This window comes from Oreochromis niloticus, linkage group LG23 (assembly GCF_001858045.2).
Source record: "Oreochromis niloticus isolate F11D_XX linkage group LG23, O_niloticus_UMD_NMBU, whole genome shotgun sequence".
Lineage (NCBI taxonomy): Eukaryota > Metazoa > Chordata > Actinopteri > Cichliformes > Cichlidae > Oreochromis > Oreochromis niloticus.
Genome location: NC_031986.2, coordinates 35,861,838 through 35,975,302, shown reverse-complemented (window position 1 = coordinate 35,975,302; position 113,465 = coordinate 35,861,838). Strand labels below are relative to the sequence as shown.

The following is a 113,465-nucleotide window of genomic DNA, read 5'->3' as shown; positions in this document are numbered from 1 at the left end:
TCATGATGACTTATTATTTTTATTACTGCAGCTGTCACGTGGACAGACTGGGACCTCAGACCGGGATGAGACTCGGTAACAAAGCCTTCTGCTTCACACGAGTACTTCCTTCTGCACTCTCCATGTTTGCTCCTCGTCCTTCATATCATTTATCGTACATGTGAATCCATTTTTCATGCACTTAAGTTTCATGAAGCTTCCTGCAACTCAATCACATCATGAAAGTGATAAACACACGAATGAATCCAGAATTATCATCCAGTACCAGTAAGTACTCATACTTTCGTTACTATCAGTGTAGTTGGAGTGCTTTTTAAACTCTGTGTTTCACGTGAAGCGTCAGGATGAGGCCGCAGGCCCAAACACGAGCCAAAATCTGACCGTGTTAGCTGGATTTATTTCTCGCCCCGGCCCTCCTCATGAATCAGAGTTACTCATTTCCATCCGTGAAAACAGACAGTAGAGGAGGCGACATCACTGTGACTCTGCAGCCAGAAAGCAACATGATGATGAGAATCAGCCCAGCTTCTTCCTGCAGCCGGTTCGGTCCAGAAAGTGATTTCCGATGTTTCTGTGTGGTTTTTTTTTTTTTTACAGATGTAATATCTGTGCTGATATCAGTGAGCAGGCTGAACAGAATTTATGAAGAGGTTACATATAAAAAAGGAATGACCTGGGTTTTTTGTACCCATATGTCACTTAAAATATGTTTATAGAGCTGTGATGTTTTATTGCTTAGAGTTTCTGCTGCCCTCTCGGCTTGATCTCGCTTGAAAAACACATTTCTAAACTCACTGGGAGTTTTTACCTGGATAGAAAAATAAGCAATATATAAAAGTGACTTTATCAAAAACTGAGACAGGACAGGAATGTTGTTTCTGGCTCAAAACGACCTGATATCACTCATGAGAAACACGTTTGACCATCTTTGACAGATTATAGGTCAAAAAGTAATTTATGACCATTTAAATTCCCACCATCACGTTTTGGCAACACACTGGAAACAGACACGACAAGGGTGGAGTAACCACACCGTGATGTCAGCAGATTAATACGATATGCTTTATTCCATCACTATTTTAAATATAATGTAATATTTATGTCGACAGATATTTGGTAATGAACGTGTGAAAGTTTTGTTTTTTGTACAGTTTAAAGACCCAGACATCTATACCGAGGACAGTTTGTCTCATTTTCTCTTCATTTAACGCGGAAGGTGAAGCAGTAATCCTGTAGCAACACCTAGTGGTAGTTGGAAAGAGTTTGGTGATTTTTTTTTAAAGGGGAATCTTCCTGCAGACCACGCTTCTTACTGTACTGACAGTTTTACTACTCTCATCACTTCAGTGTGAAAAGTGGAGGTTCAGGCGGAGCTGGAAGATTGCTCAGGTCACTCTGAAGTCTGACAGGTGCTGGAGACAGCTGAGGCTGCAGAAGGTTTTATTCTGAGGAGGTAGAATGTGCGTGGAAACAATGGTTTGGTTTCACTTGATCAGATCTGAGGGCGTTTCTGATGGAAGCAGACGTTTCACGCATGGTAGGAAAGTTCACGAAAACCTCTGGACGGTGTTCCCTGCTGCACTTCTGACGCACCACAACCAACACAGGGCACCAGGGGAGCGCTACATTAATATGAGCATACAGGCTGTGTTTTAATGTGTTGTAATATAAGCGAGCCCCTAAGAATCATCAGTAGCCGTTGTTGGCCTCTCTGGCTTTTTATTAGCACGTGTTTCCTGTTGCACTCTTCTCAGGCTCCGTCCTGAGTGCTGCTTCCTTCCGATCTGTTGGAATTTCACAGTTATGTTAAAGCCACCTTGCCTCCATCAGTACCACTCTGCATGCAGATCTTTTTCTGCTAATAACTTGAAGAGAAACATCAGCGGTTTTGTGGAGGACTCTCTTTTGACTATCACCGTTGAGCTTCTGTCACGTTTCCATGGCGATCATCGATGTTGTCATTTCTTTTAACCTCCTTTTTCTTCATTTGTTCTGCAGGTTTGTTCCGGCCCTGCTGGGATTGGTGTGCTCACATCCTGTTTTAGATCATGTTGTATCATGTTTTTGTACCTGTTGACCGATTGATATAGGCTGATAGTCAGCTGATATCACCACGTCACCAGTGGGAAGCAGCTCTGCTCCAACACTGTGACCATGCGCAGATTGTGAACTTTTAACTTAGTTTTGCAGGTTTTCCTGTTAATAAAGAGCCCGCCTCATTCATACAGCACCAAAGGAATTAAGTCACAGATAAACAATTAAACAGGGGAAATGTCCTTTTTTCACTTTTGCAGTGAGTTCATAGAAAAAATGACATTTTCTTTGAATGAGAACATTATATTTTATAATTACAGGACAGTGTGGGCAGTGAATTGCCAGAACTTCTTCTGTAATTTTACACATTTATTGTGTGATAAATGGTGCATGAGTGCCTTAACCTCCTAGGACCTGGCATCCACATATGTGGACATAACATTTTGGGTTGTCTAGACCACAATACTAAAATTTGCTCCACAAGGGCCTGATATTTCTTATGAGGACATTATACTGCTACTGTTCTATCGAAATTTAAAACGAATGTCCTCATATGTGGATATGAGGACATTTGCAGAGCAAAATCAGGTAAAAAGATAATTCTTTGTTTTTACATTCATCAGGTCCTAACCCATCCCAAATACCAAAGAGAAATTAAAAATGCATGCCATGAAAGAGTTCGGGCCTTAGGTTAAAGACTTGGATCACCTCTCATTTCTACAAAAGAGGATTAGGAATGCTAAAAAAAAAAAAAAAAAAACTTTTTCACAATTCTTAAATAATAAAATGAAAAATACAAAAGCCCCCCGCCCACTTTTTTCCAGTGGTCTCAGATAAAACTAAGCTTATCATATTTGACCCTACAAATCTTAGGGCCAAATATGATAAATATGACTCCTGGAGCTGTTTCTGACCAGGATAGATCTTTCTATGCACATATTAAACAAATATGCAGGCCTGCTTTCTTTCTTTCTAACAACTTCCTGTTTTTGCACTCGCTGCCTCTCCTCCATCCTCACTGATGCATCTTTAAATTTATCTTCTCTCTTTTCCTCCTCATTTCTGTGCTCCCCTCCCTGGGCCTCGTTTCCTGTTAAAAGGGACTTCTTCGTCCCCACTGTTGCCAGGTGTTGATATCGTGCAATCGTTCCTCTAAGCAGCTTGAAGCTGTGTATTGGTGCTAATCAATGACTATAGAAAAGATGGCGAACCTGGCTGCACTTCCTCCCATTGTACAAAAATGAAGCCTGCTTGAAGGAGCTGCCATGTTGCACTTTTGGAACCAGTCTGTGCGGTTGTGACTTGAGGTAGAGCATCTGCATCACACACCTGCTGGACGTGACTGTTAACACACCTCCCTACACTTTTTTCGTAGCCTGGCTGCTCCGGCCCATCTGCTGATGGGTCTACAGTGACTTGTTAAATACAACCACATCACTATTATGAAAAAGACACACAACTTATCATCTCATAGTTCTACAAGTTTTCTACAGTCATTGGTGCTAAATGAATAAAACTGAAGTGAATATAAAGGAATGACCATGACTTCAGAGTGGATGTGAACTCACTGGCACACAATCAAACTTTTACGAGAGTTGCTCTTTAACAGAAAGCTTAAGTTTAATTGAGTTTAATGTCAGCAGTGATTGATTTAAACTCAGATCAATTTCACTGATTTTCACAATAAAACACTGCATACACTGTGTGAAAGGGACATTTATTTTGAAAGACAATCATTGCAGTTAGTGTTTCAATGCACAAATGATCTGTGTGTGTGTGTGTGTGTGTGTGTGTGTGTGTGTGTGTGTGTGTGTGTGTGTCTGAGATTATCAGTACATTTTTTTCAGCTCTCATGATTTCCAGCTCATTGATTGGTTGGATTAAAAAATTGTCTGCAGGCACAAAGAAGAAAATCTGAAGAAAACAAACAAACAAAAGCTGAAAATCACTTCCTGGGTAAAAAAAGATAAATTTAAAGCTTTGCGAATAAAAGTTAAAAGCTAAATGTTCACTGTAAAGATAAAATATCAGAAGGATTTTATTTTAATTTCATCTGTTTGTTCTTCAGTCGCTCCTCTGGGTGGGACGAACACAGTGGACTGCTCCTTTAACGGTCGATCAGCTCCATGCTGATTGGGTAGAGATGGACAGCAAGCAGCTCGTACCAAACGTCACGTTTGAGGATTTATTTGTAAAAATGTTAAATTAAATAAATAAATTACCGATGAAATGTTTTGACTTTCAAAAATCAGTCAGAGAGAAAATCCATTGGTTCTCGAAGGACTACACTTCCCAGAGTGCACTGCAGCAGGCCAGCCAATCAGCTGGTACCAGTCTGACCCACAATTCTCTACACGGTCGGAGAAACACCCGAGGAAGGGGGTCAAAGGTCAAACTGATCACAGACTGTATTGAGACATGTCTTCTAAGGCTCATGAGTAGTGTAGTACTTGGAGCACACCAAGGAAGAACGGGGGAAGATCTGTGCTGAGGTCAAAGCAGGAAATGGAACCGGACCAGAACCTTCAGGACAGGAAGTTGACCGACCGTCGTCAGGAAAGCCAGAGACACTACATCTCCGGTTTCCCTGACAATCTTCTGAAGATTATCGAGAACGAAATGCCACTACTTAATCACACGCTCACGGTCCTGTGACCTCTGTGTGCTTTACTGTAACTGAGGGACAGGAACGTTCCCACTGAGATAATCGGGTGACATCACAAGGTCTGTCTTAAATCACCGCTGAGGTTAAAGGTCAGACGAGTCACGGAGTGGAGCACATCCACAAGCTAACCAACTCTCATCCTAACATCAGACAGACCCAATCAGAGATGTGGACAGCTGATTACAGCTGAACTACAATAAAAAAAAGGCTGTTTGTTTAATGTGAGATACTATTTGAGGGTGACTTCAGTGTCCGTGACCCGAGTTTGATTACTGTTCGTTACCCCGATGATGCCGACGGTGACCAGGAGGTGGAGCTTAAGTTAATACAGTTTCATTTATATAGCACCAAATCACATCAGTCACCCTTAGGCGCTTTAATGACATCAGCCTTACTGATGTCACCTGAACGTTGACGTTATGCCGGATATCCGTCACAGCCTCACACTCTCGCTCTCTCTTGCGCGCTGACAGAATCAACCTCGTGCTTGAATCTTCAAATGTTCTCTGACTGACCCGTGTCCACCATCACACCGGACTGCTTAACGGGCCTTAATGAGCACACTTCAGAGAGACAGTGAAGTCACCCCGATGGCGATGATAATGATGGTGTTAGTAACCACAAACTTCTTGTCGTTCTGAGAGGCTCATGGTCTTATTTACCGGTTCATTTTGTCTGGAGTGTACAAGCTTCTGATCCAGTCGCCGTTTTACCTGCCCCTATATGCCACGCCCCCTAAATCGCCTAGTTTTCAGTGTGTTCACGTAGCTCTTATATTTACAAAGTTTTCACTGCTTTACCTGGAGCTGTGACTCTGTGCAAGACTCCATTTGCAAAAACAGGAAGATTACCTCACAGAAAAGGAGAGCAGATTGTCTGATTGATTCGTTAGTCCTGTGGTCTTTTAATGTCTTCGTTTGTAAGCTCACGAGTTTAGAGATAAACCCCACCTAGCGTGCTTCCTGTGAGGTAAAAATCTAATTGGCGGCTCTGAAAACAGCGAGTTATTGTCGGGTCGGTCTCCTCCACGCTGCAGGAGAACCTCGAGATAAGCTTAAAATGAAGAGGCAAGTGGGGGGAGGGGCTAAACAGAGAATAGTTAATCATAAGACACTGACACAACCTAACTGAACAGACACATCATGCCAGCGTCACGCTCCTTTGATAAAAATCTTTCTTGTCGTTCGCTTCTTTATAAAACACTGATTCATTTTAACCTCCGTGCCTCGCCCAAGCCATTGTGTTTACTTGTCACACGGTTTTTCAACTTTCTGTCATGCTACATGCTAATGTTTGCTCTTAGGTGAGATGAAGGTGCTGATCCAGAAGGTGAGAAAATGTTGTCACACAGGTGAGAGAAAGTGTTTCTAACTGAGCGTGCTCACAGCCAGCCTCCTTATCAGGCTGGTCTGGGTGCAACCGTGGCAAAGGGGAGGGGGTGGGGCTTCGACCTCAGAACTCGACCTTGCAGGCGGGGAAGGTCTCCTCCTGCATGGCGACGGTGCTGTTGCTGCCCAGCACGGTGACCGACAGCTCCCGCTGCCTGTCGTGGGTCTCCTGGTACCACTGGTGCATCGCCAGCGAATCGAATGTTGGGATCAGCGTCACCTGAGAAAAGCCCACAGAAACACCAATTGCAGTGCAGCTCGTGAGCAGATGGGAAGGTGAAGAAGGCGTCACAAACCTGGATGTCCGGCCAGCTGCTCTTCCCCTCCAGCAGTGCATCCAGGATGCTCTTCATCGCTGCCTCCTTCACTGGGTCGTCTCCACTCACAATGTAATATGAGGAGCGGAGGCGCCTGAAGAAGTCCAAGTCCACAGTGGAGGAGGCAGTCCCAGACGGCAGGTAGGCCAGATCCACGTAGACTGCAGAACCCTCAGACCCGGAGGAACCCGAAGCTCTGGAACCTGGATCCAAAAGAAGAAACAAAAAGAACCATGATCATAAACCAGGGGGATATGATCTGCTGTCTTTATTTAACTCTGAGTGAGGCAGTTTGTGACAAGCAAAATAAATCAGTGGCCATGTTTTTTGATCTCCTAGTTAAGCCTCAGTGACTTCATGCAGCAGGTCACTGTGTGGGTTATAATCTGAAGGCATACCTGAGGATGGAGGTTTTGCAGCTCCAATTCTAGATCCACCCAGTGAACTCCGGGATGAGGGCTTGGCATCGAGGCTGGACGCCATCTTTAAGGACCCTGTGGAGCTGCCGACCTTCGACCTTCCATTCTGGGCCACTGTGCTCCCTGACGACATTCTCTGCAGCGGTTTCTTGGTCTTTCCGGCTGAGCTCTTCTTGTCAGGCTCTGAGTCAGCCATACAGGCTCCAGGCTGCGGCGGTAGAGGGGGGAGGTCCTTGACCGGCGCTGGCGGTGGATCGTGCTGCCCCGCCCTGTGGGTAAAGTGTGATGTAGGATGTTCCTGTGGTTGGGTGGGTGGAAAGAAGCCGCTGGAATCATCTTCAGAATCAATGTCGGCTGTGATGGAAGGACAGTCCTCTGTGCTGGGGGGAATATCAGAATCAGTGGTGGTGGGCAGGGTGCCGCTTACCGATGTGGGCGGAGTCTCCTGACTGTAGGCTGAGGTGTGGTCACTGCTGCTCGCATCCTGAGAGTGGTTGTCGTTATCAGAGACTTCTGGAGAGGTTCCCGTGGCGAGGCCGGGGCTCACATGCTGCTGATGGTTCTCCGAGGTTCTGGGATGCTGGAACTCACATGGGGAAACCAAGCAGAGGTCAACGTCATGAGGAACATCCGAGATGACCTCTGACATCCCATGGATGTGGTCCTCTGATCTGTTTCCACAGGACCCGTTATGGGCTGACCTCAAGGCCATCCCAGAACTGGAGTCCAAGTCAATAACGTGGCCGTTGGTGCAGACTTTGGGGGAGGCAGCAGGGGGGGGCAGAACCTGCTCTAAAGACACTGAAAGTGATTCATCGACCTCCGTAGAGTGAGGTGAGCCAACCTCAGCCGGCATGGAGGTCATGGTTGGGGAGGAGTCCGGCATGATGTCCTTAAAAGGACTGAGGGTCAGAAGGCTGGACTGTTTATCTTGAGAGGATGTGGAGTTTTCCAGACCTTCAGGCAGGGAGCTGAGGTCAGAGGTCCTACATGAACTTCCCTGATTGTAGTCCTCAAAGCCCAGACTAGACCCTCTTGCCTCAAGGCCACTGTCCTCGCCCAAGCCACGAATGTCCTCTTCGAGGGACTGGTAGAAAGGGGTATGTCCAGCACTGTTTGGGGCAGAATCTGCAGGAGAGACCAGCTCCAGGGTCTTTTCCTCCATGCAGACTTCTGGTCCGTTTTTCAAGGATCTGTCCACTGGCTCATACACGGTCTGGGTGAGATCAAAGTTCACACTAAGATCGCCTTTCGGAGTTTTAGCGACCAGTGAGGAGGCAGTGACCATGTCATGATCGGTCTCCGAGCAGCGAAACTTCTCTGGACTCTCTACTGTGGAAGTCGGGTTCCCGTTGGACTTTACTTCGTCAGGATTCAACCCCCTGGACTTTGCACTTTTACTACTGTTCCCATTCTCATCTTCCAGTCGAAGCCTTTCAAATTCAGCCGTCATGTCCTCAGGTGTGGACACCTTAGAGCGAGCCACCTCCTTCTGGGTCTCCTGCTCCTTTGAGACCGGTTTGCCTTTCATCCCTTTGTTCAAAGTATCTTTCCTTGCAAGAGTCCCATCCTTCTTCAGAGTGCTGCTCTTCCCAGAAGGTTTTCTTATTTCTGCACTTGCTGTTGAAACTGCACTTATGGCTTTCTTCACTTCTTTAACGGCTGGCTTTGCTGCCTTCTTCTCATCGCTCTTCACGTCCCTCTTCACGTCTTTTTTTGGTTCAGATTTGAGGTCTTTCTTTGGCTTCATACTTGGGATTTCTTTCTTTGTTGCTTCTTTCTTTTTCTCTCCACTCTCTTCCTTCTTGTCTTTCTTCTTCACTTCCTTCTTCTCTTCTTTTAAAACCTCTTTCTTTGGAATGAGCTTTTCAGCAGATTTCGCTGGCTTCGATTTAGCCTCTGGTTCCTTTGTTTTGGGCTTTTCTTCGGCATCCTTTCTGTCTTTAGGTACAGAGTCAGCTGCTACCCTAGGCTTGGTTTTCATCTCTTGTTTTTTGGCATCCACTCGTCCAAGTTTGTCTTTCTGTAAGGCACTACTGGGTCTGAAGTCCTTAGACTGGGACTTAAGGCTTTCTCGACTGTCTGCTCGTTTTGGCTGCTTTTCGATTTTGGATGTTTCCAGGTCCTTCAAACACACTGCTGGTAGTTTCAGGAAATCCAGATGTTTGAGTTTCTCAAGTCCATCCAGTATTTTGGTCTGAGGCGTGCACCCTGGGAAGAGCACACGGATGATTTTCTCCTGAGGGCTGGACGGGTGCCAGACCAACAAAGCACAAATGGAAACAAGGCACGGCAGTGGAAGATCTGAGCCCTTCACATTCGATCCATTGTTTGGCCAAGTCTGCATCAAAGCTTCGAGTTCTTTGCTACCGCTGACCGGATTCAGAGTGTAAAGCTCCAGACGACCAACTCCCATCTTTTGGAACAAGATCACAGGTTCTATGCTAGGTCCGTTAGGCCGGCTCAGGGGTTCTGGTCTGATTGCCAGTCTCTGCAGGTGCTGCAGAGCAAGCGCTGCCTGATCGCAGCTCCGCAGCTCGCTCGGCTCTTCCTGGACGAACTTCAGCCTGTCGGGAACATTGAGAAAAACCACCCCGATCTCAGGGGAGATGAGGTTTTTCATCCAGTCCTCTTCGGGCTGGGATCCGGCAGCCTCATCGTCCTGCTCGGAAACTTTCCTCAGCAGCAGACTGTTCACGCCCGGCAGATTGTCCACGCCGATGTGTGTCAACAGTACAGCGTCAATCCTGTCCAAGTGTCGAACCAGTTTCCAAAAGCTGGAGCGTGAGTCAGAGCCACCGTTCACCAAGACATTAAAACCATTAACAGCGAAGAAGGCAGAGTCACCCCTCCCACCAGGGAAGATGTAGCAGCAGGGTCGAGACAGCTTCAGGAAGCCCACGGTGCTTGGGGGCTCCAGTAGGTCGAAGGGAGACTCGGGCTCCAGAGACTCCGAAAGGTACTCTATGAACTCTTGCAAACCCTCCATCTCAGGAAGGACTGGGGGAGGGTTGATCCGGATGTTTATGAAGTCTTGCAGATTGTGTTTTTCCAGTCCAGGCTCCTTCCAAAGGCCGGAGTCTGGACAGCTGAGGGTGAGGCTAGGCTTCACCGCTGGGCCTGCCGAGCTCAGCAGTTCACCGACCTGTTGACACAGAGTCAAGCAACTCGAACATCAGCAAGCACTTAAACATGTTGTGTAAACAAAACCAACAAAGACACAGGTTGCTTACCTCCTCATCAGAAAAAATCTGGATGAGGTTGCTGAGGGAGAAGCAGCCTTTCTGCAGTACAATGTCGCCGCTGCCCTCAACATACTGACCGGCGAGAATCAGCAGTTTGCGACGCGATGGGTTGCAGACGAGCCGCCGCACCTGAAACAGGAAATGCATCATCGGTGCAGCTCAGAGGAAATAAAAACATACTCAGACACACACCAAGCAAACAGAGCCAGGAAGTATTCTCAGATATACGAGCTCATCTCCGTGTACGCGAGGGCCTGCCAATAGCTGAGAAAACATCTGTAAAGGTTCACGTCTGACTCACCTCTGAGGAAACAAACTCTGAGCCTGGATTCACCACGACTTGCGTGTCCAGGACATCCCCGCTGTGCTGCAGAGTCCGCTGACCTGAAACACACAAACAGGAAAAACGAGTGTCAGGGGGAGATCTTCCCTCAGGTTTGCCGTCATTCCTGCTCACTCTCCTGTTCTCTCCATGAGCGCTGCAGCTGCTCATTCATTGGCGGGACATCTCTCAAGACCACGTCCACCCACCACACTGCCTGCCAGGTTCCACTGAAAATATATCCATTGAAACTAAAGCTCATCATCTGTGTGCATGCGTGTCTGTGTGTGTGTGTGTTTGTGTGTCTGTCTGTCTGTCTGGGTGCGTGTGTGTGTGTGTGTGTGTGCATATGTCTTCGGGCGGCTCAGCAGAGTCTCAGCTGACTGTGTTTGTGTTTGAATGGAACAACCAATTATCTGTCTCCGTTTAAAGCCCGCAGACTGATGACTTCACTTCGTCCTGTTGGATCAACTGTGCCACAGTCTGATTTACCCTGTCGGGTCGTTGCCTTCAAGTCGCTGACCTGTCCCGGGTCAACTTTCCTCTTAGGTGAGGCAGAGGGTAAACACCTGGGCCATCAGCTGTTACTCCTTCAGATGCACTGAAATGCCTCAGAGGAGCTGAGCAGAATTTGAGGAGCCTTCAACTCCTCAGTTTAGACCCAGTGTTAAGATTGGGAGGGTCAAATTAAAGGAAAACACAGCAAAGTCATAAAATGTCACTTTAAACCCTCAAAACTGATGATAATGATGATGTTCATATTCTTCATCATTATTATGACCACTGAATTTTGACGACTCTCAACCTCCCCATCACTGCTCTGCTCTGGACTCCACGACAGAGAGCTGCCCCTCACCTTGCCTTCATATTCATCATCTCTGTGTCACGGTGAGTGTCAGGAAGCTCAGCATCACGCATCACAGTGGACGGCGATCTCAGTTTGGATACCCCATCAGTAAGGTCACCAGAAGTACTTTGTATCTGAGGTTATCTCAAACAGACTCTGAGGTCCACGTAGCTGTGTCTATGTGTTAGCCCTATGACAGACTGGCCACCTGTTCAGGGTGTACCCTGCCTCTTGCCCTAAGACATCTGGGATAGGCTCCAGCCCCAGCCCCCGCAACCCAAAAAAAGAATAGGAGGAAGAGAATGGATGGATGGATCTTTGTTTATCCACATTAGCAGGACCTGTCACTGACGAGGATATCTCCCAGTCACAGGTGATGTCTGGCTGGTTCTCAATCGTTTCAGGACGACACACGGGGAACATTCTGTAACCAGCGTCCACAGAAACATGCTCGTTCTGAAGAAAACTCCACTCGGATCCTTCAGTGAATGAAGCTGGAAGAACGTCTGCATAGGAAATTGACAACTGCCACACCTGAAACCGCATCACTCAGACTGAGACGGTCAGGTGTTTTTAAACTGTTATGACCTGAGATGGACCCACATCCCACCCCGTACATGAATAATTTAAACTCAGCAGCTAATGTTTGATCACTGTCCCGTTACAGAGCTTCCTGTGAGCTGACGGTGAGGTTTTCCCGCTTTAATGTTTCAGCTAAAAGGGAACGGGAATGAAAACATGAAGCACGGTTTCTTTCAGAGTTTCGGGGAACACACACACGCAGTCTGAGACTTGTGCGAACCTTCATGTGTTTGGTCGCCCTCACAATCCTGCACACATCTAAAAGTCCTTGTGATGTTCTTTCAGAGTCCAGGTCATGTGACACAAGCGGCCGTATTTGAGGACTCGCGGTTCTCCACGAGTCCTGAGCTGCTGACAGTTTCTGTAAAGCTGTCCTTGCCGCCTCAGTCAGAGGTCACGTTTACAAAAAAAAGAAGCGCTGCCTTACGCCATCAGCTTGTGGCCATGAGCACAAGTCACAGGACAAAACCGCTTTCCATTTGATCTAAAACACCCCATCACAGTGTGCCGTCATCCTGCTGAACAGAAATTAATGATGCTATTGATAAAGGCATCAGCGGGACTTTCCTCTGCTGATCGAAAGCATTTCATGCATTTTAAAATCCTCCGAGGCCGCCAGGCTTAGCATCAGAGAACACATCAAACATGGAGGTCCACAGGGCACTGGCTTAAGAGGCCCGGGTACAAATCCACCCCGAGTGTCTGACCACTCCCCTTTCCTCGAGTCAATCCCAATACAGGCTTACCTCGCACTTCTTCCGACAGGAAGGCTGAATGTCTCGACACAAAGAGCTTCAGCTGTTGATCCAGAACGGAGACGTCCAGATCCACCGCCCAGCAGCGCACACCTGGACATTAATAAGAAACAAACAAAGAGCTGAACATTTTAATTTTAATGACATTATCTAACATGGCTGCTGTGAGGTTACTGTACTAACAGGCCGTCCAGGAAATCTGAGCTCCAGTTAATAAGTTAATAAGTGCAATTAGAGGATTTTGATTGGCTGTCACTAATTAGCAGGTAACTAAGTCTGTACAGAGTCCACGAAGCAGTGGGTGACATCACCGTGGTTACATCTTTCATATACAGCTTGTTGTTGCCGTGCTATGGCTGTGAAACCTCAGATATCAGCGACACATCACTGTCAGATAGACCATTTCCTCTGCAAACAGGAAGTCAGTGATATTTAGTAACACAACTTCCTCTTTTTGTGCGAGTGGACAGAGAGTGAGGTTGTACACGCACACGCATCATAAAACAGCTGTAATAAACGGGCTGAGAGACAAGTGTATGTGTAGGTGTGTGTGTGGACTGTGATCAGTCTGAAGGTGAGACAGTGAATCAGCTCAGCGTGTTTCTGCAAAACTCTTTCAGATGAATCAGAGATCGTATTAATCATATTGATCAGATATCAAATTGTCCTCCTGATCAGTTGCTCTGTTCGTTCTCTGTGAACCTACTTTTACAGAAAGTCCGGAAAAATTAAGAAACACAATTGCCCACTTCCGGCGAGACGCATTTTCAAAAAATAAAATAATGACTCAGTAGTAGGCATTTCATTTTTCCGGATAAGCTTAGACCTCGTCACAGAGCTCAGTGTGAGTCAGTCTCAGTTTCTGAGAGTCTCTAAAGTGACCCGAAAAAGAAACCTGCACACTGCACTCGTTAAACAGCTGTACCCGAACCGGAAAAGGTTTCATAAATGTTAAATAAAACGAGGAGCTAGATTAGTTACTCTTTACAACTATGTTCAAAGTTTCTCTGCATCAACTTCAAAGCGATAAAGTCTGTAAAACTTCGGACCGGGCACAGCTCATTCTAACAACAGCAGCCTCCCGGACTTTTATTGTGAAGGGCTGTGGGGACCTCCGGCCCCGCGGCTCTATTCTCCTGAACTTCCAGAACTCACCTGTTTCTACTTGCCGCAGTACCCGCTCCAGCAGCTCCGCGGGCCGCAGCGTTCCCACCACCACTAGGACCGAGTGATCCGCCGCAGTCCGGGAGGCGCCGGCAGGAGATCCGGGAGGAGAGCCGGGACCGCCGCCCCGCTCCGCCGCCATCATGGCATGGACTGTCCACCGCTGACGTCACAGCATCCTCAGCCACAGGCCCACCCCGCCGCTGCCAGAGGAGGGAAAATGATTTAAATGGCACATCAGTCGGCCAATGAGAATGGACAGCCATGTAGCTGTCCAATCAGAGATCAGAGGTGTTTTCAGGGGCAGCTCGGGAAAAACGAGTTATATAGTTTCGTAAACCTAAAGAATAAAGATCAAAACGTCGAATAGTCTTCACCAAACTGAAGCCTGTTCAGAAAAAGTAAACTCTTAAAGTATAAGGACACGTTTCTGCGGATTAAAATTAACTGTGGACTTTAGTGAAAAAAGCTATAAGAGCTGGATCATCAGATTGGTAATTTTAAGTTGTCCTTTAAGCTGACGCTGAGAAACACAAACGGAATCGAGAACCATACAGGTAAAACTACAGTAAAATCATTTCAGTGAGTTATAAGAATACCATCCATTAGACAGCCGTCATGTTTTTACGCAGTAAACCACGTGGTGTTCCTTCGTCGGTGGTATTTCCCACACTCCATCGGCCCCCTGAAGGCAGCTGCTTTCGTGTCCTACAACATGGCGGCCCCGGAGCCCGGCCACTGCTGTTTCTTCGTGCAGAAGAAGAAGCGTTTCTGTAAGATGGTGGCGGGAAAAGGCAGGAAGTACTGCGGGGAGCACGCGACCATGGTGAGTTCACGGACACAATCACTTGCTCAGGTGTGATCCGGCTCCAGGTGGACCGGTCAGGAGCAGGAAGCAGCCATCCCCAAACTATGCCCACAAAGTCGGAAAGATGAAAGTGTCCAAAGTGTGTCGGTCTGCTGAAGCATGAAGAGTTCCTTTCACTGGAACTAAGGGTTGGAGCACGGCACCTGGAAAACACCCGACACCATAATCGCCCCTCCACCAAACTTTACGCTTGGCACAGTGCAGTCAGACAAGTCGCGTTGTCCTGGCAACCACAAACCTAGACTCATCCATCGGAGACGCGTGATTGGACACTCCAGAGAACACGGCTCTAGAGTCCAGTGGCATGTGCTTTGCTTCACTGCGTCCAATGCTTTGCTATTTGTTTGGTGATGTAAGGCTTGGATGCAGCTGGTTGCCATGGAAACCCATTCCACGCATTGTTCTTAAGATTTTCTAAAGGCGTGAAGTTTGGACGTCTGTAAAGGTTGACTCTGCAGAAAGTCTGTGAACTCTGTGCACCATGATCCTCAGCATCCACTGAGCCCGCTCTGTGATTTGCATGGCCGACCACTTCATGGCTGAGTTGGTGTCATTCCCAGTCGTTTCCACTTGGTTATAATCCCACTAACAGCTGGCTGTGGATATCACAAGGACACTTCCTATTACAGCACAACGCTGGAGCTCACTCAGCTCCCGAGACCGAGCCATTCTTTACAAATGTGTATAGAAGCAGTCTGCACGCCCAGATGCTGATTTTATACACCCGTGGACATGGAAGTGATGGAACACCTGAATTCAGGGATTTGGATGGGGGAGTGAATACAATATAGTGTTAATATCTCACTGTCTGGAATGAGGTCGGATATCTTATTACAGATCAGACCACAGATGATGATGACGTGTGCACTACATTAATGTAATGCATGCACACACAGAGTGAAGATCTCTTTATTCAGACTATACTGTACACCTGTGTATATGATACACGTGTAGACGTACCATAGGAATCATATAGCTTACAATGGCATGATGACGATCACAAGGTTATGCCTGAAGAGTCTGCAGTGGCTCAGTGCAGATAAACCATTTGTAGCTGCTAGAGTTGGAACATTTGAAGCTGTATGAAGAAATCTGATGCATGAAATTATTTGCAAGCTCAGTGCTCGTGATTGTGAGGTAATGGGGTTCTGTATGAGGTTTAACAGCACGGCTCAGTCTGCGCTCTGGACTCACTGCTGCAGATGTCTTTGTGGGGATTTGGCACTGGGCTTGTCACCGTACTAGAATACAATGGTCGATACCACGGAGAAGACTTTGATCCCATTGTGCAACAATAGAAGTGATGAAGAAGAAGTCATTTTTTTCAGAATTTTTCCAGATCCGAACTTGCTGTGTACACACCGGACAACGTCCTGAAAAAAACTCACTGTGGAAAGCTACGAGCGTACATGAAGCGATGACGAGTTCGTCCAGATTTCAGAAATCAGTGGGGCGATCTAAGCTCACATCTGAGCAGGCAGACTGACCCGGAGCTGCAGATATCAGCGAGTTTGAGAAGATCAATGATGTAGATCAGCTGTGATGTCATGAGCCTGTGATGTGTTTCCTGTTTCCAGGAGGAGGATGGGGGTGGCAGCAGGAGGATCGTCTGTCCTCTGGACCCCAAACAGTGAGTTACAACACATCAGTCATCAATCAGGTCATTGATCGGCTGACAGGAAGCTGATCACTGGTACCTATTGATCCTACTCTGCTTGCTTATGTGTTTCAGCACCGTGAGTGAAGACAAACTCCAGAAACACTTGAAGAAATGCAACTCCAGAGAGAAAGCCAAACCGGTGAGACGCTATTGATCCATCAGTTGATCAGCGATTGATTAAGGAGCGGTGGTCGGTGTCTGCGTGTTTATCCAAGTGTTTCCACAGAGATGAACGTTTGATCTCCTGCAGGTTTACTTTGTCGAAAACATCAACGCTGGATCAGCTGATGGAGATGAGACGCTTCAACAGGTAACGACTCACCTGCCCCGTGGCTATTTAACACTGAGTCTCAGCTTACAGAAAGTTGATTCATGGTTTTACGCTGGTGTTTTGTGGTCGAATGCTGATTGATCGAAGAAGAACTGGTAAAGTAAAAGATCTGCAGACACTTTGATTCACAGATCTTTAAACACCAACAGCAGCTCGATTCACACACACACTGTCAGGAAACAGTTGTTTCACAGCAGAGGAAGCACCGAGAATGGACAGCAGCGTCTACACACACGATCACACACTTCTTCATTACACACAAACCAGCAAAGTAAATACTTTAATAACCACACATGATCATGAGATCAAGACAATGATGATGGTGATGGTGGCATCATGACAGTGACATCATAATGGTGATGTGTTTCAGGTGAGTCTGTCTGAGCTCAGCAGGACTGAGTTGGAAACTCTGGTGGATAAACTGAAGACAGCGTTCAAAGGTGAGCTGCTGAGATCCGGTGATCAGTGATGGCTGAAGTACTCACACTCTCACACGACTGCTTCAGTTTGGCTGAAGTGACACAAAACATCACAAAACTGACAGTCTTTTCACGGAGTAGGTTAGGATTGGGATTAGATTCAGTTTATATTTAAACTGGGTGTAAATTAAGTTTAGTTCAGGGTTGGTTTTAGTTTTTGCTTAGGTCAGGGTTACGTCAGCTTTAGTTTGGGTTCAGATCAGCTTTAGTTTTGATTTATTTGGGGTTAGATCTAGTGTCGGTTTAGAGTCAGGTTAAAATTTAGTTTGAAATTAGGTCAGTTTTGGTTCAGGTCAGGTTTAGCTTTGGTTTAGTTTCAGTTCAGGTCAGGTTTAGTTCGGGTTTAATTTGGGTTAGGGTGAAGTGTGACTCTTAAAAAGTTTTTGGACATTTTGTAACTCAGCAGATTCAATTCAATTCAATTCAATTTTATTTATATAGCGCCAAATCACAACAGGAGTCGCCTCAAGGCGCTTTATATTGTACAGGAGATCGCACAATAATACATACAGAGAAAAACCCAACAATCATATGACCCCCTATGAGCAAGCACTTTGGCAACAGTGGGAAGGAAAAACTCCCTTTTAACAGGAAGAAACCTCCGGCAGAACCAGGCTCAGGGAGGGGCGGCCATCTGCTGCGACCGGTTGGGGTGAGAGAAGGAAAACAGGATAAAGACATGCTGTGGAAGAGAGACAGAGATTAATAACAGATATGATTCGATGCAGAGAGGTCTATTAACACATAGTGAGTGAGAAAGGTGACTGGAAAGGAAAAACTCAATGCATCATGGGAATCCCCGGCAGCCTACGTCTATTGCAGCATAACTAAGGGAGGATTCAGGGTCACCTGGTCCAGCCCTAACTATATGCTTTAGCAAAAAGGAAAGTTTTAAGCCTAATCTTGAAAGTAGAGATAGTGTCTGTCTCCCGAATCCAAACTGGAAGCTGGTTCCACAGAAGAGGGGCCTGAAAACTGAAGGCTCTGCCTCCCATTCTACTTTTAAATGCTCTAGGAACAACAAGTAGGCCTGCAGAGCGAGAGCGAAGTGCTCTAATAGGGTGATATGGTACTACAAGGTCATTAAGATAAGATGGGGCCTGATTATTTAAGACCTTGTATGTGAGGAGCAGGATTTTGAATTCAATTCTGGATTTAACAGGAAGCCAATGAAGGGAAGCCAAAACAGGAGAAATATGCTCTCTCTCCTTCTAGCCCCTGTCAGTACTCTTGCTGCAGCATTTTGGATTAGCTGAAGACTTTTCAGCGAGTTTTTAGGACATCCTGATAATAAAGAATTACAGTAGTCCAGCCTGGAAGTAATGAATGCATGAACTAGTTTTTCAGCGTCACTCTGAGACAGGATATTTCTAATTTTAGAGATGTTGCGCAAATGGAAGAAAGCAGTCTTACATATTTGTTTAATATGTGCGTTGAAGGATATATCCTGGTCAAAAATGACTCCTCACAGCATTACTGGAGGCCAAGGTAATGCCATCCAGAGTAAGAATCTGGTTAGATACCATATTTCTAAGATTTTCAGGGCCGAGTACAATAACCTCAGTTTTATCTGAATTAAGAAGCAGAAAGTTAGCGGCCATCCAGGTCTTTATGTCTTTAAGACATTCCTGCAGTTTAACTAATTGGTGTGTGTTACCTGGCTTCATGGATAGATAGAGCTGCGTGTCATCTGCATAGCAGTGAAAATTTATGCTATGTCTTCTAATGATGCTGCCTAAGGAAAGCATGTATAATGTAAACAGAATTGGTCCTAGCACTGAACCCTGTGGAACTCCATAATTGACCTTAGTGGGTGAAGAGGACTCTCCATTTACATGTACAAATTGGAGTCTATTAGATAGATATGATACAAACCACTGCAGTACAGTACCTGTAATACCTACAGCATGTTCTAATCGCTCTAATAGAATATTATGGTCAATAGTATCGAACGCAGCACTGAGGTCTAGCAGGACAAGCACAGAGATGAGTCCACTGTCAGAGGCCATAAGAAGATCATTTGTAACCTTCACTAAAGCTGTTTCTGTGCTGTGATGAGCTCTGAAACCTGACTGAAACTCTTCAAATAAGCCATTCCTCTGCAGATGATCTGTTAGCTGTTTGACAACTACTCTTTCAAGGATTTTTGATATGAAAGGAAGGTTGGAGATTGGCCTATAATTAGCTAAGACAGCTGGGTCTAGAGATGGCTTTTTAAGTAAAGGTTTAACTACTGCCAGTTTGAAGGCCTGTGGTACATAGCCGATTATTAGAGATAGGTTGATCATATTTAAGATCGAAGAATTAATTAATGGCAGGACTTCTTTGAGCAGTTTTGTAGGAATGGGGTCTAAAAGACACGTTGATGGTTTGGAGGAATTAATTATTGAAGTTAACTCAGAAAGATCAATTGGAGAAAAAGAGTCTAACTTAACATCGATGGTACTAAAAGTAGCTGTAGATAATATTACATCTGTGGGATGATTATTGGTCATTTTTTCTCTAATGATAAAAATTTTATTTGTGAAGAAGTTCATGAAGTCATTACTAGTTAACGTTAAAGGGATTGTTGGCTCAGTAGAGCTCTGACTTTTTGTCAGCCTGGCTACAGTGCTGAAGAGAAACCTGGGGTTGTTCTTATTTTCTTCAATCAGTGATGAATAGTAAGATGTTCTGGCTTTGCGGAGGGCTTTCTTATAAAGCAGCAAACTATTTCTCCAGGCTAAATGATGATCCTCTAAATTTGTTCTCCTGGTGTCCCTGCTGTTGTTGTAGGACTGCAGTGCGACCTGGAGGACAGCCTCCAGTCTCACCCCGCCCTCCACGACGAGCTCCACAACCCAAAGAATGGAGACTCTGCCCACAAACACCTGAAGCAGCAGGTAGACTCGGTGACAGCACCATTAGTCTTTATATTCATCTCATTTCCATGGTGAAGAATTAAACTGAGAAGTAAAACTAATCCCCATCTGACCTGCCGGGTGTCCTCAGTCTTCCATCTTAGGTCACCTGGAGGAGCTGGGGCTGCTGGGAAGGGGGCGGTGCTTCGTGGAGTTTGGAGCGGGTCGAGGGAAGCTGTCCCACTGGATCCACGAGGCCCTGAAGACTTGCGAACACCCGAAGACCTGTGAGGACCTGCAGCTGCTGCTGGTGGAGCGCTGCAGCACCCGGTTCAAGGTACAGCCCTGATTCTGAAATCCACTTCACCCTAAACTCAAACCCAAACCCAAACTCCAAAACCCTGACAACCCAAGTACCTTCAGAACCCTGCCTGCTCACCTGCTGCTTTCCATATTTTCATTTCTGGGTTTGAAATTAAAAGTGGAAGCATCGCTGTCGCATGTCGGCGTTCCTCTGATTCACACCTCACACACTGATGATGACATCCCCGTGCCAAGTCCATCTTTTATGTACAGACTGTGATTAAGACCGAGAGCAGCTGATCAGTTTGATTATTCGATAAGTGAAACAGGTGCGTTCTGTTGCAGGTGGACGGGAAACATCAGGATGCTGGAGTTCAGTTTGAGAGGCTGCAGGTGGACATTCAGCATCTGGATCTGAGTAAGACAGGAACATCTGGACACTGTGGTGCTCTGACCTCTGACCTCTCCTGACCTGATTCTGTGATGCTTTCAGGTAAAGTCCCTCTGCTCTGCGAGAAGAAACTGCCTCTGGTCGGAGTTGGTAAACACCTGTGTGGAGCGGCGACAGGTGAGAACAGCCAAAAAACTGTCAGCTCTGATTGGTGGTAAGCAACATCTGGCTTATAATTCCGCAGTAACCGCTGCTCTACGCTGGTTCCTGCAAGCTCCATCCTGCTCTCCACCTCCTCCACCTGTGCTGGAGCATGATGGGTTTGGTTTTACCTGGCAGGGTAAAACCTGGAGCTCAGCTTATGTTTTTCTCAGAACTTCAGCTGAAGTACACCAACATCCACCTGGAAACTAGCATTTCTGTAGTACTTGTCTAGTCTCATCATGTTCTGGTTCTGTTCTCAGATCTGGCTCTGCGCTGTTTGCTGGAAACTGCAGGACAGTCGGAGGAAAAAGAACCGCCCCATAAACGCCTCAGACCATCAGAACCATCTGAGCCAAGGTCAGGAGGGGGTCTTGGATCAGTACCAACAGGTTGTGGTCCTGGCCCAGTGCTGGGCCTGACAGTGGCGCTGTGCTGCCACCATCGCTGTGAGTGGCGTCACTACGTCGGGCAACAGTTCTTTCTGCAGAGAGGACTCGGGGCACGGGAATTCTCTGCTTTCTGTCGGATGTCCAGCTGGGCCACATGTGGACTCAGACCGACCAATCAGAGAGGAGATAGCGAAGAGCACGAACCAGCAGAAGAGACGGACGCTGTGAATGGGTAAATATTTGACCTCTGACCCTGAAAGCTGTCAACCGATGGTTATATGGACCCAGCCCGAAGTAAAAAGTTTCTGCAGTTCAGAAAAGAAAATCAGATTTACTCAATGAAGATTTGAAGAAGTTTTCGTTCCTCTGGTTTTATTTTAGAGCAGCTTTGCATGATCCACAGTTAAGAATAATCCTTCTTTACTGATTCACATCAGCACCTTCAAAGACCACATCCAGTGGCTTGTGCTGGGCTTTAAGGAGGTTTAACCAACCAATCAGCACAAGTCAGCAGTATGTCAGTGATTTATGTTCAGAATCAGCTGCAGAGACAAAGTGAAGGACAGGAGAGTGGATTTATTTCAGCTCACACATGTGATACTTAGATTCATGAAGCAGCTGGAAATCCTTTTTCTAAATATTTATTAGCTCTATTCAGTGTAAGGTCTGTGACGAGCTGATGTCAGCGTGTCACACAGGCTAAACACGGAGGAGGACTGACACTGCACACACTCTGATCTCATCAGTGCACAAGTGATGAACATGAAGATCAAGTTCCGGAGCAGGAGGGTCTACAGGAAGAGAAGGAGGGGCTATAGGAAGAGAAGGAGGGGCTAGAGTTTAACGTTCCTAGTGTATAATAATCAGGGCTGTCTGCATGTTTACAGTGAACTAATACACTGTGTGTGTGTGTGTGTGTGTGTGTGTGTGTGCACGTATGTGCGTGACAGGTTTCTGTCGGCGTCTGAACGTGAGCAGCTCGGCCGTCTATGCAAACAGCTGATTGACCACGGCAGGTGTCACTTCCTGCAGATGAAAGGATTCAGCAGCAAACTGACTCGTTACATCAGCAGTGATGTCACGCTGGAGAATGTCCTGCTGACCGCCGTACCCCTCACCCCCCACTCCTCCTGATTGGTTGATTATCACCTCATTGCTGTTTGATTGTAAGCTGCAATTTTGAGTTTTAAGTTACAGGAAGTCTGACTGAACATGCTCAGGTGTTTCCTGTTTGTATTAAAGCGATTTTTTTTTTCCTCATGTACATAAAACGTTTGCAGTCTTTCAACAAGCGGCGCTCTGAGCATGCTCACTAAAATCTGCCTGTCACATGGCACAATCGTGAATTATTTCACAGCTGGACAAACTTCTGGAGTTTGACTCGTCCCGCTCATCCACGCAAAGTCTTTCAAAATAAAAGCACAAGTATGGCTTTGTGGAAGTGTCTTTATGAGGGAGAAGCTCAGAAGAAGAAAAAAAGACGTGGTGCCATATTTCACGCTGAGGACTCGTCATTGGACTCGCCATCGGACTCTGAAACATTCAAAGAGAAAATCGTGTCAGCTGAAACCAACAAAACATTCAAATGATGTCAGGTTGTTCCTCGTATACGGTGCCATTTCAGCCCCAAAGATAGAAATGAGGGTTTGATATAAACACGGGCCATATATTCTGTATGCCTCCATTATTTTAGCCTAAAGTGAGTCAGTGATCTGAGTTCTAGAAATCCAGACAAGCCCAACTTAGAATATTCTACACCACATTTTTGTATGAAAACACTTGAAATAATTAAAGTCTTTGTGTCGTGTCCCTGAATTGTTATGAAGATCCCTCTGAAAGGGTCCCCTGATTGGTCCTCTGGGACAGTTTCCCTCACAGTGTAAACATGTTGAAAAACCTTGGTGTGGTCTTCACATGTGAGTAATAACGGCTGATTTAAGCATGAAACGTCCTGCTTGTTATCGTTTCTCACAGTAAAAGGCCAGTTATGTCATGTCAGGCAGCAACTAAACTATAAAAAACTATGTTTTGTTAATTATGTTAAATTCAAAATGAACTGACTTTTTTTTTAATGTTGTGCTTTATATAAAATGTATATAAAAACGTAAAGGGTAGAAATAATAAGCTTAGTGGCTGGTTGGGTTTTGCAGCTGTGCAGTGATACAACTAATTTAAAACTAGGAACATATGAAGTTATCGTCAAATATTTATCCATCCATCCATCCTTATCAGGGTTGTGAGAGGGCTGGAGCCTATCCCAGCTAACATAAGGCAAGAGGCAGGGTATGCCCTGGACAGGTGGCCAGTCTGTCGCAGAGCTAACGCATAGAGACGAACACCTGTTCACATTCAAACCTATGGGCAAATTAGAGTTTCCAATTAACCTAAACCCACTAACTGCATGTCTTTGTACTATGGGAGGAAGCCGATGTTCCCGCAGAGAATCCACGCAAGTAACAGTGCTAATCACCGAGCCCTCATACTGCCCCAAATATTTATGTAAATTTAAAGTTATATTTGTGCTGTTGGTATCAAACCCAAAAGCTGATACAGGTGAGCACCTTCAGTTTAAACTGCAGACAGCTGTGAGAAACATCACTTCATGAAATCCATCAAATCTTCAGGATTATACATCCAGCTTCTAAAGCTCTTTTTTGTATTTAATTGATGTATTTCTCTTAATGGTGAATTAAGGATGATTGGGACATTTCATCTGATCGATCTAATGAAACTTTGTTGGGTACAGGGCGGGGTTCTCTGGTTTTTTCATAGTGAACAAGATTAAATGTTTTCTTTGTATGTTTATGGTTAACTGAAGTGAGTAAATTTAATCAAAAAACAGGTCAAATTTATTCAACTTCCTTTTTAATCATAAAAACGTGAAGTGGTATGATGTGATTATTCCAACACATCTTCAAATAGATTTACAGAGTAAGCAGGAACATTTCAGCTCTTAGAAAATGTAAATATGAAAGTGACCGCACATTCATGACGCTTATTAACGCCACTCCTGGAACAGGAAATGCATATCCTGAGCCGGCCCAGTGTATTATTCTAGTAGTTTAAGGAGCCGTCGGTCACGTGAAATGCTGAAATGTCACTTTTTTCCACGTTATCACCCTGAAATGGCGCCGAATGGCAGGAACAACACAGTGGTTATTCTTGACATCACTCTTTAATAACCTGAGGTCAGAGGGGTCAGTCGGGGTTTAGCTTCCTGTTGGGTGACGCCGCTGAGGGTCGCTGCCCCCATGAGATGCTTGGCACACACACAGGTTAGCGTGTTAGCGCACGCAGGTCAGTGAGCATGCTCAGTACTAACGGTTGACGCAGTGCACGTTGAGCACGGCGTACGCTCTCTTTCGGGCCTCCTGGATGTACATGAGCATGAACTCTTTCCCGAACATCTCCCGGTCATCTTCCTCCTCCTCCTCCTCAGCCACTGCCTTATTGCTCGGTAGCGTCACGTCCAGAGTCAGGGGGTTATCCCGGAAGTTCACAAACCTGCTCCAAGGAAGAGAAGAAGAAGTGAGTGAGGACAGACAGACAGACGGAGGGCATGTGTGTGAGGACGGCCGGACTCACCTGAGGTTGGACATGCCCTCCATGAGCGGTGGGATGTCTCTCAGCCTGTTGCTGCTGAGCACCAGCGTGTCCAGGCTCCTCATCCTGGCGATGTTCTCCGGAAGCTTCTCCAGCTCGTTCCTCTGCAGCCACAGAGTGTGTAGCGCCTCCATCCTGAGGACAAACACATGATCACTTGCTGTTGACAGAAAGGGGGTGGCGCTTAGGCCATGTCCCAGCTCCTACCTGTGTATGTCTTCAGGTAAGTGATGCAGGCGGTTTCCTCCTATGTCGAGCCACTCGAGCGCCGGCAGGGCGAGCAGGCAGGCAGGCAGGCAGCTGAAGTCGTTCATGGAAAGATCAACATGCTGCAGCCGCGACAGCGTCCCAAGCTGAAGGTCAGAGAGAGGAGCACACCTGAGCTCAGACTGAACCAGCCCTACGTTTCAGGTGTACGGTAAAGAGGCAGTGGTGGTTTAGCAGAAGCTGTCTGCTGAGTTCTTTGCTTTCGTAAATCACTTCCTGCTTCCTCTAACAGCTGAAGACAGGAAGTCAGCTCATGAACACCCCTGGTACAGCCGGGTCCAGGTGTGCAGACGGTTCAGGCACTCACCTGGTCCGGTAGCTCATTCAAGTCCCGGTTCATGGCCAGCTCCAGCCTCTCCAGGCTCTCACACCCGCTCAGCTCTGCCGGGACAAACGGGATTCTGTTGTAGCTCAGCAGCAGCTCTCTGAGCCGGGTCAGCTTCCCTGAGACCAAAACCAGGTGAGGTCACAGCACACAGAACCAGAAAATGCGGCTCACAGGCGGATTAAATCGAGGTGAGCTCACCGATCTGTTTGGGGATCTCAGCGACTCCATTCCGGGACAGATCGAGCACCAGAAGGTTCTGGAAGCTGGAGATGAAGTGAGGGATCTTCAGTAGTCCGGTCCGGTGGATCTGCCACTCCTGGACCTGACTGAGCTGGATCAGGCAGCCCGGCAGAACCTGGAAACCAGAGCAGGGAGCTCACAATGCGCCGAAGTGACAGTTGAGTGTGCTTCCTGCAAGGGGGCGTTACCTTCCACTCCTCCTGCTCGATCCGGAGGACCAGCCGGCCGTCCTCAGTCTCCAGCTTCTGCTTTAGCCGGGCCAGCGCCGCCCGGTCTTCCCAAAGCCCGACTCCAAGTCTGGACCAAAATCACCAAGTGATGAAACCTCTTCGGTCTGACTTGGGACATCACTTCAGTTACCTTTTTTTCCCCCAACTTTATTCTTTAGTTTTATTTCTTGTGACATGATTCTCGTTCACTATGTTTTTCTATTTAATGTGTTTCATCTTTATGGCTTTATTTTTACACTTTTTTGTTTTAAATAATTTGTTTCCCTCCATCTTCTCCTTGGCTGGCTGAAACATTCTGTCCTGATACAGTTTGACTGATGCAGAGACTGTATGTTGAATCTGATGCAGAGATTCAACATAGTCTATGGTCTGCTTTCAGCCAGACCATAGACTGTATGTAAAAGATGGACATAATCACTGGGTTCATCCCCCCTCTGAAACTGACTCATCTTTTTTCAGGTTCACCGCATTTTCATTTACTCTATGGTAGAAACACTGCAAGAGAAACAGGAAGTTGGTGGGACTAGAGGTCCCAACACTGAATATGAACCAGTTCAAAGTTTTTATGGGTAATTTTTATAAGGTTCATAGAGCGTCCTTTGGAGGTCCCCACTTTGACCATCACTGGTGCTCTCACTGAACCAGCGCTGTATACCAACAGAAAGTGTGCTCAAGTGACTGGGTGTGGTCTGACCTGCCTGTGGCCCCGCCCCTCATGGGCCTCCTCTTGTGCTCCTCCTCCTGCTCCTCCCTCTTCCTCCTGATCCTGGTCTCCCACAGTGCTTTGATGGAGCTCACCGAGCTGCATGCTACCATCACGCCCACCATCATCACCACTTCCTGTCAGCCTCGTGATGTCACAGCACGCAGGTGGACATACAGGATAACCTGTATGTCCAATCTGAGCTGTAGCCCCAACCCAACACTGACAGTGACATGAAATTACATTTCATGTTTCAGATCAATTCAATTTAAAAACCCATCAGATTCACTTTGAAGCACAAACATGAAAAAACCAAAAAAAACAAAAAACAACCAGAGACAGTTTCCAGCTACTGAAACTTCTCTGTTTCAGTCCTGCAGTAGGAGCAGTACTAGTACAACAGTAGTATTAGTACTGTAGCAATATGGGAAGTATTACCTGTTGAAGTACACGGATATTACTCGTCACCGTGTGACCAAGCTGCAGCTCTCCTCCATGCTGCGTCCTGTCTGCTGAAATCTGACCTCGGCTCTCCTTGATAATTATAGCCTTCAGGTGACACATCACATGACACATCACAGACACGCAGTCATATGACCCGCTGTTACTGCCAGACCCACACTAAAAATACCATCAGCTGATCGGGACCAGAGGTACAGGTTACTGAGGGTTACCCCCACCCCTACACAGGCTCACATTCACTCACTCTTTTTCTCTCTCTTTGTCTCTCTCTCTCACACACACACACACACACACACACACACACACACACACACACACACACACACACACACACACACACACACACACACACACACACACAGAGCGAGTCGTGTTCAGCTTTATTCAGAGGTTTTATTCAGTTTCACACATTTTAAACCCGACCGACTCCCAAACATACAAAACACTTTTTACACGTTTACATTTCATCTGTCGCTAAAACCGACGACGCAAACAAAAAGAAGAAGACGACGTGACACCAACATATAACCCGACACCGTGCTCTTTACCCAGCAGCCACCGGGACAGCGAGGGAGTCCGGGAAGACCGACCAACAGCTCTGCAGCGCTACATCATGACTCCATCACCTCAGCTCTAGTTATCGGGTTATAACCGAGGTTTAACTGAGACTAGCTTCCTGCTCTGACGTCCAGAGTCGGCGCGCTTCTGCCCAAGATACATACTGAAGATCCGGACTGGTGTTACCGAGAGAATTTAACCTAATTCAACCTTTTAAATCTGATATAACAAAAATTCTTACTATTTCTGAAAGCACAGAGTACTTTCAAATAACTTTCACAATAAAAGATCCATTGCAGTGTGAAGCTGTGCAGGGGGAGGGCAGAGAAAATCCCACATCCCACAATTTACATTTAAAACTAACCTTAATCCTGAATTTCAGATCTAATCTCAGATTATCGTCTGTGTCCGAGCTCCAGATGCTGAGAATATGGAGTTTAACAGCTGGCAGACTCTCAGTGCGGTCTGCAGTAACAGTCACTAATAAATACGACGAGCAAAAATAACGGAGTCAGGTCAGCAGGAAGAGCTTCACAGCAGCCTTAGAGGGTTAACGGTGTCAGCCCAAGGACACGAACCCCCCCCCCTCCTCACTGACAAAAACTGTCATTCCCATTGGTGCATTCGCATGATACCAACAGTGCTGCAGCTTGATAATGTTAGTAATTCTGTTTCCTGCATTGGTCACGATTCAAACGTGGTCAATGCTCATGAGCGGGACTATGAGGAGGATTTTAAAATCAAACAGAAACAGATTGACAAAAAGAAACAAAGACACCATGGCACTGCTCATAAACCGCCACGATAATGTGAGCACACCACGGATCGCTCAGCAGCAGAGAAGACCGCCATCACCATCCGACCGACGGGGCCTGTATTTGTTTCAAACTGCGTTCACGTGAAAAATAACGACTACCTGGATCCACAGATTGAGATCAGCAAGGAGTTCATCTGTTTGATCCGACTGACACGAGCACGATCCGATCCAGCAACACTTGCTTTGATCACGTTTGGTCACATGACTTCACAGTACATGAATATGTGGAGTTTAATGCTCAGGATTTTAGAGTTTCAGGGAAGCTACAAACCATCGAGTCACCTCCTCCGAGGGTAAACGTACGTGCGGACGCAGTCTGCAGGTTTAACCTGAACCCGGCAGGTCGGGCTTTGTGTGGGCGAGATGGAACAGCCCATGTTAAAACTGGGCCTCGGCGGAGGAAATTCAGACAGAGTGAAAATGAATATTATTATTTTATAGTGACAGGACATCAGGTGTCTGCAGGTGAAAGTCTGTGGATGACATCACGATCACATGCATTTATTTAAATCTGCTCCTGACTCTGATTGGAGCCATCTGACACGCTCACTGTGCAGTTACAGGAGCATGCCTCATCTTCCAGCTCATCTCAGACTCGAGCATCTCACCTGGACACCTGACAACAACTGCTCTGCAGTGTCTGACTGTATATAAAAGATGGACAGAAAATTTAAACCTGCATTCTCTCTAACATCCAGCAGGGGGTGACTTGCCTAAGGTCCCTGGTGAGTTCATGGTCTTGGTGTGTTTTGGTGAAGAAAACAGGAAGTTAACTTTGGAGGAGATGGTCTAATTAGAGTAGCAAAGGAGCAGGAAGCAGGTGAGGATTTAGGGCGGGGCTTCATGTGACTGACAAGTCATTACAGTATGAACATTCAGCATCCCTCATCACGTCGATGATGGTGATCGTTAAAAACTCTCAATTCAAGGTGTCACTAACCGCTGGGTGACAGCATGGTAGCCATCTTTTATATACAGTCTGTGATTTTAATGCATTAAAACACTACTGCCTGCATTTAAAAAAAAAAAAAAAAAAAAAAAGGCTAATTGTCTTGATTTATTTCCTGATGGTTTTCCTGAAGCTCCAGAGCAGGAACAGGAACTCACTTCCTGTTTCAGGTCATTTCCACCAGACTGGCCTGCAGAACCCACAATCACGACCCCAGTTCACACTGTGTGTCACTCTGACAGGCTGACCCCTTCTCCTCTCCTCACAGTGCCTTGCTTAAAGGCAACAAGGAAATGACAGTTGGCATTAAGGCCTCAAACAGAAACAGGAAGTGAAGGCGGGGAGAGGAGAAGGAGGCGGAGCAGTGAGGTTTGTTAGTGTGGTGTCCCGCCCTCCCCGGGGCTGATGGGAAACTGTTTATTTGAGGTCCAGCACCATGCTGGCCGGGTTCTCCAGGTACTCCCTCCACAGGTTGGAGAAGCGACACATGGTGGCGCCGTCGATGATGCGGTGATCCGCCGACCAACTGACCTTCATGATGTGAGCTCGGACCACCTGACCAGCAGCGTCAAACCTCGGTAGCACCTGGACAGACAGACAGGAAGTCAGCAAGCCGTGTTAAAAAAAACAAACAGCTGCTCTGTAATGCCACATCCTTAGCAGCAGGCAGCAGTGTAGCTGAATGGATAAACTCCTGAATTATGGTCCATTCGTCACTTCCTGCTGTTTCACAGAAGAAACAGGAACATCAGGCAGGTATCTGAGCATGCTCAGAACCTGCCAGCTGATCGAACAGTCACCTGATAGTCAGACGGTCCGGTTTAACTTCCTGTTGTGATTCACGAAGAAACCACAGACACACCTTAGTAAGTTTTCCTTTCTCTGAACAAAATAGCAGTTTATTTTTCAGTGTGAGGAACAAAGCCCTCCTCCGAAAGGTCAGAGAACATCATTCTTCTGAAGACACTGATTTCCAATAAATTCATATTTAATATTTTCCAAACCAGGTCAAATGCTTTATATTCTTAAAGATAATGAAACAGAACAGGTAATCAGAGTCAGGGTGAGGTACACTTTAGACCATCTTCTTGTTCTTTATTGCGATCCTTGATATCTTGTGCTATTCACCCTTTTTCCTCTCATGCTAAACTAAAACAAACCTGACTCTGTATGTGCTGTGTGTTCGGTCTGACCAGGGCTCACCTGGATCTTTCCTAGCGCTCCGATGGCAACCTCGGGTGGGAGGATCACGGGCTTGGCGTAAGTGCCTCCGATCTGGTTCGAACATAGCAAGCAGAGTGAGGTCAATATGGCTTCTCTCAGCACTGTTGTGATATTTTCGTGTCGCTGTTGTTGTCAGACTCACAGATCCGATGTTGGACAGTGTGAAAGTGCCCCCCATCAGGTCGGCAGTCCCCAGCTGACCCGATGCTCCGAGCACCTGGAGGCGGTTCAACTCAAGGGCGATCTCGAACACGCTGAGCAGCTGGACGTTCTTCACATTGGGAACCAGCAGACCCTGACTTGTGTCCATTGCCAGGCCGATGTTGTGGGACGCCTGAATCACAGGAAACACCACCGTCAGCACTAATGACGTCACCGAGCAACCAGGGAAGCGAAGCCGGCTCGGAGCATGCTCTTACCTTGTAGGTGATGTTCTGGCAGCCCTCATCCACCGAGGCGTTGAGGATCGGGAAGTGGTGGAGACTGAGGGAGGCAGCCTGAGCCAATGAGAGAAAAGCATTAACTTCAATATCAAACATGCAATCGATCAGCAGCTCGTGCATGGCGCCTTAACCCCCAACCTTGATGAAGAAGGGCATGTAGCTCAGTCTGACGCCACGACTCTCGGTGAGAGGTTTCAGCTCTGACCTCAGAGCCACCAGGCGACTCAGGTCAACCTCGTCACAGTAACCGAAGTGAGGAATCTTCAGCGCCACAGTCATCGTCTTCACCATCGCTTTCTGGAAACCTGAAGAGCCAATCAGAATGTTTAGAGAGAAAGGAGATGACATGCAAGTCTCGCAGTGAACAGCGCAACACTTAGGCTTGACAGCAATCTCTGACCTTTGAGGGGCTCCGTCACGTCCTTGCCAGTGAAGACAGGTTTAGGAGTAGCGGGTGGAGGTTTCACAGCCACCTTAGTGCTCACAGGCTTGGCAGCAGCAGGAGCAGCAGCAGGGGCCGGGGGCGGAGTCTGGATCTCCTGGAAAGGTGTCGGAGGCAAGATGGCTCCAGTTTGCTTTGCCAGGAAGTTCAGGATGTCCTCCTTCAGGATCCGCCCATCTCTGCCAGTCCCCACCACCTCACTGAGCTTTATCTGAGGACAAAGCGACACCTCAACTGGGAACACAGTGGGACAGACTGGGACAACCCGGTGCGGACAAATAGGAATCACACTTACATTGTTCTCCATGGCGAGGCGTCTGACTGCAGGCGTGGCCTGCGTCTTGTGACCTTTGATCTCCTGGTGGGTGTGTTCTTCTCGAGCCATGGCGGGCGTCTCCACCACGTCCTCCTCCTGGATCACCTCTGAAGGATAACAGCAGTGAGACTTTCAGCCGTGAACTTGGACGGGTGGACGAGTGAAGACCTGCTGATGCCTCACCTGAGCCAGACTCCGTCTCGATATCCACCAGCGGTTTTCCCACAAAGGCCGTGGCATCTGCATCGTAGTAGAGCTTTTTGATGACCCCATCGTAGCGGCTGGTAATGGTGACCGATGCCTTGTCGCTCTGAACCTCACAGATGCTGTCAAACTGAGAAACTTTGTCTCCTTCCTTCACGTACCTGCCAGAGGAATCCAGATTTATTTATGCAGTGGCAAATCACAAGAACAGAATACGCACAAGGACATATCCTAGTCAAAAATGACTCCAAGGTTCCTCAAAGTGTTATTGGAGGCCATATTTCTAAGATTTTCTGTCCCAAGTACAATAACCTCAGTTTTATCTGAATTTAGAAAATTAGAGGTCATCCAGGGCTTTAGGACTTCCTGACATTCCTGCAGTTTAACTAATTGGTGTGTGTTATCTGGCCTGATGGATAGATAAACTTGGGTGTCCTCTGCATAGCAGTGAAAATGGATGCTATGCCTTCTGATGATACTACCTAAGGGAAGCATGTATAATGTAAACAGAACTGGTCCTAGCACTGAACCCTGTTGAACTCCATATTTAACTTTAGTGTGTGAAGAGGACTCTCCATTTACATGAACAAACTGGAGTGTAACGAGTTAACAGGCCATCCTTCATTACAGGTTACAGGTGTTACATCCTAATCGTTTCATATGTTCACCTGTTTGTTCTTTTACAAACTCTGGGGTTTCAGGTTTGCTTCATTTTAAAAACAAAATAATACCAAAATTTTGTCATGACAATAAAAAACGGAGCTGTTGGACTCTTTTTTTTCTTTTTTTTTGTCTTGGTCACGTACCACTCCTTGACGGTCACCTCCATGATTCCCTCACCGATGTCAGACAGTTTGAACTGCACGATAGGTCCTTGATTCACTGCCGGACAAAACAAAACAGTGACACGATCACAGAGAAACAGAACAATCTGCTGATGGAGGTCAGCGTACACCACCATGAGTGATCTGCCTCAATTCTCCCAGAGTCCATCAAACAGCTGAAAACCCAGAACAGTTCACCATGATACAGATCTCCATGGCAATAGCAGAGAGATCAGAGGAGGCCAGGATTCAGGTGCTGCCGGTCTGGACTTACCCACAGCGACATGCAGCCCTCTGCAGCTGAACACCTGGAGCTTCCTGTCACACCTGAAGGTCATTGGCTGCAGAGTCCTGTCACATCTGAAGCTCTGCAGCCGGAAACATCTGCGGCTCTGCTGACTCAGCTGACGGGAAAAGAGCAGATAACAGAGGTCACCTGGACCAGCCAACACACAGGTGCTTCTAAGCCACGCCCCCTGATATTCAGGGCCTGATGGTTCTTCCTTCAGGTCCTGAATGTCAGACCAGGACCAGCACTCCGAAACTCAAACATGAAGACTAGCTCACAACTCCTTCAGCTTCTAATAAAGATGCATACGGACATTCTTTAAACAAGGTGGTGATGTAACCCTAACAGAGAAGAAATGCCAGCCAATAAAAACATCACACACGCCTCTGACACTGTGGCACCAGATCTATGTTTCCTCATCTGCATGTAAACGAGGAAACCGAGTGCATTTACACTGATTTATGCCAAGTCACTGAAGATTACGCTAAGCCTGACTTTGACACTTTCAGGAAGTGGGGGATGATGGGAAATGGCCTTCAGGTTGTCACTCGCTGACAGAAACTCTGCTCAGGTGTTTTTCTTATTGCAGGTTTCCTCTGAATATCTCGAAGCTGTCTCACTCCCATGTCACTTCTCACTAAATAAAACAGAAAGTTCGCTTTAAAATTTATACACATCATTGGAGGACCACCTGTCAATCACGTCGTTTCCGTCGTTTGAAACCACATCTGCTCCTGAGGTCTGGAACAAACACCTGTCCTGGCGGCAGCAGGTGAAGCAAGTTTCACCTGCAGGACAAGCTCTGAATATTACTGAGCTCAGATCTGGGTCAGAACCAGAACCCGCACACTGCCGGTTCTGGTTCTGACTCAGACCCTGACCCGGAAACAGCTGCTGACCATCAGGAAGCACTCGCAGCTGTTAGCTGTTAGCCAAAGCATGCTAACTCAGAGGCTGTTTCATTCCATTAGGGTTAGCATCAGCTAGCCCATTGGCTAGCTATGCTAACGCACTGAGCTTGGTGACGTTGCGGAGACTCTCCGTTAGCATTAGCCGCAGGTTAGCATTAAGCGCTTTCAGAGCCTGTGACGAGAACACGAAGCCTGTATTTGCTCACCAGTAGCCGCCTGAACGCGCCGAGAGAGCCTCTGGTCACCGCCGCCATCTCTACGCTCCGCTGCACGCCCCTCTCTGCAGCCAATCAGCGCGCAGCGCCGGCCTCTCTTCTTCTGCTGCTTCCCGCAGGGCTCGCAGACGTCACACAGGTGTGATGGCGCCACGATCAGGAGAGCTAATGAACAACAAACTGATTCATTAAACTTTTCCTGGTTTTTACAGCCTTAGACGTTCCACGGTTTTTATCCATTATTAATAATAAAAATGATTTGTTGTTTATTTAAAGACAGGTCAGCATCATGACATCAGCAAGCTGCCGTTTGTGCACCTGTCCAGATAAGGTAAGATAAGATAAGACTTTATTGATCCCATGGCGGGGAAATTTGTGCGTTACCACAGCTCAGGTACAGATAGTAGAAGAATACAAAGAGTATACCAGAATATAAAGTCAACAAATACAAAATAAATAAGATAATACAATATATACAATGGTAGCTGAGGTTCTATGTACACACATACCCAGAATATGTTATTGATACAAGTTGTGGAAATATGCAAGAAATACATTAAAAACTATTCTACTACTACTACTATTACTATGTGAGTAAAAGATATCTATAAGTATCTATAAGTATAGACATGTACATACACACACACGTACAAATACACATACACCATAATCACTAATGCAGAGTGTCATCACATTAATCAGATTTCATCTCTACAGGGTCATCAGTTTCTACAGTTAGAACCATAAGAATGTGCAGTTGAGCAGTTAGCTGCACACAAGTCCTTACAGCTACAAACAGGGGACTGTAGAATCAAACCTGAAGGGCTCAGCCCTCAGTCATAGTGTCATGCATACGCTGCCCTGCAATTAACATTACTGGAATATGCTGCTTACAAAAATATTCACCTCTTTTTTCAGCTCAATTACATTTTCATGGAGGTTAGAAAAAGGAGGAAGTTTTTGAATGCACCTCACTCTCCTTAAAAAATAAAGGTGGCTTGTGGCTGAGCAGTAGCATCATGGTTTTGTGTTGCTGTTGCATTTTCATTTCTTTGTACAGCGCTTTGTGCCTTTATGTCTATAAACTTGAATTACGACACCTGTGTGTGGGTTTTCCTGTTAGTGGTGCAGTAATGCCAGCTGTTTGTGACGTTCGGGGCTGGATTACTGTGAACAACCTCTGTGTGCAGAGCCTCCTTGCTGAAGGCCTCAGTCTCGCTGTGTGCTGTTATTTTGGTCATATGGTGCATTTGATTTGACAAATATTTTACACTACACGCTCTTCCTGAGGCAACCCTCCCCGTTCTTCTGCTCCAACAGCAGCAGCTTCTGAGAACTCCTCAGTTTATACGTGCAGTCAACAATTAATTTATTATCAATGTGTGGCAGAGGTGTGGTCCTTGGCTCAGCTGCAGGGGATGGGTGATGCAGGGAGGTTGGAGGGACAGGTGGACATGATTAAACTAATGGGGTTCCTCCCTTCGTATAGTGAGGGTGGAGACCGAAGTGGGACAGTATGCAGACAGCTGACGATTGTGTGTGTGCCGAACCAGGACGCTGTACATGAGTGCAAAATCAATTAAAAAACCCAGTGTGTCGGGTCATGGTCCTTTACACAACGTAAAGTGAATAACAGAGTCAAATGTCACCATGTATTGTCAAGTCATTTTTATTCTGCCTCGTCACAGACGTTATTAATATTAAAATACAAGCATTCATGTTTGAAATTTGCGGAGAAGCAGCAGGCCGGTCTGAGTCCATCTCAGCAGACAATGACATCATCACAGAGCGTGCTCGTGTCCAGCTCGTCAGCACTGCTCGAATCCCGCCATCAGAGAGAGCGCCAGAGACTCCACTGCACAACAAGAGAGACAGACGTCATCAGCTCCTCTCTGCTCACAGCATACAACAAGACGAGGTTAACTGGACAGCTACGGTGGCCAAGAGGTCCCAAACACATATTTCATTTACTGGAAAGGTTTTTCAATCATTCAGTCCTGTGTGCTGACAGGATGACCAGCACAAACATCCTATTTCTCATTTATTACTTTCATTTCCTGTTAAATTGACCTAGAAGGATCAGACTGCAGGAGACTTGTGGTTCCTGAGTCTGAGATGATGCAGGTGTCAACAACCGAAGGTCGGCTTTTATTGGCCCTTGGAAAACTTCGACCACACACGCCTGAGCCCTCGTAACGACATTTTCAGCCTGAAAATGTCGTGCGGATATCTCGTGCACTTATGAAGTCGATCCCCTCTAAACTGCGGACACACTCTGTTTGGAGGAAACACCGAGCACTGCAGCTGGATCCCGACAGCCTCGAAGCACCAACCGATTTTACATTTAAGCTTTTCCAAGTTGGATGTTCTGCACCTTTGGACCACCGTACACAATCACTGCGTTTGACATCATCACCCAGACGACAGACTCACAGTGAGGGAAGGAGCCCCGGCACACCGCCTTATTGAGGATCGTCACAAGGAACATGTGGCAGTTTTTGAAATCAGACTCCATTTTATCGATGGACTCTATCCTGAAAGAGAAACAACATTTAGCTGCAGAGCAGGTGTGTCGTCTCTGTACCTGGATGCGTGTACACACACACACACACACACACACACACACACACACACACACACACACACACACGCAGCGTGCACCACGAATGTCACATCAACACCACTGAATAGACACATCACTCTTACTTCCAGGCTCCAGCCTGCCATCTGTCCGAGAAGATGAGGACGAGATTCAGAACCTTTATTATCGCCTCCTTCACAAAACTGACCTGAGAAAACACAACATGTAGAAACAGGTGAGTCTGAGCAGGGAGCCAAAGTGAGATTCGGCCTACTGAAGGTTCTGGCCCCGCCCACAGTACAGTGTTTTACAAGTTTTTCTGGAAACATAAAGAATCACTGTCTTATAAGATCCAATTTATTTACTTGCCCGCCATCACACAGTACAGTAAGGTCAGTGTACAAGCAGCGGTGCTGATGGTGCAGCAACATTTCTTTGTGCTAAAGCAGGAAAACTGAGAAACGCCTCAGGCTGGTCATTGCGTTCGTAAAAGAACGAACGCTTTTTCATCATCTCAAACAAACAGCAACCGTCTTTACAGCTGATTGTGTCAGCGGTCAGACCGCCATCATAAATGTTCACCTTCTCCCTTAGCAGGCAACGGTCGTGAATCGTGGCCAGGTATCTGTAATGGATCTTGATGAGCTGGTCCAAGTCCTTGGCTTCCTGCACTTGGTGTTGAAACTCGAGTCCAGTGCTGTGCAGAATCTGCCAAGACACAAAGCAGATGAAGAGCCAGAGTTAGTCAAACTGAGAGTGCAGTGAGGACTCTTTTTATTAAAGGGGGTCGTTTAAAGAAGTGATTTTATTATGTAACCCTAGAAGTAAATATGACAGGAAGAGTTATCAGGCTGCCCGCTCACTGTCACGTGATCAGCGCTCGCTGTGCCAAGCTGCTGATCTTCCCTACCGAGCAGCGTCCTGATGGTGTTCATTATAAAAACGTTTGCTGGCACTACTATGTCGACAGCAGCGCTCGAGGGGTAAATGTGAGTGATGTCCTCCCTTATTTATGCTGCAATAGGTGTATGCTACTGGGGGATTCCAATGATGCACTGGGTGCTTCTTCTTCACTCACTATCTATTAATAGACCTCGCTGAACTGAATCATACTTGTTATTAATCTCTGGCTCTCTTCCACAACGTGTTTTATCCTGTCTTCCTTCTCTCACTCAACCGGTAGTGGCAGATGGCCGCCCCTCCCCGAGCCTGGCTCACCTGGAGGTTTCTTCCTGTTAAAAGGGAATTTTTCCTTCCCACTGTCACCAAAGCACTTGGTCATAGGGGGTCATATGATTGTTGGGTTTTTCTCTGTATATTTGATTGTAGGGTCTACCTTACAATATAAAGCGCCTTGTGGTGACTGCTGTTGTGATTTGGTGCTGTGCAAATAAAAATGAAGTGAATTGAATGTCATGGATGCGACATCCTGTTTGCAGGAGGTCAGTTTGGTGGTTTGCCTCACCCTCGTCATGATGTAGTTGTGAAGGCTGTTGACAAAGTGCATCAGTTTGACCCTGAGCAGACACATCCTGTGGATCTGCTGGTTCACGCGCTCTTTGACCTTGACCTCCTCGGCTGCGGCGCCCTCCAGCTTCTTAGTGACGTCTGTAAAACCTACGAGTAACAACCATTTATCAGAGAAATGACTAAGACGGGCTTATTTTCAGTTTACAGCTTCAGGTGGAGCTTGTACCGCTGAATCGAAGCGTGTCCAGACTGTACTTGGCCCATTTGATCTGCAGCAGGAGGAGGAACACTTGGTTGTAGATCTTCTGACACTCAGAGCTGATCACAATGTCCACGGGCCAGGGAACCTGTGCAGACACGCACCAGGAAACGTCAGGTGGCGGATTCAACAACGCACCGACAGACACCAAAGCACAAACTGCAGTGTTCACCTTGTAGCTCAGCGTGAGGACTTCCAGGTTATTCACAGGCTGTTTTTTCCTGGAAGCGTCGATGGGTTCCAGAAACACCGACAGCCTGGGAAACAGAGATGCCTGATCAAACTGATTCTAACAGAAATAAGGAACTGTGTCACAGCAAATGTGCACTCTACCTGCTGCTGTCCTCCGGGTAGCGCTGTCCGACCGCCTCCTGCAGCTGCACGTTCAGAAACGACGGCTGCTGCCAGCTCTCCTTCTCCTGCACCTTGTCAAAGATGGCCGTGTAAAAATCATACATGGTGTCTCCGGCTTCCAGCAGGAAGTAGTTCCTCATCGCCTGAAGGTATTCCAGCAGCCTACAGACATGCCACAGAGCTCAGAAGTTTCCCTTTCCCTCATTGCGGAAACAGGAAATGCATCACTGAAGGGCTGTGCTTACTTGTAGTCTTTTGTCAGAGTCTTCATCAGGTTCCCACAGCACTCAATGTATCTCCTCTCAATGTGCGGGTAGAGGCAGGAACGCAGTGTGAGCTCAAACGTCTGGCAGGTGACCGACTGGGACGAGCGGTCCACGCTGAAATCCCCTCCGGAAAAACGCTCCTGGAAGTCGCTCTGCTCCAAGTACAGCCTGAGGAAGAGGAGGGCAGACAGAACGCACTCAGACTCGGGAATAAAAAAATCTCGCTCGTATCCACGCAGAGCTCGGAAGAGTGGAAAACAGAAAATCTCACACCACAATTTGTTTGTCACGTTGGGAGCTAAAGACAAACTCTGAGCTCTGAGCTGTCCTCTCTTCAAAGATGTGAACACCTTACATTTCTCACAATCTGCATCTTCATCCTGCGATGAATCCCTGACTTATATTTGTTGATCCTCGCTGGAAATGTTTTCAGAGGCTTGTAGAAGAACTCTGGCATTACCTGGCGAAGTTGATGGCCAGCAGCGGGTCGTGGACATCGTCAATCTCAAGGTGCCGCGCCATGATGGACTGCATCTTGATCAGACTCCTCCTTGTGGACTGCTGCTCCGTCACGCCGTCCGTCGGAGACTCCTCTCGGCTGCAGAGGCGCGACTGCACGGACTCCAGAAAAAGCGTGTGCAGACTCTTCCTCTCTGCGTCTGCAAGCAAACATCCGGGACAGACAGCCTAGGTCATTGAGGTCAGGTCATCGGCAGAGACATGGAACTCAACAAAGCCTGAGGACATCCAGGAGAGCAGAAGCATAGAAAACCCCATCTGTGGTTTGTGTTGACCCGGTCAATGCAGCGCCTTCCTTTACTGAAACAAACAGACAGAACAAAGCACTGACCTCTGGAGGCTCGCTGCGACTTCTCTGCCTCCTTGCAGTCCAGATTCTTGAGCAGCTGCATGGACTTCCCGGCCATGATAATCTGCTTGAGGACAGGTTTAAGGAAGGACACCATGGTGAGCTGTCTGCCACCGGAGGCCTGATCCCCCCCGGAGCTCCCGCTGGCCGCGTCATTCAGCTTCTCCTCACTGTCCACCGTCTCCGATACGCTGTACAGCGTGTAGGTGGCGTACCAGAAGTCCCTGTGATTCACGGGCACGTCTTTGTTCCTGCAGCGGGAGAAAGAAACTCAGGCCACAAAACGCTGCTGACGTCACATCACACGCACACACACGGTTTCTGCAGCGCACCTTTGGATGATGAATTCTCTGGCAGGGTCAAACAGATGGCCGTGAACGATCCACTCGTCCACGATCTCCAAATACGGTCGGACCGTCTCCGTCCACAGGGAGAACAACAGCGCCACCTGGCAGACACAGAGAGAGCAGATGCGTTTGTTTCCTTCCACTAAATTGCCCCCCTGTCACAGTATCCCGTGACGAGTGCTCACTGCCTGCTCCGATGCCTCGCCGACGCTGTCATACTCGATGATGGCCTTATAGAGGGTATTGAGCAGGTGAGACGCCCGGACAACGTTGGGGGTGGCAGGCGGCACTTCAGCGACACCCGTGCAAAAGACCCTGTGCAGCACTTTGATCTGAGCTAGGTGAGGGCTGAGCCGTTCCAGCACTGCAGACAGAGTCACTGTCTCATCTGCAAACAGACACGATCGGAAATCAAACGAAGGCGGCCGGGCTCAGGATGACAGAACCAGAAAACCAGCACGAAAACAGGAAGCCTCAGTGATCCCTAAACAAGCTTGGACTTACCGTTGCATATGAGCTCCCTCTCGATCGTGGTAAGCTCCTCCTTGAAGCTTGTGAAGTACTTGTTGAGTGCCCACACGAAGGCCTGGTAGGTCCTGAAGGGAGGCTCAGAGGCCTTCTTAGAGCCGTAGGAGGACGCGGTGCCCGGCGGGCCTGGCTCTGAGTTGTGGCCTGTCACCTCGTCGATGAACCTCTGCAGCCTGAACACAGCCTGACCGTAGACGGCGATGTGCTCGAGGACAGAGCGCAGGCAGTTCTGCAGCACAGAGGAGAAAAGCACGTTTCACTACTGCCCACGGTGCACGTGCTCAGTGACGTCTGTCAGATGCGAACTCACGCCGGTCAGATGAGTCACCACCACGTTACTTCTGACTGACACCTTTCCGTCGTGCTGCTGGAATATGAAGTGTTTCTTGACCCCAGAGAGAAGCCTGCAGGAACAAACTCGTACAGTTAGCAGGACCCTGAACCTGCTCTCAACACCAAACTAATCCCAGTGTGTGGCGACCTGCAGGCGACCGTCGTCATCTCTTACCACAGCGTTTCTCGAATTACTTGCGTCTCTGTGACAAAGGCCTTCTCTTCTGGCAGGTACAGCGGGTCTGTGTTATACAGGTGCTGATCCCTGAGGGGACAAACGCAGCATCAGCACCAAATACTCTCATTTCAAACTATAGCTCCTCCCCCAACTGCACCCAGACCTCCCTCTCCCAGCTCCTCCGTTGTCCAAATGTTGTCCCCGCAGGTAGGACACTGTATATTAATTTTTAACTATCAGTGGGGACAAACTCACCACACATTGAGGAGGTTGGAGTGCAGATGCAGGCTGTGGGGAAAACGAGGTGCGTGCGGCGCCCAGTACGGGGTCACCAGATGCTGCTCCAGCCAGGCCCGAGCGTCAGGCTCCCCCACTGAGAGGAAACACGGGAAAAAGGTTCAGTGTGACATTAAAACATCCTCCATGTCCGAGTCGCTTACACTGCAGCGCATTCTGGGTAGTGACATCAACGTTTTCTGTTCATCTTTTGTGACTGAACAGGAAACAAACCAGACGCTCCTGCCTCTCATTTGGTGAAAACGGTGTAAAGACCTTCACCTTCTGCTGTGTGACTGCTTCGCACCTGTCCACGTGACTGGAATGGTCTTGTTGGCGTTGTCCTGGTCCTCCTGAGGCGTCCTGTCCAGCTGGATCCCAGAGTCCTCCCTGCTGATTGGCTGCTGACTGTCATCATCCTCGCTCTCCTCCTCAGACCACTCCTATGAAACAGGAAACACTGATGGGCACAGCTTACCTGTAATACACCTGTAGGTACTATGCTCAGTATAATACAAACCCAGGCCCATACAAGCCAGGACACTTCCTAAAATATATAAAAGCAGAATGCAATGATCTGCTGTAGAAATGTTTAGCTTATTTTAGAGTTTAGATATGTAGGAATGTTTAGTTTGTTTTAGAGTTTAGAAATGTGTTAAGATAGAATGTAGAATTATGGTAGAGACACTGACACTGCCCTGGATATAAATAAAGGCCTGACTGTGTCATGAACTTAGGAGTAGATCTTAGGAGACCCCCGCCAGTTTGAACGGTGAAGCTAAGACAGAAAGGAGTTAATGTTAAGTGGAAATTCCTCAGGGCATACCTAGGTGGGGGTCTCAACATTTGTAACTTGATAACTGTGGTCTGGAAGGGAGATGGTTTTTATGGCCCCTAGGAAGAGACACACACCCACAGTGTTTTAACTGTTACACTCACACATCCACATGCACACTCACTCACGTGCACTCACATAGACACGTGGGTATGCGCACACACAGGCACTCACGTGCTCGTGCACATAGACACAGACACAGAGTTTGCAGCACATTGTGGGGGATTTATGATGGGGTCGCTTCTATAAAGCTGGGTGTAACTAAGAAAGAGGTGGAAGATTGTTTCAGAGGGACACCGGCCTCGTCTTCCCTTCTAGGCATGCTTAAAGAATAAAGAATGAGTTAAGAATAAAGAATAAGTAAAGATGAATGAAGATGAATAAAGATTTTGTAAAAATGACTACTGGGCCCGGTGCATCTCTGGAGGCCCGAGGAATGAAAAAGAACCGGGGTAAAACTGATTTCCCAACACTGCAAATCCTATAAACTCATATTTTATCCACATTAGAGCACAGAAAACAGTAAATACTCAAAATGAGACATTTTACTGCTTCGTGACGAATCTGAGCTCATGGGGAATTTGGCGACAGAGAGGCGGAGCTTCTCAGAGGTTCACCAACCTGTTTCAGAATCATGGTCCTCACTGTGAACATCTCCTCATCTACACAACATGACATCATCAGCACACTTGGAGGATCTGGAGGAACCTCTGTGCACAGGCTGATGACTGTGACCTTCAGCAGAAACACTGCTCTGTGATAAATCAGTGCACGGCTCAGGAACATTTCCAGAAACCAGCGTCTGCGAGCAGCTCGGCGTGCTGTCCACACATGCAGGTTACAGCTTCGTCATGCTGACACGAAGCCACAAGTGATATCAGGTCAGAATCATCAGCATGGCTTCAGAGAAGAGTCTGGCCCGGCTGCAATCCAGACCTCTGACTGGCCGACAACATCTGGAGCGTTGTGAAAGCAACAACAGGATGAAGCAGAGCCGGAACTGCCGAGCAGCCGGAATCCTCAATCAGACCCGAGCAGCTGCTGTCCTCAGTTCACAGACCATCACAGAGTGATGTCAGAGAGGAAGCACAGATCTGTCCTACTTTACAGACGTGACGCTGCCGTCAGATTCAACACAAGCTCACGTTTGATTCTTTCTTTATCTTTTTTCAGCGTCTGACTTTGTTGGAGCTTTTCTGGCTTTGTACTTGTGGGTCAGAAATTAGTTTTGTTTTTTTGCCGGTGAACACAAGTTAGTGATGATGTTAAAGTCATGTGACTGTGGTGTGGTGCTCATGTTGCAGAACAAACCTTTTTAGAACAGTTTATATTTTCTATAATAATCTAAAAGCTCATGGCAGTCGGGTTTTTGCTCAGAGAATCAGAAACAGGTGGGATCGGTGACTCACAGGTGTGTCTGGGTACGGCCCCATGTCTGTGTCCTCACCCTCCATCAGATATTTAGCCCAGTCAAACTTGTCCTCTGGTTCTGCAGACATAAGACGGAAAGATTAACATAAACTGTGTGATTTTTAGCCTTCAAGGCTAAGTGCTAAGGTTATCTGGAAACAAGTCATTTTTTTAACTTTCTGGGCTTTGACATGAAGTGAACTTATAATCACTGCACTGATGTTGTGCAGTGAAACACGGTGGGCAGGTTTCCTGCCGCTGAAGCTTTCACTGTGACTCTGAAACAGAAACATGGGTGCGACTGTGATGACTTCACTAGAATCTGTTTGTCTGATCCTGGTGTCAAAGCATCATTAGCATCTGTAATGTGGGATTCACTAAAACCAAGCTTTGGTTTAAAAAGTTCTATATTTAATGAGAGAAAAAAATTCTTCCTGCTTTGGAAGAATATGTGAAAAACCTTCTGTTTGCACAGTGTGTGTTTTTAACTCCAACATAAGAAAAGCAGATTTAATGACTTCAGAATGTGTTGACACATTGGTCACAGATAAAGGGAACAATGCGGTTCTCACCGGCCTCCTTTAGTCTGGGTCTCTCTGTAAAGTCTGTGTTTGAGGGGGATCCCGACAGGCAGAGCAGCAGTGACAGTATGCTGTAGTGTGCATCGGTCTGAGGAAACACAGATCACATTTCACTGAGATATTCTCACATCATTGCAGTCACGTTTCAGTGTTTGAGCCCTACACACCAGAAAACTGTGTGTGTAACATGTGATACCAAGCCATTAGGCCTGTGTCATCTGTCAGAAAACAAGCGCACACTTTATGCACACAGAAATACTTTATTAGACTTTATTACTGTGCACTTTTCTGTTGCACTGTTGTGTCTGTATCATTCTGTCTTTGTTTTGGTTTTTTGCACACTTTATGTAGTCTTGTGTTGATTGTCTGATATATGCAGCACCATGGTCTTGGAGGAATGCTGTCTCGCTTCACTGTGTACTGTACCACTACACATGGTGGGAATGATAATAAGGCCACTTGACTTGAAAAGACTAATGTGATTGTTTATTGATGGCAAGTTTACATTTATTACCTTCATCCTTCCAAAATCCCCTCTGACTCTTGTTCACAAGTTTCATACTAGAATATGATGCAGCATGCCAACACTGACTGGTGTCGCACATGAGTATGGATCGTGTGTCCGTCTGTGATAGAGCAGAAAACAGCTGTGCGCTACCTTTTTCCCATCTGTGTTAGGTAAAGGTGAGTTCAGGAATTCTTCAGTCAGTCTCATCCAGCTTTCTGCTTTCTGTAGGTCCGAGTGCACCACGAGCTTCTCGTAGATTCTGGAAAACACGACAGACTGTCACTATACCATAACTTAGCAGGAGACGAAGAGCGGAGGATGACGATGGAGCTGCCAGGCAGGAGGAGAAGAGGAAGAGCTCAGAGGAGGTTGGTGGATGGAGCGAAGGGGGACATGCAGAAGGGTGCAGTGACAGAGGAGGATGCTGGGACAGAAGGACATGCAGAGCCCTGAAGGAGAACATACATTGTTCCTCTTCAAGGTTTTTATGTGGAAAATCCTGAAGTCGCCTTTAAAGGTTTGCCTACATGGGATGTTTAGTTTGCTCAGACTTCACTGTTTTGAAGGAGTCACTCACCCGCTGACACTGCGCTCCACTTTGTGGCTGTCTGTGTCCAGATATCGATGAAACCTGAGGAGACACGAGGCGGATGTTAGTACGCTGCGTGCAGCAGCCTGCTCCCTCACACACCCGTAAAAACTCACTTAAAGTTGGACCAGGCGAATTTGAGCGCCAGCTGGAAGTTCTGGTCCTCCTCATCCTCGATCCCGCTGAGACACCTGATCAGCCGCCTCGTCTCTCTCTCACTCTCCTTTTCGAAGGTGCTCCAGTGCGCCATGTTGACGCTGTCAGCCGGGCTGCAGTCGCCGTGAACGGGCACAGATCGAAGCGGCCTCTCGGTCGGCTTCCAGCCCGCAGTTTCCACCCGCGAACAGGCTAACAGCACCGGGGATGTCTTAAATGCGCCATTATAGACAAACGGCCGTCTCCTCCATTGATTCCTACAGGACCGCGCAGTCTTAGCCCCACCTCCATAACAAACAAATAGGACTGAGCATGCGCAAAAACAATTCAAATTAGTTACGGTTTTTATTTTTTACTGTTTTTAAATTGTTAAACCTCGTTTCTCAGTCGGTACAAAAAAAAGGACAAAAACTGAATATTCCACTTCCTGTGAATCTATGTAGGAAAATGGCGGTAATGCATCCGTATGAGCAGCAGTGGGCGCACGGGCACTAGTAAACAAAAAGCACTGAAATACGCTCAAGGGAAGTGCTTCTAGACAACAAGTCCATGTTTTAGTTCTTGCAGTGACCCAGATAATGCTCGTTTACGGGTCAACGAGAGGACGCGCTATCTTGATATCGCCTGTTTACCAGGTGAGGAGCGCAGTCAAAAGCCCCCGTGGTGATGGTGATGATTCTCTGCAGATGCTCAGGTTATGCTCACATATGTACAATACAAGATTTTACGAAAATAAAAGCCTGTAAATAACTTTTGATTTGACTATATTTATTTCTTTATAATCGAATATTTATACATTCTTAACACACTATGTTTCCAGAAGAAAAATGTTCATAGCAATTTTGTTTTACAGCTATAGACTTGCTAGGGCCCTCTGTGAACCCATGAGCTATGTTATTAGCAGAAAAAAAATATAAGCTAAAAGCTTTTTTTTTATTATAAGCTTAAAGCGCTCACAGCTGGCTGTGACTGCTCTGAAACACTGGGTCTCCCATAATTCAGCGCGCTCAGGGGCGGGTGCTTTTGGTGGACGCCTCTTTCCTTCGATGCTCTCTGTTGTCGGCGTCAACAAGGCCCGCCCCCACACTCCGCACTCTTAACTGACAGAGACGGTGGACGGCAGCAGTCCTGGTGTGAGACGGCCGTGCTGGTATTTCTACCCGGACGAAGCGGCGGGGGGCGTGGCTAACACTCCGTATAGCAGCGACCCTGCGCGGAGATGAAGAGGAGGCTGAACAAGAAGTACCTGCTGCTTATCCTGGCCTACACCGGACTGCTGCTGCTGCTGCCCTACGTGCTTGACTCCCGGGACCGGGCGACCCGGCCGGCGGCGCAGCTCCAGCCCCGCTGCCCGGAGCTGGAGCTGCCGTGGGAGGACGCTGGCGGCCCCAACGGCAGCGAGCCGGCGACCGAGCCCTCCTCCAACCGCAGCCAGCCACGGATCCACGTCTACCTGCACGCCACCTGGAGGACCGGCTCCTCCTTCCTGGGCGAACTGTTCAACCAGCACCCGGACGTGTTCTACCTGTACGAGCCCATGTGGCACATCTGGCAGGCGCTGTACCCCGGGGACGCGCAGAGCCTGCAGGGCGCCGTGCGCGACATGATGAGCGCGCTCTTCCGCTGTGACTTCTCGGTGCTGCGGCTATACGCGGGCGCGCAGAACGTGAGCAGCGCTTTCATCTTCGGCTGGAAGAACAACAAGGTGCTGTGCTCCGAGCCGCTGTGCCGCGCCCACCGGCGCCACGAGGTGGGGCTGGTGAAGGAGGAGCTGTGTGCGCAGTGCCCGCGCAGGGAACTGCGAGAGCTGGAGCGCGAGTGTCGGAAGTACCCGGTGATGGTGATCAAAGGTGTGCGCGTGCTGGACCTGGGCACGCTCGTGCCGCTGATACGGGACCCCAGTGTGAACCTGCGCGTCGTGCAGCTGTTCCGGGACCCGCGCGCCGTGCACAATTCGCGCCTGAAGTCGAAGCACGCTCTGGTGAAGGAGAGCATCCAGGTGCTACGCAGCCGCAGACAGAGCGACAGGTACAAGCGGTTGCTCGCGCCAGCGAACCGTGCGACGCGCGCGGAGAGCTACGTGTCGGGCGCGCTGGAGCTCATCTGTGACGGCTGGCTGCGCGACCTGCTGCTGCAGCTGCGCGCACCGCCCTGGCTGCGCAGCCGCTACCTGCGCCTTCGCTACGAGGACCTGGTGCTTCGGCCGGCCGAGCAGCTACGCAGGCTGTTGCGCTTCGCTGACCTGCCCACTTCCGCCGCGCTCGAGAGCTTTGCGCTCAATATGACACGCGGGCACGGCTACTCTTCCGACAGACCATTCCTCATCTCCTCCCGCGACGCCAAGGAGGCTGTCCACGCCTGGAGGGAGCGGCTGAGCGTGGAGCAGATCAGTCAGGTGGAGGCGTCCTGTGGCGAGGTCATGAGGCAGCTGGGCTACCAGAAGACACATGAGGAGGACACGGCGTCATGACGGAGCCGTGGGCCGAGGTAAGCGGACAAGCGTCTGTTTATGTTGCTGATCTGTGACCTCTGACCTGACCCGCTTGGATCACAATGCAGGTGAAACAGAGACTCAGACTTTCATACATCACAGCCTCCACGCTGATGACATGGCAGGTCACATGACTTAACCCCAGACTGAGCCCTCTCACCACACACATACACTCTAACTGACACACACACACACACACACACACACACTGTACCAGACATAGATACACGCATGCTGTAACAGACACAAACACACACTATAACACACCCTATAAAAAACACACTCTGTAACACACACACAGTGCCAGGAAGAGCAGCCAATAATCTGCTGAGGATTATTAATCTGCTGTAATAATCTGCTGAGGTCATGTAGCTGTTCTTCCTCCAGTTAGATTAAGAAAACAAAGTTAATGGTTTGTTTATCTCAGAGGAGGAAGATGCTCTGACAAGTTAATGACAGGAAGTGACACGAGTGAGGCAGGATGCAGAGGAATTTTATTTCTGACATAAAATGCAAACAAAAGGTAGTAGCAGGTAGTAATGATCATAACTGTGTCACCAAGCAGCACAAAACCAACATCATTCGGATTCAAAATCTAAATGGTAATATTCTATAAAAGCAGATGTTTGCAGGTGGTTTAGCTGTGTCACAGTCGCTGATGGAGCTCTCGCTCCAATGTTGAGCGCAGCTGCGGGTCCTAGTCCTCGTCAGGTGAACAAAACGAGAGAAAAAAATAAACTGAACCAGACTCAAAGAAATGAGAGTCAGGTGACCCGCCACCCGGATGGTTGTGGGTGATGTGAACATGAGAGTCGATGATGAATCTGTGCCTGCGGGTAAAACCCGTGAGTCTGTAACATCACCTGTACGCACTAAAGTTACAGGTTAAAGCCGCGTCAGTGACTGCGATACAATCTACAGCGCTTAACAATGATTAAAACTCAATCAGGACTGCACTCACCTGTTCACAGTGTAGTGTCTAACAGCTGTTCCTGCATCAGGAAACACGCCTACACAGACAGGATGTAACATGGTGACATCATCAGGCTCACAGTAAGCAAAGAGGTCCGAGGCTGCTGGGTGTGTGGGGCAGATTTAAAGATTCAGGTGTGGCTGGAGGCAGATCATCGGGCTGAGAAAGGAAGCAGGTGTTAGAGGAAACTTAAACTTGCCACTGATGGCATGAACCGTGCAGGAGGAAGTTCTCTCGCAGGTTGTCTGCGTGTTAACGGCAGGCAGCGGTGTGCGTGCAGAGCTGATGACGTCGTGTCCTCGGCTCGATGGACGCCACGTTGCGGAAACATTGGAAACTAAAAACACGACCACAAAGGTCAGAGGTCAGACTATTTAAACGAAGCCTGGGTCAAGTCTGTGTGTGTCTCTGTCCGTGCGTGTGTGTGTGTGTGTGTGTGTGTGTGTGTGTGTGTGTGTGTGTGTGTGTGTGTGTGTGTCTGTAGTTCATGTGAACAAACTCGATGTGTGCAGCGTGACTCCTGATTGGTGGGCTGTCAGCCAGCCTCAGATACAGATACCACCTCTGGAGAACCGAAGCGCTGACGTTAGGTGTGTTGTGTAGTTCGTGTAGTGTGGTTGTTGGAGCGTGTGTGATGCTGTGATGTGTTAGTGTGAGTTTGCTGAAGCACAGGTAGGAAAACAAACGCTGCAGAACTCGAGGACTGCGAGGATTCAGAGCAGACGCTCCGTCTGTGCCCAGCAGCCTGATTTGGTGTTTCCGTCACAAAGATATTATGGACGCAGGAGTCAGGGACTTGAGGTTCTGTAGAAGAACTAAAGCGTGTTTCATGTTTCGATCGTGCTGATTGAATTAAACTTTAATTGTGTCGTTGATGGTTCACAGCAGCGTCTTGTGTGAGCGGCTGCACTTTGCTCTGATGGTCAGATAACGATCCCGGTCTGTTAATATGTCCCAGATTTAACTCAGCCTATCTGTAAGATAGCTTTGGCCAAAGTGGCTGAAGAAGGGCAGGAGACATATGCTGTCCAGGGTAAAAAATGATTTATTCACACTCATTGTGACCAAAAATCTTTACAAACATGAAGAAAAACTCAACTCCAAAGTTAAGTTGGTACAAATAAACATAACTGAACTTAAACCAACAAAAATTAATGTCAAGTGCACTCAGCTAAACTGACCTGGTCCTCTCCTCTCGAACACCCGAGTTCTTCTACTTAAAGACTCAAGCTATCCAAACAATAGGCTTCACCTCTTCACCTGGTCCCTAGATGTGACATCAGAAACTAAACAGGAAGCTATAAATACAGGAAGTGAGGCAGCACTTCGTCCTTTTGCTCCTGGAACACAGGTAAGTCAGGTGAGTTAAACCAAGTAAACTAGACAAATTAACAGTTGAAATAGATAAAATGTTAACTTAACAAACTTGTCAGTGTTGATTTAAACCTAGATGTTATATTACATAATGTTTGCAAACTACAGAACAAAAATATGGTATGGCAAAATCAAAACAAGAATGTTAACTAAGAATAGCAAGCTTCAAATCTGGACAAATGGTGTTCTCACCCACTTTGTCACACAATCACAAGTTCGATTTCACAACGTGTCAAAGACCGAGAGAGAGAGGTCCCCCACTCCCTTTAATGACCTGCTCCTCCATAGAGGCCTCTTTGTTCTGTCTCTGGCATTGCTGGCTCCTCTTATGGGGGGAGGAACTGCAGCGAGCTGTCAAGAAGGGCGTCATTGTATTAGTCTGTACGTGACGGGGTAGAGCTCCAGGGCGACAGCACGGCTGTCACCGCAGGCTCCCACAGACACGACCTTTAAGGGTCATGTCTGTGAGAGCCACACAGGCTACAGGAACGTCCCCACAATGCCAGCGCAACGTTACGTCACGAAGTCTGAATATTCCGAGAACGTCTGAGGAATGTTTGTCATTTAAACGTTAACGGTTAAACATTGGCTCTGTTGATTAGATATTGAGCTGAAGTTGGAATCATTTTATAAAATGTCCCCACAGTGAAACAGAAGAATGCTGAAAAAACACTTCATGACCTTTGACCCCAACAACAGTCACAGAAATGTCTCCTCTGTTATTAGTAACCTTCTTTTATTAATCTTAACATTAATCACACTTACACAATGTGAAAGAGTATGGAGAGAGCTTACGGATGAGAAGCAAAGAAGAGCCGTCAGGTGCTCCAAATAAACCTTAGACTCAAATGTTAGAACAGGCTTTTCCCCGCAGCACGCCATGTAATAAATACTCACAAAGAAAATGGCATCCGTTACAACTTATATCTAAAAATATATAGTTTCATGCATCGGTCAAAACACTCAACTCCAGATACACGACGCCCAGCAGAAAACACTTCACACAAGTTAAGTTGTCAGAGATTCACAGAATTTACAGAAAATGCACTATTTTGTGATATTTATCGTTATCGGGCTGAAAAGGGTCCCATATAGGGATATGAGATTTTCGTCATATTGCACAGCCCTATCTCTGTCCTGTCTTTCTCACCAGCAGATGACCACCCTGGTTCTGCTGGTTTTTTCCTGTTAAAAAGAAGTTTTTCCTTCCCACTGTCACCAGTGTGCTGGCTCATAGGGGGTCATGTGATTGTTGGGGTTCCTCTGTATTATATTAGGGTCTTTACCTTACAATATAAAGCGCCTGGACTGTTGTGATTTGTTAAAAACAAAAGCAGGTCATTCGCTCACTGTTTTCACTGGAAACGCTTCATATAACATCGTTTTTATTCTAACAAACATCCTCAGAGTGATTAAGGCTAATTATTTAAGACTTAAACGTTCCTGTCCTCACAGATAGATCACCATCCCTGTTTCTCTGTTTTGGTGGATGTTTGACCCTGAATAAGATAATATGGATGGATGAACGAGTTTTGGTTCCTATTTTGGTCCCCTGTCTTGTCCTACTGTCTCTGGTTAAGTTTGTCTTGGTTACTTCCTTTTTGTTACCAGAGTATTTAAACTCTCCTTGTTCTCTCGGCTGCTCCGGTCTGCATGACAAATATTCTTGTGCAGGACACTGAACCTTCAGAGTGTGAACGTTAGAAAGCCTTAAGCATGGAAAAGGTGCTTGTCTGAATGTGTATGAAAGGGTGAATGAGGCATGTTGTATAAAGTGCTCTGAGTACTCAGGTAGAGCAGGACGATTATAAAGCCATTAGTACCGACTCAGATCAGGGTTTTAGTACCTGGTACGACCTGGTACCAGGTACTAAAATGTGACAACAGACTTCATGCCACCGATTGGTGGGTCAGTGGCATCACTCGATGAGTCACAAGAGCATCTCGTTCACAAAAATCAAAACATTTTAAAGTTTTTGAAAACCTACGACGAGGAAATGGCTACAGAAAAGGACGCCATGTTCCCAGAGTGACAAACGGCCGCAGACCGAGCAGCAGGTATATTCTCGCCTCGACGTCCGCCTTTGTTGTAGTGTTCGTGTCGCGTATTAATTATGTCACGAAAAGCTTGGGGACGTTGCTATGACGACGGCCACGCACATTAGGTGGTCCTTGATTGAGCTGTGGTGAGTCGATCCGAGTAGGTGGAGGAGGGGCTTTTGAACCAGCCCGTTCTCTGTTGACGGAGAGCTTCACCGACTTCACAGGTTGTCAGTGACCTCCTCACTTCTTCCTCTAACACGTCAAAATGTTCTGTACTGACATAGGGAACATTATCGTTCCATGGGAACAAAGTGCCTTCAGGGCTCCGAGTCCTGTTGACTGCAGCACACTCACAGCTTCAGATTTATTTTTAATCCTCAGCTGATTTTTTTTTTTTCTCTTCCAGGGTCGTGGTGTTCAGTCTGAGGTCAGAAGGTGGTCTAACTAAACGAGCAGCTGGAATGTGTTCCTCGAGGAGTTCTCAGGCGTGACTCGGGAACTGTTTTCCTTCGGCCGAGCCGGGCTGATGAACTGGAGAAAATCTGAGCAAAAGAGCAGCCAATCACAGGTGGACGATTTGGAACAAGGAGGCGGCGGCTCATTTTTCCTGGTTTCTGTTGGACACCAGCCCTGCACACCCCAGGTGTTCCTCCTCAGGAGGTGACTGCCAAGATCAGAGCGGCGGCTTCGCTGTCACCTGCGTGACTCATCTGTCTGGCCTGCGACTCGGCGTGGCAGAGATCGCCGGTGTTCGTGGTACTCACTAACAACACTAATTTAGAGCAGTGAAGAACTGCAGTATTTTGGAGAGGCCGTTCTCCTCTCTAACCCTCCCCCCGGCCTCTCGGGAATGTGCACTTCTCTGACAAAACACTCACATGGGTGTGAGATTCTTCCGTCCTCACACAGCGTAGGGTGCAGGGCCCTGTTGTTTTCCTCTAAAATGCTGTAAACGTTGTAACCCGAGCCTCCAGAAGGGCTTCAGTGTTTGAGATACCCCTCTCACCCGCTAAGAGGGCTCCAAACCTCCGGCAGCTTCTGTGCACAGATGGACCCAGGTCTGCAGCCCTGGAGCAGGCTCACGATGCCAGAAAGACAGAAAGCAGAATTTGTCACATGTGCACACTTGGATTTGGCCGTGGTCGGTTCAGCGACCAATGAGCTGTTGTAGCTCACAGGGTTAAATACTGTGGAGCAGCAGGACAGGTGGGAGGTGAAGCATTTAATAATGGAAGCTCACACAGCAGCACAGTCTGTGAGCAAAGTCCGCTCTACTTTCCTGAGCTAATGTCCTTTGTATGTCTTTGAAGACATGACTCGGTGGTAGGGGTATCTCAAAGTCTTGGGAGGTTGCCCCCACCTCCCACGTGTGAGGCTCAGAGGTTGTTTCTGTACTTTTTGTTGGCGGTGGAAGAAAAATAACTTCAAACTGACTCAAAGAATAAAAAGCTGACACACTCCTTAAAGAGCTCGTGTGTGATTGTTAATGCTAAGCCACATTATCTGTAGGTTCATTTATCAGCATGTCAAAGTTCAGTCACATTCATTTGTTTGGCTGTTCTGGTTGAACTGAATGGACACAAACTCATCTCTAGCTCCATGTTTCTGTTCTTGGACTCTTACAGAGCAGCTTAGCATAACTCACAAAATAATCCTTCTTTATCTGATACCAGGCCTCAGGTCACTCTCTGTCTGAAGCAAGCTCGTTTAGCTCCTCCCAGTTTACGAGGGCTTCCTGATTGAGTCCCCATCACTAACAGAAGCATGAAATGAGCATATAAGGACAGGAATATTCGGTGTATCACGGTAGCATAAGGTACTGAAGCTGGAAAAAAGGGATTAGCTCTGTTAGCACGTGAGCTTCACATTACTGAGAAGATCCAAATCAATCCTGAAAGATGCAAATGATTTAGTCTTTTTACAGCCGCGATTACAAAAAAAGTGCAGGTGGCCTGTGTGGGTGTTCCAAAATGAACATCCTGTTGTGGGTCCAGAGCTGAGATGACAAGTAAGCAGACCACATCCCCCTTAAATGATTACTGCGACTCAGAATAAGCTGCATCACTCTGATGCACTCGGGTTAATAATACAACAGGACTCAATATGATCTCATGAAATATTTAACTCATAAACTGGACAGGTCATCAGACTTTACACTTGGATCTCACAGGAAGTGAATCTTTTTTTTTTCTTTTGAGACCATCGTGAAAACATGTCATCAGTGTTTTAATCACATCACAGATCAGACAGTGTGTACTCTTTTTCATTTCCCTGACACCGAATTTTGATTTTGAATGTCTGAAAATATCTGCGTGTTCAAAAATACACCATTCTTCCGCCTCCCAATCTGCTAACACACAGACACACAGCCACAAACATAGAGTGCGAGTGGCTTTGTAAACACACCACAAAATGAGGCAGAGCTGGGTAAGAACTTAAGATTTTATTAACATGTTGACATGCAGACCACAGTGGATGCAGCCGGGCTGCAGAGCGGCTACTAAATACAACAGTTGCACATATTGGCAGTCGGGCTACACGTCACATTTCTCAGATACTCCTGCTCGCACGGGAAGGTCAGAGACGGTCCTGCTTGCCGACGCTTCTGCTGACATCACAAAGTGCTCCCACGTCCTCGCAGAGAGGGCGCCGAACACGCCAACTGCCTTCAGGACTCGCGCAGAGCAGCACGTTTTACCTTTCACATGACAGAGGGAACATGGCTCCCCCATGAGCTCACCTCACACAGTCTCACACCAGCATCAGTGACTGTCGCTGCAGAGCTTGGCTTACAGAAGCACGCTTGTTTCCTGCTGTGCACCTGAAAGCCTCGCACTCAGCTGGCAGCTGTGCTTTTTACACCTGCTACTGTGCATGCACACACCAGCGCAGCAGCCACAGTGGGAGGCGTGAGCGCAGTGAATTTTAAACAGCTGTGGTTCAGCTGTCTGAAAAAGTGACAGCCTGTAGCTCAGTGCAGCTCCTGGTCAGCACATGTCCCTTTATCAGACTGCAGTGAAATGCTTGTCTTAGACAGGAAATATGCAAAATTCTGCAGTCGTCGTGCTGCCGTGCAATAAAATCATCATGCAGTCAATAATGACTCAATCAGACCGGAGGAAACCCACAGCGTGGTGTCCTGTGTAGAGCGCTAAAAGCTTTAATCTGGTGTGAAACAGATCAGTGGAGCTGGGGGAAGCTTCACAGCACAAATCCACCGCCCCCAAAGAAGAAGTTGAGCAGGGTTCCCATCACCTACCTACCTCCAAACACAAGTGCAGCTTCCTGTTTTCAAAGTAGTCAGCACTTGGGTTCCCGGCACTAGAGATGAGTGAAGTCTGCAGTATCACCTACATGCAGAGTCAGCTGATCTCCTTTGTTTTAATGTGCACACCTTTGGTTTTCACAAAAAGATGACATCATCACTTCCTCCCTCACTGAAACCTTCTTCACATTTTTATTCCAAAGTTTGAATTGCTCCAGTACGAGCTGAGCAGGCTTCAACTTTCAGCTTTAACACTCTGCTCATTTCCTGCTGTGAGGATAAAACGTGAAGACAGCCTTTATGTGGCATCACCGGCATCTGCACTCTTACTTCCACCTGCACAGTCTGTTGTGAGACACTGAACGCTTCTACAATTGCCCACACAAACACCATTCCACATCTGATTCTCTGCTCAGACACACACATACACAAACACACAGAGTGAACTTTATAGAAATCATGCACGGCAGCATGTTTCCAAAACAGAAGTGTGATGTCACTCCTGACAATGAGTCCAGAGGGAAAAATAATAAGTGAACCTTGTGTTTCGAATGAGAACGGAGGCTGCACAGCAGACGCACACAAGCCTGTTTACCTGCACACACAGCTGACGCAAGTGTGTGCTGCTCGCCAGGCTCATGTGTGAGCCTGCAGAGGGTCGCTCTGTGAGATCTGCTTCTAAAATCATCTCTGTGCACAAGCCTGCGAGTGACCGAGCTCCGCCCGCTCTCTTCGACTGACTGCTGAGGACGAGTCAGCTTTGCCAAACGTGCGTGGGGAAAGAGAGGGAGGAGAACACAGAGGAGGGAGCTCTGCAGCATTAAGGGGCAGTTACGATGGAAGGGGCCCGCTCTTTGCAGTCAGTAAAACCTCTCAACACCTCCTGCTCACTGGGGATCCATCCAGAGGTCACCGAGAGCCTGCTGGATGTTGGGAGAATCATCCATCTTTGCATGCATATCATCAGTGAAAGCATTTCTCATCTGCTGCGCTGCTTCTGATCCTCGTACAAAAGTTGAAGCTCCGCAGTCTGACTGCACACTGCACGTCTGTTTTGAAAAATCAGCATTTCCTTTGGCGACATAATGAAATACAAAGTTCTTTAACTGCGTATTCGTCCAGAGCAGACACCCAGACGCTGTGTGGAGCAAGGAGGAAGAGGAGTATTCAGACAGAGGCGAGTGCAGCGATGCCCGTCTACATGACAGGGTCACATGACAGAATGAGTCAGATAGACTTTTAAACTTTGTCCAGCTGAGGTGTTGTGATCCCAAAGGAAGCTTAGAGTCACTCTGGAGGTCCCCCCGTCTGCATGTGGAGAAAGCTGAGGGCGAGATGGTCATGGGGTGGGTGCGGATGGGGGGACGGGTGGGGTCAGATGTGGTCCTCGATTGGGAATACAAGGCGCGTTCCTCGGCTCAGCAGCTCCTGCTCGCGGGAGTCCAGCTCACGCTCCAGCGCCTCCTCTGACGTGCTGCCGCTCCTTTTCCCATTCGCGCTCCAGCCCGACCCCCGGCAGCGTCCGCTCCGCTGCCAGACGCCCCGTTGGCGGTGATGGCGGTGTCCCCAAAGGTGAAGGTCAAGTCTGCGTCGCCGCGGATCAGGTCAGAGTCCGGGTCTCTCAGCTGCTCATGGTTCTGAAAACAAAGCCAGAGCAGAACATGAAGGGGAGGAACGGGACTGCACGAGAACAGATGTGGGACGCATGTGGCGAGAACACACATGACCACACGAGCACGCTGACATGAGTGCAAGGGCTCACAGAGGACACAGTGGATCTACACGGGGGAGGGGCAGATTTAGGCTGGATTAACCTCCAACTGTCGCCCTGCTTCTCTGAGCTGCCTCTAATCAGAGAGAAATCACACATCTGCTCCTGCTTCTCAGACTTTCCAGGCCGGACAACTGAAAGTACACGTATGTTTTTATTCGAGTGAATTTTGTTGGTAATTCGTCTTTGTGACAGTTTTCGGGTACTTCGATGACATGAATTTTCAAAGGTCTGAGACGCACACGGAGCCATGAAAACAGGATTTCTCTGTGAAACATCAATGAGCTCACTGATATCGCTGAAACATTTGGGTCAGCTTTCTGTAGCATCTAAAGCTCCAAATCACATGTTGCACGGCGCTCAAGTCCACGTCTGGACTAAACACGAGGTTCCCAAAGCTAGAACTGATTGGCGGATCAATATTTGGCCAGGGGCCCCCAGGGGAGGACGGGATGAGTTAACTCGGGATCAGTGCGGGAATTACTCTCACAGAGGGATCCAAGAGAATTACATAACGCTTTCTCTGCAGCAGCAATCCTGCCGAACCAAGCAAAGCTTTATTTTTTAGTTGTGAAACTAAACCACTTCACTTCCTGTTAACTTCCTCTGAGAACACGAGCAATATGTGAACTACGTACTTGTGAGCCACTTTTGAAATGAAAGTGTTCGTCAGGAGGGTTAGGGTTAGCATTGATGCTTTCGCTGCATTTAGCTCCTTTACAGACAGTGAGAGATCTGTTGTTCTGAATTACATTTTGAACCATTGCATTTCATGTGTTTCATTCCCCTCTGTGTTTTATAAAATTGATAAGCGGAGGAGAAAGCAGACAAGGAGCTTTATTTAAACTCCTGTGCCTACACCGAGGCCTGGATGGGCCTGATTACATGAGCCTGGCAGCCAGCCGCTCGCTGGCAAACAGCAGCAACAAACTGGGAGGGGAAGCGTTTCTGTGACCAGACTCGGGATAGGAGGCACATTCAGATAAATAAATGAAACGAGAAACAGTCGAATTACAGTTCAGATCTCTAAATGCGAGCCAGCTCTGAGGGCTGAACTCCTCTTTGAGCAGGAATCTCTCAGAAAATGAAAAGAAGAATTTGCCAGAGTGCATCCAAGTGTGACCGTGCCTTCAATGGCTGCTTGTGTGGCTGAAATATCTTTCATTACAGCGCTCATCATTGAGGCGGAGCTGAAAAGGCCCTTTGTGCTTGCTGAATGCCAAAAGGCTTTTCCACCGTCCAGTTACTCTGCCGCTGAAGGCCTCGGCTCTTTGTGCACTGGCTGGCAGGCTCTGAGAGCTTCAGTATTCACAGGAAGCCTTCTTGAGGAGCCGGCTCCCCACTGAGCACAAAGGACGAGAGAAAATGACTCCTAACCACTCACTGTGTCCCAGAACGGCTCGGGAATCACTTCCTGTGGAAAAACATCTCCTAAAGAAGTTTATCTGTGCTGAAACGCACACACACACACACAACACCACAATCAGCTGATTTTTCTGTAATGTCATGCTGTAAATATTTTCAGAGTTACAGGTCCTGAGAGGTCCTGGAAGAACAAAATAGTGGGTTTTTGAACAAGTCTACATGATTTTTCCAGCATTTCAACTTCATGAATGTCTTCAGGGCTGAAGACACAGAATCAGTTTTACTCCCACTCCTGTGAAAAAATAAATGTAGTCCAGAAATATTCACAGTAGTGTATATAACCGTGTGGGGTGGGGTGGGGGGTATATATGTCTGCTGATCGTTTTCGGTTTGTCTTTGGGAAATATGCTGACTCAACTAAAATAAAGGCAGACACTCAAACAAACTGCAAATAAAAAGAAGTGACAGAGATGCTGGAACAGTCCGTGAACAGATGAAAATAATGCTGGCATCATCATGTACTTTATTAATAATTATTTGTAGAATTCTTTTAATACACTTAACAAATTAAAGGAGCACTTTTTAATCAGAGTGCAGCATCAAGTCAGTTAAACTCCTGGATATTGATCTGATCAGGTGAGGATCAGAGGGGGGTGCAATAGAGGGGCAACAATCCCAAACCAGGAATGGTTTTCATTTTCCCCTCCCCATCTTTTATGACTGTATTTCACTAGTCTTGCATTTGACTAGGGTCAGTGTCTCTGCTGGTAGCATGAGGTAACACCTGGACCCTACACAGGCTGCACAGGTAGTTCAACTCCTCCAGCGTGGCACATTAATATGTGCCACTGCCAGCAGGTTTGCTGCGTCTCCCAGCACAGTCTCAGGAACATGGAGGAGAGCTGGACAGGGCCGTAGAAGGCCTTAACCTATCAGCAGATCTGCTGATGGGTTCTGCTCCTCTGTACACGGAAGAGGGCGAGCACTGGAATAGCTACAAAAAGACCTCCAGCTGGTCACACCACGTCTCTGATGAAACAATCAAACACAAGCTTCATGAGGGTGGCATATGTCAGTCAGGTCCACGGTGCCTTCTAGTGCGCTCACTGTACGGCAGTGTGGACCTGACTGACATTTGCCATAGAATGCCAGAACTGGCATGCCCACCACTGACCTTGAGCTTGTTCTCGGTTATGAAATCATATTTTCCTTCTGTTTTTTTTATGTTAGAGGGCTCTCTGCACCACCCTCAGAGGTGTTAGGCTTCTACACTTCATACAGACTCACTGCTCACTGTGAGTTTGCTGTGTTAGTGTGCATGTGGACACTCACCTCGTACGCCCGGGGGGTGGTCAGACAGCTCGCCAGCGGCCCGCAGTAGCTGGGCAGGGTGGAGGTGAGAGGCGGACCACTGTGGGTCAGAATGGGCTTCAGGTAACTGAAGGGTTATTAAGGACAACCAGCTGACTGAGTCTTAAACACTTTAAATGGTAATGTTTCACCCACCTGTCAATCCATCCATACACCCATGCATCCATCCGTCCACCTATCCATCAAACCATTCTGCTTATCAATACTTCTGGCGACTTTAGCTCATCAATGATATTTTTAATCTCTGAATGAATTCTCTCAGGTATTTATGCTAGTCCACACTGTGAGGTGCCTCGCCTACACTTCACAAAATGAAGTAATGAGGCTCCTGAGTTAATGACAGACTCATTTTAACCCTAACAGCGAGAATTAAGCTCTAACACCTGACTCAAAGTTTTAGAGGAAGTCAAAAATAAAAAATGTATAAACCTGATAGTTTAAGGTTAGGGTCATCTCCAGTGACTGACAGTTTTAAACCAGTTGCACATAAAACTAAACTTTCAGCTGATGAGTTCTGGCAGAATAATAACAGAGAGCTAAGAGAACCAGCAGCTCCTCTATGATTTGTAATGAGACTGTCACACTCTGGGAAAAGGCCGCTGTGGACGCTGCAGGGAGGGGCAGGCTGCCCATTAATCTCATAGACAAAGCCACTGCGGGGGTTAACTGGAAAACACAGTCAGTCACCGAGGAAACCGTCGCTCAGCAGAGGGGAGAAGCAGGGAGGGACCAGGTGCACGAGGAGCTAAACACCTTTACTGCAGTCTGTTAGCAAGCAGGTGACCACATTTTATGGGCTTGTTAACCGAGGCGATTCTTTGGACACAGGACAGAACCATCCTGGATGAGACCACAGAGCTCTGAAAGGATACTTGTGATCGAACGTGTACCACAGTCTGAAGAGCCACGCGCTCTCCTGCTTGGTTTTACTTTGTCCTTCAGCCTGAGGCCCGTCCTGGACAAACACACACAGATAACACAGCTTTATACTCACGGGAAGAACAGCCTATCAAGATAAAATGCTTCACCTTCTAATTCACCCAGCCAGGCTGAATGAGCAGGCTTTTTTTTTTAATACAAACAGAATGTGAGTTAAATATCATGAATAATCAATGAATAATCATATTTATTGGTAATCTCTGCAGAGACAGACAGACTCCATGACAACTGACACATGTAAAAATATTTTCTCACATCAGTGAACCAGAAAAACTATTTAATTTTTATTAATGAATCAATTTAAAAAAAAATCTATGTATATTTGATGATGTTTCTGGTTCCAGAGGTCTGAGGTTTTACATCATAGTCACTTATATATGAAAATAATCATTCATAGTTCATTGTGAGCTGTGAATAAGCTCATTGGTTTGGAAGGAAATGACTCTCACTGATAACCAATAACTCTAATAACTGCACAGAAGCATGTGTGAGTGGTGCTTACCCCCTGCAGGACCTGGAAGCTGTCTGCAGACGGCTGCAGGTCTTGGTCCGGATCAACATCGACTCTGAAACACAAAAGGACAAAGAAATAGTTAACAATCATCACAATGCTGTTTATCTGTGCGGTTAATAAATGACTAAATGTCTCAAACTGGGCGCTGCATAATTATCTGTTTATATATATATATATATCCATCCATCCTTTGCTGCTTATCCAGGTCTCGGGGGGCATGGTTCAATGGTTCAATGGTAATTTTATTGTCCCCAATGGGAAATTGATTTGCAGTATGTCCATACAGAGATATAAAAACAAAGAATCACAACACACACCCACAAAAATAAGCCCAGAGAAAACAACCTAAATTTTATCATCCAAAAAAAGTGCAGTGTGCAATGGCAACAACCCTTATGGTTTAGTGTTATTAACCATGATAATAGTACTAGGTACAAAAGACAATCTATGTCTCTTTGTCTTTACCGCTGGCTCTTTATACCAACAACCTGATGGAAGCAGTTGAAAATCAGTAAAGAGAGAGTCATCTGAACACAACATGACAGAGGCTGCCTTCCTCAGCACCTGCCTGTTATAGAAGTCCACAAGCTGGACCTGAGACCTCCCTGAAATCTGACCAGCCACTTTAACCAGGTTACTAAGTCTGGTCTTATTTTTCAAAGACATCTTTTCAAATGAAACATTAAAACCTCTCTCCCCAGGAGGCTGAGCGATGTCCTCTCTGCAGCGGGCGCTGGGTCAGCCCTGGTCCTTCTCCTGTTCAAACACCTGAAATCACCTGAGCAGTGGCTCCACTCGCCACACAAACATTTTAGGATGTTATTTGTGTTCCTTAGTGTAACGATATTCCCTTTTTGAAACATCTCCCCCATCTTTCATATGACGATAAATTAGCTCTGAGGGTTAAAAATGTTTGTGTGGGGTGGAAAAACAAGCTGAACCAACACTAACGCTCATATCACTGAGTGAAACAGCACCCTTTTAATGTAGTGGAACACAGTACTACACTCTCACTCGGAACCAATTAACTTCCCCTGAAGAAAATAAATAAATAAAATGGCTGACCGGCCAATCAGATGACGGTAATGTGTTCTTGGCCTCGGGTTTTGACCTGTTTTGCAGTGTAACAGGTGCTTTATAGCTAATGCTGCTTTTTATCACATCGCTGATGGTCCACAGATTCCTCTGGGTTTTAGTTCTGGGGCATCACTGGGTAGGTCCTTCAGTGACAGGCTGCTTTCCTGCTGCACCCAGACTGTACTGTGTGTAATATTCCATAAAACACTGTGAAATCACATAGGACCTCTGGTAGATAAGCTGTTATCAGCTACCTCTGATATTTAACTTTTTATTATTAAATATTAAAATGAATTAATACTTCTTTTTCTGTTTAGCTGTTATTCATAGCGCCTGTGATCAGAAGTGAAAGCAGGCCGGTCTCTGGGGGATATTTCTATTTCTCTTCCCCGTAATTGATGAAAAACAGAAGTGAAGAGTGCGGGAAAGAATCGCCTCTGACGTAACCACACTTAGACAACGCCACTCACTGTCCCAACATATGCAGACTCCGCCCCCTTTCTGCATTGCTGTGATCATTACTGTCACACCTGTAAGGACCGAGTTTCACAGACAGTGACACTGACCTTTGAACCCGTCACATCATTACTGCGGGACTGCAGACAGTCACGCCCCCGACTCTGGAACAAAAATCCATTAAACAATCATGAAACTACAGATCCACATCTGCTCTGATCTCAGGGCAACCGCTCTCACCTCGCAACAGCACGGTCATCTGTGATGTCAGCCTGTACCCGACATGACTCAGTCTTCACACCCACACAGGCAGATTCAGCGCATTCACAATGCACGCTGCACTCAGCTACATACACATTAATGTGTAAATCTGATCCCTGACAATAATCATCATTATCGTTTCAGTGTGGTCTCCATACCATACAGAAGCTTCAGCTGCAATCACAGGAAACATTTCTGCTTTGCCACCATTTCATTTTCATTTTGACTAAGCAAGCCGCTTGCAGCTCTCAGAGGATTATTAGAGCCTCGCCTGCCAGCTGGTGCGACAGAGAAGTGAAAGCTCCAACTTCATGTTCCTCTTCGAGACGCTGACGTTTCTTCCAGCAGCTGCTTTCCCACGTCAGTCAGCGTGTTTTTGATGGTATCTATTTTGACCTCCACTTCCTCTTCTTTCAGCATCAGTTTGAACATGTTTCAGCATTTTGGTTTGGTTTGGAGTCTGAAGCTCCAGCACAGAGCACATTTAAATACCGTGTCTTAGTCCGAGCATTACCGGGACTGTCTCTGTGTCACTTGTTCACTCACAGAGCACGTTTGGATGCAGTCGCACTTTAAAACTTTTATTTAAACAGGAAACTGGCACCACTGACAACCAGAGAAACTCCCAGCCTCAGAAACAACGGTGTTAGCTGTTGAGCCTGAGCTTTATTACAACATTTCTGTGTCTCAGTTTGAAATGTTTTGCTCAGTTTGTTGTAAAGTATTTCTGGGCTTTTATATTATTCCTCATGTTTCTAATGTTGGCGTCTGTCTCGTCTGCGTGTTAGTGCCTTTGTCTTTGTTCCCTGTCTGCTATGGATTGACTTCCTGCCTCCTGATTCGCTGCTTGTTTCCACCTGTGTCTGATTTTTACAAACCCAGCTGGAACTGTAAGACATCAATGCCTATGGAGCTGACAGCTGGCACATCTGGAAAGGCTCCATCAGTGCTGAAAGGTACAAACAGGTGTTAGAGCAACATCTGCTCCATACAAATGTTTTTTTCAGGAAGGCTGTTGAGTTTGACCGGGATGATGCTAAACTGCAGACTGCATCCATTCCAGCAGCACGGCTTCAGAGGAGTAGAGTCCGGCCGCTGGACCAGCCCACCTGCTCTCCAGAGCTTTGACCAGCCGAGAACATCTGGTTTTAAAAGCATCATGAAAGCAACATCAGGAGCCAGGACTGCTGAATCCTACATCAGACCAGAACAGCTCCTGTCCTATGTTTTACTCAGAGACTGACTTCATAAACCTGAAAACACAAGCTTTCCTCCTAAAGCTAAAAGTCTGTGATGTAAAGGCCTCACATCCGCTGTTTGTGCTTCTGTTTTTCTCTCTGATCCTCTGCTTGTGTTTGTCCGATAACGTCTAATTTCTTACTGTAAACTCCGCCCCTCTGCCAGCTTTACCTCTACTTTCAGCATCAAACACAGAGCAGCAGCTTCATGACTTTAAATGCTCATTCTCTTAAAACCTGAAACCAGCACCTGGAACTGTCCCACTGAGGTCACAGATTAGTGATGCCACTCTGTGATAGGCTCCCTGCTTCCAGAACATCAGGACCAACACTCCATCAGGTCTCACCGTGTCGCTGTTAATGATCTGCACCGCCACAGTCATCGGTGACGTCGAGCACAGAGGGAGGAACACCGTCTAAGGCCTGTTTTTAACCCCACCACCAAGAAGCAAAGCATAAATTTACACACACACACATCACTGCAGCGAAGGATGCTGAGAGCACAGAGCAGCACAGCCGGTTACCGTTACCATGGCAACAAGTTCACAGGGTGAAAGGGGTAGAATCTGGCAGTGCTCTAAACTTCCAACATAATACTTCCAGCTCCGCACTAAGACACAGCACACATATTAAATACACAAACACACACACACACACACAGTCGTGTTTTCATATCTTTGTGGGCACATCTACCTGATATAATGCTTTCCCTAGCTGCTTACCCTAACCCCACCCATCACAATAAATACTTAACCCTAACCCCGAGCCTAAACCTAACTATAATCTAACTGTAAGCCTGTCACTAAAACCACATTTTTAATCTAAAAAATGCCTTCAAAATGTCCCCATAAGGGCTGTTGGTCCCCACAAATATAGTGGCATTCCAACTTTTGGGCCGCATAAAGCAACCTAAACTTTGGTACACACAAACACACACACACAGCACACATGTTACATTTTTTCTTGATTGCTTTGACCTGCCTAAAGAAACTGGGATCCACTCAGTTTTCATCGTCACTATATTAGCAGAGCAGAAGACAACTTGCAAATGTGTTAACCCTTTCTCGTTGGATTGACACATTTTCCCCACCCTTTTTCAAAACAGTTAAAACAGATGTCATTCAAGCAGTCAAAACCCACTGTTGTAGCTATGGTAACCAAACAGAAATCACCTCTTCCTAGCTACTAAAAACTACCCAGATCAGTATGAGCTCAGTGAAGCATATAGTGAAGCAGTCAAGCACCTGTTTGACACTTAGCAATCAGTCTGCAGGTTGTGGAGTATTCTAAAGGCTGCCTTTGTGTGTGTTTCCTCAGGAGGATTTGTGGGAACAAGGAAGCAGCGGTTGGATGGTACACAGGTAGTGGAGACACGTATTACAGGCACGAAGAGGAAACACGGAACGGGAGTCGGGAACACACAGGGATTTATTGGTTATCTTTATTGTCTGCACTGTAAATAAAACGCACTGTCATCATCACCAGAGTCCTGCATTTGGGTCCTCATTCCCCACATCCCCACGGTCTGCCAGTGCTAACCGTGACAATTCCATAAAATTTGCATCAAAGCATTTCTGATTCTGGATCCAACTCACTGCACGAAGGCAAATTTGACACAGCCTGTGTAGATAAGATAACACACGGCACCTCCATGAAGGCGGTGTAACGGGCTACATTGACTCGCATTGAGTGCTGTGTTTTGTATTTTGTTGTCCATTGTGTAATGATTGATTGGATGAGCTCATACACTTGTCCACAAGTTGTTGTTTGAAAGAAAAATTTTCTTTTGTTTCACATTTTAAATGTTTTGGCACAGTTAGAGCCTTTTGCAAATAAAATGTGTCACTTTGACCACAAGTGCCTCTGTTCAGTCCTATGTGTTTGCTGTCATGCAGCATTCAAGAAAAACTGTAAAAACACACACACACACACTCACGCAGCACATGAGTGCTGGTAGAGTCCCAGTACTCGGGAGTCAGACCTGGGTGACCTCAGGTTAACATCCTGAAGCTGAGCTCCTTCAGAGGAGCAGCAGCGCCCCCTCTGGGAGGTGGAGGGAAAGCAGCAGAGTAGCTCTGGCTCCATCTCCTGGACGCTGTGGTGTCTACTGTGCAGCCCTCCTAAGACCTCTGACACACAGTCAGTACTTCAACATGAATATTTAATACTTTGATTAATAATTTGTCTTGATTCATGCTCAATCATCCAGGTAAGGAAATGCCAGGTTGATTCTGTTCATCTGGATGTTTTCAGTGGGCTAGTTTCTCCCACTGAAAACGTCCAGATTAATAATTTCTTCTTTTACGCCCACATTCACATGTTTACAAACCACATTAAGGATGTAGTCATAGGATGGAGAGGCGGTATAATCATACAATTTAGGTATTATAATAATAGATAACTTATCTAACTAACAACTAATTACAACTTGCATTAAAAACACAAATTAAAAAATGCGAATAGAGTCAAATTTGCAACAATTTAATGACGGAGGTCTCAGTCATGTACATCAGTGCCATGATGTTCACCACTGCATACAAAGACTCTTACATGCCTTGGAAACATCATGGTTCCTTAAACTGGGAAAACGTGATTAAATGTGCAGATATTCTACCTATAAAATTCACACACAGTCCTAAATTTATGTTTTCGTCTCTGAAATTTTGCAGTTTTATCTTAGAAATAAAATAAATAAAAATACAAAATGAAACACACTGCTAAACAACAAAACTTAGGCATATATAAAAGAGAGACACTTCATCCTCTCTCACACACACACACACAGTTACAGCGTGTTACAATGGGCTGGGCCACAGTAATCATCAGGACGAACCAAACAGCCACTCCACAAACACATGGCACAACACAACATTCAGGTGCACATCTGCACCAAAGGTCAAAGGCCACTCGCCGAAGACATCAATGTTTTTGGACAGAGGACACAGATGGTCTGAAAGAGGAGTAAAGAGCCCATCTATGTCCACTGTAAACGGCCATCATTGACCAAAAGTGGTAGCCTATGACACCAACTGTCACAGTCCACTCTGTGATTCTTCCCAGGTGTTTCAACCACCACTCACACCTTGCTTCAGGTGACCTCAGCAGGTCAGGTCATGTCTTTTCTTTTCTTCGAATATTTAACATTTTCTGTTATTATTCACAGGCGAGGACTTAATTGGGTCCAAACACAACATGAAGGCAGTGCAGCACTTTGATTTTCTAACCTGATATGCAGCCAGGACAGCATGGGTGTGGTTCCACCTCCAAACACCCACACGGTGAAGAAGACGATGAGCAGTGTAGTGGTGAACATCATCTGACGGGCGTACGTAGCTGTGTCGCGTATGGCCAAGGCGAACGCCATCGCCCCACGCAAACCTGCAGAGAGAGATCCTGAAACCACCCAGCCCGATACGATGAGCTAGAACTACAAAGACAGGAAGCACTCCTCATACCTGCAAACATCATCATGTGCTGGAAGTTTCCTTTGATCTTGTGCCTTCGACCGAGGTTGAGAAGAAAGGAGAGCGGGTAGATGTTCAGAGCTCTTCCAATGAAAATGGCAATCTGACAGGCTGGTTAAGAAGTTTTAATGCTGGAAAGAAAGGATGTTTGTGGTATATGTGAGGTCACACACAGAAATATCAAAAGGGAAAAATTAGCCTAGAGTGTACTGAGCTCCATCTACTGCCCTTCCCGGTTTCTTAGTTTTTCACGTACATGTTTCAGATAATCAAATAAACTTTAATACTAGACAAAGATATGAGATCTGTTCAGTGTCACTGCCACACCCAGGCCTGATCACTATCAAAGCTGCTGAATCACAAAATAGAAGCTGTCTGACAAAGTGAAGCAGGCTAAAAGATGTAAAGAAACAGCCGAGAAACAAAGTCACTGACCTCTATCACTGGAGGTCAGTGACTATGGAGAAACTGGGAACAGTGCTGAACCTTCACAGGAGTGACAGGCCTACCAAAATTCACCCAGGAGGTCACAGAAGAACCAGAACAACAAGGTCAGAGGTCATGACTCAACCATAAGAAAGAGACGGTGCAAAAACGGCCTCCATGTGAGAGTCCAAGGAGAACACCACTGCTGACCAAGAAGATCACAAAGGCTCGTCTCACATCTGCAAACAAACATCTGGATGATCCCAGAGACCTGTGGGAAAATCTTCTGACTGATGAGACAGAAGCTGAACTTTCTGGAAGGTTTGAGTCCTGTTACATCTGCATCAGACTAACAGCGTTTCATAAAGAGAACATCCCAGCAGCAGGCAGATACGAGGGTGGTAGTGTGATGATCTGGGCTGCTCTGCTACTTCAGGACGACTCGCTGTAACTGAGGGAACCATGAATTCTGCTCCATACCAGAAAACCCTGAAGGAGGATGTCCAGCCATCACTTTATGTCCTGAAGCTCAAGGCCACTCAGGCAGCAGGACCATGATCCAAACACAGCAGCAAGCCCATCTCTGATTGGCTCAAACAACAAATGAATGATGTTTTGGAGTGTCCGAGTCAAAGTCTGGACTTAAATCAGACTGAGCTGCTTCAGCGTGACCTTAAACAGGCGTTCATGCTGAAAAAACCCTCCAATGTGCTTGAATTAAAGCATTTCTGCAAAGAAGAGTGGGCTAATGTTCCTCTACAGTCACGTGAAAGATCCACAAAAGATAAGATGGTGCAACAACCAGTTATCAGGTTTAGGGGCAGTTAGTTTTCCACACAGGGCAGGTAGGTTTACATAACCTTTTTTCCCTTGAAAATTGAAATCATCTTTTAAAAACTGACCAAACTGTCTTTGTCTAATATTAACATTAGTTGGATGATCTGAAACACACAAGCGTGACCAATATGTGAAAAAAGGGGAAATGAGGACGCAGCAGGTAGTTTTCTCAGTGCTGCAGGTGCTACTCTGACAATGAGAGAAGCTCAGAAAGGATACAAAGGCTCCAATGATGAAGATGGGGCTGAAAATGTGATTCTGGAAGGTGAATAGAGCCAAGCCCATGTAGGAGAAGATGAAGTTCTCAGCCAGGAAATGAAGAACCTCAAAAAGCTGCAGTTTAAAAATATTCATCATCATTTAGAATCATAAAATATGTGAATGGTTACACAGTAAACAGGATGAGCCTCATCATGCTTTTAGGTTAGCATAACAGCTAATGTTACATTTAATGATGAATTGCTATAATGATCCACTCTTTGCAGTAACTGGAGACCAACTGAGAAATGTTTAGTTAATCTCAGTTCAGCTGCTTATCTGAAGAAACTTCTAACATTACATTTGTAGTGTTAGTGAGACGATTTAACAGTTTATCACTTCTGTGTATGAATTTTATCTCGTCGTCCACTTCAGGGTTATTACTGGTGTGATAAAACTTTATTTATCTAAAATAACAATAAAAACTGAACTATACTGTCCTCTATCCAAACTAAGTGAGAGAAAATAAAAATATAAAGGACGTGATTCCAGCTTGAGTCAGCTAACGTAGACAAACACAGAATAAAACCTGTGTTCAAGTTTAAAGGTTAAAAACAGAAATCTATATTGAACCGGGCCTCCCGGGAGGGATCCAGGGGCGTGTGCGCCGTTTGTTCCCTAAAATGACTCTGTCTGAATAGGCAGTAACCTTCCTGCTGCTCCGTGACACCGCCCCTTTTTCAATGGCAGCGCCATGTCCTGATCCAAACTGTGTTCCTGCTAATCTCATCCTGTCCCTCAGACTGACCCCCCCGCATGGAACTGAGCAGTCAGGGGGGGAAATTAAGGTCACAGCCGGCTCATCGGGCAGGCACCATCTGGCCCAGGCGCCAGATGGCTGGGGGGGGGGGAATCACATGTTCACATACCTGCTTGGTGCGCTTTGTGGACTCTTCAGAGAGGTTGTTGTAGGTGTAGTGAGCCTGCGTGATGCCACAAAACAGCACGGCCACGACGCCTGCAGAACAACACACACACACACATATACACACAGATGTGGTCAGGAGTCAGAATGGATTCAGATATTCAAAATAATCTGATGGCTGAGGTGGGAGGACAGTGGTGCAGTGGTCAGCACTGTTGCCACACAGCAAGAACGTCCTAGGTTGGACTCCACACCCACTACTATGTGGGCGGGGCCTTTCTGTTTGCATGTTCGCTCCGGTTACGCCGGCTTCCTGCCACAGTCCAACACATGCCGTCAGTGGGGTTTTAACTGGTGATTCTAAATTGCCCACAGGTGTGAGTGTTTGTCTGTCTCAGGCTAGGCCAGGTGTACCCCTCTGGGATAAGAGGAAGAGGATGAATGGCTGAAATTTGGCATTGTGTATTTCAGCTGGCTGTGTGTGTGTTGTTGTGCTGATGCAGATTTCTTTTTTTCTTGGATGGAAATAAATGGAGCAGTTTTGATTCTTGTAAAATGTTCTTCTACATTTTCAGGTGACTTTTCCTAGCTTGTTAGCAGTGGATGATGCTTTTTGGATCTGATTTGACAGTGTGCCTGTAGCACGTCCTTACAGCTGACTGTTTCCTGTATAAGCGCTCTATGAATAACCTTTTTTTGATGTATTCTGATGATAAACGTGGGGCGGAACGGAACAGCGTAAATCTATGAACAGGACGAAGTGCTGCATGTGAAGCGGGTCGCCCAGTGATGGTCAAATTAATGGCAGTCTGATGTTTGTGACACGTCAGCTCACCTGTGAAGCCGCAGGCCTCGGCGAGGAGGAAGGTGCTCCAGGACATAAGGAAGAAGAGGGCCGTCTCCAGCAGCGGGAAGCAGTGCAGCTTGGTGAACTTGGTGACGTAAGGTTCCGGTCAAAGAGTGTAAACACGGGACTGAGACACCAGTTGGCAAATGTGAACGTAGCCCCACCCCTGCAGTCAGATGATCTGTCCTGTATAGTAAGCTTACAATATTTACTGAAGACACGCACGTCTTTATTACTACATCAAAGGTTCTCAGCAGACATCCACCTTTAAAACCCACCCACTCATCCTCACAACCTGCTTCAGGACCTCTCTCTCAGGACCTAAATTTGTGTGATCAGTGTTATTATACATTACGATTATTACAATACAATTACAACACAGATTATTATACAGATGTTTGTTCACCTCACAACCACGACCTCCACTCAGAGAGCTAAAATCTGACTATTAGAAAATAATCTGACCCAGAAAAATCACAGCTGGAAAAGGGACTGTTCAATTGCTCTCACCTGAGCTCACACCTGTTCCAACTGCTGACGTGAGCCCGAAAGTTTACACAGATATTAAACTGCTGATAGATCACAGCTGGATACAGGAACCAGGATCAGTGCTAAGACTGGACGCTCATCTGGGTTCAGCTTTTAAAGGAGTTCACGTGTGTTTTTCGGGTTTATGTGAATATCTGCTGTACTTAGTTGGGTGGGGGTGGGAGTGGGGGGTCGTGTGGTGGGCGCTGACTTCTCTGAAAGGATATGAGAGCAGTGACCACTCCCGTGGCCGCGCCCATCACGAAGGAGCCGCTGAAAATGCCGAGGAAAACCCCGACAGACTTGAAAAAAGCCGAAGCATCAAACTGGTGCGTGTTGGCGCCGGCCGGCTGGTACGCCACGATGGACCTGAAACACAAAAACACGAGTCAAAGGTGACTTGGGCTCTTCCAGCAGGGGGAGCCAGAGCACTGCCTGCAGCCCCCACAGGTGGTCACTAGAAACCACAGCTGGAAACATCTGAGTGCAGCGCTGAGTGCAGTCAGAGGTTTCTTTAAATAAAAAATAGTCAGACTGCGGGACAGGAAGTGGTCACGTTTACTGATCAGCATGCTGGCAGTGTCCCATTTCCTATTTCTGTGTTAACAAGCAAATAAGCAGCTGAGAGCTGCACAGACGTTTACTTCCTGAGCAGTGAGGATAACGCATGCCCACCTGCTGCCAGAGCCCCGCCTCCCTCAGCTGTTTATGATCACAGCTGAGGATGCAGATGTTATGAAGTCATGACTGTCAGCAGCTGGTCTGTTGTGTCATCTACTCAGTTAATCAGACGCGCATCATCAGTTGTCTTTAAAAGCACAGCTCACCGCAGGGGTCAAAGGTCCCCTGCTGTAAATGTGGGTAAAGCGAGGAGCGGACTCACGAGGACAGCACGATGGCCACGGCGTCGTTCATGACGCTCTCGCCGAAAAGCAGTGCATACAGATCCCCGTCGGCGTGCAGCTCATTAAAGATGGCCAGCACCGTCACTGCAGAGAAACAAAGAAAACACTGAAAACCTTGCTTGCGTTCACACTCGTGCACACGGTCCTCCTTCCTGTGGTCGTGTTCATGCCTGGGTCCGTGGCAGAGATGATGGCGCCAAAGAAAAGGCAGTCAGTGTAGTAAAACTTCCCCGTCAGCTGACCCACCGCCTGCATCAGCTTGACCACGCCGTACATCAGGTTCCTGCGGAGGGAACAGGTATGACACGTCAGTCACGCAGCAGCAAACCGAAGGTGATGTCACACCTGGCTCTGACTCACCCGATAACGAAACAGGAGACGGCGGTGCCGAGGAAGGCGTAGGTGATGATGGACCCCAGGTTCCTGAAGAAGTGTCTCTGGAAGAAGCAAAAAGAAGAAAGAGAAGAAGAAATGTGGTTCTTCCTCACACTGACCCAGCCAGGCAGCCAATCAAAGGCCTCTGCAGCTCGCTGCCGCACGGAGCGCGCTCAGCCCTCTATGCAGGCCAAAGGCAAAGTGCTGAGTCAGGTTTCTAAAGGACGTGAGTACAGGTCAGCGCTCAATTCTGTTTGCATCCAACGCTCCTGACTCACACATCAACCAAACAGCAACGCCAGACAAAAATGCTCTTCTTGCTTCCTGTTTCCTGTTTCCTGCTGAATCAGCAGATCCAGGATGAAAAACAATTTCACAAGAAAAGCACAAAATGCTGCTCACGCACTCTTCAGCTGCACAGCACACAAAAGCAGCACCACAGTACAGGTGAAGGCAGGTGTGTTTACTTGCAGGTTTTTCTGGGTTCGTTAAAGATTTTTGGAAAAGTCGGTTAGATGATCAGGAAAGATGGCCAGGTTTACTCCAATTTCATTGGCTGATATTTCTCATCAGACTTGCCTCCTAGCGACCCACCCCGGAGTGTTATTGGTCAGACTGGAGCGCCTGAGCTGCTGGTGGATGTCCGTGTGGCTCCGCCTATTTATTCTGGCGTAACCTTGATATCATTTATGAGTGCGTTATGTTATCAGGTGAGATGTGACCTCAAAGACAGATCACAAGTTTAATCACAGCTTGCTGTAAAAGCATCACCTGCTATGCTTTAAATGTAAACATGGAGACAGGTGAAGCAGTCAGAGCATCGCCGTTCCTCTGCTCACACGCACAGCCCCACCCGTCCACACACAGCAGGTGACTCTTACCTTCTTCAGACTGTAGCCCGCATGGAAAATGATGGGAGGTAGCAGAATGTTGAAGAAGACCTCGGGGTCAAAGGTCACCTGGAAAAGACATAAAGTTTGAAGTTGGCGGGCGGATGTGAGAGATGCCAGCGTACTTCCTTGCCTTCCTCACCTTTCGCAGCATGTCGTTCTGCTCCACGTTGTGTATCTCGCGGGAGTTGATCTCTCCTTTTAACGTGTACTCAAAGAACTTCCCGCTGACGTTCAGCAGCAGTGTGCTGGTGGGTCCCTCCCTCAGCGAGCAGCTCGCTGGCGTCTTGTTGTGATAGCTGTTGGCTGGGATGCCATAACGCAGAATCACGCCAACCAGTAAACCTGAGAGAAACAAACAGAAATACCAAAAGGTTAGTGGGGACCTCGTGTCTCTGTTTCTGGTCTCAGGCACAGACTGCTGGACCTGATTTTCCATCAGTCTGTTTTCATAGATACTGATTCATGTCCAGGAAGCAAAGGGGCCACTTTAAAGAACACACACACACACAAACACACACACACAAACAGTCACACACACGCAGACACACAGACTGTCATGATCCTGGGTCCTTTGACCCAGCGTTTTTGTGTTTTCTATTAGTGTGATTTTGGTTCTGTTGTTCCTTCTGTTTAGTGTTATTCTGTTCTGCCCATTTACTCCTGTGTTAAGTCTGCGTTTCCTAGTCTGTGTCATTACATGTATGTAGTTCCTGTTTTATTGTGAAGGTCTGTGTCTTATGTCAGTGTATTCTGTTACGTTTCCCCTGCCTCGTCAGCGGTGATGTCTTCCAGGTGTGTTCCCCTCCTGTTTCCCTTCCCCTGATTCCTGGCGTGTGTATTTATAGTGTGTGTTACCTCGTCCTTGTTGCTGGTTCGTCTGCGTTAGTCCCCTCCGTCATTCTGTGTTGTTTACCACGGTCTCCCTGCGTCTCTCCTTCCATCCTCCCTGCATCTTCGTTCAGGTTTGTTTTCTTAGCTCTGCCCAGTTTAGGTTTTCCCGTTTCATGTTCACCCACCATTGCTGTTTGTACCCACTCCTGTAAATAAATACTCACCTGCACCAGAGCTGCCGCCTTTGGGTCCTTTCTACAAACTCCACGCCACACCGGACGCGACACAGACACAGACACACACACGCAGACACACACACAAAAACACACAGACGCATGGACACAGACACACGCGCACACAAACACACACACACAAAGTCACACACGCACACAGACACAGTCACACACACAGACACACACACATAGAATTAAACCACTTGCTGTTTCACTTTCTCTGTTCGCCGATTTTCAGCAGGAAGTTAAATCAGGACAAACATCCTCGTGGCTGCGTCTCATCGTCAACAGCATGAAGCTGCAGCAGCATTTCTTACGCTATCACAGGTTTAACCGGTGGAGTCCACAACAACCCTTCAGTTTTATTTATACACTGCAGTGTAAATTGATCTGGGATCAGCTCTGTTTTTCAGGTTTATGTACTTATGTTGGAGTGCCGGAGGGTGGAGGAGGTGGAGGAACGTCATTTCCCATAGATGCTCATGTTAAAGCACTCAGGGCTTCTTCAAGCTTCTGTCTAACCGTGGGGGATTAGTACCAGCAGACTGGAACACCGACTGTCTCATTGGCTTCAGGGTGGAGGTTCTTTGCCTCGTGGTTCACTTGTTCCTACCGCTGTTAATTTTTTACATTGTATTATGTGGTTTGTGTTTTGGGTGTATATGTTATGTGTGTTATTTATGCAGGTGGCTACAAAGCAAACACCCCTTGGAGATAATAAAGGTTATCTTGACCTTCACTTTGATAAACTAGGTAGGTAACCCAAGTTTGTCTTTTAGGGGCGTGGCCTCTTTGACCTGTGTTGAAAACGATTAAAGTTGTTTTAATCATTTTTTTTATACACGATGCAAATGTGCTCATAAACGAGTTGGCGCTCCGTATTTTAAAGGTTGAGAGCTTCATTCCGTGTTATTGTCTGGATTTGAAATATTGCAGGTACATGTTGAGTGCAGAGAGATATTTTGCAGCATGCTTACACACACTGATAATGGTTAGAATAAGTCTCTAGGTCAGAAAGTCTGAACAAGATGTCCTGAACCAGACCTTAGAATCAGTAGAAAAATAATGGATAACATTAGATAATCAAGGCTACACAGGGTGTGTTTTTGTGTAAAAGTCTCTCTGACAGGTGGATGGCAACACAGTTAACTGTAGCTGTCTGCTCAGCTTCACCTCAGCTAACCAGAGTCCCTGAACTGCACATCTGGACCGTGTTAATTACATCTTCTGACCAATAACACGGCTTCTGTGAGGTTACACTAAACACAGCGTCAGTTAAGCCCACAATAACTTTAAATCGGGGTCACCTGCTTCCTCCAGCACGCTTTAAATGGTCTGAGGTTCCTGTGTGAACTTGTTCTCCTAACTGGAAGTTAAACGTCACTTAATTAACTGCAGAGTATGGCTGACAGATATTAGTACATGAGGTCTGCATGTATAAGTAGTAATGAAACATGAAACGGTGTTAAAGAAGCAAACGTCAGCTGTGAGTGTGGTGCCTGTTTCCTGTTTTTGACCCTGTGCAGCACAGACACCACACTTGGAAAATCACCAGAGCCATGTTTGCCTTGGAGCTTTAGGTCCAAACAAATCAAAGTCTGCCTTCTTCGGAGGACATGTGTGGTTAATGAGTGACACGCTGGACGGACGGCCTCCATCACTGGGAACGTGCAGATGTGTACACCAGCAGGCCTGACTAATCACTGCAGGTGATCAGAGACATTCGCACATTATCTGATGATCTTTGTTCATGTCATCATTCTCCATGTATGCTGAGGCAGGACAGCCTCAGCAGAAGAGCCAGGCTGGGCTGAGGCTCCGAATCAGCCCACAAACAGACAGACACACACACACACACACACACACACACACACACACACACATAATATTCTACTGCCAGCAGGGTTATAACAGGGTTGTTATAAGTGGTGTGTGTGTGTGTGTGTGTGTGTGTGTGTGTATGATGAGTGTGATGTGACTGCCGGCTGGTGTCACTTGGACTCTTGAAGCAGCTGCTCGGCTGATCTGCGCTCAGTCAGAGAGGTGCGCGCACAGGAGCGCGCTGACACCGAACCGGGAGCTCGATGTGAAACGCGCACGCGCGTCGGCGGCTCTGCACCGTCTTAAAAATCACGGCCGCGTGTCCTCCTCTGACCGATTCACGCAAAGCCTGCGGTGTCGGCGTGCGCGAGCGTGCCGTTAAGCGTAAAGGCGAGGCTCACCGTAGATCATCGCCAGCCCGGTCTCGTGCAGGAAGCGGACCCGCCGGTGCTTGAAGAGCCAGATGGTGAGGATGGTGAGGGTGAGCAGCAGGATGAAGGTCAGCATGTTAAAGCTGTCCTGCCGGTGGCTCTCCTCCGCCTCCTTCTCCGTGGCCAGCTCCTCCATCGCGAAGTCCTCCGCGCGCATGCCCTGTCCCCACGCACAGCTCAGGAGGATCCATGCAGCCATCATCTCTGCGCCATCAGCTGAGCCTCTGACGAGCGCAGCGAGCACCGAGGAGGTCTCTCAGCCACGCGCCTGAGTCACTGCGCCTGCGCTGTGACGACCGCGCAGCTGAAACCGGGCTGAGGCAGAGGAGGAGGAAGCTGCTCACATGATGTGTCTGCAGAGGAAGCAGCTGCACCATCCGCTCCACCCTCCAGTGTCCAGCGTGAAAATACGAGGATCGACGTTTTCTCCTCCTCTTTAATCCTACCCGCCCCCAACACCGTTTATGAAACAAGTGTAAACACAATAAACATGATAAAAACTGTATGCAGTCAAATATTACATTTCCATTGTTAGTTGAAGTTTTCACTCCTTGACTTGAGCTTGGTTCTCACACTGATCATCGAGGTCCACCTCCCCCCACCACCTCCACCCGCAGCCCCCATCAGTCCCTTCCTTACTACTTGTTAGATACATAGCTCATTATGACTGTGCAAGTGGGATGATCTGATATCGTCGTGTTGGTGTTGTTCCCAGATCATCATGAAAATGTTGTTCCAGGTTCAACATTGCAAGTGACCAATCACATTGTTGTGACGTTATTCTTTTGCGCGCCAAGCCATTCCTGCATTTATGAAATTCCAATGTTGCAAGGACAATATCAATTCTGCTTAGCGTTTATTAAAGGGTTAGGGTTAGGATTAGGGTCAGGGTCCGTTGATCGGTGGACAGAGGCGGTTTCTCGCAGCGTAAGTACAGTTTTTTGTTTTACGGCGGTTTTTCCCGAAGTCCCAAAAGTATGACGTCACAACATTCTGATTGGTCACTTGCAATGTTGATCCTGGAACAACATTTAGTATGATGATCTGGGAACAACACCAACACGACGATATCAGATCGTGCGTGGAAGTGGATATGGAGCTGGACTGCGGCTTTTATGTAATACCATTTTAAACCACAAGATGGTGCGGCGAGTCACTGTAAAGCGAGGGAGGGGCTAAAGAGAATGAATTTCTCAGCATGCGTACTTGTGTGTATTTGTGCGTACTTGCGTTCTCGTGGACTTGCGACATCTCATCAGTCGCAGAACAAGTACTGTTCCAATTCAAAGTACACAGCAAGCTCCGCCCATTCTATCACGCATACATCAGTGGTGACTTGCGTGGACTTGGTGCAGCCAAATGTCCCAGAATGCATTTAATCCAAAACCCACATGGCAAAGGAGAGTGGCTAAAAAGTCTGAAATATGACTCTGTCTGACACAAAATAAACTTTTAAGATATTTTCAGGTGAGAACTTCTGACAGGTATGGCGTTATTTTTGTGCCTCTATTGTGAGCGCACATAAATAATTTTTGCAAGTACAAATGTTGTATTTTGAGGAAAAAATATTTTGAGTGAATAAAAGCTTAATTTGAGCGAACAAAATTTATTGCTGCAGGTCCGCAGACATCTGTGGACCTGCTTTGTGTCGCTCCCGCTCTCAACATCTCTGCTCCCTGCAAGCTCAACTCTTCCTGTACACCTTTATAAATGTGCCACAAAACCAACCAATCACAGACTTGGATGCAAAAATTGTGATTGACTCCAATCAGCTAGCTAGATACTGCATTCTGGAAACACTGTCCATAGTGTAGCTCAACCCATTTTCGGTTAGAATGTTTAATTATTTTATTTTAAAATATATAATTTTTTAAGACCATTATGGTTTAGTTTAAACCAAACCACTCCACTGGATTTAGCTACATTTTGGACAGTGTTTCCAGAATGGAGTAGCTAGAAAGCTGATTGGGGACCAAAACAGCCAATCACAATTTTTGCATCCAAGTCTTTCATTGGTTGTTAATGCTAATGTTTGGTTTATTTCAGTGTTTTATTTGTTCCCGTGCATTCTGTGTAACTGTATGAAGCCTAGTAGACAGGATGTAATTTTTTTATATCATGTGTAATTTCCATTGCAAATATTAATCACAGTTTTAAAAAAAGGGGGTGGATGGCGGCAAAAACTCTGGAGTTGTGATGTCATCAAGTACACTGCCGTTCCAATCGTAGAATGATTTTGTTGCATTCTTGGGAAGTCTGGACTCCCGTGTGAACCTACTAAATATGGAATAGCAAGAATGCAAGTACGGACTTGTGTTCTTGAGTACTGGGAAATGGCCAGTATAATATGTTACAGATGCTGCCCCTTGGTGGTCAAAGTTTCAGTCAGCGTCTGCAGAGGGTCACTGCGAAAAGCACCTTTAAGAAAGCAAACAACCTAGCAAGCAATCAGAAAGCAGGTTTTTGTGTCTTTTTAATCTAATCCAGCACTTTATTTTATTATTATTGTGCATATATTACTTATTTTCAATCTTCCTGGTTTTTACAAATTGATGGGTAGATGAATGGGGCTGTTTTTTTGTGTGAGTGGGAGTGGAGGGCTCCTACTCCTTTGCATATTTGATTATGTCATTCTGCTCATTATTATATTACACAGCTTATAGTAGTAGGTAGTCACTCCTTGGCTATCTGAGAAATCTGGAGCTGTTTCCTTGGACTTTCTGCTTTTGTGTGAGTGATGCTGAAACTGAACTTCTACAATTCCTCCCATTGCACAGGGTTCCCAGCATCTCTGCTCCAGCAGGCTGCAGGCAGAACAGGAGCTACAAAGACATCGGCTGACCTCATGCTAGTAGACTACCACAGTAAATTGGAGTAATATGACACCATGAGGCCTAAAGAGCATTGGACTTCCTCCCATGTGGATGAAAGTGAAATGGACACATTAAACAATGTCAGCTCATCCCTGGAATTAAAACCTATCCGCAGAGCGATGTTTTAGAAAAAAACAATCAAGGCGCTTTATATGGTAAAGTCAAGACCTACAATAAGACAGAGAAAACCCAACGATATGGGCCCTGATGAGCAAGACCTTTGGCCACAGTGGATCAGAACTTGATCCAGTCAGCCACTGATGGGCTTTGATCAGTGGTCATGACAATTTGCATATTAATGATCATAAAAAAGCCCATTTTCAGCAGGGGGGAGGAGACTTACTTATAATTACAGTCAGTAGCGGTTTTAGATATGGGCGACACGGGCGGTTGCCCGGGGCGGCATCGTGGTGGGGGGCGGCATCACGGGCATCGGCAAAAAAAATAATTTGCTCGTACTCATGCTGCCCCGACATCATGCCAGCGCATATTGGCAATGGCATAGGCACCAATCGGTTTTCTATCGCCCATTTGCTGGGAGTAAGGGCGCCCTCCGTTTGCGAGGTGCGCCTGCTGCTTGCGGCACAGGGAGGAGAGGGCGGGGCGGCGGGGATTCTCTGGCTGGCTGGAGCAGCAAAAATTACCAATTCGCAAAATAAAACAAAATAAAAACAAAACAACAAACACGAAAACACCAGACATCATGATACAGACTTATAATTTGCACCGATGTTTTTTCAAAATTCTATACGGGAAAAGTGAGCGCGAGAGCCCTCGGTGCGCCTGCTCGCTGCTGAAGTCAAAGTAAACTTTATTGTCATATCCGCTACATACAGTCCAGTATATAGAGAGACGAGACGACGAGGCTCCAGTTACAGCAGTGCAAGTAAACGAACAATAAATATTTAAGAGTAAAAAAATAAATATACACTTTAGGACTCGGGGTAAAGGGATCAATAACAATTTAAAATGTATATTTTATATTTTGTTGATTTAAAGTCTCACACACAACCCGTTTTTAAAGTTAAAAAAAAAGAGAAAAGAAGAGGAGTGTAGCGACTTCCACAGTCGCTAGAGGCCGGGGATTGAGCCTGCCTATTTGCCTGATGCGCTGTCAACTTTACGCAATAATGCCAGAGGTGGAATTGCTTGCTTGTTTATTAAAGTGCTTGAAAAGTTTACAGAGCAATGTGATCGGCTCGCGATTCAAACTCTTAAAACATCACAGGCTCTAATGCAACAAGGGGAAACTCGTTGTGCTGCGGTCAACAAAAACTACAGCTACCCAGCCCTGCTCTGTCAAAATCAAACCAGTGAAAGACAGACTGACAACGCCCTCTTAATGTCACCGCTAGCACCCACGTGACTCCCGTTACACATCACCATAGCAACCAAACAAATGAAAACCTGGTGATCATTAAAATTCAGTACATTTAATTATGGCTCCTACAAGGAGAAACGAGCAACAGATACAGGTAAGCAGATGTGTCACTGGATAATGGCAGGTCATGTATCCTAAAACATTAAGAATCAGAATACTTTCTTAATCCCTAAGGAAATTATGTGGGTTATGTTCCTCCAAGAAGAAATGGTAAAAATAGTAACAGTAACAGACTAAATTCCAAACAGCCGGAGAGGTGTTCGCCCAGGGCGCCAAACAGGCTAGGACCGCCACTGATTACAGTGGCCTGTGGCTTAAGTTGCAGGCTAATCTGTCGCGCGGCGGTGTCTGCGTGTCTGTGTGTGGTTTTTGGTTGTGCACAGTTAGACCTCAGCACATAAACATGGCGGCCTCGAAGCAGCAGCTTTGAAATACATGATTTTCATGTCAGCGGTTATTATTTACATCACAATAATATGTTTGTGAAAGCTGCTTTCTGGTGTGAAGGAAGCAGCCACAGGGGGCGTGGCCTGGTGTCACTGCTGCTGCCTTTGCTTACTCTGTAAAAATAAGAGTTTTTAGTTTTTACCTGGGTGGGTGCTGCCCACCTCTGTTTAGGTGTAGAGGTGGTGCTAGAGAAATTTTCTTAGGGTGGCAAAATCAAAGTCATTTCTTTACACATATGCAGGTGTTACATCCTGTAATATGCATTATATATGGTTAAAATGCAGTAAGTGCAAACATGTTTCTTATGAACATAGTCTGTAAATTTCTTACTTTCTGTAGCCCAGATAATTAAACATTTCAGTTAGATGTGAATTTTGATTTTATATACTGTATAGCCTTCATAATAAATAAGTATGCTGCCCAATAAGTTTAAAATCCAGAAGGCTACACAACATAACGTGGTTTGGTTAGAAATACAAGTCTAACTGAAGTTTCACACTCTTTTCTTACAAATAATCAAACTGTTATATGCTTAGATTTACAAAGAATGTCAGAAATCGCACTGTCATGTAACACTTTTCACCTATCATTTAAACCTATTTTTTCATGATTTACTGGGTTAACTCTCTGGGGTCCAGGATATAACTGCCCATTGTTGACTACAGTTTGATTTTACCTTTGTATTTCACCTTTAACAATATTTTTACCTTGTTTGCTATCATTCTCATGTGTCTGAAATTACAATTATTTTTTCATTGACAAACTGTAAACTGCTGACAAAATACTGACAAAAAACATCAAATCTGAGTAGAAAAAATGGAATTAATTAATTAAATAAATAAATATATAAATCATGAATTAAATGCCCATTCATTCCATCTAAAACATTTAATAAATTGTGTATTATTTATTTCCAATTTTAATTAATTAATGACACATTTAATGATTTATTTAATTAATTAAATATTTCATTTTAGAGCTTCATGTGATGTGCGTGTTTCGCAAACATAAATCAGAGTTAGATGAAGGACTGGTTCTGAGCTCCTTTTTTCCTACTTGCCCTTAAACGTCTCGTGAGCGTGCCCTCTGTGAGCGTGCTTTCGTCACTGTGCTGACGTCTGTGATTGGGTGACACAGCGACCCTCGGGGTTTCGATTGGTTGCGAAACGAAGCCGTGAAACGGGAAGCTGAAAAATACCGAGCCAAGCGAAGAGTTCGAGCCTGAGCTTCGGCCGCATTAACTGCGTTCTCCGAGCCCACAAACCCGCTCCCGCTTGCCCTGTCGTTTCGAGGCCGCCATGGGCTGCTTCTTCTCCAAGAAATCCAAGAGAAAGTCGCCGGAAAAAGAGGAACGGGCGCCGACCACAACCTCCGCCGAAACTGCGTCGACGGGCAACGCGGTTCCCCTTGGCAACAACAGCGAGGAGGCTCCGAAGCAGTACAGCTGGGACAAGCGAGAGAAGGTAAGCAGCACCGGGACACACCCACAGCCGGGCTTTAGCGCAGGTAGATCACACCTGGCAAAAGACGCCGGAAACAGCCCTCTCAGGTCACCGACATTTCTGTTCCTGTCGTTGTTCACAGCCAAAACAGCCAGATGTGAATGTGTGAATTTAAACGATACTTTATGTGTTACCTGTTACAGCCACAAACAATTAAAGACAGCAGCTCAAAGCTGAAAGCAGAATAATAAACTCAACAATTAAAAATGCAGAAGAAAAAAAGTTACACTTTAACTCAGTTTGTATGCATCTAAATTAAAAAAAGCCACATGATTTAAATAAATTTATCAAAAAATAACAATAAACTCTGTGTATGCTAAATAAAATGCCATACCATGGCCTTATAAAAGGAAAGTAACTCAAATTAAATGAGCAAAATAAAGAATAAGAAGTGTAATGTGCACAGGTCCAGCTGGAGCTCCACAGCTAAAAATGCAAATAACACAGTGAGATCAGCAAGTCATGACACAAAGCCCACAAATAAAAAGCTTCAATATATAAAAACGGCTCCATTATGTATACATATTTATTTAGGAGAAACCAGAATATGCAAGAGATGAATAAATACATCAGAATGTTGTTGAAAAAGCTCATTATAAATTTCCAGTTGCCTAGGTAACGCTCCGGGTCACATGTTAATCAACAATAATCTTTGCTCTCACTGGTAGTCTCCTTTTCTCTCCTCAAAATAGAGAAAGGTTTAATGCGTCCATCCTCGTGCAGAGTTTGTGGCATTCAGTTGCCAAGTCACTTCCTGTTAGGACGGAAGCAGTTACACACTAAAAATAGGAATAATCGGTACAAATAATGCTGCATTAAAAAAGTGTGGGCCTAGCACCGAACATCGTCACATGATCATCCTTATGATGTCGCATATCTGTCAGTCTCAGTGATGATAATAGTGACGTTATCTGCACTGACGGTGCTTTCGTGGGCTCCTGTTGTTGTGGAAACGTGTTTCCTGCTGTTCGCCAGCCAAAGATTCAGCTTCACGTGTTTACTGTGAGCCGAGCAGCGAGCTAAGACAGCAAGGCTCAGGCACCCCCACCCCTCCCTCCTGCAGCCGGTGTTATCTGATTATCAGATTTACTACCAAACGGCATGTGGTTCACGTGCACCCCGCTCACACATTAAAGCTGAGGTGTTACCCCACAGGAGGTCACACCTTTAAAAGTGACAACCAAAATATCCACCAACCATAAACCAGCTTCAGTTTGCTGCAGGCTCAGAGGGATGTGGAGTCAGAGCCACACATCTCAGACATCTGAACGTGTGGCAGGCTCGAGTTTTGGGACCGATGTTAACTAAAAACACATATTTGTGTAGATATATCAAACATGCATGCTTTAGAAGCTGATGAACCACTGTCGTGTCTGCACATCATGAACAGTTGAGCAAGGAGCCAGTTTTAGGTTGTGCATGCTGCTCTTTGTTAGCAGAAGCCTGCCGCAGAAACACATCATCGTTCTTTAGTTGAATATGACACAAATGCCAAAGATGACGCAGCATGAAATAAAGTAGTACTTCTGGTCCAGCTGATTCCCACACATCTGTTAGCAGGGTGTGCAGCGTTTAACTCTCAGACTTTGTTTTCGGATCTTTAATGGTCACAGAAGGGTTAAAAATTGTGTCTCTGTGCATCCGTAAGAGTGTGAACAGTGTTTGAATCCTCTGTTCTCTCTGCACAGGTGGACCCGAAGGACTACATGCTGACCGGCCTCAAAGACGTGACGGTGGGCCGTCTGCCCGGCAAACTGAACGGTCAGCAATTCGTCATCCAGGAGTGCGAGAACTGCAACATCTATGTGTTCGACCACTCGGCGACCATCACCATCGACGACTGCGTGAACTGCCGCATCGTTCTGGGACCCGCCAAAGGCAGCGTGTTTTTCAGGGACTGCAAAGACATCAAGTGTGTGGTGGCATGTCAGCAGTTCCGCACACGAGACTGTAAAAAGATGGAGGTGTTCCTGTGCTGTGCCACCCAGCCCATCATCGAGTCGTCCACTGGGATGAAGTTTGGCTGCTTCCAGTACTACTACCCCGAGCTTGCTTTCCACTTCAAGGATGCCGGGCTGAGCATCTTCAACAACAACTGGAGCAACATCCACGACTTCACGCCCGTGTCCGGGGAGACCAACTGGAGCCTGATGCCAGAGGATTCACCTGTTCTGGATTTCGTTCCGGCGCCAGACCCCGAGTCCGATTTCAAGTCAGTGCGAGTCTCCGCCGATCCCGCACGAAGCATCGTGCCACTGACAAAAGGTGGGAGGCGCAAGGACAGCGAGGAGTCCTGCCTCTTTGTCTTCTTCGCTGGAGAGTACACTACTGCAAACGCCCGCAAGCTCATCGACGAGGTGAGTCCATCACCAGCTCTGAATTGCAAAAAGTGAAGTTTACTTGTTAATGATGCAATCCTTTCAATCTCTCAAACACACAGGTGTGTCATACAGACAGCTCAGTACACTTTTTACTTCTGTTGGCGGCTTTATTTGATTTTAGATTATACAGTATTTAATAATGTACAACAGAATGTGTACAATAGAGTTGCTTAGCATGAATCACAGTTCAGTTCAGTGAACAGCTCATTTACAGCTCACCTCTCGGCTCTCTGTGACATCACACAGATCCAAGAGCAGAAAGCTGAGATAAATGGAGTGTTCTGAGCTTTTGGGCATCACGGATTGCTATTCATACACACTGAGCTGATTATTAGAACCTCTAGCTGTGGAAACTCGCCATCGGCACCTGTCCTCAGGTAGATGAAACGAGTTGCCGAAGGCCGTAAAACTGAGCAAACTAAGGCATGTACGATGAACCCGCTCGGTCACGCTCCTGACACCGACTTGCTTCCTCGTCTCAGAAATGTTTTTACTGCTCTGAATTCTTTCAGTTTTGGTTCTTGAGGTTGACAGCAAGGTGATGACTCAGTCCTCCATGCTCTGCTCGCTATGTTGAAACTTGTGTGACTCCAGCACTCAGGCATGGGGGACATGCTCTGAATCTGAGCATGCTCACTGACGGTTCTTTAAAGTGTCACTGTGAACTTTAACCTCTTTAACCTCTCTCCGATGTGGTCAGGTGACTGCTAAAGGCTTTGTGCTGATCCAGACGAAAGAAGTGTCGATGCGACCGGAAGACGTGAAGCGAGTGTTTCAGAGTGACGCGGATGACCTCACGGAGTGGATCACCAAAGGTATACTCACTCCTTCCTCACTGATCAGCTGATCAGGAGCTCTTTCGTACTGACCAGAGGGTGTGTGTCAGTCAGTGTGTGATATTTATAATCACGCTCTCATTCATTTATTACATATTTGGGGGACAGCAGGTAAAACACCTGAACAGGTACAGCCATTTAAATCAAGTTGTATTGTAACACTCCTGGTCATAGACTGTATATAAAAGATGGACTTCAGTGATGTCACCTGGTGGTTTTGGACTGCACATTTTAGCATTTAAAGGTTACTGTTTGTTTCTACAAGTGAACATATCATGTGAGAGGGTGGAGCTAATGCTTGTCATGGTTATCAGTCTGCATCCACAGACTGTACAAATGTATCAGTCAGACATAGATACCTGCTAATCAGTAACATCCAATCGAAATTCTGTAATTTCACTTAGCAAAGCCTTTTTGGACTCTCTGTCACTGGAGTGACCTCACAGCAACCATTTTATTGGTCCCATGATGGCAAATAAAAATGCTCCAAAAAGTTCCAACACCACAAACACGGTCCACAGGTCCAGTTCAGGTGAAGCTGTCCACCTGTCAGTCAAAGAGGCCACACACCTAACAATGCAGACAGGTGACTTATAAAAACAATTGTTGTGAAGGGGGAGGTTATGTTTGTATCAGGCTGACTCACAGGTGGAGAAGGGGCGGTGGTGCTGTCGGTGTCTTGAGGGTTTGACTGTTGTATTTTGCCTGAAGGCCCCGTCATTGCCCTTGAGATGAATGGGGACGGAGTTGTTGAAGCATGCAGGAACATTGCCAGTGAGGTGTTCAGCGGGACAAAGGTGAGCGCAGCACATTCCAGGCCTGATCCTTACGGCTTCACTCTGCGTTTTTGAAGATGTCACGTTCACACTGCTATTTCTTTGTCTTGCAGCTTTTTGTCTCCGACAACAAAAACACGTCGTCTCGAGACGTCGACAACTTCTTCAATTTCGCCGACATGCAGATGGGCTTGTAGGTGATGTGATGTCACGGTGACTCCGCCCTCCACGCCGTCCAGATCAGACTAAACTGATGGTCCTTCTGTCCTTAAAGAGTAGAGGAGGTGAAGGAGCGCGTGATGAGCTTGGGTCAGGAACCCCGCTGCACCTTCATCGCTCACAGCTGTGAATATTTATATCGCTCTGAATGTACTTGGTGATGTTGCTTCATTGTGAATGTAGCTCTGTGCTGAACCTGTAACCTGACTGTAGTTCAAGCTGCTGCACAAGGGACGCTCGCACTGCCTGAGAGAGCCAAGCCCTCTTTGTGTGTCTGATCAGGGTCTGTGTGTGTTTGAGTGTGTGAGGGAGAGTGTGTGAGGGAGAGTGTGTGAGGGAGTAAGAGTGTTTCACATGACAGACTCCTGTGTGTATCTGATGTATTGATGATTGTTAGGCCAAAGCTGGACTGATTAAGTGATCGCTGTGTGAACAATAGCTGTGTTTCTGATGTAGGCACTTCTGTGTGATTGTTTTTTAAAGAACAACATTTGTAATATTTGTTTTATACTCTGCTGATGTTTTTATATAGGAGCATGAATGGTTTCAATCCCGATGTTTAGTAAAAGATTCATTATGTGTGGCGTCTTTTGTACTCCGAGAATAAAACAACTTTGTTTCAGGCTGAGCTGACAGACTGGGTATCCTGATATGATCGATGATCATCTTGAGCCATCAGCACACACTCTGTGAAGTCAACTTTACACAAACACAGTGTCAGAGAGTGAATAAGGGAAGCTCCCTGCTTCCTCTTTCTGAGATCAACAACATGTTCAGGACGAGAATTAAAGGTCACAAAAAGTGTGTCAGGTTGTTTCTGATTAGGTCCCGTTAGGTGATCACAGGAAGGTCAGAAATGAGTGGGAGGTTATGATCATGCTTCTGTCCTCACTGACTCCAGTGTCCAGCGTTCTGGCTTAGTGTGGTGCGTTACTACTGCCTGACTGTGATGTAGGGACATCACCTGTGTTTGCACACCTTTTGTACCTGTGCTGCAGGTCTGTAGTCTGTTAAGTAATGTTATTATAAAAATCAGATTACAGGCTGAAAGATCTTGTTTTCAACCATTCTTTTCAGCATAAGTCTGCTTCTGCTGATGGAGGTCAGAGCTTAGAGCATGTTCTCTTTTTGTGTGTGTGTAAGTCTAAAGAGGTCAAAGGTCAGTGTAATACCATGCCTTGCTTCAATGACCATCTTCTTTTCCTGGACTTTATCAGTTCTGATGTGCTTCAGGGAGATTTCTGATGTCTGAAACTTTCTGCACATTCAAAACACACTCACTGGTCACTTTATTCGGTACACCTAGTACCAGGTTGGACAGTTGGTTGGGAAAATCCTAGAAACACTCACAGTCGCTGAGGTCACCTTTCTTCATTGTTTTGACACTCACTTTAAACTTCAGCAGCTCTTCTTTATCAGGTCTACATGCATAAATGCACTGAGCTGATAAGATACATGTGTTAAAGGGAAGATAAACAAGTGTAGCTAATGAAGTGGCCAGTGAGAATACATACATACACACGGATTAACTGTAAAGATTAACTGTAAAACCCGGAAAACCCTGACTGATGTGTCTGAGAGCAGAGAGGTTCAGTGAAGCTGGAGCGAGCGGAGGTGGTGAAGCTATGGCGCCCCCTAAAGGAGGGACAAGAAGGGCCGTGTCCTCAGCCCACTGCTGTTTAGTCTACTCACACAGATCCAGCACCAACCACATTGTAAAGTTTGGAGACAACACCACAGTGGTTGTTCTCATTACTAACAATAATGAGTTCACTTGAAGAAGCTTGAAGTGGTGTGCAGATTTCAGGAGGTCTGGCTAAGATCACCACGCAGACCTCACCATGAACGGTGCTGCTGTGGAGAGGGTCAGCAGTGTTCCTTGGTGTGCACTTAGCTGATGAGCCATTCTTCTACACTAACACCATAGCAGTCATCAAAAAAGCACAAAAACCACCCCCTCGGAAGATTCAGGAAAGCAGGACTCCCAACACCTCGCCTCACAGCGAGGTGTTTTCTGTTACACCTCTATAGAAATAGAGGTGTAACAGAAAACATTCTGATGCTAAGCTTCACATCCTGGTTTAGCAGCTGGAAGTCCCGTGAGAAGCGACAACCCAACAAGATCATAGGACTGCCAGTAGGATAGTAGATGGTGGATGAGTTTTTTGCACTGTGAGACTGATAAATGGACTGTGCCCCATCCCCACTCACACTGTAAGACCCACAAACCAGGGGCGGATCTAGAGAAATGTTCTTAGGCTAGCATGGAAATCAAATGGGGTGGCAAAATCAAAGCCTTTTTTAAAGACATAGGTCTTTAAAAAAGGTGTTACATATAGTTAAAATGATTCAAATGCAGTAAGTATACGTGTTTCAAATAAATATAGTATATCACTTCATTATTTTCTGTAGCCCGCCTAATTAAACATTTCAGTTACATAAAACATGTGAATTTTGATTTTATGTCCTGTATAGCCTGTAAATATAAAATAATAAATAAATATGTAGCCCAATAAGCATAAAAATATTTTACCATAAAAACAACAGACATGTTTAATAAATTATTTTAAAACTTTAAAATTAAATATAAATTGTAAATTTTGAAAACTTATTCACAAATTTTGTAAACAATAAAGTTTACAAAATCTACTGAAAACAAGAAATAAAGCCAGTCTGCGCCATGGGTTAAACCATTTGTTAACGGTGTGTGTGTGTGCAATATCAGTTTTAGGATTTATATTCATTTTTAATTGTTGCTGGGCTCAAAGTGTTAAGGCTACCTTATTTGTACTTAAAAATAACAGTCACATGCAAAACTAGGGTGGCACTAGGGGTGACAAGAGATCATTTTAGGGTGCCACCCTATGCCAACTTATGCCACCCCTCTAGATCCGTCCCTGCCACAAACGGGCTTTTTCATTTTCCAAAAGTCTCGTTTTATCGAACAAAAATCTGCCCGGGGTTCACACTCCCACCGCTTGGGGGCGGTAATGCAGCGTTAACACCACACCGAGGAAGGCGGAGGCTGACAGCGAGCGGCGGGGTTTAGGACCCGGTGGGCTGCGCGGTACAATAGGGCCGTTGTGGCGTGTTGGTGTCCGGGCAGCAGAGCTGGATCCTCCCGTTGAGCTACGGGGACAGAAGTACCTAGTCCGGAACCAGAGCCCGGGCCGAAGCCGTGTGAGGACCGTGTGAGCAGAATAACGCAGGCGGCAGCGGCGGGACTGCAGGTATGAGCGGGAAAATGTGAACAATATGGTTTCGAGGTGAGCCTGAGCTCTGGGCTCTGCCCTGGACGGTCCCTTCAGGCCCGGGGCCTGCGCGCTCTCTGGGGCTGTCCTGCCTCTTTACCCCGGAACCACCAGCGGCTGGTAGGCTCCCGGGGTATGAACCCAGCGGAGCAGCACAGATGCCCGCCTCAGAGGCTCTGAGGAAGTGACATCTTTGAGTGATTGAGGCGCCCATGTTTGATTTCCCAGCCCGCGGGCAGGCCTTACAGTTTGGCGCCAACACTTTACACAGGTGTGTGAGGCTTTCTTTCAGGTGAGCCAAGAAACGGCACAAAACAGGAGGAGGGAGGGAAGTAAACAGTGTGGTAGCCTTTTCTCATCGTTTCCTGTCAGGTGAGCTTTTTAAACAACCTGACGTCATATCCGTGCGCCCTCCCTCCACAGGTTAGATGTCAGGTGGAGAACACCTGCCACATCTTCCTGTGGAGTAATGACATCTTATATATATAAACCTGTTTGAACAGCCTCCACACACTGTACATAAAAGATGGAGGGAACACTCATCGTCAGTGTTGAACCCTCAGCATCGAAGTGGTAGCTGCTGCCATACTGGTTGTATTTGGGGGCAGAAGTGAGCCCACTGTTTAGTATTAGTACCTACTCGGGTAGGCTCGTTGCGGTTTTTCGGGTTCTCTGTTAGGTCATAGTACCTGGTACTTTTTTGTACATACTCCACCGGGGTTCTGATTGGCTAGTCAATGGCATCACTTGAGAAGTCATGAGAGTGTCTCCTTCATGAAAATTAGAACCACTAGTTAAAAAACCTGGAACAAGGAAATTGGCAACACAGAAACAATACTGTGGTCCCCGAGTCCATGAGGGAGTCTATGAGAACTAACTCACTGCTGCCTCTGCCGGACAATAAAGGAACTGCAGCCTCTGGTGCTTAAGGTTACTGGAAAGTCGAGTAGAAAAGCACAAACACGGAGTGAAAATATGATTCTTGTTCATCAGGGAGAACCCGCGGTTCTATTTACAACACTCTAAGTTGACTTGAGCTGCTCACGTGAGGTGTACGTCACTATGCTATGGCAAGGAGAGGGGCTCCTGGCTCCTCCTCTTCCTCGTGTCTTCATGGGGAATGTCAGGCATGTGCCGCCTGTTGAAACAGCGTCGCTCTGGCCTCTTCGACCTCTTGTTTATTGACACAGATATGCTTTAAAAGTTAAAAAAAACAAAACAAATATTTTTAAGAAGAACTGCTATAAGGCTTTGTTGTGTGAGATGAGTCACTATACCTGTGTCTTTATGACACCTGTGAGGCAGGTGAGTGCTGCTCCGTCCTTCACAGATAGAGACGCAACACAAAGTAATAAAACAAAAGTGATCGTATGGGATGATGACGCGTTTAAAGCAAGTGAATTAGAAAGTTACAGCAGGGATACAATAAAATGTAAAATAATCAATAACATGTGATCAGTGAAGTAAAAGTTGTGTAATTTATAAATGTCTTTATTTACTTGTGGTTTGCAGATATGAACTGAAGCGGTCTGACAGAAGAATCTACTAGCATGCTTTTCAATTTGAAGTTTACGGTGAGTACACATTTCTTCTTCTGAACTTCCGTTGGCCTTAAAATCATCAATATTTTAATGTCATCAGCTTCTTTTGCTGCAGGATGATACAGGATGAAACGCCTCCGGTCCTCCAGCAGCAGTGACACGTCTGACAATGAGAGTGAGTTGAGCTTGCCACTTCGTTTCTGGCGTAATCATCGTTTCTAACCTGTTATGCTCTGTAACTATTTCTCTAACAACAGAAGAAAGTAATCTGTGTGCAGTCCTGCCTGTTGGTGCAAAAGAATCCAGTTTCAATAATCAGTGTGAGACGGTAGCATCATTAAAACTGGAAAATAATAAGCATGTCCTTCATTTCTTTTTATTCGCCTCTTTCTTCTTTTAGGTCCTTCGACCTCGTTCTGCTCCTCCAACAAATATGGGAGCAAACCTGGAACGCCCGCCTCCAACCAGAAGAAGCCGGCTGAGGTGCGTGTCAGACTCTGCTGAGAGTCAATAAATGTCAGGACGGCGTTTGACTACCTGTGTGCGTCTCTCTCGCCCACAGGTGTTCAGGAAAGACCTGATCAGTGCCATGAAGCTGCCTGACTCCCACCACGTCTCCCCAGAGGACTACTACCTGCTGGCAGACACCTGGAAGCAGGAGTGGGAGAAAGGAGTGCAGGTGCCAGCGAGCCCAGACACCATCCCAGAGCCGTCTGTCAGGTGAGTCCGACCGCCTCCCAAAGGTCGTAGTGTGCCACCACCTCTTCACGCAGGTACTTGAGTACGCTGATCAGCGTACTCAAGTGACAAGTTTACATGAGTCAGCCGTAGCTGAGCACATGACTACATCAGACACAGCCTCAGAGACTGAACGCTCTGGAGGAGCTCCACCCCAATGGGAACCGGCTCAGGTGTCTCATGACCCAGTGGTAGGAGCCCTGGGTGGGTGAATTCACCTGTCAGCTGGATCGGGAATGCTCCTGTGTCTCCTAGAGGAGGAGAAGAAAGGCTTCAATGTGACCACAAACCCATCTGAAAGTGCAAACAGGAGAGCGGCAGATACATTCAGCGTCAGCTGATCGTCTCGCTCTCTCAATCACAGCAGGAGGAGACATCGCAGTCATTACAGCTTTGACCTTTAAATTTGTTTGTTGGCGCTCTTTGAAGCAGGTTCTGGTTGGTTCAGCTATTCAGTCTGATGGCTGTCTACTGTTTCTGTTCAGAGTAATCGCGGAGAGGCAGAAGGAAGTGCTGTACGCCCACCAGAAGAAGTACATCCAGTGCTGGAGCCAGGAGTCCCCGGAGCCGGGATTCGTGAGCATCAAAGAGCTGGCGGAGGCCATGTGCCGCTACGACCTGGATGACATGGACCTCCACTGGCTGCACGCGCTCAACCACGAGCTCGAACGCATGGGTAAGACGGGCCCGATGATCCAGCGTGATGCTTAGTGACCCTGCATCGTCTGAAACTTCCTTCTTTCTGTTTCTGCACATTAGTTTTTGTCTTCTGTTGGATTTGTTTTTGAGGCTTTTTACATGTATTTTAATATTTGGCTGTTTTTCAAAGTTAAACCTTCCTGTTTATTATAAATGAGGGCCGTCTGCAGTACCAGTGCTGCCCACTGGGGGGCACAGTCCACATTTTGAATACTTCAGAAATCTCTGTTCTTGTTCTCGGGTGTCTGATCACCCGGGGTGTTGCTGTTTGGTCCTGCAGGTGAAGAGCCGGTGGACGAGCTAATGATGGAGCGAGCGTTGGAGGCGCTGGAGAGGCAGTGCCACGACAACATGAAGCACGCCATCGAGACAGTGGAGGGTCTGGGGATTGAATATGACGAAGACGTCATCTGTGATGTGTGTCGCTCTCCGGACAGCGAGGAGGGCAACGACATGGTGTTCTGTGACAAGTGCAACATCTGTGTGCACCAGGTAGGAAACGCCTCTCTGCTTCTGCTAGCCCTGACCTTGTGACCTCCCGACCGGAGCATGTGTTGGAACCCTGGGCAGCACACTTCTGTTTATGTGTGGTTTCTGCTGATGTTCTGGTTACGCATCACTTGCATCCCGCCATTTTTTCCGCAGGCGTGCTACGGCATTGTTAAGGTGCCCATTGGTAACTGGCTGTGCCGGACATGCGTCCTCGGCATTGACCCGCAGTGCCTCCTGTGTCCCCAAAAGGGCGGGGCCATGAAGGCGACACGAGCCGGCACCAGGTGGGCTCATGTGAGCTGCGCTCTGTGGATCCCTGAGGTAAGTGAACCCAGGGCGAGGGGAAGTGGGTACAACAACACCAAGAGTGACAAATAATGATTTTTTTTTTTTTATATATATATATATATATATATCGGAGGCTGAGATGAGAATATTTACTGCTTTGGTCTGTAGATCTTTAATAAAGGAGCACATGCGCAGAAATGATAGTGACAGTGAAAATGTGTGGTGCTGACGTGTCCTCTGTCTGCTCCTCATCGCCTTCTATTTTTCTGCCTCCATCCTGCAGGTGAGCATCGCCTGTCCAGAGAGGATGGAGCCCATCACCAAAGTCTCCCACATCCCCCCCAGCCGCTGGTCTCTGATCTGCAGTCTGTGCAAGCTGAAGACAGGTGCGTGCATCCAGGTGAGTTATTCCTTCCGTTTCATGCCATAGAGATTACTTTAGAGTCTAAAGTCCAGACTCTAAAGTAATCTAGAGTCCAGACGTGCAATCAGTCTAAAGTTTAGACTGATTGCACGTCTGGAGACATTCAAGTTTGATTTTATGATCCTTGAAGCGTCTGCAGCAGGAAGTCTGCTCTGGAGCTGGACGTAAGCTGGCTTTTCCCTCAAGTAACTCGATCCTCTCTGTCCCCCTGTTCAGTGTTCAGTAAAGAACTGCACCACCCCCTTCCATGTGACCTGTGCGTTCCAGCACAGCCTGGAGATGAAGACGATCCTGGATGAAGGGGATGAAGTCAAGTTCAAGTCGTACTGCCTGAAGCACAGCCAGCCCAAAGCCGGAGAGGCCGGCCTGAGCCCGGCTCGAGCCAAAGCCCCTGGAGAGGCGGGGAAGGGGGGCCAGCGAGCTCAGCGGCTGCAGGAGCTGGAGGAGGAGTTCTACACCCTGATCGAGCCAGAGCTGCTGGCTCGGGACCTTGGGCTGTCCCTGCACCTTGTGGACTTCATCTACCAGTACTGGAAGCTGAAAAGGAAGAGCAGCTTCAACAGGGCTCTGCTGCCCCCTAAAGAGGAGGAGGAGCAGCTGGTGCTCCAGCCGCAGGAGGACAGCATCCACACCCGGATGCGCATGTTCATGCACCTGAGGCAGGACCTGGAAAGGGTGGGTGCTTCCTGTGTGTCCGTGGAGCCTGTGTTAGTGGTGATGTGGTTTTATTTTAGCTTTAGCCTAAAAGATCAGAGCAGGTACTCTGTGTCAGAGCAGCCATTGGTGATTCAGTAGCAGTTTTAGAAACTCTGAGGAGTGAACCTGTTGTCAGCCAATCAGATCCCATCTGTACTGCTGTCTTTAATAAAGTGACGTGTATCTGGCTGCAGGTGAGGAACCTGTGTTACATGGTGAGTCGGCGGGAGAAGCTGAAGCTGCTGCAGAGCAAAGCTCAGGAGCAAATGTTCAACTTGCATGTGAAGCTCACGAACCAGGAGATGTCTGCAGGTGAGTTCACACTGAGAAGCAGCACCGGTTTTGTGACTTGCTATTTGTATCAGCTGACCTCAGAGCAGGTCACGTGACACAGACAAATACAAAGCAAAGCTCAGACTTGGTTTAGTTCAGAGGGATCATCCCACATAGGATTTTTTTTTTTTTTCAACTTGTCAAAGCTTTCCAGTGAGAAATTAGTGGTTTTTGACCCCTATGAAAAGTTTCTGTGTATTGTACCTGTTAATAAGCAGGTAGAAACCAACACTCGGTATGTGATAATAAGAATGTCCTGTCAGAATCATAAATTTTATGATTTGGATGATTTTGATTTCATTTTATTTATTAATAATTAATTTGGATCAAAGCTTTCAAAGCTTAACTTGAAGCTCCAGGTGAGCCTGAGGTACCTGCAGAGGGGCGAGCCCAGATTTTGCAGTGACTCATCAGAAATGGGGTCAAAGTTCACACTGTAAAATCATCTGGTTTGAGTTTTGAATAGTTATGTAAATTAATATATGTAACGCCTCTAACACAATAACTTGGGTATGAAGGTGATGTTTGGAAGCGTCATTAAATTTACTGAAGTTATGGCATATTTAAAAACCAGCTGAATGTGGGTGTTGGGGATTTCTATGAAGGTAGGAGTTGTTTTCCATGGGGATCAACAGGATTTATGATGGATTTATGATTTATTATTTTATGATGAAGTAAAGGATAAAACAGCTGTTTGTGAGATTTCTTAAGATATCTGTGATGTGATTATGGAAAAGAGAAAAAGGGACTGAACGTGTTTTCTCTGCAGGTCTTCCTGCTTCGTTCCCCATGGAGAGTGTGCTGTCCCGGCCTCCTCCGAGGATCACTCTGAAGCTGAAGATGCCCAAAGCTCCCGGTGTTGGGAACGGACCGCTGTGCCCAGATAACAGCGGGAACGTGGGTGAGCACGGCGGTGAGGTGGTGGGCCAGGGGAAGCCTCAGCTGCACGGCCGCAGCATCAGAGACGAGCGCTCCACCGGCCGAACGTCTTCCACCAGCGGTGCACCGCAGCATGTTAAACCGAGCGGGAAACCTCTGACGCTGCACAGCGCGCTCCACGGACAGCCATCCAACAGCAATGGCAGACTGGAGCGAGACCGAGCACGCCTGCCCAAATCTAATGGCGTGCTGGAGAAGGGCGCTGCTCAGAGGGACGGCTCATGCCAGACGCCCGCTGACCGCAACACTGCAAACGACAAGAGCGGCTTTCGCAAGTCCGCCATGGAGCACTTTGGCCGCTCCTTCAAACAGGCCACAATCAACCTGGTCCGGACCACCGAGGACCTGCGGGCCGACAAACTGTCCCGGAAGAGCAGTGCCAATGAGCGGCTGTGGGCCAAACCAGCGCCGGAGCACCGTGTGAAGAGCGCGCGATCGTATCAGGACAGCGACGGGTACTGCCCCGACGCTGAGCTCAGCGACTCTGAGCCAGAGGCCAAAGGTCAGTGCAGGCGGCCACTCGGGCTGCCGGACGTTCCGAGGAAAGGCAAACAGGCACCGGGCTCCAGGCACGCCATGCAGAGGTGACGGCTGTGCAAACTGTGGGGCTGACGGGCCGCACGAGGACGCACCGTGAAGGTGATCTGCTCGCTAAGTCCTGACATACCGACCATGTTTCCAGCCCCAGCATCTCTTGGAGCACACGCGCAGTCACATACACACACGGCGTTGTCTTCCTGTCATGTGATGATGTTTGTCTCCACCCATGTTGGTCCTGAGAACGGTCAGTGATGTCACAGCTAATGAGCAGATTGCCAAGAAGAGGGTGACAGGATTTTTGAAGCGACGCTTAGGGCGGGAGGTGCTGTGGGGGGGGGACCCTGCCGTATTGTGTGCAGGTGTGCACATGGGCATGTAAATACCACGCGACTCCCGCCTGTCAGCGCTGCATGTCTCCTTGCCTCTGCCTTCACACCAAGGTGCTGCGACTCTTCGTCTACCTTTCTGAAAACACGAATGCCTTCTGTGTGCAGAAACACTCCACACACTTTAGCTTCCAGAAACAATAGAAACACATTCCACGGTGCGACAGACGTTGAACTAAGGTCTTCAATCATCATGATGAGCCTTTATTATAACACAGACTTTAATTGTGAAAGCAAGCTGCAGTTTTTGTTATGAGGTGCACTTTTGCTGCTCAGCCCGAAAAAAAAAAGAAAGAAAGAAAAAAAAAAAATCATAAGGAGCTCCTGTTAAAGTGGGCGTGCTCTTCTCCTCACTTCCTGTCGTGTACCTGCACTTCCTGCTCAATGATCGCGTCAGCTCCAACTCCTCTGAACACTCAGTTTATCAGTTTTTTATACCGTTGGCCCTCTGTGAAGTCACAGAGAGAGAATAGAAACCCTGCCTACAAGCTGTTTGGAACAGCTAGAGGGGCAGCAATCAGAAGACACTAACCAGGAGCAGTGCTAAACAGCTTGTTTCAGGTGGAGGGGCTGTTGGAGCTGAGAATCACGCAAAGCTGCTGTTATGGGGCGGAGTTTAAACTTCAGCTGTGATCTGAAAATCAGGAAAACGTGTTGAGAGCTCGACTGACGCGTTTGGGTGTAGAAACAGGGTAAAAACTGTGCTGCTGCCACGTGCTCTGACTGCCTCTCTTAGGGCATCTCCACTTGTGTCACTACGAGTAGCCGAGAGGTTCACTTTGAGGATTAAACCATCACGGAGAGCGATTTCACTGAGAACTTCAGTGTCGATCAGGTTCAGTTATAACGTTCAAATGCAACCTCTGGTGAATGTGCGTGTGGTCTCGGGTCGACGTTCTGCCCTTCAGGCGTGTGCGTTTGGTTTATTGCAGTAATGATATTAATCGGCGGTCTGAGTCGAGCTGCGTGGACACCGTCGCTCAGTTTTCGTGTCCTGTTTGCTGCCCACGAACCACTAAAGCTCGAGTGTCCGCAAACATGGCCAAAACAGTGACATCATCTCCAGGACCAAAGCGCCAGCAGCGTGACGCGGCGGTCTGAAGGTGGAGGCAAGCGCCATATTTGAAACGAGTCGGTTTCTTTTTTTTCTTTTTTCTTTTTTGGTTGAGCTGCAGAAACAGAACCCGTCACGGGTTTGTCCTATTTTTCTACAGATGCTGAGTCAGTGCTTTTATTTTATACCTTCATTTTTACCTCATTTTTACGCTGATCCTTCCTCATTTAACAGAAACCGTCTCTCGTGCCTCAGCATGGTGTCTCCACACAGACCGCAGGCATGGTCACAGGCTGTAAACGAGCCTGTCGGCTCAGGAGGTTGAATCCTCGGCAGCTCCAGGCAGGTGGAGCGGCTGCAGGAAACACTACATGAAGCCCAGAGTTAAACTTTGACCTCGGTCGCTCGCCATTCTGAGCCTGTGTGAGAGTGAAGCTGTGCGCCCACCCACGGTGCTCCAACACTAACATATTCAAAAAGATGTTTTTTCATGTTTGTTCCTCGTTTGGAAAATCATTTTTTAATAAAGTCTAAATGTTAAAGTCTGATGCTTGAGTTAATTGAATGTTCATCAGTTTTCAGGGAAAGTCAGGAAGCAGGTTTTCTGTTTGTGGTTTCAGGTACTGCTGCACAGTACTGCAATACTTATAGTATTAATCCAAGGCCAAGTAAGTAGAGGGTCAATATTACTGGTACTGGTATTGATACTTGTGACCTGTAACAGCTTGTGTAGGGGAGAGCAGTGTGTCATCATGATATGAATTTAAACATCACTCAGTCACAATAATAATAATAAAACACTTCATTCTTTTTAGCTTTCAGGACACTGGGCCTGTGAAATGTACCCGTGATGCACTTAGCATGCGTAGTTTAAATGAAAAAGTTGACAAAAAACATTCAGATGTTTTTCATACTTCAAAGTTAGTGTTATTGTCAGAAACCACATGTACAGATCATACACAGGAATTTAAAATTGCAGTTCTCCCACACCCCTCAGTGTGACACTTAACAAGTCTTATATACAACACAATCTTGTATGAACAACAGTGTCAAACACAATCAGAGTGCTTGTGGGGTGGTTGGGGAGAGGTGGAGGCGGGTATGGAGATGGTGTGTGTGTGATAGAGCAGGGAAAGAGTTCACACCACCCAATCACCTCTGTCCCGGAGCAGTCACACATTTGTGTTTTATTGGCACTCCCTTCATTTTAATTGTTTCCATTTTAACTCAGATATTTAATCAGCCAATCACAGCAGCAGCTCAGTGCTCTCAGCACGTAGACAAGATGACGATGAGCTGCTCCAGTTCAAACTGAGCATTGTTTCAGGATCTGTTGGGATTTTCCCATTGACCATCTCTGGATCCATCCTGCCTGGTTTGGGGTGGTCTCAGCTGTGCGATGATGTCAGCTCTGAAGGGTCAATCTGGTGCTAGTGAGGTGTACCTAATGAAGTGTCCAGTGAGAGTAAGTGCGCATATTTGCAGAGACCCTCTCCCTCCACTAGATGACACTGTGATGGAGATCCTTCTGAGGTTGTGAGTCGTGCTGTGACTGACTGGTCATTTTAACTTTATTAGCTGCTCTTGGGTCAGACATCGAGACCTGACACCAGACCAGTCGCCCTCTGCTGGAAATGAGAGAGAATGTCCATCTTTTATGTACAGGCATTTCATCAGCTGATCAAACGTCGTGACGTCTCTCCAGATGTTTTACCTTCACGTGCAGTTTGGAGGTGAGCCGCGTGTGCGTGCGGGGCTGCAGCAGCCTCGCGGTCCTGCGGCCTCTTTAAGAGCGGAGCCGCGCTCCCGCAGCTGCGACCGGAAGCGCGCGGCGGGTCGCGGCTCACCGGTAACAGGCAGAGAGCTGCTGCGGAGGATCTCAGCTTCGTCCGCGTTTCCGTCACACATGTTTGATGTGCCGCTCCGGTCATGACTCGTGCACGCGCTCTCAGACCGGCCGCTCGTGGCCTTTATCAGCGGGCTGTGCTCGCGTAAGCGGATCTGAGACACAGAGGGACGATCAGGTGAGGAGGGCTGACTGCAGCACACACACACAAACACACAGGCACGCGCAAGTTTACTGCTGTGAAACAGCGCAGAGCACGCACCTGCTCACTTTCACTTTATTAAACATTAATAACACAATATAATCAGTGAACCTGTGTGTCTGTGTGTGTCAGCAGCAGTGATGTCCGGGCTGAGTGAGCCCAGCCTGATGGAGCTGCCCATGGAGAGTTGGATGTCTCACCTGCCATGCGCGCTGTGGGACGTCCCGCTGTTCCACCTGGCCATCCCAGGTAGGCCTGGTGTTGGGGGCAGATGGTGCTGATGGTGTGATGGGAGCTGAATCAGTTTGTTCTGTCTTATTGTCTCTGATTTATTGATGATTCTCTGACTGTGAGGATGTGATGAACTCGTTGTGTCCACATTGCACACACACACAGTTCACCTGCTGCTCTGACAGTCAGAGATTCACCTGTTCATTCATTTATCAGCCTCTTCATGTTTTCTGTCTGATTGAACTGTTTCCTATTGAACTACTATTTTATTTTGTGCTTCTTATCTTATCTCAGGAAAGTAGTAATTAAAATAACCAATGACAGAAATCTGAGATGAAACAGCAGACTCAGTAAGAAAGGAAAGATTGGAGTGATCAAGGAAATGTGCTGCAAGGAGACCAAGAAAAGCCAAATGCAGATTTGCGTGTTTGCATTTCTGTTTGTTATGCAGCATGTCTTATTGTCATCTTAGTGAGTGACTTCATTTCTGACCCACAAGTACAAACCCAGAAAAGCTCCAACAAAGTCAGACGCTGAGTAAAACATAAGGAAAGTCACGTTTTCTTCACTGTAGAACAGAAAAAGCTGTTTTGAATCAAATGTGTGCTTGTGTTGAATCTGACAGCAGCGTCATGTCTGTAAAGTTGAACAGGTCCGTGTTTCCTCTCTGACATCAGTCTGTGATGGTCTGTGAGCTGAGAACAGCAGCTGTTCTGGTCTGATGGAGGATTCAAGCTGCTCGACAGTCCTGGCTCTGCTTCATCCAGTTGTTGCTTTCACAATGCTCCAGATGTTGTCTGCAAGCGGTCTGGACTGCAAGCGCACCGTACTCTTTTCCTCTGAAGCCATGCTGATGATTCTTACTCAGAAGTTTTTATTGAGTGATTATGGATACAGTTTACGAAAAAAAAAAGAAAAGAAAAGGGAAACACAAAAACTGGTTACATTGAATACAAATCAGAACTTCTCATGTTAGAACATAGGTAAAGAAAAAAAAAGAAAACAAACAAAAAAATAAACAAAAAACCACATGGTCACACGTGGCTTCGTGTCGGCGTGACGGAGCTGTAACTGCACGTGTGGACGGCATGCCGAGCTGCTCGCAGACACTGGTTTCTGGAAGTGTTCCTGAGCCGTGCACTGATTTATCACCGAGCAATGTTTCTGCTGAAGGTCACAGTCATCAGCCTGCGCACAGAGAGTCCTCCAGATCCTCTGAGTGTGCTGATGATGTCATGTTGTGTAGATGTAGAGGTGTTCACAGCGAGGACCGTGATTCTGAAACGGGTTGGTGAACCTCTGAGAAGCTCCGCCTCTCTGAGATGATCTTTTTCTACCTGATCACGTGACCGACCTGCTGCCAGCTCACCTTTGATTTTCTCTTCAGCATCGCTGACTTTGACACACTTTTGTTGCTCCTTCCCAACTTTTAGGATGAATCGCTGCCACCAAATTCCACATGAGCTCAGATTTGTCACAAATGTCTCATTTTGAGTAATTACTGTTTCCTGTGCTCTATTGTGGATAAAATATGAGTTTGTGGGATTTGCCGATCATTTCATTCTGTTTTATTGAACATTTGAAAAATCTGTCAGAGAAACAGGAACAGAGGCTTTAACAAGGATCATAAATGTGCTGACTCAGGTCCTTTAAGCTCCTAAAAATGTTTGATTAATAAATGAAGACATATTGATGAAGCACCTTTTTACACACACACGCCATAAACAGTATTTATTGTGTGACTTTAAAGGCTTTGGGCTCAGTTCGGGGGTAGGAGAAGCTCCAGATCGACAGCTTCATATGTGCAGGAAGTCTGTCAGGGCCAAGTGGAACATTCAGGATTGTCTTTGTCTCTTTCAGGCAGCCATAATGCAATAACCTACTGCCTGGATACGGATGACAGGTCTCCCATCGACCTCATGCAGCCTGACATGCTGCAGAAGCTCGACAAATTCATGAAGCCCCTCATTCGCCCCTTTGTGTACAAGTGGGCAAAAACCCAGGTAATACTTTTACAGCACTGTTCTGAAACAGCTGTCGCCTCGGGCCGGATTACACTGTACAGTATCAGAGGGAAACCCAGCAATCACACAATCCTCTACCAGCGGCTCACGGTGACAGTGGGGAGGAAGAACACAATGTGATGACAGGCTGTAATTGTACCTGTGTGTTAGTCCTTCTTGAGCATAAAGCCGGACCTGCTGTGATGAGTTGTGTGTCCTCCATGTTACAGGAGTGTTGTATAAAGCATCAGCTGGACTGTGGGGTGAGGTACTGCGACCTGAGGATCGCACACAGGCCCAACGACAGCTCCACACACCTGTACTTCTACCACGGCGTCTACACCACGCTCACTGTGGAGGTGACTCACAGCCCAGTCACACATATGCAAACAGATGCTGAATCTACGACAGGTTTACATTTGGAATTCTGTGGGCTTCATGGTTATCCAGTCTGACTTTTAGCTTTCTTCTTCACGGCTTACAGAGAAAGTTTTGTTTTATAGAGAGCAACAGAATATCAACCAAAAATCCAGAAACTCAGTTTGAAATAAGTATTTGATTCCCTACAGACGCCCACAGAATGGCTGTGTGGCCCACGTAGCACACCGATTACAATCACTCAGTCAGATACTCCTGATCTCAGCTCGGCGTGCGAATAAAGCACTGCTGTCCACAGACTGCGAGACCAAAGAGCTGTCACCGGACGTCAGGGGCAGGACTGCAGACCTGCACCAGGCTGACGGAGCGACAGGAGAGAAGGTGAAGCTGTCGGTGCGATTATTCAGAAATCTAAAATGACCGTCAGTCCCCCTCAGTCTGGAGTGAGGATGATCCTGAGAAAGGTGGTGGGAGGAGCTTGTTAACGACAGTCACAAATGACACCTCTAGTAGCATGAAGTTTGCAGTGAACATGTGAATCACAAGCTTGAGACAAAGTACTGAGTTGCGTTTTCCTTTAATACGCGTTTCACTCAATGACATGAAACCCAGTTTATACCTTTCAGGTTTGTTGTGCATCTTTGGTTAATATTCTGTGATATTCTCTCCATAAAAGTCAAAGTTCCATAAAAGACAGACCGTTCATTTCTTTGGAAGTGAGCACACACACACACACACACACACACATACACACACACACACACACACACACACACACAGAGTAAGAGTAAGAGTATTCCTGTGTTAATCTGAGTGTTCAGGGATTACTGCACACACACTGAGCTCATTTTTAGAAACTTTGACCATGTTTGACATGAGCAATCCAACACGTGTGTTTTAAAGCAGGAACAGAAAACAGCAGGATCACATCATTAGGAACAAAATGGCAGCAATAACACGTCAAATCAGCTGTGCACGTGGGCGGAATGAAGTTCATTTTGGTGTGTGAGGGCTGAGCTCTCCTGTGTCTCTGACAGACGGTGCTGACGGAGATCCGAGAGTGGCTGGACGCTCATCCCAAAGAGGTGGTCGTCCTCTCCTTCAGCCACTTCCTTGGCCTGAGCCAGGAGCTCCACGCGGTGCTGCTCGCCACCATACGCACCGTGTTTGCCTCCAAACTCTGTCCCAAAAAGGTACGGATGCACTTCCTGTTTCCTGAAACATCTCACAGGTTTCTAACTCTAAGGGTGAAGCCGGCACAGAATCCCATTTACAGCAGAGGTGCTGCACTCCATGCTGACAGGGGGCTCCCATTAAATAGCTCACGCTGGCTGAACCCATTTCACAGCAGTCGCACATTCATCAGTCAGCCAGTGTCTGTATCAAACACTTGGATGTGACCGCAGAGAAGATTCATCCATCCATTTATGCCTCCTCCAGTTTAGCTCCGCCCACAAAATGTGCAAACATTAAAACCGACCATACACAAACTTCATATATCAAGTGTACTTCCATTAAGTGGACTTCTTTGAACTTTAACTCATATTAAACTGAAAATAAATAAAAAGTAATAAATACGTGACCTGATGCAAACCTGTCAGAGCCTGGTGGGGTTCATTTAAACTTTTAGAGAGGAGCATGGGCGCCGCGGTGATTGCATTACCTGGATTATTAAGGTGTGACGTTCACGGCTCTGATGTGTTGCTTTCAGGCCGAGGTCACTCTTCGTAAGCTCTGGGCTTCGGGCTACCAGGTGATCGCATCCTACGAGCACAGCACGGAGCGCCGGCACACTGAGCTGTGGCCCGACATCCCGTACTGGTGGGCCAACAAATGCAAGGCCGAGGCTCTGATTGATGAGTTTGAACGCATGAAGCAACAAAACAGGAGACCAGGTGACCTGCTGATGAGTCATGATGTCAGACAGGTGAGGATTAAACACATTCACCATCTGGATCTCACCGTGTGTGTGTGTGTGTTTCAGGAGGTTTCTTTGTGACGGGGATTAATCTGACAGAGGACCTGAAGTACATCTGCACCCACCCTACTGAGTCCCTGAAGGACCTGGTGATGTCCACATACCCGACGCTGCTCGGCTGGGTCAAAGAGCAGACGCCCGGCGAGGAGGACGGCTCGCTGAACATCATCGCTGGCGACTTCGTCTCGGAGAGCCGCTTCGTGCCCACCGTCGTGGCGCTGAACCAGAAGCTTCTGAAGCGGTCCTCGTGACTGTAACAAGCGTGACCTGAGGAGAACGTGAACCACAGCATGAGACGCACACAGGCCTGTTTGTTAGCGGTGACACAATAATACTTGAATTTTTGTTCAGACATGAACGTTTCAGCCTTTAAGCTGCTTGAAAACAGACGTTCTGGTATTTGGACCTGCACTGTTTGTTTACACTCACCTCATTATTTATGCAATGTCGGAGGCAGCGCCGTGGCTGGACTCGCGTTACGCTGACCGAAGCAATAATTCTACAAATAATCCAGTGTGTAGGCGTTTTAGAGCTGGGTCGTGCTGCGTGAGATCGATCCGAACCCCTCACAGTCAGCTGCAACATGACCCTGCCGAACAGGCGAGCCTTCACATGCTCTCCCCTGTCCCACCTGCTGATATGAGCCCAGAATTTACCCAGAATGCACTTAAACTGTGACAGATTGTCACACTGATGCTCACAGCTGCTCAGAGATCAGGAACAGCGTTCAGAGGGCTGCAGAGTAAAACTGAGTGGCGTTAAACACCTGGTGTCTTCTGGATAAGAGCTGAAACATCTTCACAAAGTCGAACAGCTGCAGTCTGAAACACAGTTTAAATGTCCCAAAAGGTTGATTCTGTTCATCTGGACGTAGCGTTTTCAGTGGGAGAAATAGCCCAGTGTTCATTCAGTGGGCTGGTTTCAGTCATTGTGCAGAGGTACTGTTCATAAGGTTGGAGACCTGCAGAGAGCTGAGACTGAAGAAGTCTCTGAACTCTCACTGAAGAAGGACGATGACAAAATGTTTCTGCCACTGAAAACATCCAGATGAACAGAATCAACTTTATTGATATTTTCTTACCTGGATGACTGAGCATGCATTGAGATGCAGCTTAAATGTGTTTTCAGCCCTGATGCGTTCATGTGCACTTATGAAAGTAATCATGAGTGTAAAATATTCCTAGTATGAAGGTAAAGATTTGTGTGGCATCAGTGAATAATCTGAAAAAAATCAGCTGATTGTGAGGGGTCAGATGGGAGCTGCTGGTTGATTTTATTTTGAAATGACCCACGAATAAGCACAACGTATTCAGCGAGCACACGTGACTGTACTCTTTTATAATGCTGTGTGTGCAGTAAGCAAGGGAGCACTCGTACTCGTATTTAACCACAGAGAATGTAGAAGAGATGTGAAACTTATGCAAACTGCATGGAAAACATATTTGCATGAACCCCGCCCCGACTGTTCTACTAAAGCCTGATTTAGCCAGTAGATTGAGGCTTTCCTCCCAATGATGCTGTACCGCTGTGCCTGTGGACATGAGCTTTTCCAATAAACACGAGCATTTGTAAGAAAATCCTCTTTTTGTTCCCTGAGTCATCAGCACAGTGTGAGAGGTTTTTCCCATTACAGCTGAACTCAGCCGGAGTGATCTGCCCTCTGCAGGGTTTTGCCAGCAGGGCGCAGTGTTTGACCTGACTGCTCTGTCTTTTCCTGACCGCTTTCTGTGTCATCAGGTGAAGGAAAAGAGCACGGAGCTCAGAAAATCTGATATGTTTGTCACATCATTCATTTTTCTTTCCCTTGCTGATCCCGTCCATCTCCTCTGGATCTCCTTTATTCAGGTTTCCTGTGACTGAAGTTTATCGTCATCCTAAAGGCTGAAACAGAGCTAATGCAAACTGAGTTACAGACGCACGACGTATAAGGAATGACACAAGTGACAGCTGTGATTGTAATCAGCTTGTGAATGGACTTGTGGCTCCTCGTATATTTAAAATTACAATGATAGACAGAACCTTCAGCTTTCAAACTTTGAACTTTTCTTTTTGATAGAGCTTATACAACAGGACAATAATCAGAAACACAGCAGCAAGTCCACCTCTGATTGGCTGAAAGACTCTGAAAGACTAAATGAATGTTTTGGAGTGTCTGAGTCAAAGTCTGGACTTAAATCAGACTGAGCTGCTTCAGCGTGACCTTAAACAGGCGTTCATGCTGGAAAATCCTCTAATGTGTCTGAATTAAAGCATTTTGGCAAAGAAGAGTGGGCTAAAGTTCCTCCACAGTGACATGAAAGACTCACTGAAGGCATCACAAATACTTGGTGGTGGAACAGCCAGTTATCAGGTTTAGGGGCCATTACTTTTGCACACAGGGCAGGTAGTTTTACATAACTTTGGTCACCATCTTTGTCCAATATTCAAATTTGGTGATCTGAAAAATGTAAATATGCAAAAACAGGACAAACTCTCATTCTTAGCAGTGGGAGGCAGATATCGGTATAATGCAGCCACAACTAGATCTCTGTTATTCCTTTTGATTGTCTCTGCTTGTATTCAGCATAACAGACGTTAAAGCTGAGTGCATTAATCTAATATGATTGTATTATATATAATAGCTGGTAGAAAACACTCTATTCTACTACTGCTACTAGTATTTACCACTACTATATTTCTTCACTTAAAGAGTAAAAAATTGACTTAGTACTTCAACTACTTTGTCCTCTGAAGGTCATGATGTTACCTGGAAAATGAAAACTGTGGAAGCTGGTGAAAGCGTACATTGTGTAACAAATGCTCGTCTCACAGGTTTTTTCTGCCACTCCCTTATGATATAACTTGGCTCCAACATGTTTTGAGCTTATACATGAGCTTATACATGAGCTTACACATGAGCTTACACATGAGCCCACAGATATACTTCCTGTCTGGTTCTTTGAGAGTTCAAATACATTTTTCTCATGAGGTGGCCAATAAGTATTCTTACACTATTTTTCACAAAATCCCACAGCCCACCTTTAGGCAGCCGCTGCAGTAATCACTACAGGACCGGTCAGTTTGTGGTTCTGACCTCTCAACTGCCCTTTATGGATGGAATACCCTCATCTGTTAGCATTAGCCTAGCTCCGAATCCAGAAAAGCAGAGTGTTTAGAGGTCAAAGCAAGAATAACTCACACAGCTTTGCTTTTTACAAGAACATATGTCAGTATGTCTTTTCTGTCAATGTTCAGCCTTCATGTGCCTGAGGGGGTGGAGGCGGTACATACACATCACAGTCACAGTTGGTTTCGTATGTCATTTCTTCCAATGAACTCAACGGACACATTCTATATGAATGACGTTCCTGAAGCCATGTGGCAATAACTGGGCGGTAAACCCACATGTCTCCACTCGTACACCAACTGAAATGAACTGAACTGAACTGATGCAAGAAAGGAGATTCTGAGAGTGAATCAGCAGGCTGTAACTGAGTTCATGCTCAGGGACAGTTCAGTCGCCTCCGCTGAATCGTTTATCCAGGTGTGTGTTAGAAAACACCTGACAGGAATCAGCACAGGTATAAAACTGAACACGCTGACTGACAATTCAGTTCATATCTAACCTTCTAACTTGTAAGACTATATTATAAATCAGTCGAAAAAGGGAATTCCTGAAGAATCAGGAAGTGGACACACTTCAGTTTCTTATCACTGCAGAGCAGCCGAACTGAATTGTTGTTTTTTATTTAATGTTCTGCACCACACCTGCCTACCTGATCCTCAGGAACCAGGAGGACAGAAGATGCAGTCTGTGTGGCATCACACACTGAAGATGACAGTTATTCTATTTCAATACTTTATATTAACTATGCATATAAATACTCTCTGCGTTTCTCTCAGTTACTCAGAGACTGTCTGAGCTAGAACAACCAATTGGAGCTGCCAGACCCCGACTCTGAACATGATTAAAAAAGACGTATTGTTCACATGATGTTGTAACTGAAATCCTGGGGCCAGCTGTAAGACAGTTTGATGCAGATGTTTTTGTAACTTGATGATGGGTCAGTGTGCAGATGTTACACATGAACTTTAGCATGAGCAGGAGAAGAGAGAGCTCCCACACCGTCCTCTTCCTTTCAATAACAAGCTAAGCTGTATTTCCACATTACTTTGCAATGTTGTGTTCCTCGAGTCTCACACAAAAAGCAGAAGGCACCCAGTTTTGAATTAAACATGTGAAACCAGATCTTCAGTATAGTGTGAACAGGATGGTGCACAGACATCCCAAAGTCACCTGTTCACCAGTTGAGTCATAAAAGAGATCAACTGTTTCATACACTGCACTCTGAAACATGATATATGAGCCTTCTTTTTACAAAGATGTTCTTGGGTTGAACGCTTTCACATGCAGACAAAGCTTTGAATTACATAACAGAAGGTTATAACAAAAATGTTCATCCACAGTGGAAAAAGACATGTGACGAACTGTGGGACAACAATATAGAGACTGCTCAGGAGACACTTCAGACTCCATTTCTACAGCACAATTTAATAATAATAATAATAATAATACATTTTTATTTGAGGGCGCCTTTCAGAAACCCTACAAAAAAAACCACAATTAATAAAAGGAACAGTAGTCATAAAATACATAAAATAAGTTAAAATTACAAAACAGAGCGTGACAACAGATAAAATCAGCATTAAAGCGAATAAGCCAGTTTAAACAGATGTGTTTTGAGCTGTGTCTTAAATACGGAGAGGGAGTCAATATTTCTTAGTGCAGGGGGAAGAGCGACTGAAAGCTCTGTTCCCCATAGTAATAAGGTGTGAGGACGGAACAGTAAGATGAATAGCAGATGATGATCTGAGAGGGCGGGAAACAGTGGTGATATGGAGCAGGTCACACAAATATGAAGGAGCAGATTTATGGATACACTTGTATGTAAGGAGTAAGATTTTAAAATTTATCCTGGCTTCTATGGGCAACCAGTGAAGCTGCTGAAGAACTGGGGTAATATGAGCACTTAACGGAGTACGGGTTATGATCCGAGCTGCAGAATTTTGAAGAAGTTGGAGTTTATGAAGGGACCTTTTAGGGAGACCAAATAGGAGGGAATTACAGTAATCAATACGGGACGTAATAAGACTATGGACAAGGATGGCAGCAGCATGAGGGGTAAGGAAGGGACGGAGTCGGTTAATATTACGTAAATGGAAGTAAGCAGACCGGGTTATGTAATTAATGTGAGACTGGAATGAAAGAGTATTATCAAGTATGACGCCCAAACTCTTAACCTGAGGGAAGGGAAGGGTGGGAGAATTTTCAATGTTAATGGAAAAGCTGTGGGATTTGGTTAACATAGATGGTATACCAACAAGTAAAACTTCAGTTTTATTATTGTTAAGTTTGAGGAAATTGGAGGAGAACCAGGATCTAATCTCAATAACACAGTCTGAGAGGGAGGTAGGTGGGAGGGATGAATTGGGTTTAGAAGAAAGGTAGAGCTGGGTGTCATCGGCATAACAGTGGAAATTTATATTATATTTTCGGAATATATAACCAAGAGGAAGCATATAAATAATGAATAAAAGAGGTCCCAATACTGAACCCTGGGGCACACCAGCAGAAACAGGAAAGAGAGTTGAAGAATGGGATTTAAGTTGGATAAACTGAGTGCGGTCTGAGAGATAGGAGGTAAACCAGGCAAGGGGGGTATGACTAATACCAATGGAAGCAAACCGGTTCAGGAGAATATTGTGAGAAATGGTATCAAACGCCGCACTAAGATCAAGAAGGATGAGAATGGATAGGAGACCAGAATCTGCTGCCATCAGAAGGTCATTGGTAATTCTTAACAGAGCAGTTTCTGTGCTACGATTGGGGCGGAAACCAGATTGAAATTGTTCATAGAAATTATGGTCATTGAGATGTAAATGAAGCTGGGCGGCGACAACCTTTTCAAGAATTTTTGAAATAAAGGGGAGATTTGATATAGGGCGAAGATTATCAAAGTTATTGGGGTCTGCACCAGGCTTTTTGAGAATTGGGATAACAGAAGCCTTTTTCAGTGCTTCAGGAACAATTCCAGTGTTCAGGGAGGAATGAATAATATTGGTTATGAGAGGTGCTAACGAGGGAAGACAGGCTTTAACTAACAAAGTAGGGAGAGGGTCAAGTTGACAGGTGGATGACTTAGATTTTTTAATGAGATTAGATACATCAGTTATGGCATCTTCACTTAAAATTTAGAGCAGTGAACTCCCACTGTCACGATTGCTCATTTACTGAATTTCCTGGAGGAACCCACCTGAGGGATTGATAAAGTTTCATCTAATCCATCTGTTCACAGGGGGTCGTCTCAGTGTTTCTGTATTAGTGTAGGGTCTTTGTAATACAAAGCACCTCAAGGCGGTGGTGCTTTGTATTACAAAGACCCTTTGTTTGTCTATGAAATATCAGCACACTGTGTATGTCACATCTCTGCTTTACTACTGTCCAGCTTCCTGTGATGGCGTCATCATTCAGTCAGTATCACTGCCTTTTATCACACTGCTCTGCCACAGCTGTGGTTTAATTCTGTTAAACCACAATGTCTATGCTGAGTGCAGAACTGTGGAAATAACACAACACATTTTTTCTTGAATTCCTCTTTATTGTAGTTGAGGTGCTAAAATCACCACAACGTTATTTTAGGGACATAAATTGGAGCACAGTGTCATTGTTCAGCTGATGATCTGCAGTGCTCACCTGCAGGAGTCCCACAGTGACAGCTTTTCATGTCTGCAGGCATGTCCTGCACAGCTTTTCCACCAGGCTGTGCTGTGGAATAAAGGTGGGTTTTCCCACAGTTAAAAAAGTTTGCCTCACTTTTGATTTCCACTGTGGCTGTGAACTGTTTAATCATTTATTTTAAAGTGAAATTAAACATTAGTTTAGCACATTTTATATTTATGAATGGCTTTGAATTAATTTAACACAGCTTTTACAATGATAAGAGACGCAGGTCTAATTTTTCGGTGCGTACTCTGTACCCAGTGCCAACGATTTCACCAACGCCACAACACCAGGCTGAGTCGTGCTGGGATGTTAAAAGTTAATGCTTTACACTGAAAACCCATCTCACACACACATGCTACTAAATGAGAAACTTTAAGTTAAATGTTAACAGTCCGTGAGTCTTTGAAAAACCATCTGCAAATGATCCAAAACTACAGCAGCATAACTGAAGCCCCGGTATGAGCTGCACAAACTGGAATAAAAAGCCTGGAGGTGGCGATTTAAATTGTTTCACTCTGACGCTGCTCCTCACACTCTGCAGCTTCACTCTTCTTCTTGTTATTCCCACTACACCACAGGTGTCGAACTCCAGTCCTCAAGGGCCGGTGTCCTGAAACTTTTACAGGTGTCCCTGCTGCAACACACCTGA

The 113,465-nt window shown here is 46.6% G+C and overlaps 10 protein-coding genes and 2 long non-coding RNA genes across 17 annotated transcripts; 5 read left to right on the top strand and 7 right to left on the bottom strand.

Annotated features, from left to right (window-relative positions):
* Nucleotides 1-3,640: 3,640 nt before the first annotated feature.
* map1sa (microtubule-associated protein 1Sa) lies at nucleotides 3,641-14,475 on the bottom strand. Its single transcript, XM_013275063.3, has 8 exons — nucleotides 14,338-14,475; nucleotides 13,730-13,941; nucleotides 12,566-12,667; nucleotides 10,370-10,452; nucleotides 10,057-10,197; nucleotides 6,803-9,968; nucleotides 6,384-6,607; nucleotides 3,641-6,307 (listed from the first exon to the last, which is right to left on the bottom strand). Exons 2-8 carry the CDS (start codon nucleotides 13,881-13,883, stop codon nucleotides 6,152-6,154), a joined length of 4,026 nt encoding a protein of 1,341 aa, XP_013130517.1. The 5' UTR covers nucleotides 13,884-13,941; nucleotides 14,338-14,475; the 3' UTR covers nucleotides 3,641-6,151.
* Nucleotides 14,423-23,010, top strand: trmt13 (tRNA methyltransferase 13 homolog). Its single transcript, XM_025902649.1, has 11 exons — nucleotides 14,423-14,564; nucleotides 16,184-16,236; nucleotides 16,339-16,405; nucleotides 16,517-16,576; nucleotides 16,968-17,037; nucleotides 19,852-19,958; nucleotides 20,068-20,253; nucleotides 20,565-20,637; nucleotides 20,713-20,787; nucleotides 21,075-21,435; nucleotides 22,154-23,010. The coding sequence occupies exons 1-11, from the start codon at nucleotides 14,454-14,456 to the stop codon at nucleotides 22,335-22,337; spliced, it is 1,347 nt and encodes a 448-aa protein (XP_025758434.1). The 5' UTR covers nucleotides 14,423-14,453; the 3' UTR covers nucleotides 22,338-23,010.
* lrrc39 (leucine rich repeat containing 39) lies at nucleotides 22,207-27,289 on the bottom strand. 2 transcript variants are annotated; one of them, XM_013275060.3, is made up of 9 exons: nucleotides 27,013-27,289; nucleotides 26,566-26,796; nucleotides 25,830-25,938; nucleotides 25,600-25,756; nucleotides 25,381-25,517; nucleotides 25,014-25,159; nucleotides 24,789-24,941; nucleotides 24,526-24,707; nucleotides 22,207-22,736 (listed from the first exon to the last, which is right to left on the bottom strand). In XM_013275060.3, exons 2-9 carry the CDS (start codon nucleotides 26,700-26,702, stop codon nucleotides 22,699-22,701), a joined length of 1,059 nt encoding a protein of 352 aa, XP_013130514.2. In that variant the 5' UTR covers nucleotides 26,703-26,796; nucleotides 27,013-27,289; the 3' UTR covers nucleotides 22,207-22,698. The 2 variants fall into 2 exon arrangements, 1 of the variants encoding a protein (XP_013130514.2); XR_002058187.2 differs by having other exon boundaries at nucleotides 22,342-22,736; nucleotides 24,387-24,707; nucleotides 27,013-27,286.
* A 110-nt stretch (nucleotides 27,290-27,399) lies between these two features.
* Nucleotides 27,400-34,358, bottom strand: dbt (dihydrolipoamide branched chain transacylase E2). The gene is made up of 11 exons (XM_003451333.4): nucleotides 34,220-34,358; nucleotides 33,088-33,217; nucleotides 32,796-32,871; nucleotides 31,969-32,150; nucleotides 31,765-31,892; nucleotides 31,428-31,680; nucleotides 31,166-31,332; nucleotides 31,004-31,081; nucleotides 30,727-30,918; nucleotides 30,564-30,635; nucleotides 27,400-29,945 (listed from the first exon to the last, which is right to left on the bottom strand). Exons 1-11 carry the CDS (start codon nucleotides 34,265-34,267, stop codon nucleotides 29,778-29,780), a joined length of 1,494 nt encoding a protein of 497 aa, XP_003451381.1. The 5' UTR covers nucleotides 34,268-34,358; the 3' UTR covers nucleotides 27,400-29,777.
* A 1,523-nt stretch (nucleotides 34,359-35,881) lies between these two features.
* Nucleotides 35,882-46,053, bottom strand: tubgcp5 (tubulin gamma complex component 5). 3 transcript variants are annotated; one of them, XM_025902646.1, is made up of 23 exons: nucleotides 45,728-46,053; nucleotides 45,600-45,653; nucleotides 45,173-45,281; nucleotides 44,506-44,602; nucleotides 43,933-44,012; nucleotides 41,996-42,128; nucleotides 41,668-41,785; nucleotides 41,410-41,499; nucleotides 41,212-41,305; nucleotides 40,878-41,130; nucleotides 40,559-40,761; nucleotides 40,359-40,474; nucleotides 40,009-40,277; nucleotides 39,619-39,817; nucleotides 39,138-39,326; nucleotides 38,872-39,054; nucleotides 38,711-38,795; nucleotides 38,506-38,626; nucleotides 38,275-38,426; nucleotides 37,392-37,517; nucleotides 36,935-37,017; nucleotides 36,662-36,762; nucleotides 35,882-36,083 (listed from the first exon to the last, which is right to left on the bottom strand). In XM_025902646.1, exons 1-23 carry the CDS (start codon nucleotides 45,859-45,861, stop codon nucleotides 36,037-36,039), a joined length of 3,036 nt encoding a protein of 1,011 aa, XP_025758431.1. In that variant the 5' UTR covers nucleotides 45,862-46,053; the 3' UTR covers nucleotides 35,882-36,036. The 3 variants fall into 3 exon arrangements, with proteins under 3 accessions (XP_025758431.1, XP_013130515.1, XP_025758432.1); XM_013275061.1 differs by having other exon boundaries at nucleotides 41,996-42,131; nucleotides 45,728-45,861; XM_025902647.1 differs by having other exon boundaries at nucleotides 38,275-38,417; nucleotides 41,996-42,131; nucleotides 45,728-45,861.
* Nucleotides 46,054-46,845: 792 nt separating this feature from the next.
* On the top strand, nucleotides 46,846-54,114 carry chst7 (carbohydrate (N-acetylglucosamine 6-O) sulfotransferase 7). Its single transcript, XM_003451334.5, has 2 exons — nucleotides 46,846-48,254; nucleotides 53,055-54,114. The coding sequence occupies exon 1, from the start codon at nucleotides 46,987-46,989 to the stop codon at nucleotides 48,235-48,237; it is 1,251 nt and encodes a 416-aa protein (XP_003451382.1). The 5' UTR covers nucleotides 46,846-46,986; the 3' UTR covers nucleotides 48,238-48,254; nucleotides 53,055-54,114.
* A 958-nt stretch (nucleotides 54,115-55,072) lies between these two features.
* Nucleotides 55,073-77,994, bottom strand: slc9a7 (solute carrier family 9 member 7). The gene is given in 17 exon segments (XM_005478773.4): nucleotides 55,073-57,388; nucleotides 57,391-57,550; nucleotides 60,382-60,487; nucleotides 61,293-61,375; nucleotides 61,862-61,925; nucleotides 68,130-68,283; nucleotides 68,361-68,472; nucleotides 69,852-69,965; nucleotides 70,760-70,848; nucleotides 71,591-71,696; nucleotides 72,358-72,499; nucleotides 73,014-73,119; nucleotides 73,206-73,318; nucleotides 73,396-73,472; nucleotides 74,292-74,369; nucleotides 74,443-74,645; nucleotides 77,590-77,994. Coding segments are annotated over 17 exon segments (2,040 nt in total). The 5' UTR covers nucleotides 77,822-77,994; the 3' UTR covers nucleotides 55,073-57,287.
* On the bottom strand, nucleotides 64,003-68,123 carry LOC112843714 (uncharacterized). The gene is made up of 2 exons (XR_003216181.1): nucleotides 65,253-68,123; nucleotides 64,003-64,616 (listed from the first exon to the last, which is right to left on the bottom strand). It is a non-coding gene; the product is annotated as an uncharacterized LOC112843714 (long non-coding RNA).
* Nucleotides 77,995-83,431: 5,437 nt separating the features above from the next.
* On the top strand, nucleotides 83,432-88,662 carry rp2 (RP2 activator of ARL3 GTPase). The gene is made up of 5 exons (XM_005478775.4): nucleotides 83,432-83,783; nucleotides 85,511-86,179; nucleotides 86,904-87,018; nucleotides 87,751-87,836; nucleotides 87,929-88,662. Exons 1-5 carry the CDS (start codon nucleotides 83,619-83,621, stop codon nucleotides 88,010-88,012), a joined length of 1,119 nt encoding a protein of 372 aa, XP_005478832.1. The 5' UTR covers nucleotides 83,432-83,618; the 3' UTR covers nucleotides 88,013-88,662.
* A 2,351-nt stretch (nucleotides 88,663-91,013) lies between these two features.
* jade3 (jade family PHD finger 3) lies at nucleotides 91,014-99,741 on the top strand. Of its 2 annotated transcripts, none has more exons than XM_005478769.4 (12): nucleotides 91,014-91,264; nucleotides 92,798-92,859; nucleotides 92,942-93,001; nucleotides 93,227-93,309; nucleotides 93,389-93,546; nucleotides 94,050-94,240; nucleotides 94,544-94,755; nucleotides 94,909-95,076; nucleotides 95,327-95,443; nucleotides 95,684-96,142; nucleotides 96,358-96,475; nucleotides 97,266-99,741. In XM_005478769.4, the coding sequence occupies exons 3-12, from the start codon at nucleotides 92,953-92,955 to the stop codon at nucleotides 98,021-98,023; spliced, it is 2,313 nt and encodes a 770-aa protein (XP_005478826.1). In that variant the 5' UTR covers nucleotides 91,014-91,264; nucleotides 92,798-92,859; nucleotides 92,942-92,952; the 3' UTR covers nucleotides 98,024-99,741. The 2 variants fall into 2 exon arrangements, with proteins under 2 accessions (XP_005478826.1, XP_005478827.1); XM_005478770.4 differs by lacking the exon at nucleotides 91,014-91,264 and adding an exon at nucleotides 91,271-91,657.
* LOC109196885 (uncharacterized) lies at nucleotides 99,498-101,211 on the bottom strand. The gene is made up of 2 exons (XR_002058222.2): nucleotides 101,130-101,211; nucleotides 99,498-101,043 (listed from the first exon to the last, which is right to left on the bottom strand). It is a non-coding gene; the product is annotated as an uncharacterized LOC109196885 (long non-coding RNA).
* plcxd1.1 (phosphatidylinositol-specific phospholipase C, X domain containing 1, tandem duplicate 1) lies at nucleotides 101,178-106,330 on the top strand. Of its 2 annotated transcripts, none has more exons than XM_005478768.4 (7): nucleotides 101,178-101,439; nucleotides 101,596-101,712; nucleotides 103,555-103,697; nucleotides 103,928-104,056; nucleotides 105,113-105,268; nucleotides 105,787-105,970; nucleotides 106,060-106,330. In XM_005478768.4, exons 2-7 carry the CDS (start codon nucleotides 101,604-101,606, stop codon nucleotides 106,302-106,304), a joined length of 966 nt encoding a protein of 321 aa, XP_005478825.1. In that variant the 5' UTR covers nucleotides 101,178-101,439; nucleotides 101,596-101,603; the 3' UTR covers nucleotides 106,305-106,330. The 2 variants fall into 2 exon arrangements, with proteins under 2 accessions (XP_005478825.1, XP_003451385.1); XM_003451337.5 differs by having other exon boundaries at nucleotides 101,180-101,439; nucleotides 101,599-101,712.
* Nucleotides 106,331-113,465: the final 7,135 nt, after the last annotated feature.

Coding starts and splice junctions, on each gene's coding strand:
- map1sa (XM_013275063.3), bottom strand. CDS start 13,883: ATGATGGCGGCGGAGCGGGGCGGCGGTCCCGGCTCTCCTCCCGGATCT. Junction 12,668..13,729: donor ACTGCGGCAAGTAGAAACAG/GTGAGTTCTGGA, acceptor ATTAATGTCCAG/GTGTGCGCTGCTGGGCGGTG. Junction 6,308..6,383: donor GCAGCTGGCCGGACATCCAG/GTTTGTGACGCC, acceptor GGCTTTTCTCAG/GTGACGCTGATCCCAACATT.
- rp2 (XM_005478775.4), top strand. CDS start 83,619: ATGGGCTGCTTCTTCTCCAAGAAATCCAAGAGAAAGTCGCCGGAAAAA. Junction 83,784..85,510: donor GCTGGGACAAGCGAGAGAAG/GTAAGCAGCACC, acceptor CTCTCTGCACAG/GTGGACCCGAAGGACTACAT. Junction 87,837..87,928: donor AGGTGTTCAGCGGGACAAAG/GTGAGCGCAGCA, acceptor TTTGTCTTGCAG/CTTTTTGTCTCCGACAACAA.
- trmt13 (XM_025902649.1), top strand. CDS start 14,454: ATGGCGGCCCCGGAGCCCGGCCACTGCTGTTTCTTCGTGCAGAAGAAG. Junction 16,577..16,967: donor GAGATGAGACGCTTCAACAG/GTAACGACTCAC, acceptor GATGTGTTTCAG/GTGAGTCTGTCTGAGCTCAG. Junction 20,254..20,564: donor GCTGCAGCACCCGGTTCAAG/GTACAGCCCTGA, acceptor GTTCTGTTGCAG/GTGGACGGGAAACATCAGGA.
- dbt (XM_003451333.4), bottom strand. CDS start 34,267: ATGGCGGCGGTGACCAGAGGCTCTCTCGGCGCGTTCAGGCGGCTACTG. Junction 32,872..33,087: donor AGGGCTGCATGTCGCTGTGG/GTAAGTCCAGAC, acceptor TTTGTCCGGCAG/TGAATCAAGGACCTATCGTG. Junction 31,893..31,968: donor CGAGACGGAGTCTGGCTCAG/GTGAGGCATCAG, acceptor GTTATCCTTCAG/AGGTGATCCAGGAGGAGGAC.
- jade3 (XM_005478769.4), top strand. CDS start 92,953: ATGAAACGCCTCCGGTCCTCCAGCAGCAGTGACACGTCTGACAATGAG. Junction 93,002..93,226: donor TGACACGTCTGACAATGAGA/GTGAGTTGAGCT, acceptor TTCTTCTTTTAG/GTCCTTCGACCTCGTTCTGC. Junction 95,077..95,326: donor GCGCTCTGTGGATCCCTGAG/GTAAGTGAACCC, acceptor TCCATCCTGCAG/GTGAGCATCGCCTGTCCAGA.
- tubgcp5 (XM_013275061.1), bottom strand. CDS start 45,861: ATGGCGCACTGGAGCACCTTCGAAAAGGAGAGTGAGAGAGAGACGAGG. Junction 40,475..40,558: donor GCGAGGCATCGGAGCAGGCA/GTGAGCACTCGT, acceptor TGTGTCTGCCAG/GTGGCGCTGTTGTTCTCCCT. Junction 39,055..39,137: donor ACTCTGACAAAAGACTACAA/GTAAGCACAGCC, acceptor GCATGTCTGTAG/GCTGCTGGAATACCTTCAGG.
- plcxd1.1 (XM_005478768.4), top strand. CDS start 101,604: ATGTCCGGGCTGAGTGAGCCCAGCCTGATGGAGCTGCCCATGGAGAGT. Junction 105,269..105,786: donor CCAAACTCTGTCCCAAAAAG/GTACGGATGCAC, acceptor TGTTGCTTTCAG/GCCGAGGTCACTCTTCGTAA. Junction 105,971..106,059: donor GCAACAAAACAGGAGACCAG/GTGACCTGCTGA, acceptor TGTGTGTTTCAG/GAGGTTTCTTTGTGACGGGG.
- lrrc39 (XM_013275060.3), bottom strand. CDS start 26,702: ATGATGGTGGGCGTGATGGTAGCATGCAGCTCGGTGAGCTCCATCAAA. Junction 25,757..25,829: donor TCGAGCAGGAGGAGTGGAAG/GTAACGCCCCCT, acceptor TCTGGTTTCCAG/GTTCTGCCGGGCTGCCTGAT. Junction 25,160..25,380: donor TGAATGAGCTACCGGACCAG/GTGAGTGCCTGA, acceptor TCTGACCTTCAG/CTTGGGACGCTGTCGCGGCT.
- chst7 (XM_003451334.5), top strand. CDS start 46,987: ATGAAGAGGAGGCTGAACAAGAAGTACCTGCTGCTTATCCTGGCCTAC.